The sequence below is a fragment of the Antedon mediterranea genome, chromosome 1 (genome assembly GCF_964355755.1).
Source record: "Antedon mediterranea chromosome 1, ecAntMedi1.1, whole genome shotgun sequence".
NCBI lineage: Eukaryota > Metazoa > Echinodermata > Crinoidea > Comatulida > Antedonidae > Antedon > Antedon mediterranea.
In genome coordinates, this window is record NC_092670.1 from 6518570 (window position 1) to 6632751 (window position 114182).

General features: G+C 32.1%; 4 protein-coding genes and 1 long non-coding RNA gene across 5 annotated transcripts; 4 read left to right on the forward strand and 1 right to left on the reverse strand.

The window, feature by feature from the left end:
• The first annotated feature begins 17037 nt into the window (after window positions 1-17037).
• On the forward strand, window positions 17038-70450 carry LOC140040594 (uncharacterized). Its single transcript, XM_072086650.1, has 91 exons — window positions 17038-17219; window positions 17322-17603; window positions 18096-18344; window positions 18494-18748; window positions 18851-19135; window positions 19561-19809; window positions 19959-20213; window positions 20316-20600; window positions 21096-21344; window positions 21494-21748; window positions 21845-22129; window positions 25181-25429; window positions 25578-25832; window positions 25936-26220; window positions 26644-26892; window positions 27042-27296; window positions 27399-27676; window positions 28064-28343; window positions 28493-28747; window positions 28849-29133; window positions 29623-29871; window positions 30020-30274; window positions 30376-30660; window positions 31085-31333; window positions 31486-31740; window positions 32167-32412; window positions 32920-33165; window positions 33433-33675; window positions 33815-34057; window positions 34144-34395; window positions 34788-35045; window positions 35324-35566; window positions 35983-36222; window positions 36765-37007; window positions 37448-37693; window positions 37961-38203; window positions 38358-38600; window positions 38688-38939; window positions 39333-39590; window positions 39869-40111; window positions 40552-40791; window positions 41369-41611; window positions 42033-42278; window positions 42548-42790; window positions 42932-43174; window positions 43270-43518; window positions 43808-44065; window positions 44277-44519; window positions 44674-44916; window positions 45004-45255; window positions 45648-45905; window positions 46184-46426; window positions 47029-47268; window positions 47814-48056; window positions 50848-51093; window positions 51544-51786; window positions 51937-52179; window positions 52272-52523; window positions 52884-53141; window positions 53331-53573; window positions 53727-53969; window positions 54057-54308; window positions 54709-54966; window positions 55248-55490; window positions 55913-56152; window positions 56730-56972; window positions 57416-57661; window positions 57923-58165; window positions 58314-58556; window positions 58643-58894; window positions 59524-59781; window positions 60125-60367; window positions 60508-60750; window positions 60841-61092; window positions 61429-61686; window positions 61969-62211; window positions 62589-62828; window positions 63346-63588; window positions 63857-64102; window positions 64287-64529; window positions 64780-65025; window positions 65393-65638; window positions 65938-66186; window positions 66472-66714; window positions 66907-67155; window positions 67600-67851; window positions 68132-68377; window positions 68626-68868; window positions 69470-69730; window positions 70271-70330; window positions 70413-70450. The coding sequence occupies exons 1-91, from the start codon at window positions 17054-17056 to the stop codon at window positions 70448-70450; spliced, it is 22392 nt and encodes a 7463-aa protein (XP_071942751.1). The 5' UTR covers window positions 17038-17053.
• On the forward strand, window positions 70352-82463 carry LOC140054928 (uncharacterized). Its single transcript, XM_072100061.1, has 19 exons — window positions 70352-70513; window positions 71013-71264; window positions 71413-71661; window positions 71798-72040; window positions 72165-72404; window positions 72801-72914; window positions 73247-73513; window positions 74209-74321; window positions 74623-74824; window positions 74968-75069; window positions 75383-75510; window positions 76667-76816; window positions 76933-77299; window positions 77514-77689; window positions 78291-78455; window positions 78727-78845; window positions 79360-79622; window positions 80400-80469; window positions 80760-82463. The coding sequence occupies exons 1-19, from the start codon at window positions 70474-70476 to the stop codon at window positions 81340-81342; spliced, it is 3843 nt and encodes a 1280-aa protein (XP_071956162.1). The 5' UTR covers window positions 70352-70473; the 3' UTR covers window positions 81343-82463.
• Window positions 82464-88958: 6495 nt separating this feature from the next.
• LOC140040605 (craniofacial development protein 2-like) lies at window positions 88959-89516 on the reverse strand. The gene has a single exon (XM_072086662.1). It carries the CDS (start codon window positions 89514-89516, stop codon window positions 88959-88961), a length of 558 nt encoding a protein of 185 aa, XP_071942763.1.
• A 1282-nt stretch (window positions 89517-90798) lies between these two features.
• Window positions 90799-111461, forward strand: LOC140040612 (hyalin-like). Its single transcript, XM_072086676.1, has 17 exons — window positions 90799-90874; window positions 91921-92025; window positions 98102-98149; window positions 98338-98388; window positions 98563-98667; window positions 99270-99317; window positions 99505-99555; window positions 99982-100314; window positions 103158-103409; window positions 104367-104651; window positions 105318-105566; window positions 108495-108746; window positions 108978-109262; window positions 109817-110068; window positions 110643-110888; window positions 111091-111342; window positions 111403-111461. Exons 1-17 carry the CDS (start codon window positions 90799-90801, stop codon window positions 111459-111461), a joined length of 2949 nt encoding a protein of 982 aa, XP_071942777.1.
• LOC140055006 (uncharacterized) lies at window positions 95346-95890 on the forward strand. The gene is made up of 3 exons (XR_011846601.1): window positions 95346-95391; window positions 95580-95630; window positions 95805-95890. It is a non-coding gene; the product is annotated as an uncharacterized lncRNA (long non-coding RNA).
• Window positions 111462-114182: the final 2721 nt, after the last annotated feature.

Consider the following 114182-nt stretch of genomic DNA (forward strand, 5'->3'; position numbering starts at 1 on the left):
TATAAACATGGTCATTATAACTTTGTATATGCTTCCAAGAAGCCCTGATCCACGCCCAGAATCTTTTAGGATTAATGGTAATAGGGAGTGAGTGGCCGAGCGGTTAAGACAGTGGAACCGTAATTACGTAGCCATAACATCGGCAGGGGTTCGAGGCTCACTCACTCCATGGTTCTGGTGGTAGAACGAGTCTTCTCGGATAAGGACTATAAACCGTAGGTCCAGTGTACACATCTAGCTCGTGTGCACTTTAAAGATCCTAGTACATCTTTCGAGACGAGTAGGGGGTTACCCCGGTGTATTAGTACATTACAGCCACTGATCACCAACTGGGCCCTCTGGGAGACCAGTCTTTGACTGAAGAGGTTACCCAGTATAAATATATATTCAATCAATTCAATCAATCAATATCGTTGGACAAAGCTCTGATTACAAAGCTTTTGAAACTTGTTCTGGCCAACCTGAAATTGTCCACAACAATCCTAGTATTTAATTCTAAATACTTTCTACTTACTACTTACTACTTATGAGCATTATCTGTCATGTCAAGCATGTTCCAGGGAATATAATTGAGAATATTTACAATATCATTATAATTGAGTATTACAAAATTATATAAAATTCTATTATTACTATTTATAAAAAAAAACTGAAATAGATTCATGGTCAGATTTAAACCACTTTATCTTCTTCTTAACGTTTTCCGTCTTCCGACATTACGCTTTTCTCAATTTGTTTCCATTTTTGTCTGTTTATGGCAGGATGGTGTGTTATTGTGTTAGTGTCTACATGTCCTTGTAAGTCTTTATTTGATTCATCAAGTTATTTCTGGGTCTTCCTACGGGTCGTTTTACTTTCCTGTTAGTTTCCTTCATTGTTTGTTTGATTGGGGTATCATCCGGTAATCTAATTATGTGTCCATACCATTTTAGTCTCCTTCGTTTAATTCTTTTACTCCATTCTTCTTGTTTTGTTATCTCGTATATTTACATGTTACACACTCTATCTGTTAATTTAATATTTATTATCTTTCGCAACATTTTCCTGTGATATATATCTATACTATAAACCAGTTTAATCCAGTAGTAAAACTTTATGAGCCCAACAATTGTATTAAATAATCTCAAAATCTAATATTTTATTGTTGCACTGGATCGAATGATTGCACTTATAGAGACAGTTACTATTTAGAACGGTATCAATAAATAGCTAATTCATATTGCCTATATTATCATTAAAATATGGTTGTTTGCATGTCAAAAGAAGCCCAACTGATTCCTGTAATATTAATAATAATAATAATATTTGCATAATAATTTTGTAGGTCTACAAAAATATGTATTCTGTGCAGATCAACGTTGTTTAAAAAAAAAATACTTGATTAATTCTCGGAAATCTAGTTTATTGGGCTACGACTAGAAATTGAGTAATTGTTCATCATACCTAATAATAGTTTTTTAATATTTCTATAGCATTCCACTTCTGAATTGTCCTTTAGTATTGGAATGTAATGCATGACTTCTTTGACCGTTGAATAAAAGTTCTACTTTATACTTTAACAAAAGCATATTGTAATGAATCAAAACTAGATGTAGGCTTAAAGTTCATACCTAACTATTACTTAAATTTACCATTTCCTGCAACAGCAACAGCAACACGTACCTAGGCCCTACGTTTACGTTAAAACAGTTGCACATTGTTTTGAAGATAAATTGCAAAATGTTTATTCTTTGTAGTGCAAAAACATGTTGATTGTTTTCGAACATCTAAGTTTGCCTTAAGCTGAATCTATCGCCTAATCTTGCATTGTTTGGAGCGTACAAATATTGTTTTAGATCAATAATGTCACCATTATTTTTAACTGTGTTATTTGGATTTGTTAATCTTGTCAATTCACAAAGTGAGTATATTTTTCCTTGTTAGCTTCTACACCCGACACTGGTACTGTATTATGTCTACAGACAATAAACTGCGGAAATCTGCAATTTCTATCCTGACTATAACAGGTGGTAGTTGTTAGGGCACCTGTAACGCTTGTAACCCGTGTCAATTTCTAGAGAATAATAATAAAATAAATCAATGTTGTTGTCAGTATAACTTACTAAATCATTAAAGGTCTCCCAAAAACATGAACAAGTTTGCAGTTTTAATAAATTTAATCACTTGCGTAGATAAAAATTCGAAAAAAGTGATTAACTAAGTGGCAACAAATCTGGCTATTTTTTGGTTTAAATTTCAGTCTTCAGGTAAATATTTTTCCATCAAATATATTAGGCCTATGTGACATTACAATTCCATATTTAACAATACAAAACATTTTTTCAGAAGGATAAAATATCCGTATTAAATAAATTATACAATAAACCTCCACTTTACAGTTGAAATATGTAAATCTATAGTTTAAGCGGTTGTATCACCAGCAAAATACATGTGCAGAATAGTCGGGAGATTTTATTGCTCAAATTGAGTTCCTGAAAGATTTTGAATCCTTAGAACTAGTAGAATTCATTACTCTTACTCTTTACTTACTTTAATTTAAGCACTATACTACAGTATTATCCAATATAACAACTCTTAACAATAAAGCAACACATAAGCCATTCTTTGTAATACCTATTCATGGAATTCAATCAAAAGGTACTGTAGGAGTCTTGTTACTGACGATTAATCATATTTGATACAGTTATTGGCTGCCGATAAAGTATATATAATTTTGTATGAATGAGTGACAAGTAACAACAAAGAAACTCATCTGTATTTTACATGTGAGCGTGGGTCTGACTGAATGAATGGTACTGACTTGTGCTGACTTTTATTTGAATTATTAAACAATGCATTTTGTTTAAATTATTAAACAATGCATTTTGTTTAAATTGTTAAACAATGCATTTTTTTAAATCAAACTATGTTTCTAATGATATACTGTACTTTGGGTGACTTGGGTCGCTTTTGGATGCTCAATTATGTTATCATCATCTACATGCACGTCCACTATTGGACTTGATTTGAAATAAAATCAGGGGTGTGTTAAAGCGGGTGTAACATTAGATGCATTGCCTCACATTTAATGGTGGCAACCCTTAAAAGGCGCTACATAATTTCCCCCGATTGATAGTGGTAGTGCATTTTTTACGTAAACAGTATGTTTCTAATGGAAATGCTTCATGGAGTGCCTTCAGTTTTAATGTCCTAAATTTGATTTTGCCAAGCATTCGAGATATTATCATTTTAACATTCAATTGAGAGTACTACTAGTAATACTAGGCCAATATATTAAATACAATTGTGTATTATAATTACAACTACAGACAATTTTTCCTATGTAAGAGCCATGTTTTATTGGAATAAAACGTGTGCACTTGAATTGAATTAAAATTGTATATAATTATTATAATTGTGAATAACTAGATGGTACGCGAGCGAAGCGAGCGTACCATCTAGGTCGTGCCCACAGATGGTTCTCGAATACATAATATTAATTTCAGCGTTAAAAAACTGACGATTTCAAATGTACAATAATGCAGGACAATAAGACACTGTGATTTATGTACTCAACTAAAATTATCACCCTGGGAATTACTTCCGAAAGGGAAACTTGTCGCAAAATGAGACCAATTGTTTAAGTCAAATTTAAACAAACTTAATTTGTGTTTTGTATGTAACATTATGGTTCAGGGATGTTGATATTGGAATATACGGTAGTTAAACAAACAATACTCAATTACGTTACCATCTCCATGCATGTCTACGACTTGATTTGAAATAAATTCACGATTGATTTTGCCAAGCATTCGAAATATTATATCATTTCAATTGAGAGTATATATTTGATATACTAAATAATACAATTGTGTATTATAATTACAACTACAGAAAATTCATTTTTCCTGTGTAAGAGCCATGTTTCTTTTTTAATGAATCGTGTGCACTTGAATTGAATTAAAATTGTATATAGTTGTTATAATAATATAATTGTAATGCTTACACATTTTAGTATATTTTGCAATGTATTTATGTGGAGACATTTTTCTATTAGAACCAGTCCATGATTTACCTTCTTCTGTCTTCTTTTGTGTATCTTATTAAAATGTTAGGATGGTCCCTGAAAATCATCTAATTGTTTAGAAGGCTTATTACAAATAGGCAAACCATTAATACATTATTTCACCCAACCACACCTTATTTTAAATAATACTACGTCAATAAATTACACACACTCTTCTCTCCAAATGTCTGGTTTTCATTATGAGTAGGAAACAATTTAGAGATTTGAAACTGTTAATTTTTAATTGGTCAATATTTATAAAATGATACAAATATCTCTTTTAAACGTAGCATCATGGATGCCAACAACTATTACACCAGATACAACACCATCGACTACAGAGATGTCATCAATTACACCAGGTATATCACCAAGTGATTATTGTTTTTTCCTTATTAATAGCTTCAATAATCTATCCTAGTAGCAAATTATAGTATATATACAGTAGTTAGTAGCAAATTATAGTATATATACAGTAGTTATTTCATTGTGTTTTCATCATTTTGGTTGCCATTTAATAACGGTTTTAAAAATTAAAATTGCATCTAAACGTTGAGATTCATTTAATATTTTTGATTTTATTTATGTTCTTAGGTGGTCCATGTGATACTGATCTTGTGCTTACAGAGTGGCAACGTAGTATTCTATATGACCTTGGGTCTGAGTCTCCAATATCTGATGATTTTATAATAGATGGCTGGTACAAGCTGAGAAATGAGGGTGATAGGATTGATATTAGAATGCCAACCTCAACACCAGGAAGTTTTAAATGTGGAACTTTATTCCCAGTTTGGATTGATGGTTTGTTAACTGACTTTCAAATATTGTTATCCATAACAAACTAAATAAAGATGTAGGCCTATAACTATGTGAAGCACATTTGAGTATGTATTAGTATTTATTAAAGAGCGCTATATAAATATAGTAAAATAAATGACAATAATGATTCTTTTATTGAATCAATTCTATAGATACATATCCAGAACTTGGAGATCCAATCAAAAGTGTTACTGGCTGCATAGATGTCAATGGAGATCCGTGTGCCCTCACTGTTCCAATTTCCCTTCTTGCTTGTTCAACTGTAAACAATGATCTATATTTTGTTCATTATTTCGTTGACACTCCTGGAACCTTAATTGGATATTGTACAGGTAAGAATATATTCATCTGGTTCTGAATATAATTAACTGGAAGATTATTGTTTTTTGTTGAACCAAATACATAGACAGTTGTTATAAATATTACGTTTCGTTACTGTCACCTTCTTTAAACTACAGTTTCAAATCGTATATTAGAAAAGAGATGGAAATATAATCAATATTTTAAAACTACGTTATTTATCACATATTTAATTTGGGAAATGAGAGCCATAGGCTACGATATTATGACTAATTTACGTATAGTGCACATTGAAGTTCGTTACGTTTAACCTGCATTTTGTTTACTTTGTACAACACCAGAAATGCTTTATTTTATACTCATCAGCAGAATATTATATAGTATACACACTACTAATTTGAAACTAGAATTTAATTCGTCACTTTGACGATTTACTGGTGATAATTGTGATAAAAGATAAATTTACCGACATTATTTAAAAAAACCCACGCAAACGCAACATGCACGTACGTTAATATACGAGCGCAAACAGTTGATGTATGCCATTCTATGACCTGATGCATACGCTTATTATAGTGCTGAGTTTTGCCTATTATGTGTCATATAGAATAATATATACAGTATATTATAATGCAGTGTAGCATAGGTGAAATTACGGGGCCCACATGTTATTAAATGAACATTTCCATTTTCAGATTCTCTTTTACCTTGTGAAACTAACGTGACGTCATCACTTGAGTTCCCACCATGTGGTAAGTTCTACATACCCTTTGATAACAGCAACAAAGAAAAATATTGAACAAAAATAGTAAAGCACCTGGCAATGATGATATTAACCAGTATATTATTAAACAACTTATCCTTTTCATTTCTGAACCCCTCTGCTACATTTTCAATCTACCGCACTTCTTCAATTAACAAATGAAATTGTCGGGGCTTTCGAGAGGGGTGAATTTGCCAGTGGTATTTTCATTGATCTCTCGAAGGCCTTTGATACATTTGATCACGATATTTTATTATATAAGTTACATAATTATGGCCCTGTATATAATTTATTCAAAAGCTACCTTTCAAACCGCAAGCAATGCACTAAATTTAAACACACCGTTTCTGATTTTCTTCCTATTATTTGTGGAGTCCCTCAAGGTTCCCTGCTTGGGCCTCTATTATTTTTATTATACATAAATGATATCTATAATGCCTCGAATATGTTTTCGTTTCTCTTGTATGCTGATGACACAACCGTAATTTACACTGATAAAAATGTAGATTCCCTTTTTAAAATATCAACTGAAAATCTACCCAAAATGTTAACATCATTTTTTGCAAACAAACTGTCTGTTAATCTAAAGAAGTGCTGTTGTATGGTGTTCAAAAATTCACAAATACCACTAAATACCAGTACTTTCAAATTAAAAATGAAAGATCAATTAATACCTATTGTTGAGAAAACTAAATTTCTTTGTGTTTATCTGGACAGTAAACTAAATTGGAAACATCAGATTACTGAAGTCGAAAACAAAATATCCAAAAGTTCTGGTATCATATATAGATTATTATATTTCATCCCTCAAAACATACTCCGCATTCTTTACTGTTCATTAATCCTCTCTTACCTTACTTATTGTAATATTATTTGGGGCAATATCTACCCGTCCTACTTAAACAAACTGATCCAAAAGAAAACCGTAAGATACATAGCAAATGCTCCTCCGTATCCCATTCCAATCCTTTATTTTCTTCATTTGGTCTTCTTAAAATGCAGGATATTAACCATCTTCAACAAAGTGTTTTTCTTTATTCATGGCTAAACTCGATCCTGCCATCACACTTGATTTATTTAGTTTCAATCTTAATTTTCATAACCACAAAACTCGGAGCGCAAATCAAATACGTATTCCTTTTTTTAAAACTACTTCTTTTAAACATACTGTAGCATTAAGTTCACTGGTCCTAAACTCTGGAATAGCGTACCAGTTCCTATAAAAAGTGCTTTGTCTAAGAAGAGTTTTTCTTTTAAATTGAAACGACACCTTTTATCCAGTTATGTGTAATTATCCTTTCACTCATTGTAGTTTTTATATTTAGTTTTTTTCGGTACCCGGAAACTAAAAGTCTTCATTACTGTTTTTGTCTTGTTTCCGGTTCCCGCGTTGTCCTGTTTTCTTTTTCAGGTTTTATGGGATGCCTTATACAAGCTTCGCTTTTTTGGAATGTTGCCCCTCTTATTTTAATCATATTTACTGTTAATTTTTATATTCTATGAAAGAGAAGAAGATAAATAAGTGTTACTTTGATTGATTGATTGATTGATTGAGTATCGTGATCTTTGTTTTTCCAACATTACATCCAAATTATCTATACCGGTAGTTTACAAATATTAATGTATAACATGGTTATAAATATACTGTAATTATGATTCATAATTTGTCTTTCATATTCATTTCTTTTATTCTCAGCATAATATAACAAATGGTAACATAATAACAAATTGTATTGTGGTTTTTTGTACACAATGCAAAAAAACATGTTTTCAGTAAGTCATTCAAGTCATTCTTTAAAAGTCATTCCGTTTAACAAATTGTTCACAACTCTCTTTATATCAAGATCAATTAAATTGAAATACGAATAATCATTACTTAAGCATAGTGACATGTACTTTTGAGTACAGATATTGAGGCTCCATTTTTTTATAGTAACTTTATCGTTGGTTGATTTTGACATATTATTCTTAGTCATTTCTATGCGCTAGTTATTAACTATCACCAAAAATTTTTCGAAAAAACAAAAATTTAACTGAAATACAGACGTTTTTTTGTTAAAAAAATAACTTTGACTTCCAGTCAAAGTTTTCAATCAAAACATATCCCATAATGAAACGCGCTTGTTTGGCTACTCTGTATGCATAATCATAAAACTTCCCCATGATCTGTGTGAAAATACCTTCTTAACCGTGACGAGTTGTAAACAATCATAATTTTAGCATATGCATAATGCGTACTCATGGTTTGAAATCTTTGTTTACTTTCGCTCGTGACGATTTTTCAGATGAAATGTAATCAAACTAATTTACCTGTTAATTACGTAAACTTGTTGTTTTTGGCTCAAATTTTCGACTTAAAGTGAATAACTTTAATATTACTTTGATATGGCCACTTTAAATTTAGAATATTTTGGCCTTCATTTTTTTGTGTTTCAAGGGACAATACATCTTTAATAATGTATTCATAGAATAGAATATACTCATATTTCATAATAACTAAGACTAGAATACACATTGTTGTCTCAGTTATTAATGAGGACAGTTTTGAACGGTGTTCTTAGAAATTGGAACAATCCAACAACGATATCTCGAATGACTATCCATATATTATTATCAACATTGTTTAGATCAAGAATCTCCAGATATTTTCAATTGCCCAATGGATATGATTGTTTACACAACAACTGGTGAGGCATTTGCAATCAATGTTACATGGATGGAACCGACAGCTACTGATAACTCTGGAGAGACCCTTATACCAGTAGCAGACTGCACTTCTGGTGATAATATGTTTGTAATTGGTGACACAACAGTTCAGTACAATGTCTCAGATTCAGCTGGTAACTTTAATGATAGCTGTAGTTTTGTTGTCACCGTTGAAGGTAAGTGAATGTACTTTCTGGAAGGAAATTATTACCCATTCAGTCACATGACTTTTATAAGTTCGTTGTTAATATAATCCTTGAAGTACTACTTTTTGGCAGACTTTCTGGCAACATGCCTTTATGTTATTAACATAACAATTATTCTATATATATATTATATATATTTCTTGTCAAATGTGATCTAGTTTTACCTTTCAAAGGAGAAGCAGGATGTACAATAATTTAAAACTCAGTAAATTAGCATTAAAAAGGTAAAACAGTAGATCCCCTATTAAAAGACGCTAAAGACAAATTATGCTGTGTTAATATGAATCTAGGGTGCGCATCAGAAAGTGACAACGTGCATGAGAGGGACATTGAAGGGACGTTGAACTCTGCCTGTCAATCTGTCGGCAGTTTATAAATATTTTAATGATAAATGAATTGGTAATTCATAGAATTATTAAGATGTGAAGTATAGTAAAACTACAGCTAATTACGGACTTGAAATCAACACAAAAAGTGCACATGGTAATCGAAAACACTTTTAATTCAGAGAGCGCGCGTTGAGCAAATGAAACATATTTTCGCGGGCCGGCATGGTTTATATATCCGGCCATGGCGGTACACAACAGATAAGGTTGCATAGTTAATACGTGACGTAACAACAACAACAACAATTCTGGAAAGTGATATATCCTATCCTATCCCATCATGGAAGATTAGTGTGCCAAATGTGAGCACGTACCATTCAGATGTTTCGGATGAAATGCGTACGCGACAAATTTAGTAGCATTAATATATAGAGTATTTAGTTTCTTTGTACTACATACATACTTTCTGTTTTTGTCTTATTTTCTTTTTAGAGCAGCCTAACATACTTTAAAATGTGTTTTTATATTAGATAATGAACGCCCAATTATTGACTGCCCAACAAATGTTACTTCAAACAATTACAACCAAACAAGGTTTGGTTTAATAGTTATTAGCAAGGATGAAGGAAATTCACTTGCCACGGTGACCTGGAACCCTCCTGTGACAAGTGACAATAGCAATGGAATAGTGACTGTAGTGTCATCACCTTATGAATCAGGTGACATAATACCAAGTGGTGTTCACACAATCACCTTTACAGCAACTGACCCTACTGGAAATAGTGAGAACTGTGATTTAAGTTTCCGGGTCCAAGGTACAAGGTTTTCAAGAATTTAGTAAATGTAATAATAATAATAATAATTCAACATTTATTAGTTTCTATCAATGGTAAAGCAATACAATAAAAAGAGTGGTAATTTATAATGAGACAATACAAAAATACCATTAATAGAGGATCTTGCAAGAAGAGATTTCTTGTCACGCAAGACCCATAAACAAAAATTAAAAAAATACATTTGTATATAATTATATATAAAATAAAAAGTCATGACAAAGTTTGAAGGTCTAGTTTGAGTACAATGATAATAAATGTTTTTTACTGTATTTTACAGGAGATTTCATGTTTGTGGCCAACCGTTTTCCTCCAGGAATTTATATGTCAAGTATAGGTTCCGGTGATGCCACAGCTTTAACCTTTACTCCAGCAATTCAAAATGTTCAACTAACCAGACCAGTGGCTATTGATTATGATGTCACCACCTCAGCGCTATACTGGTCTGACATCGGCACGTCTTCAATTGAATATTATTCATTTGTCACAAAACAACACAACGTTTTAGTTTCTTTTGAAACCGGAGGTAAGAGCAAATTATTATTTTCTATCTAGTAGGATAATTCATTTATAGTGTGGATTCCTTAAAAAAATAGGGTTCCTTACCTAGTTATAATTGGTTAAACTTTAGTTATTAGGCTAAAATAGCACAATCAACACATTTATGATTTTGGCCTACTTGTGACCATCAGCAAATTTACAATTGTTATATGATACAGTCTGTTGATTTTGATCTTATATTTTTGCTAAAATATTTCCCTAAACTACTCACTACAACGCATAGGCCTGGACGTCTTTGTGTACATCTTCTTTAGTTGTAATAATACAAAACACTCTAGTTCCATACTACATTTATTGTACTAGAGGGTGCTCATGCTTTAGTAAGTTGAGACGATGATTATTGAAATTCTTTGCAATGATAAACATTTATAATAGGCATACACAATAAAGAATCTTTATTGATCAGATAGAAAATGTGTTTAAATTCGCAAAATTACGAGACGCTCGACTAACTGTATAATTAGTATTGAAGTGCTTTGTAACGATGTCCATTTTTTTATAAACTAGAGGCGCGCCCTCTATGAAGTTACTTCATTTACATTTACTTCTGTCATCCACAGATACTGTATGTGATTTCCTAGTTTACTGGCAGCCATTTTGGATTTTTCCCACTATCTTTGCAACGAGTGACCTATATTATTATTATGTACCATGTCTAAAATATGTTTCAATGGCCATGATTAGGCCTACTCCATGTTTTCCAACTTCGTTTGATTCCTATATGCGATTTCTGCAACCAGAATGATATTCCAGTTTAGACTACTGGCAGCCATGTTGGATTTTGGCCACTATCTTAACAACGAATGACCCATGTCATTCAACATGTCTAAAATATGTTTCAATGACCATAAATACTTATGTTTTGATAGTTCATTTGCCTATATGCGACTTCTGCAACAAATGAAATGTGATTTTCCAATTTATTGGCGGCCATTTTGGATTTTGCCCGCCATCTTGAAAAATAAATTACGACCAGAGTGGCTCCTAGGCAAAAATCAATTGGTAAGTCCCAACGAAGCTCCATGCCAAATTTGGCGCTTTTGTCCACCGTGTAACGATTTCCTCATTTTTTGTTGTTAAGCCACCTGACTATAACCAATACATTATTTAGTTTAAATCTGGTAAAACGACCAAACACGACACATGACATGGGCCAACGCGCACCCCGGATCTAACGGCGGTACACCTGTATTCGTTATTTTTTGCAGTATGTTTTCATTTTGCATAAACTTCACGCGTGGCCTGTGAAAAAAGAACAATATGTATGTCATCGCCAATGGCAAACTTTGGAGGGGAGCAAAAACTCGGAAGTCGCAAAGTGATTATATCAACCCGGAACTCAGTTACCGCGGACGGTTGAAAATCTACCGATGAAATCAGACGTTTTCTTTTAAAACCCTTTATAATATCTTCCTAAGAGAGAACAATATCGTAATAGTAAACATTAATGTTATCAACTGTACGTTTCGCGGTACATCTGAGATAGATAAGAACAAGGTCAGACTGTATGGAGTAAATTTAGTAAAGGTACTGTGAACTCATAGAGCCTTTATATTAATAACGGGTTACGGTAAGCTACTGAAGTTACCTAGTTAGGCCCTATAGCAAAAGCATGATCTTTGTTACGAATAACGTTCCCTCATTTTATGAATATTGCAGAATTCATGACACTTATAATGGTCTAATTGAAACCATAGTTGATATACTTCCACAATCCAACTTGCATCAGCGTTTGTGCAAATTGATATTTTACTGTAGGATATTTAGGTTGTTTTTGTGAAAGGTGCTATTGTTAATTTCCTGGTGAATTTTTTTCTTTTTCTGTTTTGTTTGTTTTGTATAAAGAATATACTATCCGAAATAAAGGAAATGAATCGATGAATTGTGTTCAACTTTCTAACTATTATGGTCAACATGATCCAACCATTTAAGCTTATAGTCGAACAACACTCCTAGATACTTATTATTAACAATCTCTACTTCCTTTCCTTTAACGTATACCGGAACCACAGTCAGCAGACCTATTATTTTTTCGAAAATCAATCCGCATTTCTTTTTATGTAATCGGTAAATCGAATAATCTCAGAAAAGTATAGAGAAGAATTGTTAATAATAAGTCTAACCATAGCTGAGTCGTCCGCAGGTGTTATCATTGGAAAACTCGAGGATATTGACCTAATATCTGACGTGTACTGAGTAAACAAAAAAGGTTCCAATACGGTACCTTGTAAGTTATGTGAATTAAGGTCACTACAGATTGTCTGTGATGTGTTATTAATAGTGATCTCTGGCCGAACCAGAGTATTAAGTGTATCGTAACTGTTTCTCATGTATATTTTTAGGTAAGTTTATTAAATAATGATTTCCTAATTTTATTTAATTTAGGCGTGGATGGTTTAGCTATTGATGGAATTGGAAATAAACTTTATTGGACAAGTACTTCAGAAGACAGAATTGAAGTAATAAATTTGGATGGAACGGACAGAACAGTTCTTTTTGACATGAAATTGGCTGAGCCACGTGCAATTAAAATAGACAAAGTAAACGAGTATGTAATGGAACTAATAAAAACTGGTTCGTTTTGTATCTTGTTTAACTCAACTTGGAGATAAACTGTTTCAATAAAAATTCCACTACGTTCTGAATGTCATAACATAACCATTGTTGTAGATGCATCAACACGGCTCATTTACTATTGAAGAATGTTAATGGGTTTCTCTGAATGTCATTAGTGATAAAACATTGACATCTTTCAGTATAAAATAAAATAAAATAAAACAACAACAATAGTAGTAAGTAAGTAACAAATAGTATAGATCAACTTAGATCTTCATAAAGTAATTAGTAATTTAATTTGTTAATTATATAAAAAGATACTTGTATTGGACTGGAAATGAGATGATAGAGCGTGCGAAGCTAAATGACTTGAATGCCACTAGAACCGCCTTGGTGACAGGACTTACACATCCAAACGGACTTGTTTTATCAGTTCCAGGTAAGTTATGAGAAACTATACATAATTATTGCATTGAGTCCAAGTGAAAAATTAATTTAAAATATGTTTTCAAGAACAATTAATTTAGTAATGGTAATAATAGCAATAGACGATGGTTTAAACTATTTGTTTAAAGATTTTATTTGTGTAAACAGTTTAGTTTAGTTTGAGTAACAGACAAACAGAGAGACAAATAGATAGATAGATATTTTGTATAATTATATGCTTGTTGAAAAAAAATACCGAGATACAAACTATTTTGTACAACATGCCACCGTTCTATTATTTTCAAGATGGAAAGATGTATTGGTTTTACGGAGGAACAGATAAAATTGAAGAAGCTAATCTTGATGGAACCAGCCGAACAACAATATTAGATGTAACTGAACAACACCCGTTTGCTTTCGACATTTATAAAAACTATCTATACTGGTCAGATTGGACTGGAGGTGTGTATAAAGTTAATATAAGGACTGGAATATCATCAATTCAAAGTAACGATGGCCGACTTAATCTTCCAGAAGGTTTATACATTTTCACTGGTAATACTTGTATTTGATAAATATTTTAAAATAACTATTTCCCACTGCAAGTTCCAATATAATAGCATAAAGAGTATATTAAACCGAGTTAAAATATTCTATATTTTGTTCTAAACATTACTCTTTGGACTAAAAATACGTTATGAAAATATTTGCTTTGATATTAGGATTGACACCAAGTAATATAAAACTGATATTCTGACTTCAACACTTGCTATAGTTTATGTAGACTACCTACAGCCACAGATTCTGGTATGAGTATGGGGAGAATGTATAGCCATACTAACCGCATGTGATTTATGTTGATGTTCCGGTTCATAACTTTTGCATCTAAACCATATAAAAACAATTGCTATTATTCATTAAAAACGATAAAGGTTAATGGTTAATACTGAATTCAAGCATCTTATTATGTAAATATACCTGTATTTTAACTACTTTAAACACCTACTTTTAATTGTCACAAATGTACTTATACTGTATGTATATAATATACCGGTATTCACCAATGAGAATTTAAATAAACGTGAGATGAACTCACACAAGACAAAAAAAACCCGATAAAGATGAGGAGATCTGTAAGAATGAGAAAAAGTTGCCACAATCGAGATTCTGAACCTTCTGCGTGATATGCAGATGTCCTAACCATTATACCATTAGGCTGTCATGGTATTGTTCAAACTCTTTAACACTCTCGGCGGGGTATGGCGGAACTGAATAGTCTATCAAATATACGCACGCGCACCAGAGATCAAATTAATACGCCCTCATCTTTTCAGTATTTTTATTCACGAATCGGGATCTCTAAACAGAGGAGGAGGGACTGAGAGATTGGAATGTTCCATCCATGGACATCCATTAGACAGTATATACCACGATCGGAAAAATACCCTATTTGGTTGGGGCAAATCGTTGAACCTAAATTTGTTTTATTTGTCAATAACTAATTATCCAACGCGATTTAATTAGTAAACAGGGTTACAACAGGTAGTTAAAATCAGTACCGAAAATACAAACCAACTTTTTATACCATCGAGTAAAAATTCTAAAAGTAAAGCCTGATTTACCGAATTTTGGCCTTACGTAAATTTAAATATAGATTTATAAAACAACAGGTACAGAACAGAATTCTAAACCGCCCAGTGATATACTGAAATTTAATTAATTAATTTTAAAACGATGAAGATGAGAAAATCTATTAGAATGAGAAAAAGTCGCCCCAACTGAGATGTCTTTGTTACACTCACACACACAAGGCCTCATGCACTTGAAACAAGCCTCTACAATACATTCGAGGGCTCTCAAACTCTCAATCATTCCTTAAAACAATATTGACATTTCTAACAGAGTATATTATTAGGATGAAAGGACGTTCCAACCAAGTTTAATGCTGTCAAGAGAAATTTTATTAGTTTTTATTTCTTATGTTCAGTATCATAACAATATTGTGATTTCTTTTCTATAGATAATGTATTGACTATTGACTGCCCGACAAACGTCACTTCAGAAAATTATATCGGAGAAGAATTTGGTTTAATACAAATTACCACAGATGAAGGGAGTCCAACTGCCACAGTCACGTGGGATCCTCCTGTGACAAGTGACAATGGAACAGTGACTGTAGTGTCATCACCATATGAGTCAGGTGACATGATACCAATCGGTACTCACGCAATCACCTTTACAGCAATTGGTTCTGCTGGCAATATTGAAACTTGTGACTTTTATATCAAGGTTGAAGGTAAATATCTGAAAAATTTGTTCAATAATTTATATATTGTATCCTTAAGTGAAAAACACATCAATATGAATAATCTTGCAAACTAAAAACTATATACAGTTTAATATATCAAACCATATTTTAATTACATAATGTATGTGGATAATCTCAGTTGTATCTTGTGACCTTACCAACAACTGTCAACTAATTGATTAACTGTCAAATATCACCTGCTGACACAATTAAATCTCTTCGCTAATGAGCATTACAATTATGCAAAGCAATTTGGCTTTTGGCGTTTTAAATCCCATCCTAAGATTAGCGGTCTGTTTATGCTATTTGTGAAAATCATGGTATAATGGGGTTACTCCAATGTAAACATTAATGAGAACACGACCTAAAATATCTAATAGACTTCCATTATCTGCCTTTGCTTGTCCAAGTACCTTTTCTATACTTCTTGATTTCATAAACTTGTTATTTTTGCGAAACTTTTAGAAATTAATGAAATATGAGCACCACTATCAATTAATTCACTGACTTTGTGACCTTCTACATGTACAATAATTTGAGAATTAAAACGTTCTGGAAGACTACTAGAAACATTATCAGAAAAACTATCAGTAACATCGTCTACTATAAACATCCGTGAGGATTTCAAAAGCGATATTAGTCCCTTCAGAAGCTGAAAATCTAATAATAAAAATTATTCTTGTTGTATTAATAAATAGATAATGAGGATCCAGTCTTGGTCTGTTCATCTAATATTACAACTACTACAGCAGATGGATCAGATCAAGCAGTCAATGTGAACTGGACTGACCCAATAGTAAATGACAATTCTGGTGAAGGTATAACACCAACGTCCAAGTACAATTCTGGAAACAATCTATTTAATATTGGCAGCACTGATGTTATATATGACGCAATTGATAGTTCAGGCAATGCAGCAACATGCACCTTTACAATTACAGTTACTGGTAAGAACATTGTCTCTTCTTTCCCGTTTCTCCTTCCTGCTGAAGTATCTTATACTTAATAATATGTTAATTATTGTATAATGCATTTGAACCATGAAGTTCTTCAATCACTGAGTATCATTTATACTATAGATAACATTAATTATAATTATTATCTTCATGGTTTAGATTCAGAAAATCCGGATATTATAGATTGTCCAATTGGTATGATTGTTAACACAACAACTGGTGAGGCTTTTGCAATCAATGTCACATGGATGGAACCGACAGCTACTGATAACTCTGGAGATACTTCTGTACCAGTAGCAGACTACACTTCTGGTGATAATATGTTTTTAATTGGCATCACAACAGTTCAGTACAATGTCTCAGATTCAGCTGGTAACTTTGATGATAGCTGCAGTTTTGTTATCACTGTTGAAGGTAAGACTGTTTCATAGAGGAGGAAATGAAATTTGAGTTATAGTTTTTTTAATGTGTTTTTATCAAATTCAATTTTTTTTTGTTTCTGTTAATTTTGTGTAGATAATGAAAGTCCATTGATTGACTGCCCGACAAATGTCACTTCAAACAATTACATCGGAGAAAGGTATGGACTAAATGTCAGCACAGATATAGGAAGTCCAAATGCTACTGTCACCTGGAATCCTCCTGAGACAAGTGACAATAGTGGTGGACTTGTTACTGTAATGTCGTCATCTTTTGAGTCTGGTAACATGATACCATATGGTACTAACACAATCACTTTTACAGCAACTGATCCTTATGGCAATATTGACACCTGTGACTTTGGCCTCAATGTTGAAGGTAAAATATAAACCTCTTTGTAATTTTGATAATTTACAAAATACAGGAATTATAATAGTTTTAAACAACGTTATGAGCATATTATAAGATTTACCTTCAACACACAACACAAAAAAGAATATATTTTTTATTGCATAAGTAAATCCAAGTAATTACTAACTGATGATTAATTCTTTGGCTTTTATACAAATTTTAAATCTTTACTGATGAACCCATAGTCATTTTCATCAATAATTGTTCACTAAATTTGAAGCGCACTATAATTGTAATAACTACCATTATTATTACTTTGCATATATGTAACGGCTTGTTTATTATCTGTTTATATGGTAAGTTTGAGAAAATAAATATATACTGTATCAAAATGTTATTTCGCAACCAGGAATCGACTATTACGTGGAAGATAGGAGATTTTTGTTCCATTCTACCATTAAAAATGTGTAATATGATTATAACATTAGTCATTATTGTTTCTTCCTTTTGTATTTTTAGATAATGAGGATCCAGTCTTAGTTTGTCCACCTGATATTACAACTACTACTGCAGATGGTTCAAATCAAGCACTCAATGTCAGCTGGACTGATCCAATAGTAATTGACAATTCTGATGAAGATATAACACCATGGTTCAATCACATTCCTGGGAATAATGAATTCGATATTGGTAGAACTGATGTTATATATGATGCAGTTGACAGTTCAGGCAATGCAGGAACATGTACCTTTACAGTTACTGTTAATGGTAAGCACAGATGGCTTTCTATCTTTCCTCTGACGTATTTAAATTAATTAATATAGAAATATTTGCATAAAAGCATTATTACCTTAATCTTCTTTCCTGAGTATTTTTTAGTATTATTTATTATAAGTTATAATTACCTCATGTTTTAGATCCAGAAGCTCCAGATATTATAGATTGTCCAATGGATATGATTGTTAACACAACAACTGGTGAGGTATTTGCCATCAATGTTACATGGATGGAACCGACAGCTATTGATAACTCTGGAGAGGCTCCGGTACCAGTAGCAGACTCCACTTCTGGTGATAATATGTTTTTAATTGGCATCACAAATGTCCAGTACAATGTCTCAGATTCAGCTGGTAACTTTGATGATAGCTGCAGTTTTGTTATCACTGTTGAAGGTAAGACTGTTTCATATAGGAGGAAATTAAATTTGAGTTATAGTTTTTTTAATGTGGTTTTGTCAAATTCAAATTTTTTTTGTTTCTGTTATTTTTGTGTAGATAATGAAAGTCCATTGATTGACTGCCCGACAAATGTCACTTCAAACAATTACATCGGAGAAGGGTATGGACTAGTAAATGTCAGCACAGATATAGGAAGTCCAAATGCCACTGTCACATGGAATCCTCCTGAGACAAGTGACAATACTGGTGGACTTGTTACTGTAATGTCGTCATCTTTTCAGTCTGGTGACATGATACCATATGGTACTCACACAATCACTTTTACAGCAACTGATCTTTATGGCAATATTGACACCTGTGAATTTGGTATCAATGTTGAAGGTAAATTAATAAAAAGCTCGCTTGAAATTGTATAATTTAGAAAAAACAAGAATTAATTTAAAATACAACTTATATGAACAACATCCAATCAGTGATGATTCCTTGGCCTTACAATCATCATTTTCATTAATAATTCTTCACCAATTTCAAAGAAGACTATAATTGTAATATGTATCATTAATTATTTAGTTTGTTTATACTTTTCATATAGTAATTATTATGATAATAATGTAATGACTTGTTTACTTTTAGTTTATACGGTAAGTTTGAGAAAATGTATGTCAAAATATGTTTTTCGCAACCAGAAATCAACTATTTTAGGTGGAAAGAAGGACATTTTTTGTTCCATTCTATAATTAAAAATATGTAATAATATTATTTTAGTATTAGTAATTATTAATGTTTTATGTTGTATTATTAAATAGATAATGAGGATCCAGTCTTGATCTGTTCACCTAATATTACAACTACTACTGCAGAAGGTTTAGATCAAGCAGTCAATGTTAACTGGACTTATCCAATAGTATTTGACAATTCTGGTGAAGATATAACACCAACGTCCAAGTACAATCCTGGAAATAATGAATTTGATATTGGTAGAACTGGTGTTATATATGATGCAGTTGACAGTTCAGGCAATGCAGGAACATGTACCTTTACAGTTATTGTTACTGGTAAGCACAGATGGCTTTCATTCTTTCCTCTGACGTATTTAAATTAAATAATATAGAAATGTTTGCATAAAAGAATTATTACCTTGATCTTCTTTCCTGAGTATTTTTTACTATTATTTATTATAAGTTATAATTACCTCATGTTTTAGATCCAGAAGCTCCAGATATTATAGATTGTCCAATGGATATGATGGTTAACACAACAACTGGTGAAGCATTTGCCATCAATGTTACATGGATGGAACCGACAGCTATGGATAACTCTGGAGAGACTCCTGTACCAGTAGCAGACTACACTTCTGGTGATAATATGTTTTCAGTTGGCAACACAACAGTTCAGTACAATGTTTCAGATTCAGCTGGTAACTTTAATGATAGCTGCAGTTTTGTTATCACTGTTGAAGGTAAGACTGTTTCATAGAGAAGGAAATGAAATTTGAGTTATAGTTTTTTTAATGTGGTTTTGTCAAATTAAATTTTTTTTGGTTTCTGTTATTTTTGTGTAGATAATGAAAGTCCATTGATTGACTGCCCAACAAATGTCACTTCAAACAATTACATCGGAGAAGGGTATGAACTAGTAAATGTCAGCACAGATATAGGAAGTCCAAATGCCACTGTCACCTGGAATCCTCCTGAGACAAGTGACAATACTGGTGGACTTGTTACTGTAATGTCGTCATCTTTTGAGTCTGGTGACATGATACCATATGGTACTCACACAATCACTTTTACAGCAACTGATCCTTTTGGCAATATTGACACCTGTGACTTTGGTATCAATGTTGAAGGTAACATATAAACCTCTTTGTAATTTTGACAATTATTTACAAAATACAGGAATTATAATTTTTATAAACAACATTATGAACATATTATAATATTTACCTTCAACACACAACAAAAACGAGAATATATTTTATATTGCATAGGCAAATCCAAGTAATTAATTACTGATGATTAATTCTTTGGCCTTTGTACAAATTTTAAATCTTTACTGATGAACCAATAGTCATTTTCATCAATAATTGTTCACCAATTTTGAAGCGCACTATAATTGTAATAATTACCATTATTATTACTTTGCATATATGTAACGGCTTGTTTATTATCTGTTTATATGGTAAGTTTGAGAAAATAAATATATACCGTATCAAAATGTTATTTCGCAACCAGGAATCGACTAATACGTGGCAGATAGGACATTTTTGTTCCATTCTACCATTAAAAATGTGTAATATGATTATAACATTAGTCATTATTGTTTCTTCCTTTTGTATTATTAGATAATGAGGATCCAGTCTTGGTTTGTCCACCTGATATTACAAATACGACTGCAGATGGTTCAAATCAAGCACTCAATGTCAGCTGGACTGATCCAATAGTAATTGACAATTCTGATGAAGATATAACATCAAGGTCTAATCACATTCCTGAAAATAATGAATTCGATATAGGTAGAACTGATGTTATATATGACGCAGTTGACAGTTCAGGCAATGCAGGAACATGTACCTTTAAAGTTACTGTTACTGGTAAGCACAGATGGCTTTCATTCTTTCCTCTGATGTATTTAAATTAATTAATATAGAAATGTTAGCATAAATGCATTATTACCTTGATCTTCTTTTCTGAGTAATTTTTACTATTATTTTTTATAAGTTATAATTACCTCATGTTTTAGATCCAGAAGCACCAGATATTATAGATTGTCCAATGGATATGATGGTTAACACAACAACTGGTGAGGCATTTGCCATCAATGTTACATGGATGGAACCGACAGCTACTGATAACTCTGGAGAGACTCCTGTACCAGTAGCAGACTACACTTCTGGTGATAATATGTTTTTAATTGGCAATACAACAGTTCAGTACAATGTCTCAGATTCAGCTGGTAACTTTGATGATAGCTGCAGTTTTGTTATCACTGTTGAAGGTAAGAGTGTTTCATGAAATGAAATTTGAGTTATAGTTTTTTTAATGTGGTTTTGTCAAAGTCAAATTTTTTTTTGTTTCTGTTATTTTTGTGTAGATAATGAAAGTCCATTGATTGACTGCCCGACAAATGTCACTTCAAACAATTACATCGGAGAAGGGTATGGACTAGTAAATGTCAGCACAGATATAGGAAGTCCAAATGCCACTGTCACCTGGAATCCTCCTGAGACTAGTGAAAATACTGGTGGACTTGTTACTGTAATGTCGTCATCTTTTGAGTCTGGTGACATGATACCATATGGTACTCACACAATCACTTTTACAGCAACTGATCCTTATGGCAATATTGACACCTGTGACTTTGGCCTCAATGTTGAAGGTAAAATATAAACCTCTTTGTAATTTTGATAATTATTTACAAAGTACAGGAATTATATTTTTTATAAACAACATTATGAACATACTATAATATTTACCTTCAACACACAACACAAAGAGAATATATTTTATATTTCATTTTTACCTTACCTTGATTTACCTTGACCTTTAGACTATAAACCTGTTAAGGTTTGTGAGTCCCTCTTTGAACATCTTGGTTATATGGCTCAAACTTTAGGTTGTGGGTTTTCCAGTGTGTTTCAAGATGGGTTTTAAAATTATTTATAGAGGATGCATTTACTATATGATATGGCAAACTATTCCAATCATTTACTGCAGATATTGAAAAGAATTTCTGTCTGTGTTTCGATTTACTATGAACTTTTTTAATTTTAAAATTGTGGCCTCTAGTTACAGTAGATGGTGCTAATTCAAAAAAGACACCCGGATTAACATTATCATACTTTTGTATCATTCTAAAAATCTGTAAGCAGCAAGACCTCTTTCTTCGAAATGCTAATGATGGCAGTTTCATAAATTTCATTCGGTCACTATATGGTTGAGTTTTAATTTCCACAGCAAGTTTTGTGGCTCTTTGCTGAACCTTTTCTAAGAGAATAGAATCACCAACAAACTGAGGAAGACAAGCCGTACTAGAATATTCTAAAATCGGTCTAACCATTGATTTATAAAGGATAGACACTGAATGACTGTCTAAATATTCAAAGGTTCTCTTAATTAAACCAAGTCTAGAGTTAGCCTTTTTAACTACTTCAACGATATGATCATGAAAATTCAATTTATTATCAACTAAAACACCAAGATCTCTCATCTGAGTTACAACTCCTAACTGAATTCTATCTGAACCTGTTCCCATAAAGTATGTTGTGTTCAAGGATTTTTTACCGAGATGCATAACCTTACATTTATTAATATTAAAGGGCAACTGCCACTTTACTGACCATTTATACATCTTATCAATGTCCGCCTGAAAATCAAGAGCATCTATGTCTGAATCAACAGCTTTGTATGTCTTTGAATCATCAGCAAACAAAAAAAGAGGTGACTTAACTAATTGAGGCAGATCGTTGATAAATATTGTAAAGCAGATTACACCATATACACTCCCTTGAGGAATACCACTCTGGACCGATATCCAATCCGAAACTTCGCCATTTACCACCACTCGCTGGACACGATTTGACAAGTATATTTTAGTCCATTTCAACAGTTCACCACGAATACCATATGTATGCATTTTATGGAGAAGTCTTTCATGTGGAACAGAGTCAAAAGCTTTTTGAAAATCACAGTACAAGATATCGACAGAGTGTCCTTCATCTATCATTGAAGACCATTTCTCAGTGGCCTCAAGCAGTTGCGTGTTGCAGGATCTTCCCTTGCGAAACCCATGTTGTTCGTTACAAAATAGTTTATTATCTTCCATATGTTTCGATATTTCATTCTTGATGAATGTCTCCATGGTTTTACATAGTATTGACGTTAAACTCACTGGCCTATAGTTTAGAGGATTAGTTTTACAGCCTTTCTTATAGATTGGTGAAACATTAGCTTGCCTCCATTGTTCAGGAATAGTTCCCTCATGTAAAAGCTTGGAAAATAAAGTGCTGAGAATTGGACTAATTTCATTTGCCGTTTCTTTTAAAAGTCGAGAGTGCACACCATCTGGTCCTGGAGACTTACAAATGTCTAATGCTAATAGGTGCTTTCGAATTTCATTCTCCGGAAATGCAACAGTATACAAAGGTTCGACTTCATGATCAAGGTTAAGTTTAAGCACGGGAATGTCAGAAATATTTTCTTTAGTAAAAACTGTTGCAAATGCTTGGTTTAAGAGTGCAGCTTTTTGTCTATCATCTACAATCAGTTCTCCTCTCTCGTCTTTTAATGCAGAAATGCCCGTCTTTTTGCCAGTTTTCTCCTTATAATATTTCCAGAAACTCTTAGGATTCACTTTTATCTCGGATGCCAACTTGCATTCAAAACTTTTCTTCGCTTTTTTTATTGCCTTATTTGTCTCATTTCTAACTTTAATATAAGCATTCCATCTTTCCGGTGTTCTTCTACTCTGATATCTATTCCATGCTTTATGTTTCTGTTTAACTATAGACACTGTTTCGACGTTCATCCACTGCTTCTTATACCTTTTAGTTTTAGACCTTAAAGGAACATACTGTAAAATACAGAAATCTAACAGGGAATAGAGAGAATTAGCAATAGAAACACCATCAAGTTCATACATATCAATATTTAGTTTCGATTCTTTTATTTTAGTTCTAATAGCTTCGTAGTTGGCTTTGTAGTAATTTCTTGTAGGAGTGACATTTTCTTTTTCTATAAAACTTAAAGCAAGATTAAAGGTTAAAACAACATGGTCACTCTTTCCCAATGGTGCACTACTAATAAGATCACAGACATCAAACTCTTCCCTTGAAAGTACTAAATCTAGTATATTAGATTCTTCTCCAGTACGATGTCTTGTCGGACAGTCTACATGTTGATGCCACATTAAATCATCGATTAAATCGGTAAATTTGTAGTTCACATTATGTGATAACCCTTTGCTACTCCAGTTTATCCCTTTAAAATTAAAATCGCTAGCAACAATCATATGATCAGCCCTGTACTTGTCTGCTGCAACCAAAATATCTTTTAAATCCATATCCATAAATCATAAGTAAATCCAAGTAATTACTAACTGATTATTAATTCTTTGTCCTTTGTACAAATTTGAAATCTTTACTGATGAAACCATAGTAATTTTCATCAATAATTCTTCACCAATTTGGAAGCGCACTATAATGGTAATAATTACGATTATTATTACTTTGCATTTATGCAACGGCTTGTTTATTATCTCTTTATGTGGTAAGTTTGAGAAAATAAATATATACTGTATCAAAATGTTATTTCGCAACCAGGAATCGACTATTACGTGGCATATAGGACATTTTTGTTTCATTCTACCATTAAAAATGTGTAATATGATTATAGCATTAATCATGCTTGTTTCTTCCTTTTGTATTATTAGATAATGAGGATCCAGTCTTGGTTTGTCCGCTTAATATTACAACTACTACAGCAGATGGATCAGATCAAGCAGTTAATGTCAGCTGGACTGATCCAATAGTAATTGACAATTCCGATGAAGATATAACACCAAGGTCTAATCACATTCCTGGAAATAATGAATTCGATATTGATAGAACTGATGTTATATATGATGCAGTTGACAGTTCAGGCAATACAGGAACATGTACCTTTACAGTTACTGTTACTGGTAAGCACAGATGACTTTCATTCTTTCCTCTGACGTATTTAAATTAATTAATATAGAAATGTTTGCATAAAAGCATTATTACCTTGATCTTCTTTCCTGAGTATGTTTTATTATTTTTATTATAAGTTATAATTACCTCATGTTTTAGATCCAGAAGCACCAGATATTATAGATTGTCCAATGGATATGATTGTTAACACAACAACTGGTGAGGTATTTGCCATCAATGTTACATGGATGGAACCGACAGCTACTGATAACTCTGGAGAGGCTCAGGTACCAGTAGCAGACTACACTTCTGGTGATAATGTGCTTTTAATTGGTGACACCACAGTCCAGTACAATGTCTCAGATTCAGCTGGTAACTTTGATGATAGCTGCAGTTTTGTTATCACTGTTGAAGGTAAGACTGTTTCATATAGCAAGAAATGAAATTTGAGTTAGAGTTTTCTTAATGTGGTTTTGTCAAAGTCAATTTTTTTTTGTTTCTGTTATTTTTTTTGTAGATAATGAAAGTCCATTGATTGACTGCCCGACAAATGTCACTTCAAACAATTACATCGGAGAAGGGTATGGACTAGTACATGTCAGCGCAGATATAGGAAGTCCAAATGCCACTGTCACCTGGAATCCTCCTGAGACAAGTGACAATACTGATGGACTTGTTACTGTAATTTCGTCATCTTTTGAGTCTGGTGGCATGATACCATATGGTACTCATACAATCACTTTTACAGCAACTGATCCTTATGGCAATATTGACACCTGTGATTTTGGCCTTAATGTTGAAGGTAAATTAATAAAAAGCTCGCTTGAAATTGTATAATTTAGAAAAAACAAGAATTAATTTAAAATACAACTTATATGAACAACATCCAATCAGTGATTGGTCCTCGGCCTTACAATCATCATTTTCGTTAATAATTCTTCACCAATTTCAAAGAAGACTATAATTGTAACAGGTATCTTTAATTATTTAGTTTGTTTATACTTTTTATATAGTAATTATTATGATAATAATGTAATGACTTGTTTACTTTTAGTTTATACGGTAAGTTTGAGAAAATGTATGTCAAAATATGTTTTTAAAAACCAGAAATCAACTATTTTAGGTGGAAAAAAGGACATTTTTTTCCATTCTACAATTAAAAATATGTAATAATTTTATTTTAGTATTAGTAATTATTAATGTTTTATGTTGTATTATTAAATAGATAATGAGGATCCAGTCTTGATCTGTTCACCTAATATTACAACTACTACTGCAGATGGTTTAGATCAAGCAGTCAATGTTAACTGGACTTATCCAATAGTATTTGACAATTCTGGTGAAGATATAACACCAACGTCCAAGTACAATCCTGGAAATAATGAATTTGATATTGGTAGAACTGGTGTTATATATGATGCAGTTGAAAGTTCAGGCAATGCAGGAACATGTACCTTTACAGTTACTGTTACTGGTAAGCACAGATGGCTTTCTATCTTTCCTCTGACGTATTTAAATTAATTAATATAGAAATATTTGCATAAAAGCATTATTACCTTAATCTTCTTTCCTGAGTATTTTTTAGTATTATTTATTATAAGTTATAATTACCTCATGTTTTAGATCCAGAAGCTCCAGATATTATAGATTGTCCAATGGATATGATTGTTATTACAACAACTGGTGAGGCATTTGCCATCAATGTTACATGGATGGAACCGACAGCTACTGATAACTCTGGAGAGACTCCGGTACCAGTAGCAGACTACACTTCTGGTGATAATATGTTTTCAGTTGGCAACACAACAGTTCATTACAATGTCTCAGATTCAGCTGGTAACTTTGATGATTGCTGCAGTTTTGTTATCACTGTTGAAGGTAAGACTGTTTCATATAGGAGGAAATTAAATTTGAGTTATAGTTGTTTTAATGTGGTTTTGTCAAATTCAATTTTTTTTTGTTTCTGTTATTTTTGTGTAGATAATGAAAGTCCAATGATTGACTGCCCGACAAATGTCACTTCAAACAATTACATCGGAGAAGGGTATGGACTAGTAAATGTCAGCACAGATATAGGAAGTCCAAATGCCACTGTCACCTGGAATCCTCCTGAGACTAGTGACAATACCGGTAGACTTATTACTGTAATGTCGTCATCTTTTGAGTCTGGTGACATGATACCATATGGTACTCACACAATCACTTTTACAGCAACTGATCCTTATGGCAATATTGACACCTGTGACTTTGGTCTCAATGTTGAAGGTAAAATATAAACCTCTTTGTAATTTTGATAATTATTTACAAAATACAGGAATTATATGTTTTATAAACAACATTATGAACATATTATAAGATTTACCTTTTATATAAATTTTAAATCTTTACTGATGAACCCATAGTCATTTTCATCAAAAATTGTTCACGAATTTTGAAGCGCACTATAATTGTAATAATTAGCATTATTATTACTTTGCATATATGTAACGGCTTGTTTATTATCTGTTTATATGGTAAGTTTGAGAAAATAAATATATACTGTATCAAAATGTTATTTCGCAACCAGGAATCGGCTATTACGTGGAAGATAGGAGATTTTTGTTCCATTCTACCATTAAAAATGTGTAATATGATTATAACATTAGTCATTATTGTTTCTTCCTTTTGTATTATTAGATAATGAGGATCCAGTCTTGGTTTGTCCACCTGATATTACAAATACGACTGCAGATGGTTCAAATCAAGCACTCAATGTCAGCTGGACTGATCCAATAGTAATTGACAATTCTGATGAAGATATAACATCAAGGTCTAATCACATTCCTGGAAATAATGAATTCGATATTGGTAGAACTGACGTTATATATGATGCAGTTGACAGTTCAGGCAATGCAGGAACATGTACCTTTACAGTTACTGTTACTGGTAAGCACAGATGGCTTTCTATCTTTCCTCTGACGTATTTAAATTAATTAATATAGAAATATTTGCATAAAAGCATTATTACCTTAATCTTCTTTCCTGAGTATTTTTTACTATTATTTATTATAAGTTATAATTACCTCATGTTTTAGATCCAGAAGCTCCAGATATTATAGATTGTCCAATGGATATGATTGTTAACACAACAACTGGTGAGGTATTTGCCATCAATGTTACATGGATGAAACCGACAGCTACTGATAACTCTGGAGAGGCTCCGGTACCAGTAGCAGACTACACTTCTGGTGATAATATGTTTTCAATTGGCAACACAACAGTTCAGTACAATGTCTCAGATTCAGCTGGTAACTTTGATGATAGCTGCAGTTTTGTTATCACTGTTGAAGGTAAGACTGTTTCATATAGGAGGAAATTAAATTTGAGTTATAGTTTTCTTAATGTGGTTTTGTCAAATTGATTTTTTTTTGTTTCTGTTATTTTTGTGTAGATAATGAAAGTCCAATGATTTACTGCCCGACAAATGTCACTTCAAACAATTACATCGGAGAAGGGTATGGACTAGTAAATGTCAGCACAGATATAGGAAGTCCAAATGCAACTGTCACCTGGAGTCCTACTGAGACTAGTGACAATACTGGTGGACTTGTTACTGTAATGTCGTCATCTTTTGAGTCTGGTGACATGATACCATATGGTACTCACACAATCACTTTTACAGCAACTGATCCTTATGGCAATATTGACACCTGTGACTTTGGCCTCAATGTTGAAGGTAAAATATAAACCTCTTTGTAATTTTGATAATTTACACCTGTGACTTTGGTATCAATGTTGAAGGTAAATTAAAAAAAAGCTCACTTGAAATTGTATAATTTAGAAAAAACAAGAATTAATTAAAAATATAACTTTATGAACAACATCCAATCAGTGATGATTCCTCGGCCTTACAATCATCATTTTCGTTAATAATTCTTCACCAATTTCAAAGAAGACTATAATTGTAACAGGTATCATTAATTATTTAGTTTGTTTATACTTTTTATATAGTAATTATTATGATAATAATGTAATGACTTGTTTACTTTTAGTTTATACGGTAAGTTTGAGAAAATGTATGTCAAAATATGTTTTTCGCAACCAGAAATCAACTATTTTAGGTGGAAAGAAGGACATTTTTTGTTCCATTCTACAATTAAAAATATGTAACAATATTATTTTAGTATTAGTAATTATTAATGTTTTATGTTGTATTATTAAATAGATAATGAGGATCCAGTCTTGATCTGTTCACCTAATATTACAACTACTACTGCAGATGGTTTAGATCAAGCAGTCAATGTTAACTGGACTTATCCAATAGTATTTGACAATTCTGGTGAAGATATAACACCAACGTCCAAGTACAATCCTGGAAATAATGAATTTAATATTGGTAGAACTGGTGTTATATATGATGCAGTTGACAGTTCAGGCAATGCAGGAACATGTACCTTTACAGTTACTGTTACTGGTAAGCACAGTTGGCTTTCATTCTTTCCTCTGACGTATTTAAATTAATTAATATAGAATTGTTTGCATAAAAGCATTATTACCTTGATCTTCTTTCCTGAGTATTATTACTATTTTTTATTATATGTTATAATTACCTCATGTTTTAGATCCAGAAGCTCCAGATATTATAGATTGTCCAATGGATATGATTGTTAACACAACAACTGGTGAGGCATTTGCCATAAATGTTACATGGATGGAACCGACAGCTACTGATAACTCTGGAGAGACTCCGGTACCAGTAGCAGACTACACTTCTGGTGATAATATGTTTTCAGTTGGCAACACAACAGTTCAGTACAATGTCTCAGATTCAGCTGGTAACTTTGATGATAGCTGCAGTTTTGTTATCACTGTTGAAGGTAAGACTGTTTCATATAGGAGGAAATTAAATTTGAGTTATAGTTTTTTTAATGTGGTTTTGTCAAATTGATTTTTTTTTGTTTCTGTTATTTTTGTGTAGATAATGAAAGTCCAATGATTTACTGCCCGACAAATGTCACTTCAAACAATTACATCGGAGAAGGGTATGGACTAGTAAATGTCAGCACAGATATAGAAAGTCCAAATGCAACTGTCACCTGGAGTCCTCCTGAGACAAGTGACAATACTGGTGGACTTGTTACTGTAATGTCGTCATCTTTTGAGTCTGGTGACATGATACCATATGGTACTCACACAATCACTTTTACAGCAACTGATCCTTATGGCAATATTGACACCTGTGACTTTGGTATCAATGTTGAAGGTAAATTAAAAAAAAGCTCGCTTGAAATTGTATAATTTAGAAAAAACAAGAATTAATTAAAAATATAACTTTATGAACAACATCCAATCAGTGATGATTCCTCGGCCTTACAATCATCATTTTCGTTAATAATTCTTTACCAATTTCAAAGAAGACTAAAGTTGTAACAGGTATCATTAATTATTTAGTTTGTTTATACTTTTTATATAGTAACTATTATGATAATAATGTAATGACTTGTTTACTTTTAGTTTATACGGTAAGTTTGAGAAAATGTATGTCAAAATATGTTTTTCGAAACCAGAAATCAACTATTTTAGGTGGAAAGAAGGACATTTTTTGTTCCATTCTACAATTAAAAATATTTAATGATATTATTTTAGTATTAGTAATTATTAATGTTTTATGTTGTATTATTAAATAGATAATGAGGATCCAGTCTTGATCTGTTCACCTAATATTACAGCTACTACTGCAGATGGTTTAGATCAAGCAGTCAATGTTAACTGGACTTATCCAATAGTATTTGACAATTCTGGTGAAGATATAACACCAACGTCCAAGTACAATCCTGGAAATAATGAATTTGATATTGGTAGAACTGGTGTTAGATATGATGCAGTTGATAGTTCAGGCAATGCAGCAACATGCAACTTTTCATTAACTGTTACTGGTAAGAATTTTTGGGCTTTTTTTCCTTCCGACTTAAATATCAAAATGAAATCGAGAATATAGAAATTATTGTTATTATCGCATTCTCCTTCATCTTCTTCAGTGGGTATTATTATTATTATTACTATAAATTACAATTCCTTTCCTGTTTAGATCCAGAAGGCCCAGATATTATAGATTGTCCAATGAATATGATTGTTAACACAACAACCGGTGAGGCATTTGCCATCAATGTAACATGGATAGAACCGATAGCTACTGATAACTCTGGAGAGATTCCTGTACCAGTAGCAGACTACACCTCTGATGATAATCAGTTTGAAATTGGTGACACAACAGTCCAGTACAATGTCTCAGATTCAGCTGGTAACTTCAATGATAGCTGTAGTTTTGTTATCACTGTTGAAGGTAAGACTATACCTCATTGAAGGAAATTAAATTTGAGCTACAGTAATGTCGTTATTTCATACTTACTTTTTTAATACCTTATTCATTTGTTTAAACATTTTTTTGATTGAAAGAAAGAAAATAAATGTTTACGTTGAATTGAATTGAATTGAATGTTATTTGTATTCCTATTATGTATTTTATTAATAGTTGATTATAAGTCAACTCAGTAACTGCTCATCAAATGTCACTTAAAAAACATAGGAAAGGGGTCTCGAATACTAAAGACATGATACCAATCCGTACTCACACCATTACAATTACAGAAACGGATCCGGCGCCATTGTTGTCATTACAATCATAGTGTTTCAATGATAACATTGTAAATGTATAGATTTTGTTTCTGATCTATTGATTTATAATTATACATAATATATTAATTTTAAGACACTGAGCATCTTAAATACATAGGATGTCCTACCGATTCAATAATTGTCATGAACCCTGTTGGAATGGCAAATAGATCCGTTTCTTGGATAGAACCAATAGCCACTGATAATGCTGAAATATTCAATGAAACATCCAGTCATATACCTGGTGATATATTTGAAATTGGCACAGTTACAGTGACTTACACAGCATTTGATACTGCAGGATTAAAAACAACTTGTGCATTTGAAGTAACAGTTCAAGGTATTTGTTTTGTAAAAGTAATTAAGCACTTTTAATTCTTACTCTTTTAAGACGCTTATTTTATTGGGAAGCTGCAAGTAGAGTAAACACATATTCACTTTAGGTTTTGAAAAAAGCCACAATACATTAACAGTACGTTTTTAGTGCATTTAACCAGATTAGTTTATGTTTATTCAGAAGCTTGATAACATGTGAAGACTAACTATCTTCAATGAATCTCAATATTTATAAGTTGTAAGAAGTAACTTTATTGAACATCACTTTCAGATTGAAGACTGATGTTATTAAAATGACGGTGCATTTCTAAATAAACATTACAAAAAGCTAACTATTTATTTTAAATCAAATACAACAAACATGTTATTCCTAACAACATTACTAAGCCGAGTGTCACAGCAAGTACCCACACAGTAGTGTGTACTTTAATTTTATTCAAAACGTTGTCTTTCATTACAACCTTGTAAATATGTATTAATTGTAGAATAACGATTTTTGTGGAATATATAGATACAGAAGATCCTGTGTTTCTCAACTGCCCAATGTCTCCAATAGAAGTAGTCACTGATGAAGGCTTTGCATATGCCAACGTGTCATGGGAAGACCCCCAACCTATGGACAATTCTGGCACGTTAACAGTTACTCAAGTGAATTATCCTGGTGATAGTTTTTATGTTGGAACTCATTCTGTTAACATAACAGCTGAAGATGAAGATGGTAACATTGGTATCTGCACTTTTGTGATAATTGTCAAAGGTAATACTGGTGCTGTGTACATCTTTTTGTAAATAAGGATGAAGCATATTGTTGCCAACGGAACATCCCATTTGAAGATCCTGTAACCGCTTTGTTGTTTGTAATTACAACGACCACATTATACCAGATGTGTGTGCGTGTTTACAGGACCATCAGCGCAACCTCACATAAAACGATTGATAGTAAAGTAATAATCTTCCCAAGAACATAATATTATAAAAAAGTTCATCAACTTAACCTTTTCACATGTCATTTCCTTTCTTTCAGATGAAGAAGATCCTGTACTAATTGGTTGTCCAATGGACATTATTTTGAATACTACAAGAATGCTTTCATATGCTAATGCAACTTGGATTAGTCCAAATGCTTCAGATAATTCAGGCAATGTTGCCTTAATCTCTACACATAAGCCAGGTGATGGCTTTGCAGCAACTACCACTGAAGTAACTTACACAGCAAGTGATCCGTATGGAAACGAAGACATTTGTACATTCAATGTTACTGTAATTGGTAAGAATAATTGTTATTAAACAATTAATATAAAACATTTCAATTTAATTTTATTTAATGAGTACTTTTTATAAAGAGAAAGATAAACTGTATTACAAAATGTACTTTAGATAATGTAATTTTTCAATTTATTAAACAGATGCTGAGTCTCCTACTTTGAACTGTGTGTCCAATGTGACCGTGTACACCGATTTCAATTCAGCAACAGCTAATGTATCTTGGCCAATACCAGAAACAACAGACAACAGTGGTTTAGAAGGTACATTAACCTCTAACTATGAACCCTATACACTGTTTGATATTGGAACAACTCTAGTAATGTACACATCAACAGATGCATCAAATAATGTGCAAACTTGCATGTTCAATGTCACTGTAATTGGTAAGTACAATTTATATGATAAAGAAAATACATGAACATTTGCTAAATTTGCAGATAGGCTTTTCATTTTATTTATTTTATTGCAGATAATGAAGATCCTGTATTTGATTGCCCTAGTGGCAATATTATGGCATATACAGATGAGTCCCAATCATACTCAACTGTTTATTGGAATGTATCAGTTACTGATAATTCAGGTAATGTTACATATGATTGTACGAGTGAATCAGGTGACCAGTTTGATGCTATTTGGCCAATAATACAACAAAATGTAAGCTGCATGGCACAGGATCCATCGGGAAATGACGCATCTTGCTTTTTCTCACTAACAATTGAGGGTGAGCATATTGTGATTTTTGATTTATATATTATTTTACATTTTTAAGATTATAGATTTTTTACACAAATGATTTGGAAAATCACAAATAAAGTATAGAATAGCAGATTTTAATGTTTCAAAAAAGACTAAAAAGTCAATATTATAAATAATTGAATGCATAAACATAATAATGTAATAAACATAATATGTTATAAAACCAGATGGATTATGTTTATATACAATTCCGTCGGATTTTACAATGACAAATTTCATAGGTTTAATATTAGATTGTCAATATTAAACCATACAATGAGTACCAACGAATTCAGTAATACATACATACTTAACATTCAATAAATGTATATTCAACATTTTAAAGTAACAGAAATTATTGGGTTTTTTAATTTGTAGATAATGAGAACCCAAGTATAGAATGTCCAAATGACTTCAATGTGACAACAGATAATGGACAACCAACAGCTTGGATTCAATGGGATGTTGAATACACAGACAACACACACTCTCTATATGATCTCAGCCTAACAGGATCAGGTTCAAGTTATAATCAATCTGGTGAAAACTTTCTTATTGGAACAACAGCACTTGAATATACAGTAACGGATGTATTTGGAAACAGTGATAACTGCACATTTATTGTCTTTATACGAGGTGAATATACACTAGTATTGCTTTTAATTATTATTTTAAAAAATGTTTTACACACCAAGCTCTTTTGCATAATCGCCTTCCGTACGAAATTTGAATCCAAAAAAGACTACTTCTAAACCTATAAATACCGAAAGTTAGCAAAAAATCGTTTTAGAACATGCAATGTTGTCTTTTGAATTCAATATAGTAAATTGTTATCCACACATTCTCTTACGTTTGTTGAGTATAGAAATTCAAAATTAACTCACTAACCAAATGTTTATTACATCATCATGTAGATACTGAGAAGCCAATGCTGAATTGTCCAGATGACATTGTAAACGTGACTTTAATTGGTGAAGCATACGGTATTGCCAATTGGGTTGAACCAGACATTACAGACAACTCTGGCTTCCTTCATGTGAACATTTCAAATTACTTTTCTGGTGATCGCTTCTATCCAGGCAACACAACAGTTTATTATTTTGCTGAGGATCCATATGGAAACTCTGTTAATTGTACATTTATTGTTACAATCTTTGGTAAGATTAATTACCGTTTCAATAGTTTGTCTTATGTATAACTACAAAGTTAGTCACATGTTTAATAAATATGTATAATTCTGAAACGTAAATTATAATTTTTCCTAAAACTCTTTCTGCCATTTTGCTAAAATTAAACTAATTAATTTGTATTGGTTTTAAAATGGCTTTGGCTGTGCAGAAAATAATTTTTTTTAAAGATCTAGTAAAGAAATGTCCTTATGCTCAATGATAATGAATTTTGGAGGTTTAGGAATAAATAACTATCTTTAGACCACGTTCTCATAAAAGAAGAACAAATTTCATTTATTTGTTTACAAATCTACCCAAAAAGAATAAGACCGTAATATAATTAAATTTTTTTTATCCTTAAACAATGAATACAAGCTGACTATTGATGTGTGTTTCTCCCTCAGATGTTGAGATACCGATATTTGATCCATGTCCCAGTAATATAGACGTAAACACAGATCCCAGACTGCCGTATACAGTAGTAAATTGGAATATTTCAGTATATGATAACGTTGGTGTTATTGAACTTGATAGCAACTATGTCCCATTTGATACATTTAATATCACAGTTACAGAGGTAAAATATGTTGCTACAGACTCTGAGGGCAATAAAGCAGAGTGTACATTTAATGTCACAGTAATGGGTAAGAATGATTTGGTCAGGTTATCAAATTATTTAAAATTGTAATGTCTTCCTACAAATGTTCAGGTGGTCGTACATAACCACAACTAGCTAAAAAAAGTAAAATCATTGAGATATACCAATGTCCAAACAGTCAGATACCTGTAAACCGAACATGCTGTAATGTTATTGGACATGGCCAGTTAAAAATAACACATTTTGGACATATGATTTCCATAAAGACACCAGTGAAATCAACGTTTCTCAAACATTATGGTTAAATGAAACCCGACATGTTATGTTGGTTTTTCTGACTCTGGGTCAGACATAGGCTACACAAGACTTTGCTCTGTTTTGTCAATGGATTAGATAGACAGAACACCTCTCATGATTCTGTTTTGTCCATGGTCTAGATATTTTCACAGCTTCTTTCAACCAGAACTTGAGAAAAGCTTTTTTTTTAATAATCGTAATCTTCTACTGCAACGCTTACAAACTTAAATATTATCTCTTAATAATATTGTTTATATTTGTCGAATATTAATATCCAGCACACTTTTTCAGATACTGAGCCTCCTGCATACATTGGATGTCCTACTAATATAATTGTCATGGTTCCTGTTGGAATGGCCAATAGATCTGTAACATGGATAGAACCAGTAGCTACTGATAATGCCGGAGTATACAATGTGACATCTACTCACACACCTGGTGATACATTTGAAATTGGCACAGTTACAGTGAAATACACAACATTTGATACTGCCGGATTAAAAACAACTTGTGTATTTGAAGTAACAGTTCAAGGTATTTGGTTTATAAAATGTACAACTGTGTAAAACGTGAAGACATGTTCAACTAAACCTTGATTTCTGAAATATAATGTATTTATGTATACATGAGGTGTATGGGTTTGTTTTTTCATTGATATATTTATATTCATTATTGTATGTATTGCATATATATATATATAACATTTTACAGGCAATTTGATTTTCAAATTCCTCCCCCATCTGCTATTGTTTATATATCATCGTCCCGTAAATGTGTAGGTTGGATCACACAGACTAATATTTTATTTCCGATTAGCAAGCTTTCTTACAGAGAGATCAATCCAGCTTAATGTGTGTTTACTTAGAGGGCTTTTAATAACCTCTAAACATTTTAATGGTTTTATCTGCAATATCATCATCACCATCATTAAGGAGTAACTAATTGTCGCGTAATGATTTCTTTTGAATCTATAGATACGGAAGATCCAGTGTTTACCAACTGTCCAAATTCTCCAATAGAAGTTGTCACTGATGAGGGCTTTGCATATGCCAACGTGTCATGGGATGACCCCCAACCTATGGACAATTCTGGCATGTTTACAGTTACTCAAGTGAATTATCCTGGTGATAGTTTTTATGTTGGAATTCATTCAGTTAACATAACAGCTGAAGATGAAGATGGTAACATTGGTATCTGCACTTTTGTGATAACTGTCAAAGGTAATACGGCTACTGTGTACATGTTGCGTAAATAAGGGATGAAGCACTGTAGTCTACATAATTTACCTTGAATAAATTGAACCATACTAATGTTTGCAATTAACACCCTCACAGTAAATACCAGATGTGTGTGGGTTTATGAAGACAGGACCATCAGCGCAACCTCACATCAAATGACTGAGAGTAAAGTAACATCTTCCTAAGAAAATAATATTCTAACAAAATTCATAACTTTAACCTTCTCACATGTCATTTCCTTTCTTTCAGATGAAGAAGAACCTGTACTAACTGGATGTCCAATGGACATTATTTTGAATACTACAAGTATGCTTTCATATGCTAATGCTACTTGGATGACTCCAAATGCTTCAGATAATTCAGGCAATGTAACCTTAGTTTCTACACATAACCCAGGTGATGGCTTTGCAGCAACAACCACTGAAGTCACTTACACAGCAAGTGATCCGTATGGAAACGAAGACATCTGTATATTCAATGTTACTGTAATTGGTAAGATTAACATTTAATTTGTATTAAACAATTACTATAAAACATGTTAATGTATTTAAAAAGTTTCTTTAAAAAATAGTATTACTTAAAGAGAAAGATAAACTGCATTTTAAAATGTACTTTAGATAATGTATTTTTTCGATTTATTAAACAGATGCCGAGTCTCCTACTTTGAACTGCGTGTCCAATGTGACTGTGTACACCGATTTAAATTCAGCAACAGCTAATGTGTCCTGGCCAATACCAGAAACAACAGACAACAGTGGTTTAGAACCTACATTAACCTCTAACTATGAACCATATACTCTGTTTAATATTGGAACAACTCTAGTAATGTACACATCAACAGATGCATCAAATAATGTGCAAACTTGCATGTTCAATGTCACTGTAATTGGTAAGTATACTTGATATGATAAAGAAAATACATGAACATTTGCTAAAATTTGCAGATAGATTTTTCATTTTATTTATTTTATTGCAGATAATGAAGATCCTGTATTTGATTGCCCTAGTGGCAATATTATGGCATATACAGATGAGTCCCAATCATACTCAACTGTTTATTGGAATGTATCAGTTACTGATAATTCAGGTAATGTTACATATGATTGTACGAGTGAATCTGGTGACCAGTTTGATGCTGTTTGGCCAATTATACAACAAAATGTAAGCTGCATGGCACAGGATCCATCGGGAAATGACGCATCTTGCTTTTTCTCACTAACAATTGAGGGTGAGCATATTGTGATTATTTATTCATATTTATTGATTCATTTTACATTTTAAAGATTTTTTTACACAAATGATTTTGTAAAATCTCAAATCAACTATAGAGTAGCAGATTTAAATGATGCAAAAAAATCAATGTTATAAATAATTGAATGCATAAACATAATAATGTAATAAACATAATATGTTATAAAACCAGATGGATTATATGAAAACATATTATGTTTACATACAATTCCGTCGGATTTTACACTGACAAAAATTCATAAGTTTAATATTAGATTGTTAATATTAAACCATACAATGAGTACCAACGAATACATACATACTTAACATTCAATAAATGTATATTCAACATTTTAAAGTAACAGGAATTGTGGGGTTTTTTAATTTGTAGATAATGAGAACCCAAGTATAGAATGTCCAAATGACTTCAATGTGACAACAGATAATGGACAACCAACAGCTTGGATTCAATGGGATGTTGAATACACAGACAACACACACTCTCTATATGATCTCAGACTAACAGGATCAGGTTCAATTTATAATCAATCTGGTGAAAACTTCCTTATTGGAACAACAGCACTTGAATATACAGTAACTGATGTATTTGGAAACAGTGATAACTGCACATTTATTGTCTTTATACGAGGTGAATATACACTAGTATTGCTTTTAATTATTATTTTAAATAATGTTTTACACACCAAGCTCTATTGCATAATCGCCCTCAGTACGAAATTTGAATCCAACAAAGACTACTTCTAAACCTATAAATACCGAAAGTTAGCAAAAAATCGTTTTAGAACATGCAATGTTGTCTTTTGAATTCAATATAGTACATTGTTATCCACACATTTTCTTACGTTTGTTGAGTATAGAAATTCAAAATTAACTCATTAACCTAATGTTTATTACATCATCATGTAGATACTGAGAAGCCAATGCTGAATTGTCCAGATGGCATTGTAAACGTGACTTTAATTGGTGAAGCATACGGTATTGCCAATTGGGTTGAACCAGACATTACAGACAACTCTGGCATCATTCATGTGAACATGTCAAATTACTTTTCTGGTGATCGCTTCTATCCAGGCAACACAACAGTTTATTATTTTGCTGAGGATCCATATGGAAACTCGGTTAATTGTACATTTATTGTTACAATCTTTGGTAAGATTAATTACCGTTTCGATAGTTTGTCTTATGTATATAACTACAAAGTTAGTCAGATGTTTAATAAATATGTATAATTCTGAAACGTAAATTATAATCTTTCCTAAAAGTCTTTCTGCCATTTTGCTTAAATTAAACTAATTAATTTGTATTGGTTTTAAAATGGATTTTGCTGCGCAGAAAATTAATTCTTTTAAAGATCTAGTAAAGAAATGTCCTTATGCTCAATGATATGAATTTTGGAGGTTGAGGAATAAATAACTATCTATAGACCACGTTGTCATAGAAGTCATTTATTAGTTTACAAATCTACCAAAAAGAATAAGACCGTAATATAATTTAATTTTGATATTTTTAAAAAATCTGATGAAACCTCATTATTTCCTTTTTTCTTCAAAATGAATAAAAGCTGACTATGATGTCTGTTTTTCCCTCAGATGATGAGATACCGACATTTGATCCATGTCCCAGTAATATAGACGTAAACACAGATCCCAGACTGCCATATGCTGTAGTAAATTGGAATATTTCAGTATATGATAACGTTGGTGTTATTGAACTTGATAGCAACTATGTCCCATTTGATACATTTAATATCACAGTAACAGAGGTAAAATATGTTGCTACAGACTTTGAGGGCAATGAAGCACAGTGTACATTTAATGTCACAGTAACAGGTAAGAATGATTTGGTCAGGTTATCAAATTATTTAAAATTGTAATGTCTACAAATGTTCAGGTGGTCGTACATAACCACAACTAGCTAAAAAATTAAATTCATTGAGATTACCAATTGTTTTAATAAGTAGATGTAACACTACTACATTTTTACAACATGTCCAAACATTCAGATACCTGTAAACCCAACATGCTGTAATGTTATTGGACGTGACCAGGTAAAAATAACATATGACATTGGACATATGATCTCCATAAAGTCACCAGTGAAATCAACGTTTCTCAAACATTATGGTTAAATGAAACCTGACATATTATGTTAGTTTTTCTGACTCTGGGTCAGACATAGGCTACACAAGACTTGTCATTGCTCTGTTTTGTCAATAGACTAGATATACAGAACACCTCTCATGATTCTGTTTTGTCCATGGGCTAGATATTTTCACAACTTCTTTAAATCAAAAACTATTTTTAAAATAATTGTAATGTTCTACTGCAACGCTTAAAACTTAAATCTTATCTCTTAATAATATTTGTTTATATTTGTCGAAAATTAATATCCAGCACACTTTTTCAGATACCGAGCCTCCTGAATACATTGGATGTCCTTCTAATATAATTGTCATGGTTCCTGTTGGAATAGCCAATAGATCTGTAACATGGATAGAACCAGCAGCTACTGATAATGCCGGAGTATACAATGTAACATCTACTCACAGACCTGGTGATACATTTGAAATTGGCACAGTTACAGTGACATACACAACATTTGATACTGCCGGACTAAACACAACTTGTGTATTTGAAGTAACAGTTCAAGGTATTTGGTTTATAAAATGTACAACTGTGTAAAACGTGCAGACGTTCAACTAAACCTTGATTTCTGAAATATAATGTTTTGAATGTATATATGTATACATGAGCTGTATGGGTTTGTTTTTTCATTGATATATTTATATTCATTATTGTATGTATTGCAAGGTATAACATTTTACAGGCAATTTGATTTTCATTGTAACTCCCCCATCTGCCTATTGTTTATATACCATGATAACGTATATGTGTAGGTTAGATCACACAGCCTAATATTTCCGATTATAGAGCTTTTTTACAGTTAGATCAATCCAGCTTAAGGTGTGTTTACCTAGAGGGCTTTTCATAACCTCTTTATCTGCACTATCATCATCACCATCAGTGAGGAGTAAATAATTGTCACGTAATGATTTCTTTTGAATCTATAGATACGGAAGATCCAGTGTTTACCAACTGTCCAAATTCTCCAATAGAAGTAGTCACTGATGAGGGCTTTGCATATGCGAACGTGTCATGGGATGACCCCCAACCTATGGACAATTCTGGCATGTTTACAGTTACTCAAGTGAATTATCCTGGTGATAGTTTTTATGTTGGAACTCATTCTGTTAACATAACAGCTGAAGATGAAGATGGTAACATTGGTATCTGCACTTTTGTGATAACTGTCAAAGGTAATACGGCTACTGTGTACATGTTGCGTAAATAAGGGATGAAGCACTGTAGTCTACATAATTTACCTTGAATAAATTGAACCATACTAATGTTTGCAATTAACACCCTCACACAGTAAATACCAGATGTGTGTGGGTTTATGAAGACAGGACCATCAGCGCAACCTCACATCAAATGACTGAGAGTAAAGTAACATCTTCCTAAGAAAATAATATTCTAAAAAAATTCATAACTTTAACCTTCTCACATGTCATTTCCTTTCTTTCAGATGAAGAAGAACCTGTACTAACTGGATGTCCAATGGACATTATTTTAAATACTACAAGTATGCTTTCATATGCTAATGCTACTTGGATGACTCCAAATGCTTCAGATAATTCAGGCAATGTAACCTTAGTTTCTACACATAACCCAGGTGATGGCTTTGCAGCAACAACCACTGAAGTCACTTACACAGCAAGTGATCCGTATGGAAACGAAGCAATTTGTACATTCAATGTTACTGTAATTGGTAAGAATAACGTTTAATTTTTAACAATTACTATAAAATATTTCAATTAATTTTTTTTAAAGAGTACTTTTTATAAAGAGAAAGATAAACTGTATAACAGAATGTACTTTAGATAATGTACTTTTCCAATTTATTAAACAGATGCCGAGTCTCCTACTTTGAACTGTGTGTCCAATGTGACTGTGTACACTGATTTTAATTCAGCAACAGCTAATGTATCGTGGCTAGTACCAGAAACAACAGACAACAGTGGTTTAGAAGCTACATTAACCTCTAACTACGAACCAAATACACTGTTTAATATTGGAATAACTCTAGTAATGTACACATCAACAGATGCATCAAATAATGTGCAAACGTGCATGTTCAATGTAACTGTAATTGGTAAGTTAACTTTATATGACAAAATACATTAACATAAATACTAAAATATATAGAAAGTTAAAAGTTCCTTTGTCGTATTTATTATTTTATTGTAGATAATGAAGATCCAGTATTTTATTGTCTTGACAACATTATGGCATATACAGATGAGTCACAATATTTTTCAACTGTGTATTGGAATGTGTCAGTTACTGATAATTCAGGTAATGTTACATATAATTGTACAAGTGAGTCTGGTGACCAGTTTGATGCTTTTTGGCCAATTATACAACAAAATGTAAGCTGTATGGCACAGGATCCTTCTGGAAATGACGCATCTTGCTTTTTCACCGTAACGGTCGATGGTGAGTTTATCATGATTGTGAAGATTGTCTTGCACACAAACATGTTTCTTTTAAAATTAAAGTCTACAATGTTAAATCAAATACAAAGACAACAAATAATTTTTTTCAATATTTACCTATGATATCATGGTGTATTTAATTATTGTTCTATAGATTTTACAAAATCTTAAAAATGTTATTACATTTACATTATTAACTTGTCACTCTGTTATTTATAGAGTAAGTATCAGTCAGCAATAAATAGATTTTTGAACAATTTGTGTTGTCACAAATTCTGTTTTTCTTATAGATAATGAGAATCCAAATATAACATGTCCCAGTGACTTCAACAAGACAACAGATAATGGACAACCAACAGCTTGGATTCAATGGGATGTTGAATACACAGAAAACACAGAATCTTTATATGATGTCAGCCTAACAGGACCAGGCTCAAGTTATAATCAGTCTGGTGAACACTTCCCCATTGGAACAACAACACTTGAATATACAGTAACTGATGCATTTGGAAACAGTGATAACTGTACATTTTATGTCACTGTACGAGGTGAATATTAGTTGTAAATATTTTTGGATAATTTTAACGATTTTCAGTAAAACAGTTAATGTTTGCATGAAATTGGTTATAAATAAATATATTGCCTAAGACTGCAAACAACCCACGAACCTCATACCTTCTAACTTAAAATTGTAATTGCTTAACATTGTGCGATTACTTATTCATTTTTGAATTATTAATTCCCTTTCTTTTTAAACAGATGAAGAAGACCCTGTGATATCGAGCTGTTCAATGAACATTGCTTTGAATACTACACGTAAGTTACCATTCACTAATGCTACTTGGATGACTCCAAATGCTTCAGATAATTCAGGCAATGTTACATTAATCTCTACACATAAGCCTGGTGATGGCTTTGCAGCAACAACAACTGAAGTCACTTACACAGCAACTGATCCGTATGGAAACGAAGACATCTGTATATTCAATGTTACTGTAATTGGTAAGATTAACATTTAATTTGTATTAAACAATTACTATAAAACATGTTAATGTATTTACAAAGTTTCTTTAAAAAATAGTATTACTTAAAGAGAAAGATAAACTGCATTTTAAAATGTACTTTAGATAATGTATTTTTTCGATTTATTAAACAGATGCCGAGTCTCCTACTTTGAACTGCGTGTCCAATGTGACTGTGTACACCGATTTAAATTCAGCAACAGCTAATGTGTCCTGGCCAATACCAGAAACAACAGACAACAGTGGTTTAGAACCTACATTAACCTCTAACTATGAACCATATACACTGTTTAATATTGGAACAATTCTAGTAATGTACACATCAACAGATGCATCAAATAATGTGCAAACTTGCATATTCAATGTCACTGTAATTGGTAAGTATAATTGATATGATAAAGAAAATACATGAACATTTGCTAAAATTTGCAGATAGGTTTTTCATTTTATTTATTTTATTGCAGATAATGAAGATCCTGTATTTGATTGCCCTAGTGGCAATATTATGGCATATACAGATGAGTCCCAATCATACTCAACTGTTTATTGGAATGTGTCAGTTACTGATAATTCAGGTAACGTTACATATGATTGTACGAGTGAATCAGGTGATCAGTTTAATGCTGTTTGGCCAATAATACAACAAAATGTAAGCTGCATGGCACAGGATCCATCGGGAAATGACGAATCTTGCTTTTTCTCAATAACAATTGAGGGTGAGCATATTGTGATTATTTATTCATATTTATTGATTTATTTTACATTTTAAAGATTTTTTTACACAAATGATTTTGTAAAATCTCAAATAAAGTATAGAATAGCAGATTTTAATGATGCAAAAAAATCAATGTTATAAATAATTGAATGCATAAACATAATAATGTAATAAACATAATATGTTATAAAACCAGATGGATTAAATGCAAACATATTATGTTTACATACAATTCCGTCGGATTTTACACTGACAAAAATTCATAGGTTTAATATTAGATTGTCAATATTAAACCATACAATGAGTACCAACGAAGACATACATACTTAACATTCAATAAATGTATATTCAACATTTTAAAGTACCAGGAATTATTGGGATTTTAATTTGTAGATAATGAGAACCCAAGTATAGAATGTCCAAGTGACTTCAATGTGACAACAGACAATGGACAACCAACAGCTTGGATTCAATGGGATGTTGAATACACAGACAACACACAATCTCTATATGATCTCAGCTTAACAGGATCAGGTTCAAGTTATAATCAATCTGGTGAAAACTTCCTTATTGGAACAACAGCACTTGAATATACAGTAACTGATGTATTTGGAAACAGTGATAACTGCACATTTATTGTCTTTATACGAGGTGAATATACACTAGTATTGCTTTTAATTATTATTTTAAATAATGTTTTACACACCAAGCTCTTTTGCATAATCGCCCTCAGTACGAAATAGGAATCCAACAAAGACTACTTCTAAACCTATAAATACCGAAAGTTAGCAAAAAATCGTTTTAGAACATGCAATGTTGTCTTTTGAATTCAATATAGTAACTTGTTATCCACACATTTTCTTACGTTTGTTGAGTATAGAAATTCAAAATTAACTCACTAACCTAATGTTTATTACATCATCATGTAGATATTGAGAAGCCAATGCTGAATTGTCCAGATGGCATTGTAAACGTGACTTTAATTGGTGAAGCATACGGTATTGCCAATTGGGTTGAACCAGACATTACAGACAACTCTGGCTTCCTTCATGTGAACATGTCAAATTACTTTTCTGGTGATCGCTTTTACCCAGGCAACACAACAGTTTATTATTTTGCTGAGGATCCATATGGAAACTCGGTTAATTGTACATTTATTGTTACAATATTTGGTAAGATTAATTACCGTTTCGATAGTTTGTCTTATGTATAACTACAAAGTAAGTCAGATGTTTAATAAATATGTATAATTCTGAAATGTAAATTATAATTTTTCCTAAAAGTCTTTCTGCCATTTTGTTCAAATTAAACTAATTAATTTGTATTGGTTTTAAAATGGCTTTGGCTGCGCAGAAAATTAATTCTTTTACAGATCTAGTAAAGAAATGTCATTATGCTCAATGATATGAATTTTGGAGGTTTAGGAATAAATAACTATATAATATAGGCCACGTTGTCATAGAAGAAGAAATTAGTAAAATTGTATAATTTTGTATTGTTATATTCTAAGATTTATATATGTTTTTATATGGTATAGTTTATTCCATTCTGTAAGGGGCGGGTTTTCCCGCTGTTGAATGAGTTTGAATAAAATAAAAAAATAAAATAAAGAACAAATTTCATCATTCAAATCTACCAAAAAGAATAATACCGTAATAGAATTTAATTTTTTTTTATCTTTTTGATATTTTTCAAAAATCTGATGAAACCTCATTATTTCCTTTTTTCTTAAAAATGAATAAAAGCTGACTATTGATATCTATTTCTCCCTCAGATGCTGAGATACCGATATTTGATCCATGTCCCAGTAATATAGAGGTAAACACAGATTCCAGACTGCCGTATGCAGAAGTAAATTGGAATATTTCAGTATATGATAACGTTGGTGTTATTGAACTTGATAGCAACTATGCCCCATTTGATAAATTTAATATCACAGTAACAGAGGTAAAATATGTTGCAACAGACTCTGAGGGCAATGAAGCAGAGTGTACATTTAATGTCACAGTAACAGGTAACAATAATTTGGTCAGGTTATCAAATTATTTAAAATTGTAATGTCTACTTACAAATGTTCAGGTGGTCGTATATAACCACAACTAGCTAAAAAAGTAAAATCATTGAGATATACCAATGTCCAAACAGTCAGATACCTGTAAACCCAACATGCTGTAATTTTATTGGACATGACCAGTTAAAAATAACACATTTTGGACATATGATCTCCATAAAGACACCAGTGAAATCAACGTTTCTCAAACATTATGGTTAAATGAAACCCGATATGTTATGTTGGTTTTTTCTGACTCTGGGTCAGACATAGGCTACACAAGACTTTGCTCTGTTTTGTCAATAGACTAGATAGAGAGAACACCTCTCATAATTCTGTTTTGTCCATGGGCTAGATATTTTCACAACTTCTTTCAACCTGAACTTGAGAAAAGCTTTTTTTAATAATCGTAATCTTCTACTGCAACGCTTACAAACTTAAATCTTATCTCTTAATAATATTTGTTTATAATTATTTGTCGCATATTAATATCCAGCACACTTTTTCAGATACTGAGCCTCCTGTATACATTGGATGTCTTACTAATATAATTGTCATGGTTCCTGTTGGAATGGCCAATAGATCTGTAACATGGATAGAACCAGCAGCTACTGATAATGCCGGAGTATACAATGCAACATCTACTCACAGACCTGGTGATACATTTGAAATTGGCACAGTTACAGTGACATACACAACATTTGATACTGCCGGACTAAACACAACGTGTGTATTTGAAGTAACAGTTCAAGGTATTTGATTTATAAAATATACAACTGTGTAAAACGTGCAGACATGTTCAACTAAACCTTGATTTCTGAAATATAATGTATATATGTATACATGAGGTGTATGGGTTTGTTTTTTCATTGATATATTTATATTCATTATTGTATGTATTGCAAGGTATAACATTTTACAGGCAATTTGATTTTCATTGTAACTTTCCTACCAGCTATTGTTTATATATCATAATACCCTATGTGTAGGTTGGATCACACAGCCCTATATTATTATTTATCAAGCTTTTTTAAAGTGAGATCAATCTAGCTTAAGTTGTGTTTACCTAGACGGCTTTTGATAACCTCTAAACATTGTAATGGTTTTTTTCTGCACTATCATCATCACCATCATTGTAATGGTTTTTTTCTGCACTATCATTACCATCATTGTAATGGTTTTATCTGCACTATCATCACCATCATTGTAATGGTTTTATCTGTACTATCATCACCATCATTGTAATGGTTTTTATCTGCACTATCATCATCACCATCATTGTAATGGTTTTATCTGCACTATCATCATCACCATCATTGTAATGGTTTTTATCTGCACTATCATCATCACCATCATTGTAATGGTTTTTATCTGCACTATCATCATCACCATCATTGTAATGGTTTTATCTGCACTATCATCATCACCATCATTGTAATGGTTTTTATCTGCACTATCATCATCACCATCATTGTAATGGTTTTATCTGCACTATCATCATCACCATCATTATAATGGTTTCATCTGCACTATCATCATCACCATCATTGTATTGGTTTTTTTCTGCACTATCATCACCATCATTGTAATGGTTTTTATCTGCACTATCATCATCACCATTATTGTAATGGTTTTTTTCTGCACTATCATCACCATCATTGTAATGGTTTTATCTGCACTATCATCATCACCATCATTGTAATGGTTTTTTTCTGCACTATCATCATCATTATTGTAATGGTTTTTCTCTGCACTATCATCATCATCATTGTAATGGTTTTTATCTGCACTATCATCACCATCATTGTATTGGTTTTTATCTGCACTATCATCATCACCATCATTGTAATGGTTTTTTTCTGCACTATCATCACCATCATTGTAATGGTTTTATCTGCACTATCATCATCATCATTGTAATGGTTTTATCTGCACTATCATCATCACCATCATTGTAATGGTTTTTTTCTGCACTATCATCACCATCATTGTAATGGTTTTATCTGCACTATCATCACCATCATTGTAATGGTTTTATCTGCACTATCATCATCATCATCATCATTGTAATGGTTTTTATCTGCACTATCATCATCATCATTGTAATGGTTTTTTACTGCACTATCATCACCATCATTGTAATGGTTTTATCTGCACTATCATCATCACCATCATTGTAATGGTTTTTTTCTGCACTATCATCATCATCATTGTAATGGTTTTTATCTGCACTATCATCATCACCATCATTGTAATGGTTTTTATCTGCACTATCATCATCACCATCATTGTAATGGTTTTTTCTGCACTATCATCACCATCATTGTAATGGTTTTTTTCTGCACTATCATCATCACCATCATTGTAATGGTTTTTATCTGCACTATCATCATCACCATCATTGTAATGGTTTTTATCTGCACTATCATCATCACCATCATTGTAATGGTTTTATCTGCACTATCATCACCATCATTGTAATGGTTTTTTCCTGCACTATCATCACCATCATTGTAATGGTTTTATCTGCACTATCATCATCATCATTGTAATGGTTTTATCTGCACTATCATCACCATCATTGTAATGGTTTTTATCTGCACTATCATCATCACCATCATTGTAATGGTTTTATCTGCACTATCATCATCACCATCATTGTAATGGTTTTATCTGCACTATCATCATCATCATTTTAATGGTTTTTATCTGCACTATCATCACCATCATTGTAATGGTTTTATCTGCACTATCATCATCACCATCATTGTAATGGTTTTATCTGCACTATCATCATCATCATTGTAATGGTTTTTATCTGCACTATCATCATCACTATCATTGTAATGGTTTTATCTGCACTATCATCACCATCATTGTAATGGTTTTATCTGCACTATCATCATCACCATCATTGTAATGGTTTTATCTGCACTATCATCATCATCATTGTAATGATTTTTATCTGCACTATCATCACCATCATTGTAATGGTTTTATCTGCACTATCATCATCATCATTGTAATGGTTTTTATCTGCACTATCATCACCATCATTGTAATGGTTTTATCTGCACTATCATCACCATCATTGTAATGGTTTTTATCTGCACTATCATCACCATCATTGTAATGGTTTTATCTGCACTATCATCATCACCATCATTGTAATGGTTTTATCTGCACTATCATCACCATCATTGTAATGGTTTTTATCTGCACTATCATCACCATCATTGTAATGGTTTTATCTGCACTATCATCATCACCATCATTGTAATGGTTTTATCTGCACTATCATCATCATCATTGTAATGGTTTTTATCTGCACTATCATCACCATCATTGTAATGGTTTTATCTGCACTATCATCACCATCATTGTAATGGTTTTATCTGCACTATCATCATCATCATCATTGTAATGGTTTTTATCTGCACTATCATCATCACCATCATTGTAATGGTGTTTATCTGCACTATCATCATAACCATCATTGAGGACTAAATAATTGTCACGTAATGATTTCTTTTGAATCTATAGATACGGAAGATCCTGTGTTTCTCAACTGCCCAATGTCTCCAATAGAAGTAGTCACTGATGAAGGCTTTGCATATGCCAACGTGTCATGGGATGACCCTCAACCTATGGACAATTCTGGCATGTTAACAGTTACTCAAGGGAATTATCCTAGTGATAGTTTTTATGTTGGAACTCATTCTGTTAACATAACAGCTGAAGATGAAGATGGTAACATTGGTATCTGCACTTTTGTGATAACTGTCAAAGGTAATACTGATTCTGTGTACATGTTGCGTAAATAAGGGGTGAAGCACTGTAGTCTACATAATTTACTTTGAATAAATTGAAACGTACTAATGTTTGCAATTAACACCATCGCAGTAAATACCAGATGTGTGTGGGTTTATAGATACAGGACCATCAGCTCAACCTCACATCAAATGACTGAGAGTAAAGTAACATCTTCCTTTGAAAATAATATTATAAAAACTATAACTGTAGTCTACATAATTTACTTTGAATAAATTGAACCGTACTAATGTTTGCAATTAACACCATCACAGTAAATACCAGATGTTTGTGGGTTTATAGAGACAGGACCATCAGCGCAACCTCACATCAAATGACTGAGAGTAAAGTAACATCTTCCTAAGAAAATAATATTATAAAAAAAGGTGACCAACTTAACCTTCTCACGTGTCATTTCCTTTCTTTCAGATGAAGAAGATCCTGTACTAACTGGCTGCCCAATGAACATTATTTTGAATACCAAAAGTATGCTTTCATATGGTAATGCTACTTGGATGAGTCCAAATGCTTCAGATAATTCAGGCAATGTTACCTTAGTTTCTACACATAAGCCTGGTGATGGCTTTGCCGCAACAACAACTGAAGTTACTTACACAGCAACTGATCCGTATGGAAACGAAGACATGTGTACATTCAATGTTACTGTAATTGGTAAGAATAGCATTTAATTTTTATTAAACAATTACTATAAAACATTTCAGTTTAATTTTTTTTTTTAATAGAGTACTTTTTATAAAGAGAAAGATAAACTGTATTACAAAATGTACTTGAGATAATGTACTTTTTCACTTTATTAACCAGATGCCGAGTCTCCTACTTTGAACTGTGTGTCCAATGTGACTGTGTACACCGATTTAAATTCAGCAACAGCTAATGTATCCTGGCCAATACCAGAAACAACAGACAACAGTGGTTTAGAAGCTACATTAACCTCTAACTATGAACCCTATACACTGTTTAATATTGGAACAACTCTAGTAATGTACACATCAACAGATGTATCAAATAATGTACAAACGTGCATGTTCAATGTAACTGTAATTGGTAAGTACGATTAATGGGTATAAATATTACAACTAAAATGTATATAAAACATTTTAAACTGGCTTATTTGGTATTTCTTTAATCTATTAAAGATAATGAAGATCCGGTATTTGATTGCCCCAATGGCAACATTATGGCATATACAGATGAGTCCCAATCATACTCAACTGTTTACTGGAATGTGTCAGTTACTGATAATTCAGGTAATGTTACATATAATTGTACAAGTGAATCAGGTGACCAGTTTGATGCTATTTGGCCAACAATACAACAAAATGTAAGCTGCATGGCACAGGATCCATCTGGAAATGACGCATCTTGCTTTTTCTCTGTTACTGTTGATGGTGAGTTTATAAAAATTGTATTATATTGATTTTTGTGTACAAAATGTTTTTTTTATTTTGAATCTTATTTCTACAGTACACAAACACACTACTACAACAAAATTACTGATTCTCATTAGTTGGTTGTTTTATTATTGCAACTACACAATCCTACATGATCCTGTTACACAGTAAGTTATTATTGTATTTGACGTAGGCTACTACCATTCCATAGATTTGACTCTTAGTAGGCAAACAATAATCTTGTAAAACTTACTCTTATTAAACCATTGAAATTAATATCAAACAGTTGGATAATACATTGGTTGGTTTAAACATTCAACAGTTAAATATTAAAGAGTTGTAATTTTTTTCTTATAGATAATGAAAATCCAAATATAACATGTCCCAGTAACTTCAATGTGACAACAGACAATGGACAAGCAACAGCTTGGATTCAATGGGATGTTGAATACACAGACAACACAAAATCTCTATATAATCTCAGCCTAACAGGATCTGGTTTAAATTATAATCAATCTGGTGAACACTTCCCCATTGGAACAACAACACTTGAATATACAGTAACTGATGTATTTGGAAACAGTGATAACTGTACATTTTATGTCACTGTACGAGGTGAATTTTTTTAGATGGTTTTAATGATTTTCAGTAAAAAAGTTTATGTTTGAATGGAATGAAAATAAATATCTTGTCCAATAATAATAATAACCCACGAACATCATACCTTCTTACTTGCAGTTTTAATTTCTTAACATTATGCAATTACTTATTAATTGTTGAATTATTAATTTGCTTTTTAAACAGATGAAGAAGACCCTGTGATATCGAGCTGTTCAGTGAACATTGTTTTGAATACTACAAGTATGTTACCATTCACTAATGCTACTTGGATGACTCCAAATGCTACAGATAATTCAGGCAATGTTTCCTTAATCTCTACACATAGCCCTGGTGATGGCTTTGCAGCAACAACAACTCAGGTCACTTACACAGCAACTGATCCGTATGGAAACGAAGACATCTGTATATTCAATGTTACTGTAATTGGTAAGATTAACATTTAATTTGTATTAAACAATTACTATAAACATGTTAATGTCTTTACAAAGTTTCTTTAAAAAATAGTATTACATAAAGAGAAAGATAAACTGCATTTAAAAATGTACTTTAGATAATGTATTTTTTCAATTTATTAAACAGATGCCGAGTCTCCTACTTTGAACTGTGTGTCCAATGTGACTGTGTACACCGATTTAAAATCAGCAACAGCTAATGTATCCTGGCCAATACCAGAAACAAAAGACAACAGTGGTTTAGAACCTACATTAACCTCTAACTATGAACCATATACACTGTTTAATATTGGAACAACTCTAGCAATGTACACATCAACAGATGCATCAAATAATGTGCAAACTTGCATGTTCAATGTCACTGTAATTGGTAAGTATAATTGATATGATAAAGAAAATACATGAGCATTTACTAACATTTGCCGATAGGTTTTTCATTTCATTTATTTTATTACAGATAATGAAAATCCTGTATTTGATTGTCCTAGTGGCAACATTATGTCATATACAGATGAGTCCCAAACATACTCAACTATTTATTGGAATGTATCAGTTACTGATAATTCAGGTAACGTTACATATAATTGTACAAGTGAATCAGGTGACCAGTTTAATGCCGTTTGGCCAATAATACAACAAAATGTAAGCTGCATGGCAAAGGATCCATCTGGAAATGACGCATCTTGCTTTTTCTCAATAACAATTGCAGGTGAGCATATTGTGATTATTGATTCATATTTATTGATTTATTTTACATTTTAAAGATTTTTTTACACAAATGATTTTGTAAAATCTCAAATCAAGTATAGAATAGCAGATTTTAATGATGCAAAAAATCAATATTATAAATAATTGAATGCATAAACATAATAATGTAATAAACATAATATGTTATAAAACCAGATGGATTATATGCAAACGTATTATGTTTACATACAATTCCGTCGGATTTTACATTGACCAAAATTCATAGGTTTAATATTAGATTGTCAATATTAAACCATACAATGAGTACCAACGAATTCAGTAATACATACATACTTAACATTCAATAAATGTATATTCAACATTTTAAAGTAATATAAATTATTGGGTTTTTTAATTTGTAGATAATGAGAACCCAAGTATAGAATGTCCAAATGACTTCAATGTGACAACAGGCAATGGAAAACCAACAGCTTGGATTCAATGGGATGTTGAATACACAGACAACACAGAATATTTATATGATCTCAGCCTAACAGGATCAGGTTCAAGTTATAATCAATCTGGTGAAAACTTCCTTATTGGAACAACAACACTTGAATATATAGTAACTGATGTATTTGGAAACAGTGATAACTGCACATTTATTGTCTTTATTCGAGGTGAATATACACTAGTATTGCTTTTAATTATTATTTAAATATTGTTTTTATTTTTACACAAGTTCTATTGCATAATCTTCCTGAATACAAAATTGGAATCCAACAAAGACTACTTCTAAACCTATAAATACCGAAAGTTGGCCAAAAATCGTTTTAGAACATGCAATGTTGTCTTTTGATTTCAATATAGTAAATTGTTATCCACACATTATCTTACGTTTATTGATTATAGAAATTAAAAATTAACTCAATAACCTAATTAGTATTACATCATAATGTAGATATTGAGAATCCAATGCTGAATTGTCCAGATGGCATTGTAAACGTGACTTTAATTGGTGAAGCATACGGTATTGCCAATTGGGTTGAACCAGACATTACAGACAACTCTGACATCATTCATGTGAACATGTCAAATTACGTTTCTGGTGATCGCTTCTATCCAGGCAACACAACAGTTTATTATTTTGCTGAAGATCCATATGGAAACTCTGTTAATTGTACATTTATTGTTACAATCTTTGGTAAGATTAATTACCGTTTCGATAGTTTGTCTTATGTATAACTACAAAGTTAGTCACATTCTTAATAAATATGTATAATTCTGAAACGTAAATTTTAATTTTTCATTTCTGCCATTTTACTCAAATTAAACTCATTAATTTGTATTGGTCTTAAAAAAACAATTCTTTTAAAGATCTAGTAAAGAATTGTCCGTATGCTCAATAATATGAATTTTGGAGGTTTAGGAATAAATAACTATATATAGACCACGTTGTCATAGAAGAAGAACACATTTCATTTATTAATTTACAAATCTACCAAAAATAATAATACCGTAACAGAATCTATTTGATATTTTTCAAAAATCTGATGAAACCTCATTATTTCCTTATTCCTTAAACAATGAATACAAGCTGACTATTGATGTCTGTTTCTCCCTCAGATGTTGAGATACCGATATTTGATCCATGTCCCAGTAATATAGACGTAAACACAGATCCCAGACTGCCGTATGCTGTAGTAAATTGGAACATTACAGTATATGATAATGTTGGTGTTATTGAACTTGATAGCAACTATGTCCCATTTGATACATTTAATATCACAGTAACAGAGGTAAAATATGTTGCAACAGACTCTGAGGGCAATGAAGCAGAGTGTACATTTAATGTCACAGTAACAGGTAACAATGATTTTGTCAGGTTATCAAATTATTTAAAATTGTAATGTCTACTTAGAAATGTTCAGGTGGCCGAACATAACCCCAGCTAAAAAAGGTAACATGACTGAGATATACCAATTGTTTTAATAATTGGATGTGACAATACTACATTTTTACAACATGTCCAAACAGTCAGATAACTGTGAACCCTACATTGCTGTAATGTTATTTGACGTGACCAGGTAAAAATAGCACATTTGGGACATATGATCTCCATACAGTCACCAGTTAAATCAACGTTTTTCAAACATTATGGTTAAATGAAACCCGACTTGTTATGGAGGTCTTCTGACTCTGGGACAGACATAAGCTACATAAGACTTGTTATTGTTCTGTTTTGTCAATAGACTAGATAGACAGAACACCTGTCATGAATCTATTTTTTTTATGGGCTAGATATTTTCACAACCAGAACTTGAGAAAAGCTTTTTTTTAAATAATCGTAATTTTCTACTGCAACGCTTACAAACTTAAATCTTATCTCTTAATAATATTTGTTTATATTTTTCGAATATTAATATCCAGCACACTTTTTCAGATACTGAGCTTCCCGAATACATTGGATGTCCTCCTAATATAATTGTCCTGGTTCCTGTTGGAATGGCCAATAGATCTGTAACATGGATAGAACCAGCAGCTACTGATAATGCCGGTGTATACAATGTAACATCTACTCACACACCTGGCGATACATTTGAAATTGGCACAGTTACAGTGACATACACAACATTTGATACTGCCGGACTAAACACAACTTGTGTATTTGAAGTAACAGTTCAAGGTATTTGGTTTATAATGTACAACTGTAATACAAAAACGTGCAGATGTCCAACTAAACCTTGATTTATGAAATATAATGTTTTGAATGTATATATGTATACATGAGGTGTATGGGTTTGTTTTTTCATTGATATATTTATATACATTATTGTATGTATTGCAAGGTATAACATTTTACAGGCAATTTGATTTTCATTGTAACTCCCCCATCTGCTTTTGTTTATATATCATCGTCCCGTATATGTGTAGGTTGGATCACACAGACTAATATTTTAGTTTCGATTATCAAGCTTTCTTACAGTGAGATCAATCCAGCTTAAGGTGTGTTTACCTAGATGGCTTTTAATAACCTCTAAACATTTTAATGGTTTTATCTGCACTATCATCATCACCATCATTGAGGAGTAAATAATTGTCGCGTAATGATTTCTTTTGAATCTATAGATACGGAAAATCCTGTGTTTACCAACTGTCCAAATTCCCCAATAGAAGTATTGACTGATGAAGGCCTTGCATATGCCAACGTGTCATGGGATGACCCCCAACCTATGGACAATTCTGGCACGTTAACAGTTACTCAAGTGAATTATCCTGGTGATAGTTTTTATGTTGGAACTCATTCTGTTAACATAACAGCTGAAGATGAAGATGGTAACATTGGTGTCTGCACTTTTGTGATAATTGTCAAAGGTAATACTGCTACTGTGTACATCTTTTGTAAATAAGGATGAAGCATATTGTAGCCAACGGAACATCCCATTTGAAGATCCTGTAACCGTTTTCATGTTTTTAATTACAACCACCACATTGTATCAGATGTTTGTGCGTGTTTACAGGACCATCAGCGCAACCTCACATAAAACGATTGATAGTAAAGTAATAATCTTCCTAAGAACATAATATTATAAAAATTCAACTTAACCTTTTCACATGTCATTTCCTTTCTTTCAGATGAAGAAGATCCTGTACTAATTGGATGTCCAATGGACATTATTTTGAATACTACAAGTATGCTTTCATATTCTAATGCTACTTGGATGACCCCAAATGCTTCAGATAATTCAGGCAATGTTGCCTTAATCTCTACACATAAGCCAGGTGATGGCTTTGCAGCAACAACCACTGAAGTCACTTACACAGCAACTGATCCGTATGGAAACGAAGCAATGTGTACATTCAATGTTACTGTAATTGGTAAGAATAACGTTTAATTTGTCTTAAACAAGTACTATAACACATTTCAATGTATTTTCTTTCAAAAAGATACTTTTCATAAAGAGAAAGATAAACTGTACAACAAAATGTACTTTAGATAATGTACTTTTATTAATTTATTAAACAGATGCCGAGTCTCCTACTTTGCACTGTGTGTCCAATGTGACTGTGTACACCTACTTCAATTCAGCAACAGCTAATGTAACTTGGCCAATACCAGAAACAACAGACAACAGTGGGTTAAAACCTACATTAACCTCTAACTATGAACCAAATACACTGTTCGATATTGGAACAACTCTAGTAATGTACACATCAACAGATGCATCAGAAAATGTGCAAACTTGCATGTTCAATGTCACTGTAATTGGTAAGTACACTTGATATGATGAAGAAAATACATGAAAAAATACAAAAATATGTATGTATTTATTTTGTATTTACTTTTTTTTGCAGATAATGAAAATCCTGTATTTGATTGTCCTAGTGGCAACATTATGACATATACAGATGAGTCACAATATTATTCAACTGTTTATTGGAATGTGTCAGTTATTGATAATTCAGGTAATGTTACATATAATTGTACAAGTGAATCAGGTGACCAGTTTAAGGCGATTTGGCCAATTATACAACAAAATGTAAGCTGTATGGCACAGGATCCTTCAGGAAATGACGTATCTTGCTTTTTCACCGTAACGGTCGATGGTGAGTTTATCATGGTTGTGAAGATTGTCTTGCACACAAATATGTTTCTTTTACAATTAAAGTCTACAATGTTAAATCAAAATACAAAGACAACAAATAATTGTTTTCAATATTAATCTATAAGTTCAGTAAAAACAATTTATCATGGTGTATTTAATTATTGTTCTATATATTTTAAAAAATCTTATCTTAAAAATATTATTACATTAATATTATTAACTTGTCCCTCTGTTATTTTTTTATCTTATGTGGGTTCATCCCACTTTTATTTCCATACATATGTTCTCTTTACATATATTTTTCTATGAACATTTTCATTTCAATACACTATACATATTATTATATTAACAATGTTAGTTTTGTTCATTTGTTTACATATTATCACATTGATTTTTGTATTTATATTTTCTCTTCATAGTTTCCTCTTTATATACATATTATCGATTATCTATAATACATTTTCATTAACAAGATTATTTTTTCATATCTACATGCATATTTATTTCCTAAAATTATAATATATTTTATGTTTAATAAATCCATCTAATTTAGCATCTCCTCTCCACTCTGTTGTTTATAGAGTATCAGTCAGCAAGAAATTGTTTAAAATAATTCTGTTTTTCTTATAGATAATGAGAATCCAAATATAACATGTCTCAGTGACGTTAATAAGACAACAGACAATGGACAACCAACAGCTTGGATTCAATGGGATGTTGAATACACAGACAACACAGAATCTCTATATAATCTCAGCCTAACAGGATTAGGTTTAAATTATAATCCATCTGGTGAAAACTTTCCTATTGGAACAACAACAATTGAATATACAGCAACTGATGCATTTGAAAACAATGCTAGCTGTACCTTTTATGTCACTGTGCGAGGTGAATACAAAATGATTTGGTTTACAACTATTATTTCTTCTGATTATCCTATGTTCTATCTGCCTATTAATGTCTGCAATATTTCTAAAAGTTAATATTGTTGAATTGCATTTATAACTCAAAACCAAATCTGAAATAAATCTAGATATCCCATAATAGTGATGATTTATTTTGAGAAATGTACACTGTTTGCGTTTTCAATTGTTAAAGAAATCTGGAGAATTGCTAAACTTGAGTATAACTTATTTTAATAAATTTTTCTCAGCACAAATATAAAATATAATGATTTGATAAAATAATGTATTTTATCAAATTGCATTTTTCTTTTATTCTAAATGAACAGACGAAGAAGCTCCATATATGGCTGGTTGTCCAATGGACATTATTTTGAATACTACAAGTATGTTACCATTCACTAATGCTACTTGGATGACTCCAAAAGCTACAGATAATTCAGGCAATGTTACCTTAATCTCTACACATGTACCTGGTGATGGCTTTGCAGCAACAACAACTCAAGTTACTTACACAGCAACTGATCCGTATGGAAACGAAGACATCTGTATATTTAATGTTACTGTAATCGGTAAGTAATATTAAATGTATAACAAACATATATACTTAAAATTAACAGTGCATGTAATTAACCATGTTTTTATGCACAATGTACATGTTAAACTCTTATTTCAAAGTATGAATAAGGTATTTTTTCAATTATTTACACAGATACAGAGTCTCCTACTTTGGACTGTGTGTCCAATGTTTCCGCGTACACCGATTTAAATTCAGCAACAGCTAATGTATCCTGGCCAATACCAGAAACAACAGACAACAGTGGTTTAAAACCTTCATTAACCTCTAACTATGAACCATATACTCTCTTTAATATCGGAACAACTTTAGTAATGTACACGTCAACCGATGCATCAAATAATATGAAAACTTGCATTTTCAATGTTACTGTAATTGGTAAGTAAAATTGATACGATAAAGAAAATATATGAAAAAAATACTAAAATATGAAGATATGTTTTTTATTTTGTATTTATTTTATTGCAGATAAAGAATATCCTGTATTTGAATGCCCTAGTGGTAACATTATGTCATATACAGATGAGTCCCAATCATACTCAACTGTTTATTGGAATGTACCAGTTACTGATAATTCAGGTAATGTTACATATGGTTGTACGAGTGAATCAGGTGACCAGTTTAATGCCGTTTGGCCAATAATACAACAAAATGTAAGCTGCATGGCACAGGATCCATCTGGAAATGACGCATCTTGCTTTTTCGCAATTACAATTGAGGGTGAGAATATTGTGATTATTGATTTATATTTATTTATTTTTAATAATATAAATATTTGTAAAATCTCAAATCTGAAGTGTAGAATAGCAGATTTTAATGTTTAAAAAAAAACATCAATATTATAAATAATTGAATGCATAAACATAATAATGTTATAAACATAATATGTTATAAAATCAGATGGAATTGTATACAAACATATTATGTTTGCATACAATTCCGTCGGATTTTACATTGACCAAAATTCATAGGTTTAATAATATTCAATATTACACCATACAAATATATTCAACATTTTCAAGTAACAGAAATTATTGTTCTTTTTTTAATTCATAGATAATGAAAACCCAATCATAAAATGTCCAAGTGACTTCAATGTGACAACAGACAATGGAAAAGCAACAGCTTGGATTCAATGGGATTTTGAATACACAGACAACACAGAATCTTTGTATGAGCTCAGCCTAACAGGATCAGGTTCAAGTTATAATCAATCTGGTGAAAACTTCCTTATTGGAACAACAACACTTGAATATACAGTAACTGATGTATTTGGAAACAGTGATAACTGCACATTTATTGTCTTTATACGAGGTGAATATACACTAGCATTGCTTTTAAAGATTATTTTAAATAATATTTTTATTTTTACACAAGCTATATTGCATAATCGTCCTCTGTACGAAATTTGAATCCAACAAAGACTACTTCTAAACCTATAAATACCGAAAGTTAGCAAAAACTCATTTTAGAACATGAACTGTTGTCTTTTGAATTCAATATAGTAAATTGTTATCCACACATTGTCTTACGTTTATTGATTATAGAAATTAAAAATTAACTGAATAACCTAATTAGTATTACATCATCATGCAGATATTGAGAAGCCAATGCTGAATTGTCCAGATGGCATTGTAAACGTGACTTTGATTGGTGAGGCATATGGTATTGCCAATTGGGTTGAACCAGACATTACAGACAACTCTGGCATCATTCATGTGAACATGTCAAATTACTTTTCTGGTGATCGCTTCTACCCAGGCAACACAACAGTTTATTATTTTGCTGAGGATCCATATGGAAACTCTGTTAATTGTACATTTATTGTTACAATCTTTGGTAAGATTAATTACCGTTTCGATTGTTTGTCTTATGTATAACTACAAAGTCAGTCACATGTTTAATAAATATTTAAATTAAATTATAATTTTTCCTTTCTGCTATTTCGCTCAAATTAAACTAATTAATTGTATTAGTTTAAAATGGCTTTGGCTGCGCAGAAAAATAATTCTAGATCTAGTAAAGAAATGTCCTTATTCTCAATGATATAAATTTTGGAGGTTTAGGAATAAATAACCAACTATAGACCACGTTGTCATAAAAGAAGGGCACATTTCATTTATTAGTTTACAAATCTACCAAAAGAAATCTCATTATTTCCTTATTTCTTAAAAAAATGAATAAAAGCTGACTATTGATGTCTGTTTCTCCCTCAGATGTTGAGATACCGATATTTGATCCATGTCCCAGTAATATAGACGTAAACACAGATCCCAGACTGCCATATGCTGTAGTAAATTGGAATATTTCAGTATATGATAACGTTGGTGTTATTGAACTTAATAGCAACTATGCCCCATTTGATACATTTAATATCACAGTTACAGAGGTAAAATATGTTGCAACAGACTCTGAGGGCAACGAAGCAGAGTGTACATTTAATGTCACAGTAACAGGTAATAATGATTTGGTCAGGTTATCAAATTATTTAAAATTGTAATGTCTACTTACAAATGTTCAGGTGGCCGTACATAACCCTAGCTAAAAAAGGTAACATGACTGAGATATACAGTCCAAACAGTCAGATATCTGTGAACCCAACATTGCTGTAATGTTATTTGACGTGACCAGGTAAAAAATAGCACATTTGGGACATATGATCTCCATACAGTCACCAGTTAAATCAACGTTTCTCAAACATTATGGTTAAATGAAACCCGACTTGTTATGGATATCTTCTGACTCTGGGACAGACATAGGCTACATAAGACTTGTTATTGCTCTGTTTTGTCAATAGACTAGATAGACAGAACACCTAATTTGTTTATGGGCTAGATATTTTCACAACCAGAACTTGAGAAAAGCTTCTTTAACATAATAGTAATGTTCTAATGCAACTACAAACTTAAATCTTATCTCTTAATAATATTTGTTTATATTTGTCGAATATTAATATTTAGCACACTTTTTCAGATACTGAGCCTCCTAAATACATTGGATGTCCTACTAATATGATTGTCATGGTTCCTGTTGGAATGGCCAATAGATCTGTAACATGGATAGAACCAGCAGCTACTGATAATGCCGGAGTATACAATGTAACATCAACTCACAATCCTGGTGATACATTTGAAATTGGCACAGTTACAGTGACATACACCGCATTTGATACTGCCGGATTAAAAACAACATGTGTGTTTGAAGTAACAGTTCAAGGTATTTGTTTGTTGGTGTACACTTTCTACCACTTACATTTAAACTAATAAGTGGTACAGTTAAGGTTATCCCTATAATTGCGTTGTACTGTAGGTGTGCTCATATACCCTAATGATTTATTTCCGATTATCAAGCTTGCGTATAGTGCAATCAATCAAGATTGAGTTTTGCTTATCTAGACGCCTTTTGATAAACTATACATACAGTAATCATCTTCGTCCTCCTCTATGTGGACTAATTGTACTGATTTATTTTGAATATAATATAGATACAGAAGATCCTGTGTTTATCAACTGCCCAATGTCTCCAATAGAAGTAGTCACTGATGAAGGCCTTGCATATGCCAACGTGTCATGGGATGAACCCCAACCTATGGACAATTCTGGCATGTTAACAGTTACTCAAGTGAATTATCCTGGTGATGGATTTTATGTTGGAACTCACTCCGTTAACATTACAGCTGTAGATGAAGATGGTAACATTGGCATCTGCTCTTTTACTGTAATTGTCCAAGGTAATCAATGTTTGTGTTGAGCGTGTAGCAGCCTAATGCTTGCTTATTATCATGCACTTTATTCTGCCACATGTAGTTTTACACCAGTGCATTATTTATTTCTCATTATACTGCCGTTTTTTATGCTATTCCTAAAGTATGCAACATTTTAAGTCATCACAACATATTTCTTTTCTAATTTCAGATAATGAAAATCCGGAATTCAATTGCAGCATTGGCAATGTATTAGTGGAAGTAGATATGAACAGTCCTACTGCACAGGCTGATTGGACATTACCAGACGCTACTGATAACGTAGATGTCGTCAGAATGACACAAAGTCATAACCAGTCATATTATTTTGATATAGGCATGACACTGGTGACTTACATGGCATGGGATGATGCTGACAATCAAGATTCATGCTCATTTTATGTTATTGTAATAGGTAATATTTGTTTAAGTTTCATTTTTACAGAGACCATCCAATCAAATACGATTATATAAATATTATATCATATAGTTACCTGCTCCGATAATTTAATGTTAATTTCTGCTATAATAAATGTAGAATTCGGTTCTGAATATGACAAATTCACAATATCTTTTACTTTAACAAAACCCTTGATAAATTGATCATTTACATTTGAATTGATCATTTACATTTTAATTGATCACATACAATATTTATTATACAGATAAATATCCACCAGTAATTTCAGACTGTCCTGATTACCCTGTTATGTCATACACTGACCCTGGTCAAGCTACTGGCACTGCCAACTGGACTGAACCAATAGCTTCTGACAATTCAGGTTACCTCAACTGGTATAAATCCAATCTACCATTTTCATTATTCCCAATTGGTGAAACATTGGTGTCCTACAACGCAACAGACAACAGTAGTAACACTGCTATCTGTTTGTTTTCGGTTGATATTGTTGGTAAGTTTGCTTTAAGTTTGGCTCTATGGTTCATGGTTTCATGCAGATTACATATTGTTTTCGCATCTTAGTAATAGTATAATCTTTGTTGGCCACTTGCTGACTCTCATCTTCTTGCAAATAATATAAACTTTTAGTATGTATAGAGTGTTATAAAAACATTTTAGTTACAGTTAAAGGTTTTTTTCCTAAAGTAAAATTTAGAAAGTACCTTCACTCTTAGATTAAACGAAAAAAAAAAAAAATCCTTCAATCCACGTATTGTTGTATGTTGTCTTTAACAAAAGTGGAAGAATTTGCTTTCTTACGATGAAAACAAATAAATTACATAATTCTTTTTCTTGTTATTTTTTTCCGACAAACTTAGACTACGAGGCTCCCATTTTTTATACTTGTCCATCAAATATTACTATGGCTACTGATCCTAATCTAGCATCAGCAATAGTGAACTGGAGTGACCCAAGTGTGTCGGACAACAGTGGAGAGATCTTGTTGAGTGTTCAGTCTCATATGTCTGGTGACATGTTTAGAATAGGGCAAACATTAGTTGTATATAATGCAACTGATTCTTACAACAACATAGCAGTTTGTTCTTTCATTATTCATATTTATGGTAAGTGCTGATTTTGTTTTATGATACATATGTTGATGTCCTGTAAGATAAGATAACAACCACAGAAGAATTCAGCCCTCTTTATTTAGTATACGTATAGTTTGAAAATGACTTGGCGTGACCGAGTTATTTTCCATAATGTTACCTGTGTTGAAAATCATGATAGTGTGTTAAACATAGAAACACTTTTATTTGTAATGATAGTATCTAAATTTTGGTTTCAAGTTGATTTTGTTCACTCGAAATGTTTTACATTACATTTAGTATTTCTTCAATTTACTATTGGTAATTTTCAATAGATGATGATGATCCAAACTTGCAGTGCCCATCTGATATTACAACTAATACAACATATGGCCAACATGACACATACAATGTCACCTGGAGTGATCCGATTGTAAATGACAATTCTGGTGAAGTTATAAAACCAACGTCCAAGTACACATCTGGAAACAATGCTTTTAACATTGGAAGTACTGTTGTTATATATGATGCAGTTGATAGCTCAGGTAATGCAGCAATGTGCAACTTTACAATTACAGTTACTGGTAAGTATTCTTTCATTGTTTGTTGTATTTCAATTGAATATAATTTAAAATCAAAGCATTGTATGTACCTTTGCAAAGATGAAAACAAAACACGAGGCAGAAATAAGTTATTTATCGGGAACCAATGTAATTTCCCGGTATTTTTAAAACATACGCCACAGTTTTTAAACCTTAGTTTATTGTAGTTCTTATAGTAACCCAGTTTTAGATTAGTATTTAAATATACTTTGATATTTACATTAATTTATTTACATAGAAATATTACAGTGCTCTATTTTATTTTAGATAAGGAAAATCCAGTAATCAATAACTGTCCAATTGATACGACAGTAAACACTACTACGGGACTACCGACTGCTAATATCTCTTGGATAGAACCAACAGCAATTGACAATTCTGGGTATTGGGGTCTCACAGCAGACATAGGACCAGGAAGTGAGTTCCCAATTGGCAATATTGTGGTGACATACACTGCTGAAGATCCATATGAAAATACTGCTACGTGTTCATTTACTGTCACTGTAGAAGGTATGTTAATACTTATTTTGACCAAAGTGATTATGAAGTAGTCAGTAGCTTTGCTATTATATATAATTGAAATAAGTACGCTCTCAAAAGGAAAAAAAACAATCAAGTACATCTAATCTGGTACATATACTGTACATGTTTATTTACTTGTTTATATGTATAAAGATTTGTGTTATCTTTTTATAATTATAGACATCGAAGCACCAGTGTTTACATTCTGTCCTGATAGTCAGTCAGTAAACACTACTAACGGAGAATATATCGGTGTTGCTACATGGAACACACCAACAGCTAGCGACAATTCAGAAACTTTACCAATTATCGTTGGCTCACACAACACCACATTTAAATTCCCAGCTGGGAATACACTGGTACAATACACTGCAACTGATCCATACGATAATGTTAATACGACGTGTACTTTTACCATTACAGTTGAAGGTATTCTTTTGAGTAATTTCTCTTGTTGATTCATTTCATAGTTATTATTACAATAACATTGATACTGTTTTTCCGTTATTTTCTTATAACTTGTTTTATGATATTCTATATCAGTACACTATGTAAAATACGATATTAAATACACGTGGATCTGAACTTTTCTCTGCCATGAGCCATCTGAATAAACATTGAAGCTATTTCATTTTACAATTATGATAATATATGTTGTCATCATTTGTAATGTATACGTTATAAGCCTATGCCCCTGTGGCCGTTTTTTCACATGTATATATTCTGAGATACCTCTCCATTTCTTTTTTCTCCATGTTCTTCATATATATACATATATATATATATATTTAAAGAATGCAAATAAAGAAAGAATGCATTACTGTACTTGTTTCATTAAGTTATAATAATATCTAAAAAAACTTGAAATCACAGATAATGAAGCACCAATTATTACGTCTTGCCCTGACAATATTGAGACAACTACTGATACTATAACAGATTCTACCACTGTGACTTGGACACCTATTACTACAGCTACCGACAACTCGGGTGTAGCACCAAACATCACTACTACTATTGAGCAAGGAGCAACATTGGCCATTGGGAATCATACCGTTGATGTAACTGCAACCGACAGTTCTGGAAACATCAACACCACATGTTTTTTTAATATTGAAGTTTTAGGTAATAAATTACATAATGTACTCATCCTTTGTATTGAAACTGCATGTAAATGTATTCTAATTTATTAACCCTTTAAATTAATTATTTTGGCCTTCAATATCTAATTATAATCTAACTCAACCTGATTAGAGTATACTGGATTTCCCTATGGTAAAAATCAGTATCGAAATCAGTATCAGTATCAGTACATATACCAGTTTACTGTATTTGACATTATGTAAATTTATATATTTTTGCAGCTAAAACTATCCAAATAATCATCTTAATTTCCTTCTTGTAGATGATGTACCTCCTGTACTTACATGTCCAAATGATATATTTGTTATGCTTGGAAATACAAGTTCTACCGTTGTTGTCAACTGGACACCAGCTAGTGTTTTTGATAATTCTGGGCTGGCTATAGTGCTTTATTCTTCACCAAAGATGAGTGGTGACAAGTTTAATATTGGGACTTTTGTTATAACTTATACTGCCATTGATGCTTTTCACAATATAGCTACGTGTACCTTTACAATAACTGTTAGAGGTAAATGAAAATCAACTCAATTTTTGTAATTTTATAGCGATTTAAACTTTACTGGTATAATAAGTACTTGGCTGTAGGCGACGCAATTAGCATAATACATTCCACTGGCTGCATAAAAAAGATTTATAATTCAAAGGTGCATGACCAAGTAGCCTGTCATATGATGCCAAATTGTAGAATGGTTATAAGGTATGATATATCTGCTGACCCATATAAAATATCTAAAACTGTATTGATTTTTTTTATAGATTTGGAATTACCATATTTTGAAAAATGTCCGGAATCGTTTACCGTAGGAACAGATCCTGGATTAGCAACAGCTAATGTGTCATGGGTTGAACCAGTTGCTATTGACAATAATGGTATAAACAGAACAGTGCAGAATTATTATCCCAATCAGATGTACAATATTTCAACATACACTTTGATGTATGTTGCTTATGATAACTCAAATAACAATGCAACCTGTGAATTTGTCATTTCAGTGGAAGGTAGGTTTAACGCAAGCATTTGAATACGCAATCATTTGAATACCTAAATATATTTTGAGACTGGTGAATTGATTCCTTATTTTTAAACATCTTTTTATAATTTGCACTTTATAAATTCAAAACCATTACCCATTCACACGTACAATACAAATGTAACAGAGCTTTCAGATGCTAGTTTTGTCATGGTCGGTATTATGTAAAATAAACGCCTAGATTGTTTCTGTCGTCTTGAAAATACTCGATTTGAGCTCAGGTATTATACGTAAGAAATATTAAGTTGAAACACTGTCTAGAACCTGGACTATATATAAACTCCATTTAAAAAAACTCATGACTCATTGGTGTCGAAGATACCGACCGTACATTTGTTTTAAGAGTTGACACAGAAACATTTTTACACGTTTGTATCAAAGTTATCTGTAAATCGAGTATTAGTTATAGCCTACTTAGTTACTTAAATGCATATAATGGCAGGTTTACATCTTTCATACCCGGCTAACTTATCTACCAGTACAACCGCAGTGTGTTTTAACCTAAAGTATAACACATGTTGTAGACTTATATAATATCAAAATGAAACATTGTTTTTTGTTCTTTCCAGATAAAGAACTTCCAAATATTATATGTCCTGATAATATAACAAAGGAAACAGATCCTGGAATAGCCTTGACATTAGTAACTTGGAATGTACCTGTACCAACTGATAATGTAGCAATTTTGCCAACCAGCGCAGTGGCTATTCCTCTCGTTTCTCCTCCTGTACAAATTTCTATTACTGGTAATGTGGCATATGAGCAAGGTTACACAGCAGAAGATACTTCAGGGAACATTGCTTCCTGTACATTCTATATCACGGTTGAAGGTATTGTACATTCTTCAGTTTCTGAATCTCATGGTTTACACTATTGTTTTAGAAAAACATGAGTATGTTGAAATCGACATCTTACAAGTATTAATATGTTGAAATTTACCAGGGACGACGTTGAATTGTTGCATTAAAATATACATTGGGTAATGGTAATATCTGTCAATCATGTGAGAGGTTGGGTTCAAAACCGTTACCATTTGTTTGTATCTCCAGTCAATGTTCTTTATACTCATTGCCTCGTATCTCGTGCTTGATCTGTGTGTGTAAATTCTTCGTGGTACCATAAACGGTATGGTACATGATTAAAAAACCTATGGGATTATCTTCCATTTTGCTGATCGTGGTCCTATACACTAAGCCTACTGCGAGAGCAGTCTTTTACCGAAGAGGTCACCTCTGAATACACGATAGACAAGTCAGTAAAAGTGAGATTTCTGTGGATACAATTTTAAGATAATCTGATTGCTGGTACAAAAGAAAAAAGAAATTCTAATAAATAATTTTCAACATGGTGTATAAATATTTTTTTAACAGATAAAGAACCACCTGTGATTACTGACTGTCCTCCGGATATGAATTTGACAACATCTTCAGGTATACACTATACTACTGCTACCTGGACAGAACCAACGGCAGAAGATAATGCAGGAACTCCAAAACTTGTAACAACACACAGTAGTGGAAGCAAGTTTTACACAGGTGACACGATTGTAACATACACAGCCGAAGATGGTTTTATGAATACTGCTACGTGTAATTTTACAATAAATGTACAAGGTTAGTGTTAAATTTTAATTAGTTACTACTTCTACTTTTTTTATATTTTATATAATTCTTTAAAAAAATATTTCCAAAAATAAAAAACAAACAGGCATCACATAACAATTGTAATAAGATATCAAATGATGTAAAGAAATAATCTGGTATGTCATCGTAAAATTAAAATGAAGAGTTCACAAAAAATGAACACAATTTAAGAGCATGTTATTCTTCTACAAGTGAAAATTAATAATTAATTGATGATTAATATGCTTACGATATTACTTTACTTTATTGCCAACAAAAACATAAACAATCATCATTAACAAAAGGAGATTATTAACTTCATATCCCAAAATGATGGTTTGATCATTTAAACAAAAGTTATAAATCCTCATATTCTAACGATATCTCATATTGTTATTTATTAAGTTACACTCTTATAATAAATGTTTCACTGTATCACTTTTACAATAGGAGAATGATTTATATATATATATATGTATAATTTGTTTAGATATTGAACCACCAGAGGCGTTGACCTGCCCAGAGAATGATACCTATAGTACAGACCCTGGAGTTCCTTACAAAAAAGACATTAATTGGACAGTACCTGTATTCCAGGATAATGTACCTGGACTCTTAGATTACAGCAGTAATATAAATCCGTCATCAAATACATTTCAACTCGGAACTACAATGGTGACGTATGAATCTACAGACACATCAATGAACACTGGGTATTGTATTTTCTACATAACAGTCATTGGTAAGAAATTACATTGCTATATTTTTAAAATCCCTCCTCACTCCATAATGACCGCTATATTGGAGCCATTGATACCCATGTGCCTGCAGTGTGAACATGTGTATAATGAACAAAAATGTACAAAATCTCTCTTCTTTTATAATAATAGATGATGAAAACCCACAAATATCCTGTCCTGACAATGTGAATATCCATGCTGGTGACGGGTCATCTGGAGCGGTGGTCAAATGGTCACTGAATATCACCGATAACACCGATGACTTACGAGTGTCTGGGACCGGTACACAGTACAACCAATCTGAACATGAGTTTCCAATTGGCGTTACAACATTAGAGTATGTGGTAACAGATGGATTTGGAAACATGGATAACTGCACTTTTACAGTAATTGTTATAGGTACTACTTTTTATTCATTTGTTACGGTATACCATGAGACTGTTATGCATCAAACCGCCACTTTCTTAACATAGCAAGCATTAAATACTGTTATGTTGTAATACCTAATAATTATTTGAATTGATACTTTCTATAGATGAGCAAGATCCAGTATTTAAAACATGTCCAGATAGTATTATTACAGAAACTGATCCGAGGGCATCAACTACACGTGTAAGTTGGGACACTCCTGACATTGAAGATAACTCAGGTCAAGTGTCACTAGTTGCGTCAACGAGTCCTGATAGTTCGTTTAATATTGGAACCACTTCTGTTGTATACATTGCTAGTGATAACAGCAATAACATTGCAATATGTTCATTTAATGTCACTGTTGAAGGTAATTCAGATAAAAGAATGTTTACAATAATAATGTATTCGAAATGTTACAATATTACACAAAACCTAATTTATATGTATGTGCTGGACAAAAATAATTATTAACACAATTGTTGTTCTAATAGATAACGAAGCGCCTGTTTTAGAGTGTCCTCGTGACATCATTGATGTAGCAACCACCACATTGGGAATCCGCATTACTTGGCCAGATCCCAGATATACTGATAATTCGGAAAAATCTGTGAATATAAGTTCAACACGAACATCAGGAGATGTATTTACTTTTGGGACACATACTGTAACGTACACTGGAATTGACCAATCAGAAAACAGCGGTACATGTCAATTTGAAATCAAAATAGGAGGCAAGTATTATGAATGTTCAAAAGATTTTAATCTTTTGAACAGAAATTGATTGACACAGAAATTGGAAAGAAGTATTGTCTGAAAATTGTTTTCATTGAATCTTCACTAGTCAAGCCTGCTACATCAATGAAAAACCATTTTTAGACAATACTTTTTTCCGCTTTCTGTGTCAACATAGTTATAATAGTATCTAAGTGTGACGTAGTAAATGTACTGTACAATAAACCTCAAATAACCCAATTCAAGGTTGGTTTAATTTGTAATTCTCTGAATATTAAATAAGAATCAGATACAAAACTGGCACATTTGTATTATATTTAAGTTTGTTTGCTATTAAACAAATCAAAAGCGTCTTGTATAGGTTATAATTGATGTTGCAATATTTATTTTCACAGATTCGTGTACTTCTTCACCTTGTCAAAATGGAGGAACCTGTGCACAGTTAGAGACAGACTTTGAATGCAACTGTCCTGTATTATATGAAGGCAACTTATGTCAAATACCACCAGGTATCTATAATAACCAAGTTGGTAATCTCGTAGTACTAGACCGAATTGTATCCTATTTGTCATTTTGCATTTTATCTAAAACTTATATAGACACTATAGAAGTGTTTCCCATTGTTATTTAGGAACGAGGGGCCATTATTTTGAATGTTTTCTTATTATTTACTAGCAGTAAAAACAAGCTCTTGTAGAATAATACATTTGTAATGATGATTCATGATGCACGTTTTGCTTCACTGATGTTTAGTGAGGTTAATAATAAACAATAGGAATTTGAAACCAATATATCAGACCAATTTCATACAACTAATATACATATATTACATAATATTTAGGTGAGCCAACAGCAGAAATTCAACCTTTATCGAAGAGTGTTAATTTGCAAAGTACAGTCACATTTGAATGTATTATAACTTACTCAATTGATTGGCGTTGGTATAAAGACGACGTTGAACTCTCATCTGAAACACAAAGTCTAAAGTTCCTCACAATTAATGAAGTTGGTCTGGAAAATCAAGGCTATTATTACTGCAAAGCGTTTGGAGTATCACCACATGTTGGCGTAACAGATAATTCAATGAAAGCAGTTCTTGTTGTTAAAGGTACGCTTATTACAGTACTTACTTCAAAGCTACTACAAAATAGACACATAGTGTAATTTAAAAAGGGATCATTATAAAGATACTGTCTGTTCAGAGGTGCATTATGAAATAATGTTATATCCTCAAAAGGAATATTTTTCTGTCGGTTTAAATTTTCATAAAAATAGTCCAGAAAAAAAAAAGATATAGATATAAACTTGTAACTCTAGAAAAGGCAATGCCATGTCGACCAATCAAGTTCTGGTATTTACATAAGCCAATATAATACAGATATACCGAGGGGTTTTCTTTGTCTTGGCTGTCAAATTGTACAACGATAGAAAAGGCAGTATGTGTTATATTACATTTTCCCAGTGCAGTACTTTAGGTAAAAAAAGACTGTTTCCAGTTACTTAGATCAAATATGCACTGGAAACTTACCCTTATGCCTTTGTTTTAACATAGAATGTGTAGTATAAAAACACATATAAGTTAAGTAACATCAATTGAAGTTTATTTATGCATTCAACGAAAGGGTATAATTAAAATCTTTTTTCACATGTTATAGATTTTAACATTCATTATCATTATAGATTGCATTATATGAAACATAGATATATTTAGTATTCTTTAGAAATAGCTATTGCTATTGAATAATATGGTTCAGTACTATATTATTTACAATTCTTACTAGCTTTGTATCTATTATTATACAGATGCTATTGCTGTGCCAACAGTGTTAACTTTCCTCAATTTTCAATTTACTTCGGCAATGAACAACCCTTCCTCTGAAGAATTCAAAAACACTTCTACTATAATTGCAAATTTGGTAGGTTTTTATTAGTTTATTCTTTTTGAAAATGGCTAAAACATTATTTATTATAGCCTGAGCATATTATCGCCTTCTCTGATTATTTTACCTCTACAGTTTTCACATTATTTTAGTTTTTCAGTTTATTCATCTCTATTGATTGATTTTTATTCCATATTCAATCAAAATGGTAATGGATACAACATATACATAATAAAAAATAGACTGTTATTATCTTTTGATATATAGGCTTGAAAGAAATGTTCATGTGCGTGTCTTCCTAAATGTCCTGATGTCATACTTCCTTTTATGTTTACAGTTAACTGAGAGCATAAGTATAAGTAATATATTTGTTCAAGTTCGTACTCTAAGATCTGGAAGCGTGATTGCTAATATCAACATATACACACCAAGTTCGGATGTATCGTATGACAATTTCAGCAACAGTTTATCAGAAGAGTTTACCAAGTTAGGAAATGAAGGAACTATAGATGCTGATAATATTGCCATATTTAGCACAGGTAAGAACTTGCAATTATATTTTTGTTTTACGTTTTGTATAAAAATGCATTTGAAATGAGGAAAATCATGGACCGTTATGTTGTTGTGTTTATATAATCCATTTAAAAAAAAATAAATGGGTTCATTCATTTATTTATTAAAGAGAGTTGTGAAAAGGAGATAATAGATGACTTAACATTCGAAACTACTGATGCTGGTCAAAATGCATCCTCCAAGGAAGTTTGTCCAGAATCTAAAATTAATTGTAAGTTTGAATTTTTCTCTATAATTTATATAATATTATGTTTGGTAAAATAATTGCATGGATGAATGATTTTAACTAATGCATTATTTTCCTAATATACAAATCAAGTGAATTGTATCGTTTGTGTAAAGCAGCAGATTAAATGATTGTACAAAATTTACTTTGGACTGAGCACCAAACACTTGGAATTAGTGATCAACTACTGACTTATTACAAGACTGTAGTGAGTATATTTCTGTTCACACCCGGAAGAGCCGATTGTAGTGATCATTCATTTTAAGACTAAAATATTCTATCTTATTTCCACAAATAGATGGTATGCCTCTAGGCTTGTGTACATGCTATAGTGATGGCCTGTCAGCTGCTGTGTGGCAGGATGTAATATTACAAGACTGTGGTAGAGATGCTACAGCCGATGAACTTTTAGAAAGGTTAACTATGGTGAGTTAAACATTTGTAGTGGATTTAGATTGAATCGAAGAAATTGATAAAATAGTTTGCATTATTAACTACTTATTAATCTATTGAAACAAGTGCCTGGAGTAAGAATACTGTTTACCATTTCTCTTACCTACTAACATCTGTTTTATTAGCAGGAATGATATTCCAACTTAAAGCTCAGGTGCAGACATGAATTTTAAATATAATATTTTGTTAATTGTACATAAATCAAATATTTGTAACAGAAATCGAGACGAAAAAACATGAATTTCCCATAATATGGTCAAATACAAAATTTGGCAACATTCTTCCATAAAAACCAGGAAGACTTTTTTTCAGTAGTTAGGTAGTTAACCTAATGTAATAACATGTCTGGTGATTCCCTAGACGGTGAAAAAAGATGGTGGATATACAGTGGATAATGTTTGCTGAAAATCTGAAGTTGAATAAAAATATCAGAAATGTAATATTCAAGTTATATTACCTATATTTAGTCATCTGATAACATTTTTTACCACACCATTTATTTTTCATAGCTTTTTAAAAATGCCTCTCTATTTACAAAATTTGTGTACAAAAGAATAGAGATTTTACTGTGTAATTTGAACTAACTAACTAACTGATATGAAAGTGCTTATTTTCAACAAGCTCGTGTAACACAAATAAAATCCCAAAAATTATGAAACATAGGGGAAACTATAGATCGATAATTATTGGAATGTATGATCAATAGACATTTTTTGCCCGCACCCGGCCTTTAATGTTTTGAAATTAGAGATATTTCAAGTTTACTGCTCTGATATTTTAAATATTAGTACAAATTCACCATTATTTTAATATTGATTAATAATTGATGTTGATGGTACAGTTTTGTGTATTACAAATTAATTTCTAATTTTTGTTTCTAATTATAAATATATCTGAAAAATGTTTAGTAGTCCCTTGAAACATACTTACATTCCATTATTTATCAACACCTTTTTCATACTATTATTTTTCTGTCGTGTATTATTGTTTACTTTATTTAGTGATTCTAGTACAGTTCTTTAGATTTTATTAGCGTGTTTAACAGTAGCGTGTTAGCATGTAGCCCTACCCAGTGGCTAAAATCACAGTATAAATACAGGAACCCAATATGTATTTTATATTTGTGCAGGTGACAGTTACTGAAGAAAATGCAGAGAAAGTAATTACAGCAGTCAACAACATTACAACAAGTGAATCAGACACTATTACACCAGATGGTTTGGAAGCAACTGCAGAAATTATTGAAAGTGTTACTTCTGTAAATTCAACATCTGCTGAAGTGAGTTTATTCACACTTAAAGAAAATATATTCTTCTACGATTTAAATTGTTGATTAGAGTAGGGATAATAGTTTAAAAACACAAATTGTTATTTAATTTTAAAATTCCATTACAGGTGACATCAACTTTAGTTGACACTGTTGCTAGTCTTTTTAAAGTGGATGAGGAGGTTCTTTTGGAGAGTCAGATGGAAACACAAGCTCCAAGTAGAATTGTTGAATCTCTTGAAGAACAATTAGCAGTTGTTGATCTTGAAAATGATAAATATGAATTTGTAACGAGCAGTGTAGCAGTACAAGCTCAGAATGTAAAAACCAATGAACTCGAAAACACTGGGATTGGATTTGCATCTTATCAATCGGCAGATACTAGTGTAATAGTAAATGTGACAGGATTTAGTGAGGAGGATGAACTAGATAATTCCGCATCTGTCAGTATCTACATTCCTTCGACAATTACTGAAATGTTTGCAACATCTAATGGTATGTTGTTAACAGTCTAGTAATATTTCTTTTGTGACCGTGTAAATGTCATTATAATTATCTTATCAACATCATTGGTTTTCGAAAATAGGAGTGTACTGTACATTAAAGCCCAATGCAAAATTATGTCAATTGAACAACGTGAGTTTATAAAAGAACAGAAAATATATTTATTTAGTATTACTCGCCAGAAAATGTATCTTTTTTTTAACAGGATCAAGTGCTGCTTTTCGTATTGTTACAGTAGTATATAATGATAGTTCACTCTTTCCGACAAACCAGTTTAATACTGACAGGCGACCCAATGGTCAAGTAATTTCATTGTCAATACCTGGAGTAGAATTGAACAATTTATCAGATCCAATTATTACAACATTTATACCTGCTGAGGTAAGTAGACAACCTGTTTCTAGAGTCTAGTATTTTACATTTAAATTACAGAATACATAAAGCATGATATTCTTCCTTATCTTCTATACATATCTTGAATAGAAATATTACCTAGGAACGTCATAAATGTAAGATCATAATAGTAAACTTCTCTAATTAGACTATGAATTTATTGTTTTAGAAATGTTACATTTAAGATACACACATATTGTTAATCTCCCAATAAACACTCTAGTTGTAATAAGTACTTTGTGTATAGAGATTTTACATTTAAGATCCTAATAAATATAATGGAATATGAATATTATTTGTGGGGATATTACATTTCTTATTGAATGTAAACTTCTCTCACTTGACTAATGCATATCATATGATGTTACATTGAAAATCATAATGATACACTTTTTTTTAACTGGAAGTACCTCTTCTGAAAGAATCACAAACTGGTGCAGAGGTATTTTAATATTATACCATATACAAAAAAACATCGCAGTACATGTAATATGGTTAGACAAACTAATGTATAATGACTGTAACGTGTGATGTCTGGTTTACCTTGAATGTATATACAGTTTGTATAATTTGATTTTCCTACTTCTAGATATCCGCAAATAATAACGAGACAGCCTGTGTGTTCTGGGATTTTGAACTTGATGGTAATGGTGGATGGTCAAGTGCTGGATGTTACTTAGCTAATGGATCATTGGATGGCAGTGACAGACAAATTTGTCATTGCGACCATTTAACCAATTTTGCAATTCTTATGGTAAGTTATGGGAGGATATAAATTCTTATAGCATAACACTCAATTTGTTTTACTTAGTACGTGACACATTTTTTATTAAATAAGTATGCACCAGCATGGCAAACATTTTAAAATAATAGCATATTGATTTGAGTTGACCTTTTATTCCACGCTCATTTATATAGCACACACTCTTTGGGAAATATGAGTAAACCAACTACAAAAACGTATTAGGCCTACGTATTGAAAAAGAAGAGAATTGTAAACAAAAACACATTTTGTTTTCATTTAGAATTTTTATGGAGATGATAAGGTTCCTTCACCGGAATTAGCAAAGTACATAACATACATTGGTCTTGGTGTTTCAATTGTTTGTTTAATTGCAACCATATTTACCTTTACAACAAACAGGTAAGTTATTACTACAAGTTTGAGTTTGTATACAAATGTACTTTATTTCTAAAAATTCAAATTTGCTCAATTGAGCTCAGATCTTAACACTGGTCATCAGACACAATTTTGATTACCTATATGTATGATCCTAGTGATCATTGTATCACCAGGAGTATTCAGTAATGTAATGTAACTTTATTGCTGCAATACAAATTTACTTATAACAATGCAGTATAAACAGTAAAGCATTTCTTTTATTAAGAATAAATTGTGTATTCCAAAAATCAGAATTTTGATGATTTGTATTATTAATTAATTATGAAAAAAATGATGCATTGTTTTGTTTCAAAACAACTGAAATTCCAAAGCTCTAATAATGAATTGACCGAGTTCTATCATCTACAAAGTCTTGTAACAAGTATTTTGATTTTTTTTGTCACAAGGAAAATCCTGAAATCTCTTAAGCATCAACCTACAACTGTACTCTCCAAATGCTTAATTCAATTTTGTGATGTTCCTTTTAAATTTTCAGGAAGCTACGAAGGAGTAAACCACAGCAGATCTTATGCCACTTATGTGTATCATTACTCTTCTTGTATTTTATCTTTCTTGTTGGAATTGACAAAACAAAAAAAGAGAGCACTTGTACGGCCATCGCTGGACTGATTCACTATTTTTTGCTCACATCTATCTTTTGGATGTCTGTGCAGGCTATTAATATGTATTATTCATTTGTTAAAGTTTATAACACACATGTTTCTAGATTTTTTGTGAAAGCCTGTCTTTTTGCTTGGGGTAAGTAGCTCATCACCCTTACTGTGTTATTAACTTACTAATGCCACATTTATTAATGTACACACACATTATAAGCATGCTTAAAGATCAATTACATACTTCTTATTTTCTTTCAGATATATTATAATACAGTGATTTAAAATTTACACGACAAAGAAACACACATGTTTTCTTAAAATGTTCAAACAAAATGCTATGAACAATATTAAAGTAGTTAGGTAGTTCAACCTTATGTTACCATATTTTGTGACTACTAAAACAATGAACATTAAACGTTCAATAAACGTTGGTGGATAATTTATGGTATACTGTAGCATGAAATAAAATCTGGAAGTCAATGTATACACCAAAAACATACATAATGTTTAATGCCTAATACAAAGTTATGAAATTATTAGATCAATAATTATTTTAACGTATAATGATATAGAAATGCTTTACTCTTGCACCTTTTATTTAAATTCTTGGGAAAATTAGTTTAGGCAATGCTTCATATGTTACATTTTGAAACCATCATTATACCAATATTTAATCATTGGGCCGCATCTTTGTACGCAGTGGGAAATGATAAATATATGCTTTATTTATTACTACTTTAAACCACAGGACATATCAAACCATTAAAATTAATATTCAAAGAAGGGAAAAAGTGGTGAAAAAAAAAATTATGAACAAAATGATGCAAAATTCTCGTCGTAATACAGTTGGTTTTTAATATGTAATGATGACTGTTTGTTAATTATAGTTTATATAGCTTTTAAAATGTATTGATTACAGGTCTACCATCGGTGATTGTTGCGATAACTGTTGGTGTTGACGTCGACAATTATGCCAATACAAAGCATTAGTAAGTGACAAGACCATTTAAAAAAAGAATCCCTCTTTATTCTTCTTAATTCAAGCTTCTGACTGTGCTTATTCATGCTTTGCATCTGTAGTATTTATTATGATCGAGGCTCATTTGACGGATTTCCTTTACGGTTTTATATTATATATGTTTTCATTGTCTTATATTGTAACTTTATAGTTGCCTCCAAATAAATATTGTTGTTTTTAGGCATATGCAGTACTATATTCTTTAATGTACTACAATACAGAATAAACCACTTTTATTTATATCCAACATTTTTTTTTCAGTTGCTTTCTTTTTGTAACCCGTATGTATTACAGCGTAGCATTACCTATTGCCATCTTGTTACTCTTCAACTTGGTTGTATTTACTATGGTAATGTACAGTCTAAGTAAACTTGGTAACGTTGCAAAACAAGCTCACCGAATTCGGAAAAAAAACAAAGGCATGCATTTACTACAGAATGCTGTGTGTATATCGGTAGTGATGGGAATGACGTGGCTTATTGGATTCTTTGCAATTGGTAGTGCCTCCGGGATGATCCAGATACTCTTCTGTATTTTGAATTCCTTTCAAGGATTTTTTATATTTCTGATGTATTGTTTAAGAAGTAAAGATATTCGTAAATTTTGGGTAGAAAAAACTCGTAATAGATTGAAATCAATGTCGTCAACTTTTAAAGGAACCAAAAACAGCACTCTGTATTCCAGTGGACGTAAAAGTAATTCAACGGGTTTGAACACATCTAAAAAAGTTCCCGAGTTTTTATCGAACCAAAGAAGTTCAGATTTTAGAAACTATACAAATAGCAACCAGGTATCCTTTGCCAAATCTTCAAATGTTTCTAATGACTTAAGTTATCGGAGATAGCAATTCATTTTGAATTATATTTTATAAAGCCGATTTTTGTTTTTGTCCTTTTCAAAGTATATTGAATAATGCACAAAAGTCTCCATTCCCTTCTCCATAATTTGTATTTATAATTGACAATTCCTCCTTTTCTCCTTAAAGTATCCCTCATTAAGTGTTTTTTGTTGTTGTGGTTAATATATAATAATCAATATTTTTTGCTTTTAAAAAATATTATAATGAACATTTGTATATGCACTTATTACGTTATTATTACTATTGTAATAGATTATGATATGAATATATAAACATTATTTTACAATTATGTTCGGTATATCTTTATTAAAAAAAAGTCAAATGACACAAACAGCCGATGGCTGAAACTGTAGTCGTACATTATAAATATAAATATACAATCATGATAAAAACAGGTAAAATATAACATATTTTAAAAAGTAGATCATCAAAATAACATTACAAAACATTAACTTCATTTAACAGTCTAACCATAGTAGGAACAGGTGATTTCTTAAATCGCTCAGTTCGCTTTTCTAATATTTTAGTTAAATTAAATATTAGTATCATTAATACGTCTCAGTATAATAGCGTAATGTCTATGTACATGCTCCTATAATTATATATCTGTATATACAATTACTATAAAATAATATTTTACCAAAAAATGTTTAAACTATATATTCAGATTAGCCCAATATTAGCCAATATTGTACAAAAATTGTATTAATAATGTATTATTCTGTATTACAGATACATTGTTTTGATAATCAATTTTAATTAGAATTATAGAATATAATGCTGTTTTGATGACCTCCTGATAATGTGTTTGTTGTTTTTGCTTTTTTAAATATGGATTATAAGATATATAAGATATTAAGACATGGATTAGACAGACATGCAGAGGTAATACTGTATAGCCTAACAATGTACTATATGGCAATATAATAATCTATTTTTTCATTTATGTTCGACACAAAAGGTATGCAATGGATGATCTAGTTTTAAACATTCTAAAATACACCATACACCATCTTATCTTATCTTATTTGAAATCAGCTTCCCCTTTCTTATACGTCATTAAATATATCAAGCAATTTATTTCCAATTTCAATGTACTGTATTTCTTTAAAAAAAAATTGCATTTTGTAGTACTCGCGAACGTTGTTTTTCTGTCGTTTTTGTAAATAATTATTCGATTTATGCTGGTACCGTTTCGTACTTTTGTTTTGTAACCGGTTACGTCACTGTTTTTATGGTTTGATGTGGGGCTCAGCCTTAAAGTTCATTAACGCGTTTGACCTCCATCTACACACATGTATCTTTTAATTTAATTTATCTATGATTTATTAGAATGAACAACTGTATTATTTGATGTGTGTGTGTGGAAAATTTAATAAACGAACAAACAAACAATGTGCTGTTTGGTGATATGTTTGATTTTGTTTTGTAGTCTTTGTACTTGTCTCGTTCGTTACACCTGAAATAAAATTAGCGCCGCGGGTAACTAGCCAATTGTGGCATTGTAAATAAATTATCACGTATTAAGGCAGCTACACTGAAAGTGAAACATGTCGCCGTACATGTACAAAAACTACAGATACGAATTACATCTTCTTTATTCGTATTGGAAACAAAACCTTATAAGAATTTTACATCTACTGAAGATGAGTGTTCATGATTTGTTTGTGCAATGATGTGGTGTTTCAATAAATCGTTGGGTGACGATTTGGAAGACACTACCAGTGTTCAAATCGTACTCGACTTGCATGTCATGTTTACCTTTATATTTCATAAGTCGCCTACAACTAACAAACCAGTTCAGCTGTGAGCGAATTAAGACAGTGAACTTCATCGTCATCAAACTCGTTTTCTTGGATTAAAGGACTAAACCAGTCTATTTGCATGAACAATGTTCGCTGCACAAAAAACATGGTACATTAAAAAAAAAAGGTAACTACCTACTGTAGTAATGGTGCACATGCAGCCACTGTCTTGGGCAGAGGCGAGGACGTCATAAGAGCAGAATAAATAAAGAAGAATAAACCCAACGGCTATATGTAGTTTGCTTTGGTGGAGTAAAAGAAAAGCTTTAAATTGGAATAAAATTGATAATTTAAATTGATAGTAATAAATAAGAAAGCTCTTCCTTGGCTCTTCCTGGTCTTCATTACATAAAGAATAAATTGTACCATTATCCAAATGCATACAATCAGTGATATGTATAAATACAAAATTGCTCCCCTTTGATTATTGTAATGTTTTATTGTAATAACCAAACACTTAAAAAAAAGGGCTTTGTTAAAATCACAGCAATTAATTACAAGATATGATTCAAGTTATAGCAATGTGGTAAAACGAGTATTAAAAAAAACATTTTATAAAATGTGTAACTCCGAGTAACCCTTTGATGTTGCATGACTTCCTTGTACATATCGACTTTCTATTTTCTATTTTATGATGTTTTCTACAGAATATTCAAAAGAATAAAAAGGAAGCTACAGGAAGTTCATAAGGAAGTAATAGGTTTATATTATCTATTTAGTATTTCTAGGTTCAAATTGAATCCTACATATCCAATAAGTATTATACACTATTCCTTTGTACTTTCAAAGAAGAAATGTAAGATACACAATGTGACCCCTTGAGCATATTAATCCTTTCAACCCCCTGGTACTGGCTAAACAAATCAAATCAAGGTAAGGATTTATAAAAGAGTATACATTACTTTATTATTTCCTGGTTCAAACAACGTTCTGTTCATCTCAAAAGTGTCAAACTATGTTGAAGATATTATCTTCTTTGCATTTATATGAAATTTTACTAACCTTTCTGAATTTTTAATTCTGTCAATTCCCAAAGTGAGTATTTTTCTTTTTTAAAGCTTTTATTTCGGAATGTCTGGTTCATAGAAAATAATTATAATACGCTCGCCTACCATCTAGGTCGTGTCCACAGCTGACGGTGCTCACCTATTAAGTGGATACATTTTGGGACCCAACAAATTGCCACTGGATAGAGATTTTAGCAGAAAAAATAATATAACAAAATGATAAATAATCGATCCGGACTCAAGAAATTGAGAACAATTAAACATTTAGCAATCAACGCGGTATCACTCACAGTTTATATATATTTAGTATTTCTTGGTGGTTCAAATTGAATCCTACATTATTCAAAGGTGTTTTGAAAGGCTACGATTCAAAATAAACACGTCACAATGCAAACTATAATGCATTATTCTTTGTAACTGTCTACGTTCGTCTACAAAACAGCAACATAAAACCATTTGAGCATATTAATCCTTTGAACCTCCTGGTACCTATTTAAACATTTCAGATCAAGATAAACGTATATAAAGCACTATTTCTACATTTTATTTATTAGTTCCTCGTACATACAACTTTGTATACATTCAACATACACACACACACACATCAAAACTATGTTGAAGATATTGTTTTGAGTAAAACAATTTTAGTTTTATTGTATCAGACGATTAGTTTACCTACATCTATATTTACAGGAAAATGTTACTAACATTTCTGATTTTGATACTTGGAATTTCTAATCTTGTTCATTCACAAAGTGAGTATTTTCTTTCTAGTTAGACTTTAATCAATATCTTGATCTGGTCGTGAGCATTTTAATGTTTGTAGTCATGTTCCAGAACACTTTATAATGTTTGTAAACAAACATTTGTAATGCAAGCCAATGAACAAAAGTAGTTAGTTTTCATGGCGGTCACCTATGTTAAGTCAAACAAACCTTTATTTTTAGTGAGTCAAAATGTCAAAATTCAATAACATGTAACCGTTCTACACGTAAAACGAAAGAAATACAGCATCGACTTAGTGTTTGGAGTAGATGGCTGCAGACAGATAATATAGAGAGTTCAAATGAAATAGTTGGCTTATATAGATATGTTACTATCATTCCTATTAACGTTGGAATAAAAATAAAATAATAAACTTAGTTTTTTAAAAACTGGCAGTGGTCGAGCCTGATCTTCCCTTTTTGGTATAGTAACTCAGTTTGAAGTTAGGCACTTTATTGATTCCCTCGACTGGCTGTGGATAATAACACACAGATTAAAAAACTTGGGGAATCTTCAACCTGAATTGAATAGATTTGAAGTTAAGTTGTATCTAAATCTGAAATATCTGAATTTGCAAGGAATAAGTTTAAATACAATTTATTTCGGAACGTACAAGGAGGACCTGCCTGCACTTAATAGGTTGAGAGTTAAGTCAAGTCAAGTCAAATAAATTTATTGTCATATAAAAACATTTACATTGAAATGAATTGAATGGTTTCGGCTAACAACAAATAAATATTACTTAAACTACATTATTTATAGAAATTCTTGATTTTCGTAAAAACTAAACCTACTCTGTTTCACACTGTCTCAGATGATTAATACAATTTTAAAGTATACTATGTATTGTTTGTCAGGGCCCGTATAGGAGGAGGTGAGGAGGCGGAGTTCATTTAAGGGAGGTGCTTATTCGAGGATACGTTTAATTTTTTAGTTGTAATAATAGGGTAACATTTATAATCAAATAGAATCCTCTAATAGATATGAAATTGGTAAAAAGAATAACAAATGCTTGGTAAATTGTAAATAACAGTCCGATGAATTCTATAGTATAATTGTGTTATAAATATAATACAATATTGTGTTTTTGTTGTGTGTATAAATGTGGATGGGCGGTTCTAAGTGATATTTTATTGGAGAGGTGTTGGCTGCTTATTCAAATAAATACCATCCTAATTGGTATAATTAAAACATTATTTAGTTAGTTAGAAACTAACTTCCGCGGCACAGTGAGCCGTTTCGTTTCGGCCTAAGAAAGAAGACGTTAAACGGCTTGTAATGGGGGAGGGCCGTACGCGTGAAAGAGGGGTGGGTTTGGGAGGGGGTGGGTTTGGGAGTGGGTGTCCCCCCCCCCATCGTGTCCCCCTCCCGAGCCTCAGAAAATTTTGAAAAAAATAGATGCTTACACACTGTTTAATAGGCTAGAGCAACTGTTTCCATTACATTTAATAACAATGTCACATAATGTAAATTTAAATAAATCCTTCCTAAATACTCTAATACGGATCTTTTTCGACGAACTAATAATAAACTTTGATCGAAAAACACTTCATTTGGTAATGCGGCACTCCGAAAATGCCTCGATAGTGCATGTGTTTAGTGTACGACTGTGCTTTGGTGGTCTGTTTAACCTCAGATATATACCCTATAGCCGGGTGAATAACTCAATGTAATTTAGTATACAATGATTGCCGTAATCGCCGTGTCTATAACACAAATCAATAAAATGCCAAATACGCCACACACGTTTTTTCGGCCGTGTACATAGAACAAGACATTTCATGTTTATGTCATGCCTATGAAATAATAATAAAAAAAGAACATCATGTTTCTCATATTTGTTATCGTTTATACTGCATACCATTATATAAAAAACCTTCATACCCGAGAAAAAAGTTCACGATATTACACTCTACTCTGTACAGGGGTGTAAATATACAGGTCCACGCTAACGCTTGCACACGGACCAGGGCGGAAAATGGTGTATATTTGGAGAGTGATGACGTCAGAATTCACACGAGGAGCGCGCTAAGACAACGTGATGCTGGTAGTGGGAGCATGCATGTGTTTTGAAAATAACTCAGTTGTGTGTATTTTCCAAAGATTTTAAATCGCGTTTTCTTTTTAAACTCTTGAATTCATAAATAGTAATTAAACTCTTACCTCTTTCACTATGTAGGCCTATTTACAGAACTATAGCTCTAGCCTAGTCTTCTTAATTAAAATAGTCAAGTGCGTCGAATCCGCGTCTAGCGACGGTCGCGGGTTTGGTGCATCTTTTTTTCCCTTTAGAATTAAAGTGGGTGGCTAGCCACCATATTCACCCCCTAGATCGAGATTTATGCGCGAAAAGAAACGTGACCATACCCTGTTTTATGGTTAGGGCCAACCGCTTCCTTTTTCCCAATCGAACCCCCACCCAAACCCCTTTAATCGACAGCGAACATATACGCGGTACACCAACCGTGAGAACCTAACTCGTACCTTTATCCCTGTATGAATGTACGTCGATGCGTAGTTGCAAATGAATTTCCGATTTTCGCCTGGAATCTGAAAAATACACATTTTGGTTTCATTTTGTTTAGCCCTTCTACTGTACCTTCACATGCGCGGTCCGAAAATAAAAAAAAAACTTAAATGGCTATCGCCATCAACGGCAAACTTAAAACCTGGAAATTGCAAGGTGATGACTCAACGTGAACCCGGAAATGACTTCTACCACGTACGATTGAAAATTTACCGATGAAATCAGAAATGTTGTTTTAAAACATTTTATAATATCTTCCTAAGATAGAAATATGCAACAATATCGTAATAGTGAGAACTAATGTTATCAAATCTACGTTTCGCAGTACATCTGAGATAGATGAGGTAGGTAACCTAGACGGACATTTGTCCCGAAGTTTTTCCATTACAGTAGTGGTCTGGTACCAAAAAGCAGATTGTTCTTCATTTTCTCTTACTTTCTTTGTGTTAATTTTGTTTTTCCTTTTTTTGTTATTAGATAATGAACGTTCAATTATTGACTGCCCCACAAATGTCACTTCAAATAATTACATCGGAGGAGTATCTGGACTAATAAATATCCAAACAGACCAAAAAAGTCCAAATGCAACAGTTACGTGGGATCCTCCTGTGACAAGTGGCAATGGAACAGTGACTGTGGTGTCATCACCATATGAGTCTGGTGACATGATTCCAATTGGAACTCACACAATCACCTTTACAGCAACTGATCTCTTTGGCAATAATGGAACATGTGACTTTGTTATCAAGGTAGAAGGTAAATTATTAAAAACCTATAAAAGTATTTATCGTAATATAGAACAAAAATAGTAATACAAGATAAACTAAACATCAATTATAAATGTGATTAAACCACGATAATACAGTTTTTTTTATAACCTAATAACAATGTTACTATGTAAAAATTAAATGGAAAAATAACATATAACATTAATCTACAGACAGAAAGTTGTAAAATTATGTCATTAAACGCTTCTGTTTTCCATACTTCAGGAAGTATTGGCCGGCCGGCAGTCTTGTTCGTTTTAAGGCCTTTAATTAAGAACTATTTTGAGTTCAGCTTCTGTGAAGTTTCCTAGTTTTATTTGGAGGTTTTCTTCTATTATCGTTTTTATTGGTTCGTCTGACACTGTAGGAGTTTTGCCAAGGAGATTAGAGAAATATGTCTTCTATTTATCAAGGCGTTCCTGTTGACTATCTGCTTTGAGTTTTGCTTTATTTGATTTCTTTCTTCCACTAATGTCGTTTATTATTTTCCAAACCAGGGAGGATTGTCTATTTGCATGGGCATTGTTTATATCGTCGATTCTATCTTGGACATATTTAGATTGTTCAGATTCGTAAGTGTCAACAAGGTCTTTTTGAGCATCAGCAAAAGACTTTTCGCTATCCCTCGTCGGGAAGGCGTTTTTTCTGATAGTGGCAGATAGTGTCTCGAGTATTTTGGTTGGATAGAGCTGACCAGTCGTAAGATAGTGATGTTGATTTTGTTGCTTTGTTAGCTAAGACTAAGGCGTATTTTTGTTGAAACAATCCTGTGATCTGAGCTCACTCCTTCAAACGTATTATATGCCTCACTATTGACGATGCTGTTAATCCATTTCTTATTTACAAGCATATAATCGAGTTGGGCTTTCATTCCGTGAGGGTATGTATGTGTCCACAGCTTTGATGGTTTCTTTTGGAAATTGGTGTTTAGACTGATGAGATCATTTTCATCGGCGAAGTCTTGTAGATATTGACCGTTTCGATTTGTTTCATAGTGGTAAGTAAACAGATGATTTTCTTTTCCAAGTTGTACATTCATAACACCTCCCATTACCAAAACATTATGTTTAGGGATATTTCGAACAAGTGAAGAGAGGGCTTTGTAAAAGTCCTCAACATCATCCTCAAGGCTAGTGTTGGTTGGACTGTAGCACGAAATAACGGTTGTTGCAGGATTTCCGTTAAAAGAAGCAATGATTATTCGAGGGAGGATCATTTCGATATTACTCAAAGATCTCTGGGCGTTGGGACTTAGAAGGATTCCAACACCACCGATGGAAGCAGTCATATTGTTCTTCCAAGCAGAAGCTGAGATAAATGTCCAGCCTTTGCCAACATCGTGGTTTTTAAGTGTCAAGTCATCGTGAAAGAAGCGGTGTTCCTGTATGCAGAAAATTTCGATGTGAAAAGAATTGCAGAGGCAACGAGTTCATGAAGTTGATTTATGGTGTTCAGAGTTCGAACGTTGAACTTTGAGAAGGTTGTCGTCCTCTTACATTTTATAAAGTGTTATTGTGACTTTGTAGTTGATTTTTCGAGCACTGAGTCAAAGTCGTACCATCAGTAGAACGCGCCCCCTGGTAACCCGCGCGACTGGGGATGCGGTATGTTGTGGGGTTTCGAGTACAAGTCATCATATTACTTTCGGTGGCTATGTACTACTAGGATACGCCAGGTCTCTAGCAGTGCAGTACTTCCTTTACAAAGTTGTTTTGCCTTTGCCGTTGTGCATGAAGCATCCGCCGCCAACGCAAAATGGAAACTTGGCCAGAATAACTATTTGTTGTTATCTGCCAAAAGAATCCAACCATCATCCTGCGGCCAATGACTTCACCTTAACCCTGACAGGGCAGCTGCCGGGTGCTACGCCTTGCTGAAGGGCAACCCGTGATTTTCTCCGGGACTGCTTATCTTATATTCGCAGCTAACCTCCATATCTGAAGTCCGTAATCCCCAATCGGCAACATGGGGACCCGGTGGATGGGAGTCTTTTCCGCACCACAAATAATAATATGTTAATATGTCTATTTTGTGCCTTATAGTATATCCATATAATACTGTATATATCTACAGTGTAGCATAGTTGAAATTACTGGACCCACCTTTTATTCAAATTGTTTAAAGAACAGTTTCGGAAGATAATTGTTTAGCAACAACACATTAAAATGTTTAAGGAATGATGATACATAGTATCTAGATGCGCGCTCTTTTAAATGTGATGAACTATGACGTAAAAGATGAAAATCCGACTTTTTTTTTATTAAACTGGCCATATGATGACGTCACAACATCCGATTGGTAAAATGTTTACATGAATTCTACAATTCAACAGCTTCCAGAAGACTATCACTTTTTATTCTGACAAGTTAAAACATGTTGAAATTTACTGTAAAGATGAAAATAAGTGATCCACGTTATTCAATGCTAGTATTTAAGCATATATCCACAAACTTTATTAAGATTAGGCCTATATGTTTAAGAATATTTGCTACATTTTGTATTCTCTCTTATAAGATTGATATGATTTATGCTACGGTAGACCTAAGGTAAAATAAGCTTTCGTCACTGACATGAACATCCTAAATTTAATTGTAGATGCAACAGCAGAATTACAATCAGAGACTACTAACTCAACGATGGAAAATGGTAAGTACAATCTTACAGCATTTGTATATTTCATAAATTAATCACATTAGTGTAATGATTTTCAATAGAGAGGTTTCGCAATCTTACGAATACGATAACGAAAACGGATACGTCACGCACACGTATTCGTTTTCGTAAGCCATAAAAAAATCTGTTTCGCATGGCAACGAAATATTGAGGCGCGTCCAAAATATGACTGCGGTAAATTTGAGCGAAGCGCAGGTACGTGTTGCTTGGTGCTTGGCTGCCTAGGCCTAGCGTAACATCAAAGCGAGTGAGGACTTTAAAAACTGTTATTTATCTAAATTGACCTGGCATTTTAGTAAATTACTTTAGTAAATTACTTTCAATAAATCTATAATTATATTATAATCATGAATCATTCCTAATTCAAATGCAAAATGTACAAAATAGATCAAAAACTATACTCGTTTTGTAGTTACGAATATGACTGGTGATATTCGTCAACACGAATACGCTTTACAAATATGAAATGGGGATCAGCTCAAAAGTTTCACAAATGTATGACGTATCCGTTTTCGTTATCGTATTCGTAAGGTTGCGAAACCTCCCTATTGTGTGTTAATAGGGAGGTTTTGCAACACTACGAATACGATAACGGAAACGGAAACGTCACGCACACGTATTCGTTTTCGTAGGCCAGTAAAAATCTGTTTCGCATGGCAACGAATATTGAGGGCGCCGTTCAAATATTATGACTGCGGTAAATTTGAACGAAGCGCATGTACATGTTTCTTGACTGCCTAGGCCTAGCGTAACATCAAAGCGTAGTAGTTACAAATATGACTACTGATATTCGTCAACACGAAAACGCTTTACGAATATGAAATGGGGATCAGCTCAAAAGTTTCACAAATATATGACGTATCCGTTTTTGTTATCGTATTCGTAAGCTTGCGAAACCTCCCTAATAACATTACCAAACGTATATATAAACTTTCTATACCATTAAGTAAACATTTTAGAAGTTAACAACCGATTTACCGAAATGTGTCTTTTATATATTGATACGTTTCTATTTGAAGGTAGCTGTGTAGGCAAATGTGGTAGGTGGGACAAAAACTGTTATTGTGATAACGCCTGTGAAGGACTTAACGACTGTTGTCCGGACTATTTATTGCTGTGTCAAAGTAAGTATTTACATTTATATATCCTTATATAATGTAATATGTAAATTCTTTTATTAAATTTCAAACCGCCTGGTCATATAGTGAAAATTAATTAATTATTCAATTTGAAACGATAAGAAAACTACAGTTTCTATATATAAATTTACGTAAGGGCAAAATTCGGTAAATCGCGCCTTACTTCTAGAATGTTTACTCGATGGTATATAAAGTTGGTTCGTACTTTCGGTACTGATTTTAAGCACCTGATGAAACCCTGTTTACTAATTGAATTAAGTTAGATAATTAGTTATTGACGATTAAAACGAATTTAGGTTCAACGATTTGCCCCAAATAGGGGTGTTTTCCGATCGTGGTATACACTGTCTAATGGATGTCCATCTTGAAAAATACCCGCCACATAAATGCGAGGAGGCTTCGCATTTTTCCTATTTTGGAATTTGTGTTTTGTATGTAACATTAGGGTTGAGGGATGGGAAAGTGGATAGGTGCAAAGAGGAACAAATTTTAAATATATTCTTTATCCACTCAGTAACGAAATATTTTTTTCATGTTTTATAGGCCTATAAATAATATACCTCTAAATACAGTAAAACATTTGCGATTTAATACTTTGTTAAAACTGTCACATCGATTGAAATATTAAAGTCACGATACACCACTACGACGTTTATATTTTTGGTAATTATGAATTAATACAAACGTTGAGAAGGAACTGTCAGTATAAAGTTTATTTGTATATAATAATGTGTTTATATATTTAACAGTAGAGCCTATCCACAATCTCATTAATAAGTTTATTTGTAAATATTTTTATATTACATCTAACAGTACGAACATTCACAGTAAGAAATGTTCGATTCAAATGAGGACCAAAAATAGTATTTACAGTATTGTTCAAGTTTATTCTCAAAGGGCCCATATATTTACCTACCGTATGTGTTAAACCAAGGGCTCATAAATTTACCTACTTGTGTTAAACCAAACTCTACCAGACTGAGAGATTGGGATGTTCCATTCATCGCAATCAATACATTTGTATAATCGTATATTAAATCTATCAAAATAGTATTTTTTAAAGAAAATCGGCCTGTCTTCAACATTATGATGCTGTACTCTAGCTGTTCAACCGGTTTTCAGCTATTAAAAACAATTATCGTAGGAGGAGATAGGAAAATGCGAAGCCTCCTCGCATTTTTGTGGCGGGTATTTTTCAAGATGGACATCCATTAGACAGTGTATACCACGATCGGAAAACACCCCTATTTGAGGCAAATCGTTGAACCTAAATTCGTGTTAATCGTCAATAACTAATTATCTAACTCAATTTAATTAGTAAACAGGGTTACATCAGGTGGTTAAAATTAGTACCAAAAGTACGAACCAACTTTATATACCATCGAGTAAACATTCTAGAAGTAACGCGCGATTTACCAAATTTTGCCCTTACGTAAATTTATATATAGATGTCCCTTGCTAAAAACTGGATATAATATGGACAACTCATTACTAATTAAATTATTATATGTTAGATTAAATAAATAATTATGAAATCAATTTACATTAAAATGTAATCGATTGTCTTATTAAATATAAGTAAATTGTTGAGACCTAAATAATTACTATTTTAATTTTCAAACATACCTTAATAATAATCGACTACGATAGGTGATAAGTCAACTTAAAGTCACATCCATGTTTTTTTAAATACTGAAACCTTTTGAAGTATAGTAGGTTGGTTTAATGCTATTCTTAATCTAATCATGAAGATTAGTAGTTGTTTTTTCCCGTAGATTATTTTGCTTACTACATTTGTTGTTTATCACCCTTTTTTACTTTAGATATTTCTTTGGGGACAGAAATAGTAACTAAATGGGTTACCATAACCGGTAAGTTTAATTGTCTTTAACGTCATATCAAAATGCTAGTATTTAAGCATATATCCACAAACTATTAAGATTAGGCCTATGTTTAAGAATATTGTTACATTTTGTATTCTCTCTTGTAAGATTGATATAATTTTTGCTACGGTAGACCTACAATAAAATAAGTTTTCGTCACTCACTTGATATCATAAATGTAATTGTAGATGCAACAGCGGACTTTCAAAGAGAGAGTAGTATGTCAACGATAGTAAATGGTAGGTACAATCATGTACCATGACATTTTAAACATTAAAAATGTATTATATTTAATAAAGTATCTATATATTCATTCTACTAAAGTGGTCGCTGAATGGCACGTGCTCAAATTTTGCACACTAATGTTTCTTAATGGGCCGCACATGATAGGCTATATCACTTTCCCAAAAATGTTAAGGACAAACACTAAAAAAGGCCAAAAAATAGCAGAGGCCATGTTTCGCGAGTTTTTACGTTACGTATCAACTGCGCAACTTTATCTGTTATGTACCGCAATGGCCGGATCTACAAATACCGTGCCTCCAAATTAAAACAGTGGTTAGTCTCGGCAGCCGCCGCCGGACAACCGTATCGACTCATCGCATCGTTAGAATTGCACGTAGCTCTCTATACAGTTCTAAATGTAAATAACAGAGACATACAATTATAGTGTTACTTATTAAAATAGTGAACATAAAATAAATATTTACAAATAGAAACGTAAAATCATTGTATAAGTCAAGGTATTAGTTTATGTCTAAAATAAGATTTACTTGATTCAACAGCTTGTTTTGAAAATATTTATTTAACCAAAAGCGAGGTTGTAAACCTAACATCTCCAAATTATCCTTTGAACCACGATGACAACCACAACTGTGAATGGATTGTGTATAGTCCGAAAAATACAGGAATTCTACTCACCTTTTATGACATAGACCTAGAGAGATGCTGTGACTTTTTGACGATCACTTATGTTGACGCCATCGATAACATGGAAGTGACGGAAATTTTCACTGGAAGAAGTATTAACACAACTATTCGAGCTAAAGAAAATGTGAAGATAAGATTTCAAACAGATTTTTCAATTGTGAATAGAGGGTTTGCTCTAGAACTTGAAGTCATTGAACTATTAGGTTAGTATTCTATACCTTTTTACACAGTGTAATAATTTAAAGTTATGGACAACTCATTACTAATTAAATTATTATATGTTAGATTAAATAAATATAAACAACTATGAAATCAACTTACATTAAGTTTAATCGATTGTCTTATTCAATATAAGTAAATTGTTGTTGTTTTGAAGTATAGTAGGTTGGTTTAATGCTATTCTTAATATAATCATGAAGATTAGTAGTTGTTTTTTCCCGTAGATTATCTTACTTACTACATTTGTTGTTTATCACCGTTTTTACTTTAGAAATTTCTTTGGGCACAGAAATAGTAACTGAATGGGTTACCATAACCGGTAAGATTAATTGTCTTTAACGTTATATAAAAATGCTAGTATTTAAGTCCACACACTTTATTAAGATTAGGCCTATGTTTAAGAATATTTGCTACATTTTGTATTCTCTCTTGTAAGATTGATATGGTTTATGCTACAGTAGACCTAAAGTAAAATAAGCTTTCATCACTGACTAAATTTATTTGTAGATGCAAAAGCAGGTTTACAATCAGAGACTACTAACTCAACGATGGTAAATGGTAAGTACAATCTTACAGCATTTGTATATTTCATAAATTAATCACATTAGTGTAATTGTTTTTATTGTGTGTTAAAATCATTATCAAACGTATACCATTAAGTAAACATTTTAGAAGTTAACAACCGATTTACCGAAATGTGTCCATTTTATATTGATACGTTTCTATTTGAAGGTAGTTGTTTAGGCAAATGTGGTAGGTGGGACAAAAACTGTTATTGCGATAACATCTGTGAAGAACTTACTGACTGTTGTCCGGACTATCTATTGCTGTGTCAAAGTAAGATTTAAATTGTTCAAACAATTTTCTAATTTTAAATTACTTGTAATTGCTCGGTACCGTACCGTTTATATCTAAACTATAGTTATTATTTATATATCGTTATATAATGTAATATATAAATTATTTTATTAAATTTTAAACCGTCCGGTGATATAGTGAATATTAATTAATTATTCAATTTGAAAAGATAAGAAAACTACAGTTTTAATATAATTATGTTAACGTCCCTTGCTAAAAACTAGATATAATATGGACAACTCATTACTAATTAAATTATTATATGTTAGATTAAATAAATTTAAACAAATATGAAATCAATTTACATTAAAATGTAATCGATTGTCTTATTAAATATAAGTAAATTGTTGAGACCTAGATAATTACTATTTTAATTTTCAAACATACCTTAATAATAATCGACTACGATAGGTGGTAAGTCAACTTAAAGTCACATCCATGTTTTTTTAAATACTGAAACCTTTTGAAGTATAGTAGGTTGGTTTAATGCTATTTCTTAATCTAATCATGAAGATTAGTAGTTGTTTTTTCCCGTAGATTATTTTTCTTACTACATTTGTTGTTTATCACCCTTTTGACTTTAGATATTTCTTTGGGGACAGAAATAGTAACTAAATGGGTTACCATAACCGGTAAGTTTAATTGTCTTTAACGTTATATAAAAATGCTAGTATTTAAGCATATATCCACAAACTATTAAGATTAGGCCTATGTTTAAGAATATTGTTACATTTTGTATTCTCTCTTGTAAGATTTATATAATTTTTGCTACGGTAGACCTACAATAAAATAAGTTTTCGTCACTCACTTGATATCATAAATGTATTTGTAGATGCAACAGCGGACTTTCAAAGAGAGAGTAGTATGTCAACGATAGTAAATGGTAGGTACAATCATGTACCATGACATTTTAAACATTAAAAATGTATTATATTTAATAAAGTATCTATATATTAATTCTACTAAAGTGGTCGCTGAATGGCACGTGCTCAAATTTTGCACACTAATGTTTCTTAATGGGCCGCACATGATAGGCTATATCACTTTCCTAAAAATGTTAAGGACAAACACTAAAAAAGGCCGAAAAATAACAGAGGCCATGTTTCGCGAGTTTTTACGTTACGTATCAACTGCGCAACCTTATCTGTTGTGTACCGCAATGGCCGGATCTACAGATACCGTGCCTCCAAATTAAAACAGTGTTTAGTCTCGGCAGCCGCCGCCGGACAACCGTATCGACTCATCGCATCGTTAGAATTGCACGTATCTCTCTATACAGTTCTAAATGTAAATAACAGAGACATACAATTATAGTGTTACTTATTAAAATCGTGAACATAAAATAAATATTTACAAATAGAAACGTAAAATCATTGTATAAGTCAAGGTATTAGTTTATGTCTAAAATAAGATTTACTTGATTCAACAGCTTGTTTTGAAAATATTTATTTAACCAAAAGCGAGGTTGTAAACATAACATCTCCAAATTATCCTTTGAACCACGATGACAACCACAACTGTGAATGGATTGTGTATAGTCCGAAAAATACAGGAATTCTACTCACCTTTTATGACATAGACCTAGAGAGATGCTGTGACTTTTTGACGATCACTTATGTTGACGCCATCGATAACATGGAAGTGACGGAAATTTTCACTGGAAGAAGTATTAACACAACTATTCGAGCTAAAGAAAATGTGAAGATAAGATTTCAAACAGATTTTTCAATTGTGAATAGAGGGTTTGCTCTAGAACTTGAAGTCATTGAACTATTAGGTTAGTATTCTATACCTTTTTACACAGTGTAATAATTTAAAGTTATGGACAACTCATTACTAATTAAATTATTATATGTTAGATTAAATAAATATAAACAACTATGAAATCAACTTACATTAAGTTTAATCGATTGTCTTATTCAATATAAGTAAATTGTTGAGGCCTAAATAATTACTATTTTAATTTTCAAACATACCTTAATAATAATCGACTACGATAGGTGGTAAGTCAACTTAAAGTCAAATCCATGTTTTTTTAATACTAAAACCTTTTGAAGTATAGTAGGTTGGTTTAATGCTATTCTTAATCTAATCATGAAGATTAGTAGTTGTTTTTTCCCGTAGGTTATTTTGATTACTACATTTGTTGTTTATCACCTTTTTTACTTTAGATATTTCTTTGGGCACAGAAATAGTAACTGAATGGGTTACCATAACCGGTAAGATTAATTGTCTTTAACGTTATATAAAAATGCTAGTATTTAATTTCACAAACTTTATTAAGATTAGGCCTATGTTTAAGAATATTTGCTACATTTTGTATTCTCTCTTGTAAGATTGATATGGTTTATGCTACAGTAGACCTAAAGTAAAATAAGCTTTCATCACTGACTAAATTTATTTGTAGATGCAAAAGCAGATTTACAATCAGAGACTACTAACTCAACGATGGTAAATGGTAAGTACAATCTTACAACATTTGTATATTTCATAAATTAATCACATTAGTGTAATTGTTTTTATTGTGTGTTAAAATCATTATCAAACGTATACCATTAAGTAAACATTTTAGAAGTTAACAACCGATTTACCGAAATGTGTCCATTTTATATTGATACGTTTCTATTTGAAGGTAGTTGTTTAGGCAAATGTGGTAGGTGGGACAAAAACTGTTATTGTGATAACATCTGTGAAGAACTTACTGACTGTTGTCCGGACTATCTATTGCTGTGTCAAAGTAAGATTTAAATTGTTCAAACAATTTTCTAATTTTAAATTACTTGTAATTGCCCGGTACCGTACCGTTTATATCTAAACTATAGTTATTATTTATATATCGTTATATAATGTAATATATAAATTATTTTATTAAATTTTAAACCGTCCGGTGATATAGTGAATATTAATTAATTATTCAATTTGAAACGATAAGAAAACTACAGTTTTAATATAATTATGTTAACGTCCCTTGCTAAAAACTGGATATAATAATAGACAACTCATTACTAATTAAATTATTATGTGTTAGATTAAATAAATATAAACAAATATGAAATCAATTTACATTAAGTTTAATCGATTGTCTATAAGTAAATTGTTTAAATAATTACTATTTTAATTTTCTAATGGAATTACAAACATACCATAATAATATATCGACTACGATAGGTGGTAAGTCAACTTAAAGTCAAATCCATGTTTTTTTAATATTGAAACCTTTTGAAGTATAGTAGGTTGGTTTAATGCTATTCTTAATCTAATCATGAAGATTAGTAGTTGTTTTTTCCCGTAGATTATTTTTCTTACTACATTTGTTGTTTATCACCTTTTTTACTTTAGATATTTCTTTGGGCACAGAAATAGTAACTGAATGGGTTACCATAACCGGTAAGTTTAATTGTCTTTAACGTCATTTCAAAATGCTAGTGTTTAAGCATATATCCACAAAATGTATTAAAATTAGGCCTATGTTTAAGAATTTTGTATTCTCTCTTGTAAGATTGATATAATTTTTGCTACGGTAGACCTAAAGTAAAATAACATCACTTACATGATATCATCAATTTAATTGTAGATGCAACAACGGACTTTCAAAAAGAGAGTAGTATCTCAACGATAGTAAATGGTAGGTACAATCATACAGCATGAAATTTTAAACATTTCTTTAAAAATGTATTTTATTTAATAAAGTATCTATATATTAATGTTATTGTTTTAGACCAAAATGAGGGAACAATCAAAGAGAGTATATAATTAAAAACCAGATACAATGGTACAATACAACTACAATCTAAATAAGTTAAAGTATAAAGTTAACTTATTGTGATTACATTACTAGAAATGCGACTGATTATTTTAGCAATATACTATAACAATTTAATCAGCTTCATTACACAACATAGAGATGCACCGAAAAGCTATAAAAAAACAGGTGTAACTAGCCTAATACTACTACTACCAATAATTAGCAATATCCACATAAGCTTACAGCTATATATTATTTTTAATTATTGCTTAATCAGTAACAAATCTTGTCTTATTACCTCACCAGATTGTGTTGAAAATATTTATCTAAACAGTAATGATGTTATCAACATAACTTCTTCAAATTATCCTGACAACTACGATAACAATGAAAACTGCGAATGGATCGTAGAAAGCCCTCAAAATACTGGAATTCTACTCACGTTTTATGATATAGAGCTAGAGAGCTGTTGTGACTTTTTGATTATAACCTATGTTGACGTCAATGGCGATACATTACTTATAGAGTGGAATAGTAACAACTCTCTTCTGGTTACAACACACTTGAATATAACTTTTCAAACTGACTTGTCAGTTGTTAACAGAGGGTTTGCTCTAGGACTGAAGATTATTAACATAGGTATGTTGACATTTTTTATTCAAGTATTTTATGCAATTTCTCAACTTAGACTTAACTGTTGATACTGAACAAATATTGATATGTTTATTTTTAAATATAAATTGAAAATGTAGAATATTCTTGCTTTACTCGAAAAACTGATATCCATACAAATTGATATTTTACTGATTATGTGTTTTGTATTAAGGGGGTTAAATTCTCATATATTATTAATGTTCAATTCCACTCATTATTTTCTCATACATGATTATGAACTGAGCTTTTAGGAGAGTTTCAAAACTGTCTTCAAAACATTTTATGTAATAAGAAAGATTTTCATTTCAATTTTTAACTTGTTTATATACTACTTTTGAAAGTGGATTAAATAATTTGTTTGAAGAGAAAACACGATGGATAACCCCACCGTAGATCTGACCAGCTTTATGTTGACTAAGATTGAAGAACGTGCTTGTATTGAGTGATCTTGCATTAAAATATTCTCTTTTAGACTATCAAATTATTAAACAAACCCCCTGCCTAGAAACATATTTACTTGAGCCATTAGACTTCGAAAGCGCAAGCATAAAATTTAAATTGCGACCTAATACGTTACCATTAAAGAGACGTACCTCAAGCTGGTCAGATAAAAGCAAAAATGACGGTCTATATACCCTATGTATCTCTAAATCCACCAAAGATCTTAGGAATTTCCTTTTTTCATGTCCTGCGCTCCAGAATATTAGACTGGAGTAATTGGCAATACTCGAGCAAAATCTATCGAATGCAATTGACGTTTGGAACCAATTTAATAATGGAACCAAATTAATAATGGAACAATAGACCAAAAATTCATGTATGTTTTTGGTTCACCTGTACTTGATCTTCCTATATTGAAGTTGCATTCGATAGATTTTGTAAAGGTTTCACCAAACGGGCATGGAAAAAGAGAAGGGAAATCAACAATGAAAATAATTAGTTATTTGCTTTTTAATTCCTGTATTACTTTTAATCTTGTACATAATTTATTTCAGGTTTCCTTGTACTGTAAATAGGCCTATTGTTATCATTTTTTAAAACTTTTATTTTACTTACTGTATTATGGACGCACTTTCATTCAAGAAGTGTGACACTGTTTCAAAACTATTACTTTTGTTAATGTTATTTTTTTTATAACATAATTTAGTTTAAGTTTCCTTGTACTGTAAATAGGCCTATTGTTAAATCATTTTTTCCCTCTAACTTTTATTTTACTTACTCTGGACGCACCTACATTCAAGAAGAGTGCCACTGTTTCAAAAGTGTAGCTTCCAAATAAATTATTATATGTTGGCATTTTTTTCCTACTAATTAGAAAAACAATTAATAAGGTTCGGTTTGCGATACATCATGTGTTTCCAAACGTTAGAGGTGTCGGGCAACACTAGCCCTTCATCAGTGCAAGTGAAGGAATTTGGATAACGTCATAGTATAAGAACTGGCTGGACAGGAATAAAAGAAATACAACAAAAGGAGACGGGGTGGAGTCTGAATAAGAGTAGAAAACAAAGAAGGTAGCTTGGTAGAGATATAAACAATTTTGGAATGAAACTAAAAAACAGTTTAATGGTGGTTAATATTGAAACTTACATTTTGGTAGTCAATGGAATAATTTGAACGATCTGGGAGTATGTTCCTAATGTTACGTCCAAAAGGTTTTGTGGTTTTAAGTTGTAATTCCGAGTGGTTTTCTTTGTCTTTGCGAGTTTTGTCGCTCCATTTGACATCGTGGTCTATTGCAATAACTCTGAAATTTGCAATCGAGTAAATAGCTGAATTAAAATGTTCGGCTACAGGTTGATCAAGCTTTAATGTTTTGATAGCTGATCTGTGTTGTGTCATTCCCCCCCATACGGAGAGTGTTTTTTGTTTCCCCGACGTACTGTTTGCCACATATATTACAGTATATGAGATAAATGACGTTTTTTGTTAGACAATTAATTGATTGTCTTTTCCGAAAAATGCGGCCAGTTTGGTTGCTCTGAAATTTTTCAGTAGAATCAACCAATGAACAAGTTTTGCAAGATTTTTCTGTCATGAGAGTTAATTTCACTCTTAAATAATATGGATCTGACTAATATATCACGAAGGGTGGTTCCGGAAAAACAGTCCTGAGACGTTCTGTGGACTGTAGAATGGGCATATGTTTCTCAATAATAGCCCGTAATGGAGGCAACCTAGGGTGATAGGTTGTGACCAATGGCACTCTGGTCGAATTTGGCTGACGTGGTTTATACCTCAGTGTTTGACATCGAGGAATATCTTTTGCTTTCTTTATAGCAGTTTTGATGTATTCCTTCTTGTAATTTCTATTTCGGAGATGTCCGGTTAGTTCTTCGGTACGATTCTGAAACTCTAAATCTGAAGAACAGATACGTCTGATACGTAATGCTTGACTGTACGGTATGTTTTTAGTACAGTGTCGGGGATGACAACGGCTAGGGAGCAGGTACATATTTTTATCCGTGGGTTTACGGAATAGGTCAGTTTTGAGTTACCATTTTCTATGGTCACTATAGTGTCCAAAAAATCAACGCTACTAGTGGATTTGGTAGCTGTAAATGTGATAGTTGGGTGCGCTGAATTAATATTGAGAAGAAAGATTCCAAATTATCTTCACCATGGGTCCAGGTCATGAAGATGTCGTCAATGTATCTAAACCAAACAAGTGGTTTATTAGGTTGGAGGGACAGAAAATTGGCCTCAAATTGTCCCATAAATAAATTTGCAAAAGATGGCGCCATTTTTGTGCCCATCGCTGTGCTATGAATTTGAAGGTAATGGTCATATATATATACTATATTATACAAATAATGTATATCTCACAGATCAAGAAGCTCCAGATATTATCAATTGTCCATGGGATTTGACAGTTAACACGTCTGTTGAGGCATTTGCAATCAATGTCACATGGGTTGAACCTACAGCTACTGATAACTCTGGAGAGACTCCTGTACCAGTAGCAGACTACACTTCTGGTGATAATATGTTTGGAATTGGGAACACAACAATCCAGTACAATGTCTCAGATTCAGCTGGTAACTTTAATGATAGCTGCACTTTTGTTATCCATGTTGAAGGTAAGGGTGTACCTTATATGACAACATTAGATTTTATTTATTTATTTTTCATTTATTCAGGTATAAACACATTTACATTCCAATATGCAGCAACAGCTAAATCGATTGGATTACAATAAAAAAAAAAAAAAAAAGCATAAAACAAGCAAATTATAAGATTCGTGCTAAGTACGGGATTGTTGATTTTCTATACCTGCATCAATCCAATTGTGCAAGTATTGTTCCTTAATCTGAAATTCCTATTAGACTTATATTGAGGTAACATATTATCCCAAAATTGTACAGACTTTAAAAGGCTCTCTCAAAACTTGTGAAGAAGATGTTGTTGTCATTGTTGTGACATTAGAATAATGAAATATTCATTCACAACCCATGAGTACATTAGTTTGTTTATATTTAGTCTTAACTAACTTTTTATTATCATCAATCAAAAATATCCTTAATAATTCGTTTCCACTAAATTTGTATTGCCTTAATATACAAATACTCATTTTAACCAGTTTTACATTTCAATAGTATTTCGTTCGATGTTAAAAATTTGTTCTCATTAACAATGCCATTAATACAAATAATGTCACTGGCAATCCAATGGTTGTAGAAAAGCGTTTTTTTAGTTTAACGAAGTGCTTTCCCAAAAGGTGCTCATTCATTATTATAAGTTTAAAGTTATTTTTAGAGAATATATAATCTATGTAAGCTTTTATCATATATTTTTTTTGTAAAACAGTGGAATATCATCGGAATAAACATAAATAATACTAGAACATTAAATATTAAGTAAAATATTAACATCACATATTTTTTTTAAATAATAATACATTGAAATGCTTCTCCATTGAGCACCATCATTGTTCCTAATTCTTTTTAACCAGCCATGTAGTGGATGGCTTGCCTTGTTACAATTTGAGCTACAGTAATGTGGTTAACTTAGTCAAATGCAATTTATTTTGGTAATAGATAAGATAAGTCCAACGATTGACTGCCCAGCAAATGTCACTTCTAACAATTACATCGGAGAAGGGTATGGACTAGTAAATGTCAGCACAGATATAGGAAGTCCAAATGCCACTGTTACCTGGGATCCTCCTGAGACAAGTGACAATACTGGTGGACTTGTGACTGTAATGTCCTCATCTTTTGAGTCTGGTGACATGATACCAATTGGTACTAACACAATCACATATATAGCAACTGATCCTTCTGGTAATAGTGACACCTGTGTCTTTGGCCTCAAGGTTGAAGGTAAATTATATATCTTTTAAATTTGAGCAATTAGAAATTCAGGACGAATTTTATTTCATTGTTATACTATTACATATCGTAAATGTAATTGTGAATTGTGAATAAATGTCTAACTGTTACCAATATCTACTTTTTTTTAAAACCAGGGTAGCCCAATCGGTCAAAACGACTCTTTTGCCTTTGGTTGTTATGTACAAACAAAGAGTACTAAACAGAAAGTGGTCTATATTTTTATTTACATTATGAAACTTACGTGTGCCGCTCTGTACAACATAAACATTCTTATTTATTTTGATGTTCAATATAATAAAAGATGACAAGATTATATATATTTTTTTGTAATATTTGTTACCTTGATTTTCAGTGTTGCTCTTTTTATATGGTGACATAATATACACCTATTTTTGTATCTGTTAAATTAATTGTTTCTCTGCAAAATTGTTTATTTATATGGAATATATAATATTACTATAAATGAATTTCAGCATTAATTGTACTAAATACGTCAGTACTACACTAAGTTTTTTTTTTTACATATAATAATATTTTTTCATGTATTCAACTAGTGCTGGAGAGTTTGTTCAATCCCAACATGATAAATATGTTCAATAAGATTTTCAATATTTATTAATTCTTGTATTTCATTTCCATTTTATTACTAAATAGACAATGAGGATCCTGTCTTGGTTTGTGCACCTAATATTACAACTACTACAGCAGATGATTCAAATCAAGCACTCAATGTCAGCTGGACTGATCCAATAGTAATTGACAATTCTGGTGAAGATATAAAACCAACGTCCAAGTACTATCCTGGAAATAATGAATTCGATATTGGTAGAACTGATGTTATATATGATTCAGTTGATAGTTCACGCAATTCAGCAACTTGTACCTTTACTGTAACTGTTATTGGTAAGTTTGACATGTATACTCCTAATGTAACTCGATTATCTGAATATGATTGTATATTATTACTAATAAATAAAATAAATTTATTGTCATATAAAAACATTTACATTGAAATGAATTGAATGGTTTCGGCTAACAACAAATAAATAGGACTTAAACTACATTATTTATTGAAATTCTTGATTTTAGTAAAAACTAAACCTACTCTGTTTCACACTGTCTCAGATGATTAACAACATTATAAAGTATACTATTTATTGTTTGTCAGGGCCCGCCCGTATAGGAGGAGGTGAGGAGGCGGAGTTCCTTTAAGGGAGGTGCTTATTCGAGGATACTTTAATTTTTTAGTTGTAATAATAGGGTAACATTTATAATCAAATAGAATCCTCTAATAGATATGAAATTGGTAAAAAGAATAACAAATGCTTGGTAAATTGTAAATAACAGTCCGATGAATTCTATAGTATAATTGTGTTATAAATATAATACAATATTGTGTTTTTGTTGTGTGTATAAATGTGGATGGGCGGTTCTAAGTGATATTTTATTGGAGAGGTATTGGCTGTTTATTCAAATAAATACCATCCTAATTGGTATAGTTAAAACATTATTTAGTTAGTTAGAAACTAACTTCCGTGGCACAGTGAGCCGTTTCGTTTCGGCCTAAGAAAGAAGACGTTAAAAGGCTTGTAATGCGGGGAGGGGCGTACGCACGAAAGAGGGGTGGGTTTGGGAGGGGACTGGATTTGGGAGTGGGTGTCCCCCCCCCCCATCGTGTCCCCCTCCCGAGCCTCAGTTTCCATTACATGTAATAACAATGTCACATAATGTAAATTTAAATAAATCCTTCCTAAATACTCTAATACGGATCTTTTTCGACGAACTAATAATAAACTTTGATCGAAAAACACTTCATTTGGTATTGCGGCACTCCGAAAATGCCTCGATAGTGCATGTGTTTAGTGTACGACTGTGCTTTGGTGGTCTGTTTAACCTCAGATATATACCCTATAGCCGGGTGAATAACTCAATGTAATTTAGTATACAATGATTGCCGTAATCGCCGTGTCTATAACACAAATCAATAAAATGCCAAATACGCCACACGCGTTTTTTCGGCCGTGTACATAGAACAAGACATTTCATGTTTATGTTATGCCTATGAAATAATAATAAAAAAAGAACATCATGTTTCTCGTATTTTTTATCGTTTATACGGCAAACCATTATATAAAAAACCTTCATACGCAAGAAAAAAGTTCACGATATTACACTCTACTCCGTACAGGGGTGTAAATATACAGGTCCGCGCTAACGCTTGCACACGGACCAGGGCGGAAAATGGTGTATATTTGGAGAGTGATGACGTCAGCATTCACACGAGGAGCGAGCTAAGACAACGTGATGCTGGTAGTGGGACTCGAGCATGCATGTGTTTTGAAAATAACTCAGTTGTGGGTATTTTCCGAAGATTTTAAATCGCGTTTTTTTTTTAACTCTTGAATTCATAAATAGTAATTAAACTCTTACCTCTTTCACTATATAAGTTTTCATTTATTATTATTATTACTATGTAGGCCTATTTACAGAACTATAGCTCTAGCCTATTCTTCTTAATTAAAATAGTCAAGTGCGTCGAATCCGCGTCTAGTGACGGTCGCGGGTTTGGTGCATCTTTTTTTCCCTTTAGAATTAAAGGGGGTGGCTAGCCACCATATTCACCCCCTAGATCCAGTTTTATGCGCGAAAAGAAACGTGACCAGACCCTGTTTTATGGTTAGGGCCAACCGCTTCCTTTTTCCCAATCGAACCCCCACCCAAACCAATTTAATCGACAACATGAACCCGGAAATGACTTCTACCACGTACGATTGAAAATTTACCGATGAAATCAGAAATGTTGTTTTAAAACATTTTATAATATCTTCATAAGATAGAAATATGCAACAATATCATAATATTGAGAACTAATGTTATCAAATCATTTAAACTTTCAATTGAGAGTAGATAATTATATTTGATATACTAGGCCAATGTATTAAATACAATTGTGTATTATGATTACAACTACAGAAAATTCATTTTCCTGTGTAAGAGCCATGTTTTTTTTTATTGAAACGTGTGCACTTGAATTCTTGTATATACTGTAATTCTGATTCATAATTTGTCTTTTATATTCATTTCTTTTATTCGCAGCATAATATAACAAATGGTAACAGAATAACAAATTGTATTGTGTTTTTTGTACATAATGCAAACTAAAAAAAGTTAAAGTCACTCAAGCCATTCTTTAAAAGTCATTCCGTTTAACAATTTGTTGACATGTGTTCACAAATCTCCTTATATCAAGATCAATTCAATTGAAATACGAATAATCAGTACTTAAGCATAGTTACATGTACTTTTCATAGATATTGAGGCTCCATTTTTTTATGGTAACTCTACCGTTGGTTGATTTCGACATATTATTCTTAGCCATATCTATACGCTTCAAATCAGTGCAGACAAGTAACACTCATGGGGTGATCCAACTTTCTTCAGATATTTTTACTACAGATAATGTATCAGATACTTAAAACCCGTTGTTCGCTTAAATGTAGAAATACACTAATCTAAGAAGTAATATAAAGTAGTAGTTTCTGAATCAGGATCGAGGGTTGCATCGTATTGGAGGCACAGACAATTGCACGAGGATAATAATCTAACTTATCAGCCTGCACATTCTAGACGTTACAAAATGTAACTGATATAAAATAGGTGTTACTATAGTTTAATAATATATTCATAGAATAGAATAATTTATACTCATATTCCATAATAACTGAGACAAGAATGAACATTGTTGTCTCAGTTAATAATGAGGGAGGGTTTGAATTGGAATAATCCAATATATCGAAAGACTATCCATATATTATTATCAACATTGTTTAGATCAAGAAGCTCCAGATATTTTCAATTGCCCAATGGATTTGATTGTTGACACAGCAACTGGTGAGGCATTTGCCATCAATGTCACATGGGTTGAACCGACAGCTACTGACAACTCTGATGAGACTCCTATACCAGTATCAGACTACACTTCTGGTGATATGTTTGCACTTGGTAACACAACAGTCCAGTACAATGTCTCAGATTCAGCTGGTAACTTTAATGATAGCTGTAGTTTTTTCGTCACTGTTAAAGGTAAGAAAAGAAGAAATTAAACTTTAGCTTAAGTAATGTGAATATGTCAAATGTGATCTAGTTTTAGGAGAAGGAGGATATACAATAATTTAAATTCAGTAAATTAGCATAAAATGTTGAAAAGGTAATACAGTAGATCTTCTATTAATGGGACACCCTCGAGACCCCACACATTTTCCTCTCAAAATGCATATTCGTACCCATTCTATCTTGTCTGCATTGTTATTATAGATTTGGAGACACCATCTTTTAATGGTACATGCCCATCCAGTCCTTTGGAGGTACCAACTGATCCTCCAACCGGCAACAGACTCATTGGGGAAATGTTTGCAACTGTGATCTGGACAATTCCATCAGCAACTGATAATGTAGGTGTTGTCATGGTTACAAACAACAGCTACCCTGGATCTCCAGTATATTTCAATATATCTTCTGATTATGACATGAATGTGGCATATGCTGCACAAGATGCAGCAGGCAATGTGGCGATATGTTCATTTTTAGTAAAAGTTGTGGGTAAGAATTAATTAAAAATAATATATAATCATTACGAAACAAGCCTGTAGAGACCAAACTGTAGTTTTTACTTATTTTCCAGACTTAACGTATATTTTAGCTCTACTTTACCGTATTGAGCACTTTCTAGACGGTTACATTGAACCGAACATTTATATAATCATTATATATATTACAATAACTTATATCGTTCGAACAAATATTACCATACCATAAAAACATTAATTTTCTTCGGTGAATGTTAGTATATTTATATATAAAGTAAATGATGGATGAAACTAAGCCAGGACTGTTTAATGCCTAATGTGACCACCATCTCCATATACACCACTATATTCCCTTCCACGCTCTAACCAGGCCCTACATTGCTTAACTTCAGTGATCTGACGAGAACCGGTGTTTCAACGTGGTAAAGCCGTATAATTCTCACATTGATCAATAGTAATAATCTAGTCTGTAGATTAACATGGCCATAACTGTTTGCAACTCATATCTGTTTATTTCATTATTAATATTATTATATATTATTATATATTATTAATATTTTATTTCAGACGAAGAACCTCCTGTCTTCTATGTTTGTGACAACTCAACTGTTTATATCAACAACACTGCTGGTGAAAACTTTGCACCATACACATGGATGGAGCCAGCTAATGCTGACAACATTTTAGTAGATTCAGAGAGATCAACACCTAATTTTGCTCCAGGTCAAGACTTTACCATCGGAGAAAATTATATTATTTATATAAACTATGATACATCAGGAAACCAAAACAGTTGTAACTTTACACTTGTGGTTGTAGGTATGTTTCTGTTTCCGTTATTCCTTTACTTTTAATTAATTAATATTTTAAAGATATATAATTTTTTAAATACCTTGAATTAAATAGAGTTTAGTGGGATACGATAAAACAACATACTTGACGCAATTCATAGCGAAAGTACCCCTCTTGATTAATTATAATACAAGCCGAACTAATCCCTATTGCTTGTAATTAGGACGTCATCCGTTGACACACTAACGCGTTTTACAATAACCAACCATTTTAATTTCTCAAATTATACTAAGATTCTTGGTGAATAATTTTACATTTGCCAGGTTAAAAAACATATTGGCACAGTTAAGTAAAGCTCAGTCACGATGTCCAGTTTTCCAAAAATTATAATTTTCAAAGAATCTTTGAAATATTACAAAAGAAATTAAACTAATTTATTCTTGCTTGTATGTTTATTATATTTCAATAAAGTATTTTTTTTTTTTGTATTTCTGTTTAAAAAATTTTAAAATTAAGTTTTTAGATTATACTCATCAAACACAGTCCTGTTATAATTAAGGGACGGGATATATTTACTCTTTTCTACTCATTTTGTGTGTAGATATTGAAGATCCAGCTATTGCCAATTGTCCAAACAATACTGCAAGCATAACAGATAATGGCAAAAATTACAGTAATATTACCTGGACTCCGGAGCCTACAGCTACAGATAATGATGGTGTTGTAAGTTTTGAAAAGACACATAATTCAGGAGATTTATTCTATCTTGGTGTTACAACTGTTAACTATACTGCTGTTGACCCTTCCGGAAATGTAGCCATATGTTTATTCAATATTACCCTTACAGGTAAGATTTTTTCCTGCTATTAAATAGTCATGTCTTGCTCAAGCATACTGTATTGCACTGTATTGCACTGTAAGTGTTATGCTTACTGGAAGTAAAGCTTTGTGCTACAGAAAGTAATTCTCTGATATCTGTAACTAAGTAGTTCTATACTGCATAACTTAATATTAAAGACTACTACTATTATTATTATTATCATTTTTAGATCTAGAATCACCTGAGATAATTGATTGTCCAATGGATTCGATTGTGAACACAACTGGTGAGGCATCTGTCTTCAATGTCACATGGATTGTACCGACAGCTACTGATAACTCTGGAGAGACTCCTGTACCAGTAGCAGACTACACGTCTGGTGATAATATGTTTGGAATTGGGACCACAACAGTCCAGTACAATGTCTCAGATTCAGCTGGTAACTTTAATGATAGCTGCACTTTTGTTATCCATGTTGAAGGTAAGAGTGTACCTTATATGACAAAATTAGATGTTATTTATTTATTTTTCATTTATTCAGGTATAAACACATTTACATTCCAATATGCAGCAACAGCTAAATCGGTTGGATTACAATAAAAAAAAAACAAGGCATAAAACAAAGCAAATTATAAGATTCGTGCTAAGTACGGGATTGTTGATTTTCTATACCTCTCAATACGGCATCAAATTGGTGGTTCAAAATGAATCCTACATTATTCAAAGGTGTTTTGAAAGGCTACGATTCAAAATAAATACGTCACAATGTATTGCAAACTATAATGCATTATTCTTTGTACATACAACTGTCTACGTTCGTCTACAAAACACCAATATAAAACCATTTGAGCATATTAATCCTTTGAACCTCCTGGTACCTATTTAAACATTTCAGATCAAGATAAACGTATATAAAGCACTATTTCTACATTTTATTTATTAGTTCCTCGTACATACAACTTTGTATACATTCAACATACACACACACACACATCAAAACGATGTTGAAGATATTGCTTTGAATAAAACAATTTTAGTTTTTATTGTATCAGACGATTAGTTTACCTACATCTACATTTACAGGAAAATGTTACTAATATTTCTGATTTTGATACTTGGAATTTCTAATCTTTTTAATTCACAAAGTGAGTTTTTTCTTCCTAGTTAGACTTTAATCAATATCTTGATCTGGTCCTGAGCATTTTAATGTTTGTAGTCATGTTCCAGAACACTTTATAATGTTTTGTAAACAAACATTTCTAATGCAAGCCAATGAACAAAAGTAGTTAGTTTTCATGGCGGTCACCTATGTTAAGTCAAACAAACCTTTATTTTTAGTGAGTCAAAATGTCAAAATGTAATAACATGTAACCGTTCTACACGTAACACGAAAGAAATACAGCATCGACTTAGTGTTTGGAGTTGATGGCTGCAGACAGATAATATAGAGAGTTCAAATGAAATAGTTGGCTTATATATACTATCATTCCTATTAACGTTGGAATAAAAATAAAATAATAAACTTAGTTTTTTAAAAACTGGTAGTGGTCGAGCCTGATCTTCCCTTTTTGGTATAGTAACTCAGTTTGAAGTTAGGCACTTTATTGATTCCCTCGACTGGCTGTGGATAATAACACACAGATTAAAAAACTTGGGGAATCTTCAACCTGAATTGAATAGATTTGAAGTTAAGTTGTATCTAAATCTGAAATATCTGAATTTGTTTAGCAAGGAATAAGTTTAAATACAATTTATTTCGGAACGTACAAGGAGGACCTGCCTGCACTTAATAGGTTGAGAGTTAAGTCAAGTCAAGTCAAATAAATTTATTGTCATATAAAAACATTTACATTGAAATGAATTGAATGGTTTCGGCTAACAACAAATAAATATTACTTAAACTACATTATTTATTGAAATTCTTGATTTTCGTAAAAACTAAACCTACTCTGTTTCACACTGTCTCAGATGATTAATAACATTTTAAAGTATACTATTTATTGTTTGTCAGGGCCCGTATAGGAGGAGGTGAGGAGGCGGAGTTCATTTAAGGGAGGTGCTTATTCGAGGATACGTTTAATTTTTTAGTTGTAATAATAGGGTAACATTTATAATCAAATAGAATCCTCTAATAGATATGAAATTGGTAAAAAGAATAACAAATGCTTGGTAAATTGTAAATAACAGTCCGATGAATTCTATAGTATAATTGTGTTATAAATATAATACAATATTGTGTTTTTGTTGTGTGTATAAATGTGGATGGGCGGTTCTAAGTGATATTTTATTGGAGAGGTGTTGGCTGTTTATTCAAATAAATACCATCCTAATTGGTATAATTAAAACATTATTTAGTTAGTTAGAAACTAACTTCCGCGGGACAGTGAGCCGTTTCGTTTCGGCCTAAGAAAGAAGACGTTAAACGGCTTGTAATGGGGGAGGGGCGTACGCGCGAAAGAGGAGTGGGTTTGGGACGGGGTGGGTTTGGGAGTGGGTGTCCCCCCCCCCATCGTGTCCCCCTTCCGAGCCTCAGAAAATTTTGAAAAAAATAGATGCTTACACACTGTTTAATAGGCTAGAGCAACTGTTTCCATTACATTTAATAACAATGTCACATAATGTAAATTTAAATAAATCCTTCCTGTAATTTAGTTTACAATTATTGCCGTAATCGCCGTGTCTATAACACAAATCAATAAAATGCCAAATACGCCACACACGTTTTTTCGGCCGTGTACATAGAACAAGACATTTCATGTTTATGTCATGCCTATGAAATAATAATAAAAAAAGAACATCATGTTTCTCGTATTTTTTATCGTTTATACTGCATACCATTATATAAAAAACCTTCATACCCGGGAAAAAAGTTCACGATATTACACTCTACTCTGTACAGGGGTGTAAATATACAGGTCCACGCTAACGCTTGCACACGGACCAGGGCGGAAAAGGGTGTATATTTGGAGAGTGATGACGTCAGCATTCACACGAGGAGCGCGCTAAGACAACGTGATGCTGGTAGTGGGAGCATGCATGTGTTTTGAAAATAACTCAGTTGTGTGTATTTTCCGAAGATTTTAAATCGCGTTTTCTTTTTAAACTCTTGAATTCATAAATAGTAATTAAACTCTTACCTATTTCACTATGTAGGCCTATTTACAGAACTATAGCTCTAGCCTAGTCTTCTTAATTAAAATAGTTAAGTGCGTCGAATCCGCGTCTAGCGACGGTCGCGGGTTTGGTGCATCTTTTTTTCCTTTAGAATTAAAGTGGGTGGCTAGCCACCCTATTCACCCCCCTAGATCGAGATTTATGCGC

Bases quoted from the DNA above. Each gene is read 5' to 3' on its own strand.
- LOC140040594 (XM_072086650.1), top strand. From the start codon at position 17,054: ATGGAACCGACAGCTACTGATAACTCTGGAGATACTTCTGTACCAGTA. The intron at 31,741-32,166 runs GTAAGACTATAC...ATTAATTTTAAG, and splicing joins TTTTGTTATCACTGTTGAAG to ACACTGAGCATCTTAAATAC. The intron at 67,156-67,599 runs GTATTCTTTTGA...TTGAAATCACAG, and splicing joins TTTTACCATTACAGTTGAAG to ATAATGAAGCACCAATTATT.
- LOC140054928 (XM_072100061.1), top strand. From the start codon at position 70,474: ATGAATACTGCTACGTGTAATTTTACAATAAATGTACAAG. The intron at 75,070-75,382 runs GTAAGTTTGAAT...TTCCACAAATAG, and splicing joins TCCAGAATCTAAAATTAATT to ATGGTATGCCTCTAGGCTTG. The intron at 79,623-80,399 runs GTAAGTAGCTCA...TATTGATTACAG, and splicing joins AGCCTGTCTTTTTGCTTGGG to GTCTACCATCGGTGATTGTT.
- LOC140040605 (XM_072086662.1), bottom strand. From the start codon at position 89,516: ATGACTGCTTCCATCGGTGGTGTTGGAATCCTTCTAAGTCCCAACGCC.
- LOC140040612 (XM_072086676.1), top strand. From the start codon at position 90,799: ATGAACATCCTAAATTTAATTGTAGATGCAACAGCAGAATTACAATCA. The intron at 100,315-103,157 runs GTATGTTGACAT...TATATCTCACAG, and splicing joins ACTGAAGATTATTAACATAG to ATCAAGAAGCTCCAGATATT. The intron at 108,747-108,977 runs GTAAGAAAAGAA...TTGTTATTATAG, and splicing joins TTTTTTCGTCACTGTTAAAG to ATTTGGAGACACCATCTTTT.